The 144179-nt window shown below is 42.9% G+C and overlaps 2 protein-coding genes across 6 annotated transcripts; one reads left to right on the top strand and one right to left on the bottom strand.

Moving 5' to 3' along the window:
• The first annotated feature begins 38617 nt into the window (after positions 1-38617).
• On the top strand, positions 38618-107701 carry BMP2K (BMP2 inducible kinase). Of its 3 annotated transcripts, none has more exons than XM_083367127.1 (16): positions 38618-39080; positions 62002-62120; positions 64060-64165; positions 64816-64958; positions 69513-69634; positions 70801-70882; positions 71564-71696; positions 74081-74184; positions 77055-77134; positions 85013-85170; positions 85865-86034; positions 86818-86919; positions 89040-89215; positions 90643-90800; positions 95691-95804; positions 102081-107701. In XM_083367127.1, exons 1-16 carry the CDS (start codon positions 38906-38908, stop codon positions 103490-103492), a joined length of 3354 nt encoding a protein of 1117 aa, XP_083223253.1. In that variant the 5' UTR covers positions 38618-38905; the 3' UTR covers positions 103493-107701. The 3 variants fall into 3 exon arrangements, with proteins under 3 accessions (XP_083223253.1, XP_083223252.1, XP_083223254.1); XM_083367126.1 differs by having other exon boundaries at positions 89034-89215; XM_083367128.1 differs by lacking the exon at positions 38618-39080 and adding an exon at positions 60468-60606 and having other exon boundaries at positions 89034-89215.
• Positions 107702-112102: 4401 nt separating this feature from the next.
• Positions 112103-127306, bottom strand: PAQR3 (progestin and adipoQ receptor family member 3). Of its 3 annotated transcripts, none has more exons than XM_083367198.1 (8): positions 127105-127306; positions 124396-125416; positions 123760-123988; positions 122930-123085; positions 119747-119944; positions 118344-118434; positions 117624-117775; positions 112103-112542 (listed from the first exon to the last, which is right to left on the bottom strand). In XM_083367198.1, the coding sequence occupies exons 3-7, from the start codon at positions 123835-123837 to the stop codon at positions 117648-117650; spliced, it is 651 nt and encodes a 216-aa protein (XP_083223324.1). In that variant the 5' UTR covers positions 123838-123988; positions 124396-125416; positions 127105-127306; the 3' UTR covers positions 112103-112542; positions 117624-117647. The 3 variants fall into 3 exon arrangements, with proteins under 3 accessions (XP_083223324.1, XP_083223325.1, XP_083223323.1); XM_083367199.1 differs by having other exon boundaries at positions 123760-123922; positions 124996-125416; XM_083367197.1 differs by having other exon boundaries at positions 123760-123922; positions 125158-125416.
• Positions 127307-144179: the final 16873 nt, after the last annotated feature.

Below are 144179 nucleotides of genomic sequence, written 5' to 3'. Positions count from 1 at the left end.
GGGGCTCTTGAGGTTGTTTCCTGTTCCTGTTTGAGGCTTTTCATTTCCTGTGTCATGTATTTTGACCTGAGTCTGAGTGTGTCCTTTTGGCATCTCTGTGTTAATCCTATTATGTCCGGTCTTAGAGTTTGGGTACGCTGGCTGAGGAATTCTGGGAATTGAAGTCCACAAGTCATAAAAGGGCCAAGTTTGAAGACCCCTGCCCCTATATCATTCTAGACAAATGGCTGTCCAGTCTCTTCTTAAAAACCTCCAGTGATGCTGCTCCACTCGTTAATTGTTTTCACTGTTTCTAGATTGGCTCACTCTTTGATAAATTTTCATCTGTTACTTTTTGTCCTGCTCTCATGGCTTTGGAGAATAGGTTGACACCCCGCCCCCACCTCTGCTCTGTGACAACCCCTGCTACTGTATCATGTCACCCCTAGTCTTTCTCTTCATTAGACTTAAAAATATTAAGAAGCATATTTCAAAATGATTTATACAGATGGTCCTCAACCCACCCACCCCGCTCCGTGGACCGGTACCAGGCCTCAGTATGCCAGCAACTGGTCAGCACAAGCAAGCAAAGCCCCATCCATGGGATGCAGGCACCACACAAAACCACGCACCCTCCGGTCTGTGGGAAAAACTCTCTCTACAGAACTGGTCCCTGGTGCCTATTATGTAGTGGGTTCTGGACCGCATGGAAGACAGCAGGCAGATGAGTACAGCAACAGCTCTTTATTGTGGGTAGGACTGTACTGAACAAAGGGGGTTACCTGTACCCCTTATATACTTTGCCAGGTACGCTCACGGCCAATCCGTTCATCTAAATCTCCCGCCGAAAGCTAACCAGCCAATCCAGTTACGGTACAACACCCCCTGGTGGTATTTGCTGAGCTGCTGCTTAGACCCCATACATAACAGTGCCCAAAAGGTTGAGGAGCTCTGGTCTAACGTCTTGCAGGCTGGCATAAAGTGCAATATTTTTCAGCCTTTGGAGATCCTCAAAACATTTCCCTGGCCATTATTAACTCAGACCTGCTTTGATGTTTCAAAGCCACTGAGCCCTTGTGAGGCCAGAAGAAATCCAGGCTGCCAGAATTCGCAAAAGATTGGAGAAAAACAAAGGGCTCCTTTAGTCCTTTGCGATCTGCTTTTCCTGGGTTGGCCTTGCTGTGATAAGGCCACATCAGTAACTTTTCAGCTTAGAGGAGAAAGCGCTTAGCCCACAGATAACAGGAAAGCCCTTGTATCTGTTTGGGTTCACTCAACAGAAAGTATCGTGGGAGACAGGAAAAAAAGAAAAGAAAGGAAATTCATCAGAACGGCTCTGGGAAAAGCACGTCCAGCATAACAGAATGTGAAAAACAGGCCTTTTTTATAAACTTTATGCATAATTGACTTGCGAGGCCGATGTGTTGTGCAATTAGTTCACATGGTTCTATAACAGGGGTCTTCAAACTCGGCCCTTTTATGACTCATGGACTTCGACTCCCAGAATTCCTCAGCCAGTGTGCCTGGCTGAGGAATTCTGGGAGTTGAAGTCCATGAGTCATAAAAGAGCCGAGTTTGAAGACCCCTGCTCTATAAGATGGAGGGTTTGTGTCACTGTAAGCTGGGAGGTGGGGGCACGAAGGGAGACTCAGCCAATCTCAATGTATACATGGTTGTACTTTGACAATAAAGGTTCATTTATTCATTCCTTTCCTTTGGTTTTATTTTGGTAACTCACTGTTGATCAGAACAGCCACGCGGTAAAGGAAGAACGTAGAAGGAGAAATCCGATCTCGTGGTTTTAAAAAGCAATACAGGTGATCCACGACTTTTACACCAGTTCATTCAGTGACGGTTCAAAGTTACAACAGCACTGAAAAAAGTGACTTGGGACCATTTTTCGCCCCTAATGACCGTCGCAACATTCCTGCGGTCGTGATCAAAATTCAGAGGCTTGGCAACTGATTCATACTTATGACGGTCGCAGTGTCCCCGGGGACATGTGATCCCCTTTGTGACCTTCTGACAAGCAAGATTTACTTAGCAACCATGTTATTCACGTAACAACTGCAGTGATTCACTTAACAACTCTGGCAAGAACGGTTGTAAAATGGGGCAAGACTCACTTGACAAATGTTTCCCTTAGCAACAGAAATGTCGGGCTCAATTGTGGTTGTAAGTCAAGGACCACCTGCAATCGAAAAAGAAAAAGCTTGATTAAAATTGGAGACAAGTTACAGCGTGATGGTGGGAAAGATACATAAATAAAACTCTTGTTTTACAACCCTTTCTGCTGCTACTGTATATAAATCACCTGAGAGCACTAGATCCATAAACCAAATTTGCACATGACTTTCAGCCAGTGTTTCCCAATCTTAGCTATTGTTGTGATTCAGGGTCAGCCTGTGGGTTCGGCACTTGGGTCAGACGACTCAGAGGAGGAGGTGGGTGTTGAAGAGCTTGCTGAGGGGGTTGGAGAGCTTGCTGAGGGGGTTGGAGAGCTTGCTGATGAGAGCCCTCAGCCAGGACCCTCCCATCTGGTCACGACGGAGACCCAGCTGTGTGAGCCTGACAGCGTGGATGAAGATGACCCACAGCTGGCCCTGTTCAAGGACGCCCAACGCAGGAGGCAGTCAATCAGGAGTAAACAGAGGAAGGCAATGGGGCACCTCGGAAGGAGGCAGAGAGAAGTCACGCAGTGAACTGTATAAAAGGGGAATGCGTGGGAGGGCTGGTTTGCTGAAGGCAACCGCTTGAATAGCTCCTGTTTCATGGTTCGTGTCTTGTTTTGCTCTGTTTTATGTTAATAAATTTGGCAGGCTTAGTTCCAGCCTCTTGCCATTTGTAAAGGGGTTGTCCCTGCCTTTTCTGCAGGGCCGGTAGCAGGCTGGTACAGAACAGCTATTTTAAGATGTGTGGACTTCAACTCCCAGAATACCCCAGCCAGCATGGTTATGGTTACAGTTAGGGTTAGGGTTATGGTTGGGGTTATAGCTACGGTTACGGTTAGGGTTAGGGTTATGGTTAGGGTTTGGCTTAGGGTTACAGTTACAGTTACAGTTACGGTTAGGGTTAGGTAAGGTTGAAAACATAGGGCAAAACTCAGTTAACAAATGTCTCTGTCAAGTTTCCAATGTATGAGCTTTTCAAGTGACTCTGAGGCATTGTTTACCTTAAACGTCCTTTATTAGCCCAATACACTGGCAAATGCTTGCTCGAAGGAAGCTGGAATCTGAAATCTCCACCCCCTTGCACAATATATTAAATGCAATTCTCCACCTTTCTATTTTTGTCATTAATCACATTCTCCAATTAATTTGAAGAATTAGTTTCTCTTCTGTTAGACAACCTGCCAGGTTCTTATCTTCTTTTATTTCAGATGGCCTTGAGGGACAATCTTCCTCCTCCCAGCTTAACCCTATCTCTTAAAGCAATGCACAAGTTTAACCTATGAAATGGCTGCTTCTTCATCTCTTGTCAAGCAAGAACATGCGATGTTAGCAGCGTTGACGGTCTCAGTTAACAACATAAATTTTGGGCTCAATTGTGGTCCCAGGTCGAGGACTACTTGTGCTTTGGCCACCAAATGAGAAGAGAGCACTGGTTGCAAAAGACCATGGTGTTGGGAAAGATTGAAAACAAAAGGAGAAAGGGACAATAGAGGATGAGATGGTTTCAATCAGAATAGAGCTGGAAGGGACCTTGGTGATCTTCTAGTCCAACCCCTCTGCTCAAACAGAAGATCCTTTCCCCCTTTCAGATAGTGGCTGTCCAGTCTTAAAAACCTCCAGCGATGAAGCACCCACACCTTCTGAAGGCAAAGGTTTTAGTTTTAGTTTTAGTGTTCCACTGGTTGTTAGGAGGTTTGTCCTTCATTCCAGCTTGCTTCTCTCCTTGATTAGTTTCCATCCATTGTTTCTTGCCTTGCCTTCTGGTGCTTTGGACATTAAGTTGATAAGGTCATTGATGCAATGAACATGAGTTTGGACAAACCCGGGGAGACAGTGGAGGACAGAGGACCCTGGCATGCTATGGTCTGTGGGGTTGCAAAAAGTCGGACACAACTTAGTGACTGAACAAGAATAACAGTTTCTTTCTAGCACACCATTATTCCTCCCTCAAAAACATCTGGAAGGACTCTTTGGCTGCTAGGATACTGCTTTAAACTACAATTCTAAACTTCTGTTAATGTTCTCCAGAGGGCCAGGATTTAGAGATTATTACTGATCTCAGCTTGGGAATTGAGGAACCAACTCCCTTCTCAGGAAGATCCGCTGGGAGGGAGTTTGTGGTGTTAAAAAGAAAGAAAACAAGAATCAGCATTCTTCTGTAACTTAGCTCAAAAATTAGCTGGCAGAGCATGACTGGTTTCATAGCAAACTCCAAAGCTGTTTCTCCTTTTGTGCTCAAGAGAAGAGCAGAAGAACAAAATAGATGGTTCCTAAAGACTTCTGCAAAAATGGGTCTTGAGTGACCCAATTAAAAGAGGCAGGGAGGAGGGTTTTAAAAGGAGAATTGAACTCATTTAAAAAATGATCTCGTTACCCTTAAAGTAACTCAAGAATAATGGAGGTTTAATTGCAGCTGCAGAACACAAAAGGTAGGCTACTCACCATGCCACAATGTGATTGGTTCGTGGCTTGGCATGTCACATGATCCCACCCATTGTGGCTGGTCAAACGTGGCTAATAACACGGGTTTTTATTGGAAGTACCATCTGTGATTTAGTCAACATTTAGGATGAATAAAACGATGTTTTAGCAGTAGACCCAGTAAAATGCAGGTAGTCTCAACTTATTATTGTAACTGAGCCTGGAATTATAATCATAAATCATGCTGGTCATTAAGCGGATCATCATGTGACTGGGACCTTTTTTTTATGATGGTCATTAAGTAAATGCTGTGATTCTAAAGGGAACGCCTCCGTCTTAATCAAACAATGCAGTTGTAAAGCGAACCCATTGTCCACAACGCCTGTTGTTTTTGCCAGAAACTGGAGACAGATGCCAGTGTCCAGCAAAACAGTTGTAAATCATGGCCATGTGACTGCAGGATGCTGCACACAGCTGTAAATGCAGGCCAGTTACTTGGTGCCAAAAATGCAATTGTACTCAGAATCCCTGAAGAATATCTGAAAATATCGTAGTTATTTCATGACACGCTTGGGCCTGTCAAGTTGACAAGATCATTTCCTACTCCTGCAATTTCCTTCCTTCTTCCTCCTTTACAAGAAATCAACCATGTTTCAGTTTACAGTTTGGACCTAGAGATTAAGTTGTTGGTTTTAGTTTTAAAGAGGGTTGAAACAGTCTTGATCCTGAGGTTTTTGTGGTCTTGTTCACATGATGTTGGACAAATTAGATCATCGAGTTTCAGCAGGCAATTGCAATCTTGCTTGACAGAAGAGAGTGGTGCAATGAGGGAAATCCTTGTGACTGGCACTCTTTCAGCATCCTGTTGTATGAAGTATGAAAACAGTAAGCACCCAACCCCATTCAAAAATTTTGTCTTCTAATATTTCTGAAATATTTCTGGCCTGAACAGAATCTTATTGTCAAAACTGCCATCATACACTAGCTGTCAGTCTGCCATGAGCTACGGAGGGAGGGAGATGGATGGGTTGGGGGAAAAGCTACAGATCCATCGTACCTTTCAGAGACACCATCTCAAGGTCAAAGACCTGGGAGAAAAGAATGTAATGGCGTTGAGGAGACAGTTCACAATTTATTATTTATTTAGCATATGGCTGGTCACACACAGAATTAAAAGCACTTCATATTTACAAGTTAGAACAGTTAAAACAATTTTTTTTAAAAAAAGAAGCAATTATAAAACCTAAGAGGAAAACAGAAATAACATTTCAGAGTTTAATGTCGAGTTTGGAGATCCAGTCAGTAGCTGCCGTTGTTACACAGAGGAAGTCCTTAAAATCTCCTGGGTATCTTTTATTAGTGCATTCCCTCTCTATATGTTGGATAGTTTGTCGGGGAGCCCGGCAATCACATTGTGATGAAGGTGTCTTTCCCCATTTATACAGAGAATCAGCACACACCCCATGAGTCGTTCTAATTCTATTGTATTGGGGGGCAAAGTTACTCGCGTCCGTGGCAAACCTTAAGCCACACGTGCCTCCTGGGTGGTGCTAAATGAGTAACAGACGGACATCCGCGAGGATCTCCTGGCTTCACACACAACTCCACAGTCCTTTTAAGGACTAAAAAATAGCAGAAATAACAGAAATAACAACTACCAATACTAAAATGATTCGGAATATTGGAAGTTCAATATGTATATGCCAACTTAACATCGAAGGCAGTAGTAGATCAAAATGTGAACATCTCTCCAAACTACTACTTGAAAGCTATGTCGATTTGGCTGTGATCCAGGAAACATGCATTGAGAATGAACAGCAGCTTAAAAGCAGAGGAAGAATACCTGGATATGACAGTTCACAATTTACTCAATTATAATTTATTTATTTATTTATTTATTATTTGGATTATATACCGCCCCTTTCCCAAAGGACTCGGGGCGGTGTACAGGGCAATTAAAACACTATATACAACACATAATATACAAAAATTAAAATAAATTAAACCAAGTAGCCCTAAACAATAAAACAATAATTGAATAAGGGACCAGCAGAGAACTGGATGAGGAAAGTTAATTGGGAAACTTTGGTGGGCAAATGTCAGTTCCGGCTTTGCTATGCTGTATTCCACTTGGCTTTTAGTAAAGTATACCTTTCAATCCAAATGGACTAGGGGTGTGTGTGAGGTCTTTCTTGTCTAAAGGACCAAGCTGGGGCAGGCCTGACATTTATTATATTGATCACGCTTTAGTAATATCATAGCATTGCTACAACGCACACTGCTCAAGGATCTCGAAAGGGAGTAGGAAGAACATTTTTCTGACCCACACCATATAACACCAACTGGTGGAAGACAAACAGAATGCATCCACAACCCCTCCCCCCCAACTACTAATCAAGACGCTAATCACTCATTTCTCTCACACAGACAACCTGGGGCATAACTTCAGCAGTAGACATTTGAATACAAGCCAGGTTTAAACATGCCAGGAGTTTCTTAGAATGGGTGTCTTCAAACTTGGCAACATTAAGACTTGTGGACTTCAACTCCCAGCATTCCTCAGCCGGCTGGCTGAGGAATGCTGGGAGTTGAAGTCCACAAGTCTTAACGTTGCCAAGTTTGAAGACACCTGTCTTAGAGTAACTTAGCTGCAAGCAGTGGACATACAATGTCCATACTATCAATGAACCTACAGAAAGATACAACCATTAGGTAAATTGCATTCACCTCCAAATTAATGGCTACCCATGGGAAGCGAGACATAAGTGACCTACGAGAAAGATGATGGATCCCTTGCAATCAGCAATCCTTAGGGTTCCTGTGAAGGAACACAGAACATAGAATAACAGAGTTGGAAGAGAGACCTTGAAGGTCTTCTAGACCAACCCCCTGGCTCAGGAGGAAGACCCTACAAAATTTCAGATGAATGGCTATCCAGACTGTCCTTAAAAACCTCCAGTGTTGGAGCATCCACAACTTCTGGAAGCGAGTCTTTCCACTGATTAATTGTTCTCAATGTCAGGAAATTTCTCCTTAGTTCTAGCTTGCTTCTCTCCTTACTAATTTAGTTTCCATCCCCTGCTTCTCGTCCTACTTTCCACCCCATTTTTCCTTGTAAAAGGAATTCCTTGTTTTGCAGTCACTTTCTCAGAAGGCTCAAAGAGTCCACACAACATGCAGAGAACAAAGGAGAAAGTCTTCGGTGGCCATTGCTTCTCAGTAATTGGCCATTGGAGGAAAGCTTTCCATAATGCTCTGGAGAGTCATTCTTTGCTAAAAGTAGCACTGAGAAATGTAGTGTCTGTCGGTGTGAACAGTTGCTAGGTGGTTGTGCACCGATGTAGAGAATTCACATGTGGGGTTACTACAGGGAAGCAACCGACCTACTTAAGCCTTTTGTTTCTCTTATTTTTCCAGAACCTTTTAGGATTCTTGGCACGGAAAGCCACCCTGACGATTTCTGAACAAACTCTGTCCAGAAAGCGGGACAAACTTTTCTACCCAAATCCCTACTTGTGCAAGAGGGAGACAGCTAAGCGTTGCGTCATCTTTTGACACAGCCCTTTGCTGACTCAGCAGGCAAAGTCAATCAAGCCAGAGAATGGTGCTCTCTCTCGCTCTGCAGTTGCTTTTACCAATTGTGAAAGTTCTGGCTAGCTGCCTCTGGTTAATTAAATCTCGGGATTGGCCTGGGCTCCTCTTGGTAAGAGCGGCTAGAAAGAGGAAGCCAGAGGTGGGTGAAGTTGTTCCCGCATCTCATTTATGAAGAAAGGCGTTGTGAAATGCATAGGGAATGGGAATCTTCTTGCAGAAAGAGCAGGATGTAAAATGTATTTGGTCCAGAGGCGAAGTCAAGGCCGGTGAAATCATGGCTATGGCAAATAGGGACATTTGGAGAGGGACATTTGTAGGGGGAGAGTGTCAGGATCCAAAAAAAAAAAATCCCCAAGAAAGATGTGTAGAATTACTTCTAAGCAGTTTCCTTTATTGTTACTCATCCATAGCCAGAAATCTTGTCAAATTAAAGCAACTGCTGGCGCTGTTAAAGATATACTCTGGGAACTGCTAGGGAGGAGCTGCCTTAACTCTCTTCCTCCCAACCAAATTCTCTAAACCAGAGGTGTCCAACCTTGGCCACTGTAAGACCCGTGACCTTCAACTCCCATGTTGGCTGAGGAATTCTGGGAGTTAAGTCCACAAGTGTTTCCAACCTAGGCAACTTTAAAACCTGTGGATCTTAATGCCCAGAATTCTGGGAGCTGAAGTCAACAAATCTTAATGTTGCCAAGATTGTTCACCCCTGATCTAAACTTTGCTTTCTCTTGGCCCTCTGGAATGCAGCCCCTCCCTCCTGGGAATCCAGACTACATTCCACCACAGGACAGCCATGCTGGTCTTTGGAGACAAATGCCAGGAGGGACTTGGAATGCCTTTTTTGGATGAACCCATTGCACTGAAAGGCACAAACTCACCAAAGCTTATGCCTTTTAATAAACTGGATTCATTGGAACAGATGCCACCAGAGTCCATTTATGTCTGTCCCAGGTAAACATCAACATTGACTGACTGATTTTTTATCCCACCTTTATTACTTTTATAAATAATTCAAGACAGCAAACATGCCTAATACACTTTCCTCCTCCTATAGGCAGTCTTTGACTTACGACCACAATTGAAAACAAAATTTGCATTGCTAACAAGGCAGCTGTTAAGTGAGATTTGCCCCATTTTATGACAAGTTTTGCCGCTGTTGTTAAGTGAATTGTGTGGTTGTTAAACGCATCTGGCCTCCCCCATTGACTTTGATTATCCGAAGCTGGCAGAGAAAATTACAAATGGTGATTACACAATCCTGGGATATTGCAACTCTCATAAAGACGATTACCAAGCGCCTGAATTTAACTATGTAATCATGAGCAGGGGGTTGGACTAGATGACCTCCAAGGTACCTTCCAACTTATTATTGTTATTGTTGTTGTTGTTTTCTTGTTGTTATTCTTGTTGTATTGTTGTTGTTGTTGTTGTTGTTGTTGTTATTATTATTATTATTATTATTATTATTATTATTATTATTATTATTATTATTATTATTATTATTATTTTCCCAACAACAATAATCCTGGAAGATGGTTGGGATAGTTTTGAAGTATTTTGTGGGTTGCCGCTTTTAAGAAGAAGTTTTAAGTTTTAAAAAGCAAGACACTAAACATACTCTAAAAGAAATGAAATGCAGTAACCAAAGTTGTCCCCAAATTTAGACATTTGGGATGGTGGAGTGGTGAAGGTCCTGGAGTAGGAGCTGAGAGAGCCAGATTCTAAGCTCTCTTCAGGCACAGAAGCTCCTTCAGCGACATTGGGAGAGTCATGCTCTTTCAGACCGGCCTACCTCACAGGACTGTTGCTGAGGGGAAAAATAAGAAAAAATGATAAGTCATTTTTTCCCCCTGGGCCATTGTAACTTTGAATAGTCACTAAATGCGCTGTTGTGAGTTAAGGATTAAAGGTAAAGGTAGTCGTTTCCAACTCTAGGGGCCGGTGCTCATCTCCGTTTCAAAACCGAAGAGCCAGCGCTTGTCTGAGGACGTCTCCGTGGTCATGTGGCCGGCATGACTAGATGCCAAAGGCGCACGGAACGCTGTTACCTTCCCACCCTAGTGGTCCCTATTTTTCTACTTGCATTTTTACGTGCTTTCGAACTGCTAGGTTGGCAGAAGCTGAGACGAGTAACAGGCGCTCACTCTGTTATGCGGCACTCGGGATTCGACCCGCCAAACTGCCGACCTTCTGATCGACAAGCTCAGCGTCCTAACCCACTGAGCCACCGCGTCTCTTGAGTTAAGGATTACTTGTACTTAAAAAAAAATCCTTTTGGTGCCTTTTGTTCTTTCAGCACTCCAACTGCTAATTAAAGAATGCAGACAATTTACCTGCACCTGTACCTTTTACGTACTCCTTTTCTGTCTTTCTGTCTGCTTTCTGCTTCCACTCCCACGGTGTTATGCTCACACTCGGAGGATTAGCAGCCTCATAGCTCTCTGGTGGGTGGACAGTTACAATGTCCCTTTACAACCTAGGAACAAAGTGTAATTGTTGCTTTTGAAGTAAACACAAGGGGAACAAAGACTCTGCTGATGTGTTTGTGTGTGTGTTTTCCAGCAGCCCTAAACTTGGTGTACTTATTGCATCTATGTACGGTCAGTCATGGCTGCGCTCAATGCAAGAAGAATATAAAAAACCCCAGGTCTAGGCAGAGATCTGCTTGGTTCCCAGATGTTTCCTTACCAAACTAGGTAACATCTTCAGTGGGTTTTGGAGAGATGTGTCTTGTCTGGGGTCCTCAAACATGGCCACTTTAAGACTTGTGGACTTCAACTCCCAGAATTCCCTAGCCAGCCATGGGGAATCCTGGGAGTTGAAGTCCACAAGTCTTAAAGTGGCCAAGTTTGAGGACCCCTGGTCTTGTTTCTATAGATCCTGGGTGGTCAAATGGTCTTGTGACTGGTCGAATCACAAGACTGACTGAGTCACAAGACTGGTGGAATCACAAGATTGACTCTGGTCTTGTGACAGGGATCTTCAAACTTGGCTTTTTTGTGACTTGTGAACTTCAACTCTCAGAATTCCTCAGCCAGGCACACTGGCTGAGGAATTCTGGGAGTTGAAGTCCACAAGTCATAAGAGGATGAAGTTTGAAGACCCCTGGTCTTGTGACTTCTGACTGGTTGCTGTGAGGCTCGAAATTCAACCGGTGAGGGGATGGTCGGTTCTGTCATCGGTTGATGGTGTGGACAATCCACTTCCTTATTGGTTTGTACACTGATTCTAACTCAGTGTGTTTGCTGATGGACCCATTGATAGAAACGCCAGGCTTTGATAAATTCCGTGCCTGATGGGTTTTGGCATGGGCGATGACTTCGGCTTTGTTCCAGTGGAAGTGGTGATTTTTGTTGTTGGTGTGACTGGTGATCAGGGACTTCAGGAAATTGCTGATTGACAGCCAGTTGGTGCTCTTGGATTCTGGTTTTGAACTGTCATCTTAGGTCTACAGGTCTACACAGTTTGGAGAAATGAAGATGGAAGATAATGTTGCAATGGTGTGAGAAGAATTGCTCTCCCAAATGTAGGCAAGATCAGGAGAAAAACTAAAGATTTGATATTTACAGTAAGTTAAAATTAATTTTGGCTCTCCAGTCACTGAACAAACTGAAGAGCTGGTTTTGCTTATGACATTGTTGTGATTCAGGGTCAGCCTGTGGGTTCGGCAGTTGGGTCAGACGACTCAGAGGAGGAGGGGGGTGTTGAAGAGCTTGCTGAGGGGGTTGGAGAGCTTGCTGATGAGAGCCCTGAGCCAAGCCCCTCCCACCTGGTCACGATGCAGACCCATCTGTGTGAGCCTGATAGCGTGGATGAAGATGACCCACAGCTGGCCCTGTTCAAGGACGCCCGACACAGTAGGCAGTCAATCAGGAGTAAACAGAGGAAGGCAATGGGGCACCTTGGAAGGAGGCAGAGAGAAGCCACGCCCTGAACTGTATAAAAGGGGAATGCGTGGGAGGGCTGGTTTGCTGAAGGCAACCGCTTGAATAGCTCCTGTTTCATGGTTTGTGTCTTGTCCTGTTTCCTTTTGTATCCATAAATTTGGCAGGCTTAGTTCCAGCCTCTTGCCTTCTTGTAAAAGGGGTTGTCCCTGCCTTTTCTGCAGGGCCGGTAGCAGGCTGGTACAGAACACTTATGAACGAATTCCTTGCAGACAACAACTGCAATAAAACATGGTCATGAGATACCACCTGCCTCGCTTTCCTTTTCCTCTCAATCTTTGTCTTCTTATTATGGGGTCCATCATGCGATGAATATGTATGTGGATATTTCTGGTTCCAGTTGGTGAAAGGCAATGCAAAAGCTAGAAAAATGTCAAGCACAGGGAAATCAGAAGCAGTTCAAATGAACATAAAAGTTTATTGCAAGCTCATGCTGTCTACAAGAATCTAAACTACTAACCATCAAGGCAAATTGGCAATGATAGATAAAGAGTCAGTGGAATTCAAGGTGGGCTGAACTTCAATCCAGTGGTGGGATTCAAATATGTGAACAACCGGTTCTCTGTGTGGGTGCCGCTTCCGGAAGTCCATTCTGGGCCTGGGCGACAAAAAGTTAGTTACCAGTTCTGCCAAAGTGGTGCGAACCGGCTGAATCCCACCACTGCTTAGATCGTTTGTGGGCGTGAAGGGATTCCAGACTAATGACGCGCTTGACCCCTTCCCTCGGGCTCAGCCTGGTCATCTCTTCCAAAAAGTGTGCATTTGCAATGAGGAATTCTGGGAGTTGAAGTCCACAAGACTTAAAGTGGCCATGTTTGAAGACCCCTGGTCTAGGGGAACATTCTCAGAGTTGTCTATTTCCAACCAGCAAAAAAACTTTACAGAATGAATATCTTTGGAGGCTGTTAATCCTTGGAGTAGCACTATTCAGAGGAACTATTATTTCTGTAGAGCTGTTTAATTACTACTGGTGGAATATAGATTTGCCTCCCACCCCATCTCACCCCAGTTAACCTCTTTTCTCCAGTATTAGGGCATGCAGAAAATTATACCAGCAATGAACTTTCCTGTCCCCTTCACCCAACCTTAATCTTCCTCTACTGGGAGTCCTTCACTGAAGTTACAACGGTTTTTTTTTTTAAAAAAAGTGACTTATGGCTGTTTTTCACACTTACAACCATTGCATCATCTCCATGGTCACATGATCAAAATCCAGACCTTTGGCAACTGTGTCAGAACATGCACAGTCCTATGCGTGCGACAACCCAGGAGCAGACACAGCAAACAGGGGTCTCTAGGAAATGGTGGCTTATCTACAACACGGGTCTTCAAACTTGGCCCTTTTATGACTTGTGGACTTCAACTCCCAGAATTCCTCAGCCAGGCACACTGGCTGAGGAATTCTGGGAGTTGAAGTCCACAAGTCATAAAAGGGCCAAGTTTGAAGACCCCCTCATCTACAATATCGACAATGCTATACAAGTATCACTAGAAACAATATACATACACTTGCTACCAGCAGAATCCAACAAACAGCAAATACAGCAGGAAAAGGAAAAGAAGACACACTAGCTCTGAGGTAGGCAACCTCTGCTCTTTTATGACTCATGGACTTCAACTCCCAGAATTCCTGCGTCAGCTATACTGACTCAGGAATTCTGGGAGTTGAAGTCCATGAGTCATAAAGGAGCAGAGGTTGCCTACCCCTGCACTAGCTAGCAGAACCTCCCCTTTTTTACACAGGCTCTTAAAGAGACAACAACCAAAGACCCTGCTGACTCATTCCCATAATTGCATCAGCTCTTAAATCATCCTCTTGACAAACTGCCTCCTATTTATGTCGGTTGCAATGTCAGGTGATCCCCTTTTGTGACCTTCTGAGAAGCAAAGTCAATGGGGGAAGCCAGATTCACTTAACAACTGGGTTACTAACCTAACAACTGCAGCGACTCCCTTGGCCAGAAAGATCGTAAAACAAGGCAAAACTCACTTAATAACGGTCTCGCTGTAGTAGCAGAAAATTTTGCGCTCAGCTTGTGGTTGTAAGTTGAGAACTACTTCTACTTCTTCTGTTTTAGGTTTCTGCAGGTTTCCTGACTTCTTCCCAAGTTAAGATGAGGCAAAGCCTAGCGGATCTGACATACCTTGAGACTGACCTGGGCTGTGGTTGGTATTAATGGGTAAGCATAGGCAGTCCTTGTCTTACAACCATTCATTTAGTGACCGTTCAAAGTTACAAGGGCACTGAAAAAAAGGTGACTTATGAGCAGTTTTCACACTTTAGGACCCTTTGCAGTAGCTCCATGGTCACGTGGTCAAAATTGGGATGCTCGGCAGCAGGCCTGTATTTATGACAACTGCATTGTCCCCGAGTCATGTGATCCCCATTTGTAACTTTCCCATCCGACTTCCAAGAAGCCAAGTCAGTGAGGGAAGTCAGATTCGCATAATAAAAATAATAATGATAACAATGACGACAACAACGAAGTTGTACCTTGAGGTCTTCTAGTCCAGGGGTCTTCAAACTTGGCCCTTTTATGACTTGCGGATTTCAACTCCCAGAATTCCTCAGCCAGGCACGTTGGCTGAGGAATTCTGGGAGTTGAAGTCCACAAGTCATAAAAGGGCCAGGTTTTGAAGACCCCTGTTCTAGTCCAACCCCCTACTCAATCAGGAAACCCTATACCATGTCAGACAAAGGTTAAAAACCTCCAGTATTGAAGCACTCATAACTTCTGGAGGCAAATTGTTCCACTGATTAATTGTTCTGTCAGAAAATTTCTCCTAGTTTGCTTCTCTCCCTGATGAGTTTCCATCCGTTGCTTCTTGTCCTGCCTTCAGGCGCTTTGGAGAATAATTTGACCCCCTCTTCTTTGGGGCAGCCCCTGAGATATTAGAACACTGCTATCCTGTCACCCCTCCCCCTTCTTTTCATTAAAGGATGACATGATTCCCTTAACAACTGGAGTGATCTGCTTAACAACGGTGGCAAATGAGGCAAAATGTCAGGACCCACCCCAAACCACATCTTAGGAAGACAAAACTCTTGGAGCCAAATCTTAGTCCAAAAGGAATCTTTACTATGACATGCTTGGTTATAGGAATACAAGACAGGACTTAATATTGTTCTACAAACTAAACCCTTATAAAGAGTTCCTGGTTCAACCCCCCCTTAACCCCATTTGGTCAGTCCCCCATCATTTACCTCGTATCATCCCTCTCGTGGGAAAAAGGAACTTAGGACCTTTTATGTTTATTGCTCTCTTCCGTGACACAAGCCAGATGCTCCTACCCTAACCCCCCCTTTTGTTCCCCCAGTTCAAAAGGCTTCTCTTTTCCTTTGAAATGCCTAATACCGGCTCAATACACATTCGTTCCCTCCTCCTCGGGAGATGGCAGAATCCATGGAAAAATGTTTTAAACATACATTTATAAATATGATATAAATGGATTCTGACACAAAAATCAGTTAACAACTGCCTTGTTTAACAACAGAATGTTTTTTTGGGGGGTCCATTGTGGTCATAAGTCAAGGACTACCTCTGCTACTTTAAATTCAATATAACTAAGAAAGAGTGATGGGCTGGTGGTGTGTGAGGAGACTACAGCATCATAAGCCGGTGGTAGAAGAGAAAATTTGTTGTGCCAAGCTGGTTCCCCAGTTGCGGGGGCAGCTAACACACCATTGACAGGCATGGAGAAATGGTCAGTGCAATTCTGAGCCATTGCTGGTTCTGGGCTAGTCCTAGAAACGTTGTGTCTTGACCCCAAGGATCACGATGAACTTACTGTGGGCAGAGATATTTATTTGTAGACCAAGAGAGAGCATTTTTAAAGTCAGCAGCTGTTTTGCTGCACGCTTTCAGAATCACAAGGGAGAATTTTCTTTAGGAAAGAGATCCCTTTAGGCAAGCTGGAAAAACAGCTTGTTAAAATTCGGTTGGGTAGAATTAAGGAAGGAGCTGAAGAAGCCAACATCCCAACAAAAGCTAATGGGAGAAGGGAGACCAGTTAAAGAAGGAAGATGTATGTATCCAGTGCTTTTTTTGTAAAAGAAAAAGGTGCCGGAACTCACACATGTCATACAACCCGCCTTGCCTACCCTACAAGGTTCTATCCAAAAAAGGTGCCGGAACTCCGTTCTGAGCATTCTATGAGAAAAAAAGCCCTGGATGTATGTATCTACAAGTATCTGTGAAGCTACCACAGCTGTCAAGAAGGGGTGGATCTGTTCTCTGTCGAAACTGAGAAAAGGACAAGGGCCAAAAGGTTGAAATCAACACAAAAGAGATTAGGAAGAATGTTTCTGTGTCCCTGGTTAAAAAAACCCACAACTTTTAAGCAGTGGACCAGCCTGATTCCCCCTCCCTCAAGTTTTCAAAGAGGAGGTATACGGTGATGAATATCTATAGGGGAGTTGAATGACATTATTCGTATAATAATCTCATCGTGCAAATGACACAATATAGGTCACTCTACATAACCCCAAATGCCACATGTATGTAATTTGTGTGATGATGTCATGATACATGCATTGTCCACTGGTCAGAGATGGATTAGCAGGTTTCTGCAAAAGAGGGCTGGATTGTATATTCTTCAGATCCATTTCAACTCCAACATTTTTTCGTCCAAACAAGACTCTAACTTTTGGTGACAAATACTTAGGTGCCAATAAAGTAGAACAGCAGCTGCATAAGAACTTGTAATGTCTCCCAAAACTTGACAATTGCTAAACACATGTCTGTCAGTGTCTCTCCATCCATCCATCCATCCATCCATCCATCCATCCACCCATCAATCAATCAATCCATCGGTCCCTCCCTCCCTTTCTCCCTCCCTCTGTCCACTCATCCCACCATCCATCCCTCTGACCATCCATCCATCCATCAATCAATCCATCGGTCCCTCCCTCCCTTTCTCCCTCTCTCTGTCCACTCATCCCACCACCCATCCCTCTGACCATCCCTCCATTCCTCCATCCATCCATCCATCCATCCATCAATCAATCCATCGGTCCCTCCCTCCCTTTCTCCCTCCCTCTGTCCACTCATCCCACCACCCATCCCTCTGACCATCCCTCCATTCCTCCATCCATCCCTCCATCCCATCCATCCATCAATCAATCCATTGGTCCCTTTCTCCCTCCCTCTGTCCACTCATCCCACCACCCATCCCTCTGACCATCCCTCCATTCCTCCACCCCTCCATCCATCTATCCATCCATCCACCCACCCACCCACATCCATCCTGCTTGGCACTCAAGGTTTACATTCTTCGCTGCAACATTTGGCCTATGGGTAAGATTGGACTGAGAGAGAGCGGCTGACCCAAAGTCACTAGGAAGATTTCCTGACTAAAAATTACTGATAAATGTAAGAATGTTATTTTTAGTTAACTGATATAATAAGAATTATGTTAGTTTAAACACGAGACGGTAAATACTAAGGGGAAAAGAGAGGAAATATCTAATGTGATCGTTTGAGACTTGTACTAAAGATACTTGTATGTCACTGAATTATCGATTAACTCAGCCGCCACGTTGCTTTTTAAATACTTAAATGTAAAATTAGAAAATCAATAAAACATTTTTTAAAAAAAGATTTCATGGTTGAAAGTGAAGTTGAACATGGTCTCTCCAGTTCTGGTCTAGCCACTTAACCCACACTGGCTTTCCCCTTCATCTCTGCATTCTCCCACCCCAGATTCTAAAGAGCTGGTTCTTAGTTACTAGGGCTAAGGCCATTTTAGGGCCACAGCTAAAAAAAATCCACTAAGTTCAAGAACGGTAATAAATCTGGGACCTGAAACTTTTTGGATGAGAAAGATGAGTAAGGTTTTTAAGGAAAAACAAAAACAAGAAAATCCAGTTGCCTTTTGAAAGGCACCATTGGGAAAATCCGGGACCCATTGCTCCTGTGAAATTGGAATTTTCATGGTGTTCAGACCAGGTTTATTCACAAAGAGACCAGGTTTATTCACAAAGTCGTGGCTACTGCACCATCTTTGTGGTCAATATGATTGTGATTTCGGATGCTCCCTGCCAGCTTTCCACAAGCAAAATGAATGGGCGAGTCTGCAGAAAGCTGGAAGTCGTTCCGATTCCCACTGCTTTTTTTTTGCCTAGCTCTGGTCATTGTTTATCTGTTTAAGTAATTGAATGCTGATTTACAGTATGAAGTGTGTGTATGTGTGTGTGTGTGTGCATAATATGAAAATATATGAAGTTTGCTTGCCACTAGGATTATTTTTCTATTTGCTATATTTTTCTATTTGCTATATACTCTTTGATGGAGTAAAACAAAGTGATCGACCTGAAATGTATTGTTTATTCTGGTCATCTCAGACTGCAATATCTTTCTCTCAAAGGATAACACAATAGGTCACAGGTTTTTCAAGTAAGGAGCTATAAAGGTGTATTCATTTATTTGGAATGTCCTTTAACAACCTTGCACATCCTCCATGGTACAGTAATTGTATCAGTAAAAACAACCATAAGTGCAAGGACGGCAAAAAATACCATTACTGTAAAAGGCCTGACCAAAACCCAATATATTTTCCACTTCTTCCTGAACTGTAAAACAAATAGGTTTGCTTCACCTCCAGTGAGAATTTATTGGAGAAGGCCAAATTTGTGATTGAAGTGGCACATAAACTGATACAGAGGAAACAAACATTAATTTACCACCTAAAAAGGCTGTGCAGCCACGACCAACACATAAACTGCCTTTCAGAATTGCATCAGGTCTGTTTTATTTAATGCTGTGTGTTGTGTACTGGGTTCTTTTCTTGAAACAAGAGACGAGGCGAGTGAGTTCAGTCAGGAACATTCTTTATTTGCTTGCAGCAACCGAACTGGGAAACAGGGCTGCAACGCAGCTATTTATACTTTGGCCTCTAGGCGGCGGCCAATAGGTTTAAAGCAACCTATTGCCGCCCTAGAGCCAACCAATGGCTGTCCTGGAGACGGACTGCCTGAGGAGCTGGTGACCGTTAGCCAGCTCCTTGCTTAAGCAGTCTTCCCTCATTCAAACCCACCTGGTACACTCAAGTTAAACAAGGCCCAATACATTAAGTGTTTTCAAACTTGGCAACTTTTAAGATGGGTGGACTTCAACAAAGATGATTGGGGGACTGGAGGTTAAAACATATAGGGAACGGTTGCAGGAATTGGGTATGTGTAGTTTAACGAAGAGAAGGGCGAGGGGTGACATGATAGCAGTCTTCCAATATCTCAGGGGCTGCCCCAAAGTGGAGGGGCTCAAGCTATTCTCCAAAGCACCTGAAAGCAGGACAAGAAGCAACAGATGGAAACTGATCAGGGAGAGAAGCAACCTGGAACTAAGGAGAAACTTCCTGACAGTTAGAACAATTAACCAGTGGAACAACCTGCCTCCAGAAATGGTGAATGCTCCAACACTGGAAATTTTTAAGAAGAGACTGGCCAACCATTTGTCTGAAATGGTATAGGGTTTCCTGCCTGAGCCGGGGGGGGGTTGGACTGGATGACCTCCAAGGTCCCTTCCAACTTATTATTATTATTATTAGATGTACAACTCCCAGAATTCTTCACGGTGGCTGGGAAATTCTGGGAATCGAAGTCCACAGATCCTGACATGGCCAAGTTTTGAAAAATGCAGATTTAAGAATTAGAGGTCATTTATAAAAACACGAACCAGTTCTGGAGAGGATTTTCCCACCCAACGGTCATTTCTCTGACTTCTGTTTTTTCCCCCTTCGTGTCTTTTTACGTATCTGTGTTGAAGGCCATAATGAATGTTCATACTGCAAGTTCAATAGACAGGAAGGGAAAATCTGGGGGGGGGGGTTCCCCCTTTCCCCCCATCCATTAGAAAAGGCCTTTTGCATCAAGGACGGATAAAGAGATTAAGGATTTCACAAGAAAAATTAGAATGGACAGCAGAAGAGAAAGAGGTGCCAGGAAGGTGGGGGTTGTGGGGAGGAAAGCAGGATTTGGAGTCAATGGTAAACTGGTTGTCATTGTTCCCTAGCAACCTCTCACAAGTGTGCAAAAAAGCACAAAGGAACTTGCTTGGAAGAAAATGCCCGTGTCCATTCCAAGAGTGGGGGGGGGGGAGAGAAAAAGGAGAGACTTGTGATACTTTTCTTGCAAATCTACTGGCTTATTAATAATTCTTCCCTCAAGTCTTTCTTGGCTGAATCCAAAGTGACAAAAGCAAAATGGGTGTTCTGGTGCCCCACAGAACTGCGGAATAAAAGCAAAGCCCAACAGTTACAGGCTGGTCCAGTTGCTGTAGGGAATTCAGGAAGGCTTTATTGAAATATCTGCTAATCATGCGGTCTGTGAAATGTATGCTTCGTATTGTGGGGTTCACAGCAGAAGACACTGTCCTATGTGTTATGTATTAGGCTTTAAAGGAACACCTACAGCACTTCTATAAGAGTCACCACCAGGAGGCGTTGAACTGTAACTGTTTTGGCGGGAATCAGTTTCGGCGGGAAACAGAGGTTCAATCTGATTGGTTTGTTGTGTACCTGGCCAGGTACTGGCCAGGTAAATAAGGAATGCAGGTAACCCCTATTCCCCAGTACAGTCACTTCCACCTAATAAAGAGCTGTTATTTATTTATTTATTTATTTAATTAAATTTCTATACCGCCCTTCTCCCAAAGGACTCAGGGCGGTGTACAGGGCAATAAAATGCAACATACAAAAGTTAAAAAGAAAATTAAATTAATTGGCCCTAACAATAAATAGTTAAAATAAACTCAAACCCTTAGTCCAGGCCGGCCTGTTCAAACAACCAAGTCTTCAGATCACGGCGGAAAGAAGGTTGGGAGCCGTCCAGAGCTCAACAGGCAGTTGATTCCAAAGGGCTGGCGCGCCCACAGAGAATGCTCTCCCCCTGGGGGCTGCCAGCCGGCAATCCCTGACCGACGGCACCCTGAGGAGGCCCTCTCTGTGGGAGTGCACAGGACGAAGGGAAGTTGACGCCGACAGCAGGTGCTCCCATAGGTAGTCCGGACCCATGCCATTTAGGGCTTTATAGGTCATCACCAGCACCTTAAATCTCACCCGGAGGGCAAGTGGAAGCCAATGCAGCTCGCGGAGGAGAGGTGTTACATGGGAGTATCGGGAAACCCCCATCACAACTCGCACGGCTGCATTCTGCACCAGTTGAAGCCTCCGAGTGGTCCTCAAGGGCAGCCCCATGTAGAGAGCATTGCAGTAGTCTATTCGAGAGGTCACGAGCGCATGAGTGACTGTACGCAGGGCATCCCGGTCCAGATAGGGCTGCAACTGGCGCACCAGGCGAACCTGGGCAAAAGCCCCCCTGGCCACAGCTCCTACATGGTCTTCCAAACTGAGCTGTGAGTCAAGGAGGACACCCAAGTTGTGAGCCCTATCTACGGTGGGTAGCACCTCACCCCACATAGTTAAAGATGGAATGAACTGAATTTCCCGAGATGCCGGTATGTACAACCACTCAGTCTTGTCGGGATTAAGCTGAAGCCTGTTCCTCCCCATCCAGACCCGGACCGCCTCCAGGTGTACTCATCGGCCTGGTGTCCTTCCTACTCTCCAGAACCCACTACACAACACTATGCATGAGAGCTACAGAAATATTACAAGATTTTGATCTGAAAGGTTTTCAAGAAAAGATTGGACAACCATTTGCCCAGGAGGGAATAAGGACTCCTGCATTACTAGGGGTGTGGGGGTGGAGGTGTGGGTAGACTAGAAGACCCTCAAAGCCTCTTCCAGCCCTGTGATTCTGTGATTCTATATGGTCTGGATGGCGAACTTAATGGAGTTGGCAGAAGGAGTGAAACTGCTTTGATTAAAGCCAAGGCTTTGTCTCACTTCACTTCTGTTTGGGAACCACTTCTGTTGAACTTTGGGCTTGAAACTGAAAGAAAGGAAATTTTAACCTTAGGATTTGATGACTAGAACTGTTTATGACTACAGAAGGGCCGTGTTTTATGTTTGACTCCCCTTCAAAGGGTCATTGTATTGCATGCTTATTATTGTGTAGTGGGTTGTGGACCGCATGGCAATGAATGAATTGATGAGTACCGCATGTCAGCTCTTTATTAGTGGTAGGTGCGTACTGGACAAAGGGGGTTACCTGCACCCCTTATATACCTAGCCAGGTGACACTCTGGCCAATCCATCCATCCGTATCTCCCGCCGAAAACCCTTCAGCCAATCCGGCCACAGCACAGCGCCACCTGGTGGTACCTGCAGAGCTGCTGCTCACACTCCATACATAACACCCCTTCCCCCTTAAAAGATGACACATAAAGAAAAACACAATTGGCATGCATAATACATTACACTTATGTTTTGTAACGAAGAAAGTCAGAAGTTACTCTCTTCTATAGTCCCCTCCCTTCTTCTCTGCCCCCACCCCCACAATCGTGTTTTTTCCCTGGTCCATCCCTTTTCATTTCAAACTTTTTTCTTTTGTATTTTATATTCTCTTGAAATTCAATAACATTGTGTGTGTGTGTGTAAGAGAGAGAGAGACAGAGACAGAAAGAGAGAGAGAGGAAGAAGAAGGAGGAGGAGGAGGAGGAGGAGGAGGAGGAGGAGGCAGCTGGCTGAGGAATTCTGGGAGTTGAAGTCCACAAGTCATAAAAGGGCCAAGTCTGAAGACCCCTGCTTAACTCAATGCTTCCCAACCTTGTCAACTTTAAGACAAGTGGACTTCAGTTCCCAGAATTCTGGGAGTTGAAGTCTGCATGTCTTAAAATTGGCAGGTTTGAAGACCCCTGCTCTAACTAAACCAAGAACTAGTTTAGTTCATCACTTGGTTTTCAGGATGGAAGAGAGACAGAGGATCCTGAAGATGTCAAGATGTCTCCCCTTTATCAGTGACCAGCTGAAACAAGCCCAGAGTCTTGTAGGGAAGTAAAATTTGGACTTCTCTCTTTCTTTGATACAATGCAATACCAGCAGTGTTTCTCCTTTTATAAAGGAAATTTGCTTTTTTTTCCTTTCTTTTTGCCCATGGTTCATTTTTTTGATATTTCCTCATAAAAGATTCATTTGATCTACTGTGGTTTAAATGGAACCTCACAGCTTATCCTGCTCCTTCCCTGGTTGTGTTCGGGTAGGCTTCTAACTAGTTACCGTCAGACATTTGATTCCAAACCTCTTTTCATGCAAATTTTGGTTTCCTTAGCACCATTTCCAGTAAGTGCTGCGTGTTCTGGTTTCACCACAACAGTGAGGGACAATTAGGTGGTATCTGTGAGTTAAGAACTGTTCGGAATAAGATGGAAAACAGATGCAGGTCAGAAAACAGGATGAAGTGAGAGAAATAGGGCAGGAGAAACCCCACAAAGCTACTGAAGTGTCACTTGAGTAACGATTACATAGAGTAAAGCAGGGGTCCTCAACTCCTGGCATGCCAGCCACCGGTCCGCACAAACAAGCAAAGGCCCATCCGCGGGATGCAGGCAGCACACAAAACCACATACCCTCCATTCCGTGGAAAAACCTCTCTCCACGGAACCGGTCCCTGGTGTCCAAAAGGTTGGGGACCTCTGGAGTAAAGGATAACTGTATAAACTACACAATTTGACAAATACCATAGATATTTTCTTTTCTCCCTTGAGTATGGAGATCTGCAATGTTCAGGCTCTTTGCAATTTCTAATTAATGGTTAATGGACCATTTTCAAGGAGCAAAATTGTTAGATGCAAAGAATCATGGTCATTCGTAAAGTTGCAGCCTGTAAGATTTATTCAAACCTACAAACAAGAATCTGGTCATCTTAATGGTCAGCGCTAAATTGACAAGAGGTAAGGGTCACCAGAATTCAAGGGAGACTGGACTTGGATGTCTTGTGGCAACGAAAGTACTCTGAACTGATAACACATTTAACTCTATCCCCTAACTTCGCTTGTCTTCTCCCACAAAAAAATTTAGTAATGTAAACTAGATTTGTCTATTTATGTAAAATTGAGATGGGGGAGTCTCTGGCAGTCAAGAAATAGACATGAAATGGTTCTTGTATCATTACTGTTTCATATTTTATTATTTCCTTAGATGGGTGTATCCTCTATATATTCCTTCTCCCCAAAAGAAATCTGGGTTCTGTTGAACTGAGAGTGTGATTGTCAGGCGCAAAACATCAGGACCATACATTAATTTTCTGCACAGAAGATTTATTCACGTTTAGGTAAAGGTAAAGGTTCCCCTGCACACGTGTGCTAGTCGTTTCCGACTCTAGGGGCTGGTGCTCATCTCCGTTTCAAAGCCGAAGAGCCAGTGCTTGTCCAAGGACGTCTCCGTGCTCATGTGGCCGGCATGACTAGATGCTAAAGGCACACAGAACACTGTTACCTTCCCACCGTGGTGGTCCCTGTTTTTCTACTTGCATTTTTACGTGCTTTCAAACTGCTAGGTTGGCAGAAGCTGGGACGAGTAACAGGTGCTCACTCTGTTACGTGGCACTCGGGATTCGACCTGCCAAACTGCCGACCTTCTGATCGACAGGCTCAGCGTCCTAACCCACTGAGCTACCGCATCCCTGTATTCATGTTTATATCTAGTCAATTAATGGTCAGCACTAAATTGGTACTAGATAAAGGTCAACAGATTCAAGGGGGGAATTGGGCTTGGATCGTTTGTAGCAATGTAAGAACTCTAAGCTAATGGCACGTTTAATTCTGCCCTCCATCTCTATCTGTTCTACAAAGGCATGCAACTGCCCAAACTTTCTATCGGTGTCTTCACAATTGTACTTTGCAATCCTTAAGTGAAAATATTAGTCTGCGTGTTGTACCTCAGATTGCACATGTTAAAAAGCTGAATCTAAAAGTCTAGGTGGGAGTGTAAAGAGTTATGGAACCTAGCAGCCATAAAATGTAATTTTAGCAGTAAAAGTAAACTGAAACTCATATTTTGGAAACTTTTGTGCCTCTTAAAGTGGAACTGTTTCTTCCTGCTTTCTGATTAACAGCTGTCCCTGGCCACAATTTAAATTTTTCAGGGTGCTATTTTCAGACCGCGGTTATTCCCCCTCCTGCCATGTCATGGTGACAACTGACAGATACCCCAGGCTATGAGGCCAGGAAAGGGTTGGGTTCCAGTAGAGAAACTGCTAGCTGCTGCAAGATGCTGATTGGGAAAGAGGAAAAATGACTTCTGCTTTGCACTTTCTTTCGGTTTTTAACAGTGGCTAATGAAAGGGTATTGCTTAACCCGCAACCACGCGTGGGTTAAGAATGCACAAAGAATTATATAGAATCATAGGGCTGGAAGGGACCTTGGAGGTCCTCTAGTCCAACGTCCTAACCAAGGCAGGAGTCCTTATACCATCCCAGGGAAATGGTTGTCCAATGTTTTCTTGAGAACTTCCAGTGATGGAGCACCTACAACTTCTGAAGGCAAAGCCGTTCCACTGGTTAATTGTTCTCACTGTCAGGAAATTTCTCCCAAGTTCTAGGTTGCTTCTCTCCTTGATTAGTTTCCATCCATTGTTTCTTGTCCTGCCTTCAGATGCTTTGGATAGGTTGATCCCCTCTTCTCTGTGACAGCCCTTCAAATATTGACTATCATGTCTCCCCAGCCTTCTCTTCATTAGGCTAAACATAACTAGCTTCCTTAGCTGTTCATTCTATGGTTTAGCCTCCAGATCTTCTATCATCTTTCTTGCTCTTCTCTGCACTGTTTACGTCTGCTTTGTATAGTGATGATCAGAACTAGATACTTATTGATGTGCTCATGCATAGCATTTAAATATCATTAATTCATCATGCTATGAAATACACAGTCCTTTTAAATTCAGCTCTTCGTCCCTAAATTACAGATCGAGAGAAGATAATTTGTGTGAAACCTGGAGCCTTAGTTGGGTCAGGAAAATAAGGCTTTCGTTAAGGGCATACTAATGCTTTACAAAATTCTATGTGAAATTCAGAATAGTGTTTAAAATTTGGATAATTGGATTGTGAATATTGTTGGGCTCTAAGAAATTAATAAGCTACTTCATAAATAAAAAAATGAATTCAAATGAGGTTTCCCTTGTAGATGAATTTTGTAGATTCTGTGGATAGATATAAAATTCTGAAGATAAGCTTTTTGGCTCTACAGATAGCCCTCAAGTTACAACAGTTCATTTAGGGACTGTTCAAAGTGTCAGTGGCATTGAAAAAAGTGACTTACAACCATTTGTCACACTTATGACCCTTGCAGTTTCCCTGTGGTCACATGATCTACAGACGCTTGGCTACTGACTCATATTTACAGTATGAAAGTTGCAGTGTCCTGGGGTCATGTGATCCCCTTTGGTAACCTTCTGTCAAGCAAATAACAACAACAACAACAACAACAACAACAATAATAACTACAACAACAGCAATAAAGTTGGAAGGGACCCTGGAGGTCATCTAATCCACCCCCCTGCTCAGACAGGAAGCCCTATATACCATTTCAGAAAAATGGATGTCCAATTTCTTCTTAAAGGAGGGGTCTTTAAGTTCACTAAATGAACTGTTGTTAAGTAGAGGTCTACCTGTATTCCGATAATGTTGGTTTAACAATGAGACGGGAGGAATATAAACTTCATAAATAATTGTAGGCTATGAACACAAATTGGAGGTTAAGAATTCAAGATGAATCCAAGTGGGTTATGTGAAAAGGTCACCCCCCCAACCAGCATTCAGAAAGGAAAGAGAAATTAATTTTCTCTTTGCATGCTATTAATACCCTGGTATGAGAACAGGATATTGGAGAATCTTTTCATGAGGTAATTTTTTTCTTTTTTTAAAAAAAAAGAACAGGGAAAACTGCAATTTTAGATTCACTTACCAGAAAGTAAATCTGACTGAATGTGGTGAGTTATTTGAGTAAATATTCAAGGGCTTTTCTGCGTATTTGCTGTCTGATGGATATATTTATTGGGGTGTAAGCAACATTCGAGGGGATGCGGTGGCTCAGTGGGTTAGGACGCTGAGCTTGTCGATCAGAAGGTCGGCAGTTTGGTGAGTCGAATCCCAAGTGCCGCGTAACAGAGTGAGCGCCTGTTACTCGTCCCAGCTTCTGCCAACCTAGCAGTTTGAAAGCACGTAAAAAATGCAAGTGGAAAAATAGGGACCACGACGGTGGGAAGATAACAGTGTTCTGTGCGCCTTTGGCGTCTAGTCATGCTGGCCACATGACCACGGAGACGTCCTCGGACAAGCGCTGGCTCTTCGGCTTTGAAACAGAGATGAGCACCGGCCCCTACAGTTGGAAATGACTAGCACACTTGTGAGGTGTTCTCACAATGAACCGTTAAAGGTGCTTCCAAGCAAAGGCATCACGCAGAGATGCAATCATATTAGCTTTATTCATGATAGATCAAAGAGAAAGAAATACTTGGCATGAAAGCATTCATGCCTGCATGTGAGAGAGAAATAAAATAAAACAAGCTAGCATTACATAACTAAAACAAGAGAAGGACTAAGAGCTAGGAGTAGAGGTAGAAGTTAGAAACTAGAGCTAGAAACTAGAACAAAGAGCAGCCCCTCGTGCAGAGGTATTTATGGGGGGTCTTCGTCCCTCCCTGACCATAAAACTCTCTCGCCAATGGGGCTGTCGGGGTCTGAGACCCTTGGCTCATCAGTGGAAGCAAAGAAGCCTCTTTGCCTCCATCTGATGACCCTTTTGGGGAACTGCCAATGGCTGGCACTAATCATCTAATAACGCATGTGCGGGGGAACCTTTACCTTTTTAAACAACATTCAGTGCTAATTTTAATTCCAGCTAATGTGTTGTAAAATGAAGCAAAACTCACGTAACAACTGTCTTGCTTAACACAGACATTTTGGGCTCAATCATGGTTGAAAGACGGGGACTACCTGTCTACTAGTTTGCTATTGCTACGAGGTAGCTAAAGAGCCTTTTCAAGAACTGTAAATGACCCAAGAAGTGGATGGAAGTGGCTTATTCTGCTCTGAAATTAGATCCATTAAGTATGAAGATCTGAACAGAGTATATAAATATTTCCCTTGGCATCCGTCAGTTGCCAGCCTTCAGCTTTTAAAAAGTGCTTTTTTTTTAAAGTACTGCAAAATAAAGTGCTAACCTTCAACAGTATATTTATTTCTGATAATGCCTTAACGGGTAGTCTTAGGAAATGAGAAGAATGGACAGCTGCTGCACAATACTTTATTTGGAAATGTGCCTCCTGCAAAAATAAGATTAATTGGCAAGGGAGAATTTTGTAACTGGCCTTGTCCATGCTCATCAGAGGTATTCATTGATCAAAAACATTGATATTCACAGCCCGACGATCTTGCTTCTCTCTTTACAGATAGATTATCATACTTTTTAAAGTGTTTCAGATTAACAATCACTCTCCTGATTTCTGGGTTGAGGCCTGGACATTTCTTTATTAATTAAACACATGGCACAACCTAGGAGAACAGACCCATCAGGACAAGAGTCAGCAATCCATCTGCATTTAAAAGATAAAGGCCACTCTTTCAAAGACAGCAAAGTCCACATTTTGGACAGAGAGGACTGCTGGTTTGAAAGAAGGGGTCAAAGAGGCCATCTATGTCAAAACTGAACAGCCCTCTCTCAACAGAAGGGGGTGGATATGACATCACCTATCTCCAGTTCACAACACAGTCCTTTCAGCAATTCCAAGAAGGCTCCACACCCATTTGCACTACTCAGGTGACCCTGAGGATACAGGTCAACCTCCAAATGGCCTCAACGATCTCTAAAAGGATGCAAACAACCAGCTGTCTCCAAGGAGTATAAATCCTTCCATTCCTCACCATCCAGAGCTGAAGAAGCTTCCTGGATGAGAAGTGACACGTCATCAAAGAAAAACAAGAAAGTCCAGTTGCCTGATGAAAAAAAAGCACCTCTGGGACAATCATGACTGAGAATCTCCATAGACCAGGGGTGGGCAACCTTGGCTCTTTTATGACTCGTGGACTTCAACTCCCAGAATTCCTGAGCCAGCATGGCTCAGCTTGGAAACCTCTCCTTTTCCCCTCAGCGTGGCTGGCTCAGGAATTCTGGGAGTTGAAGTCCCAAGGTTGCCTACCCCTACCATAGACACTATTTATTAATTAAACCAATTTGTATAGCCACCTACAACTTACACATAGGTGAGTCCAGGCAGTTTGCAATGTTTAAAAACCCATCATATAACAAAGATCTACAGGAACCCTCCCCCTACCCTCGCCCAGGGCAGTAACAATATAATCAAATCAGCCACTTGATTGACTCCATCTTCATTTGAGCTCCCCAGCCCCCCTGACAAAACCATGGGCCTTTCAGAAGAGCAACAGTCCTGGGGCCAATTGTACTTTGAGGTGAAGGATGTTCCATAAAGAAGGTGTCACCACCGAGAAGGCCCTTTTTTGTGGTCCAACCAAATAACAATAATAATAACAATAATAATAATAAAGTTGGAAGGGACCTTGGAGGTCCTTTAGTCCAACCCCCTGCTCAGGCAGGAAACCCTATACCATTTCAGACAAATGGCTGTCCAATTTCTTCTTAAAGCAGGGGTCTTCAAACTTGGCCCTTTTATGACTTGTGGACTTCAACTCCCAGAATTCCTCAGCCAGGCACACTGGCTGAGGAATTCTGGGAGTTGAAGTCCACAAGTCATAAAAGGGCCAAGTTTGAAAACCTCTGTCTTAAAGACTTCCAGTGTTGGAGCATTCACAGCTTCTGGAGGCAGGTTGTTCCACTGATTAATTGTTCTCACTGTCAGGAAGTTTCTCCTTAGTTCTAGATTGCTTCTCTCTTTGCTTAGTTTCCATCACTTTCTTCTTGTGTACATCCCTAATTGATGAGACCAGTAATATGCCCTGCCTTCCCATCCTGGTGGGCCAGGTAGATGTAATAGGGGAGAAGTGATCTTTCACATAGCCTGGCTCCAAGCCATGTAAAGTGTTTGGTGATTGTCTCAGCACTGACCAACCTTCTTTTACGATTAAGTGGGACTAGAACTCATGGCTTCCTGGTTTCCATAACTCAACAACTATTTACATTTATTAATATCTCAACATCACATAACTTGAGAGATGGGGTTCTAGGTCTAATGGTAGAGCCTAGAATAGATGCTATTGTACTTTTATCCACTTCAATTTGCCTAAGGATAAATTCTCAAGAGTTGTATTTAACAAATAGTTAAGTAGCAAGTGCTAAAAGAAATATAACTTCTTTGCTTAGTTATTAAGACCGTATCATTAGGAAGCTCATTAAGACTTGTTATACAACAGATTCTAACACTTAACAGTTAATTGCAGGGACTTGCCAATAAGACTCCTTGTTCTTTTGTTTTATCTTGTCTCTTCTTTACCCACTTATCAGAAGCAGCAGAAATGATTTATTAGCCTATCTCTTTGCCTTAGCATGAAAGTCTTTCTTATCATCTGAATCCTGATGTTCAGCCAATAATATATTCCCCACACCAGCAATGTATTGGTCTCAAAATGACTTTGGAAGTGGAATGTCATATGATGTTGTTGTTGTTAGTTGCGAAGTCGTGTCGCGACCCTATGGACAACGTTCCTCCAGGCCTTCCTGTCCTCTATCATCTTCTGGAGTCCATTTAGGCTCACGCTGACTGCTTCAGTGACTCCATCCAGCCACCTCATTCTCTGTTGTCCCCTTCTTCTATTGCCCTCAATCTTTCCCAGGATTAGGCTCTTCTCCAGTGCGTCCTTCCTTCTCATTAGATGGCCAAAGTATTTGAGTTTCAACTTCAGGATCTGGCCTTCTAAAGAGCAGTCAGGGTTGATCTCCTCTAGGACTGACCAGTTTGATTGCCTTGCGGTCCAAGGAACTCGCAGGAGTCTTCTCCAGCACCATAGTTCAAAGGCCTCAATTCTTTGGCGCTCAGCCTTTCTTATGGTCCAACTTTCAACTGGGAAGACCATAGCCTTGACTATACGCACTTTTGTTGGCAGGGTGATGTCTCTGCTTTTTAGTGTGCTGTCTAGGTCACATGATACTGACTGTATATAAGTCATGGAATTGAGGGCTAGTTTGGTCTAGTGTAGGGGTAAGCAACCTTGGCTCTTTTATGACTTGTGGACTTCAACTCCCAGAATTCCTGAGGCAGCACGGCTCAGCTTGGAAACTCTCCCCTTCCCCTCAGCATAGCTGGCTCAGGAATTCTGGCAGTTGAAGTCCACAAGTCATAAAAGAGCCAAGGTTGTCTACCCCTGGTCTAGTGGTTAAGGCACCGGACTAGAAAAAATGAGATCATGAGTTCTAGTCCCACTTCGTCATGAAAGCCGGTTGGTTGACATTGGGCCAATCACCAGGAGACTGAAAGTTCTAGTCCAGGGGAGTCAAACTGCTGGCCCGCGAACCGGATGCATCATCGGGAAGCCACACCCACTCCATTTCCGGCAATGGTGAAAAAGCTCAGATACGCTGTGTGACATCACGTGACGTCACGAGTTTGACACGTCTGTTCTAGTCCCACTTTAGGCATGAAACCCGGCTGGGTGATCTTGGGCCAGTCACACTTTCTCAGTCCAGCTCAACTCACAGGGTTGTTGCTGTGGGGAAAATAGGAGGGCAAAAAGTGCGCTGCATATGTTTGCTGTCTCAAGTTATTTGTAACAATGCAGGTAGTCCTCGATCACAACTGAGACCAAAATTTCTGTTCCTAAGTGAAACATTTGTTAAGTGAGTTTTGCCCCATTTTACGATCTTTCTTGCCACAAGTTAAGTGAATCACTGCAGTTGTTAAGTTAGTAACATGGTCATCGGTATTCCACAGCCAGCCAAGGTTGAGAAACAACACTGTATCAAGGTGGAGGGAGAATCTTGCAGTTGAAGACTCAAGTGAGAAGACTCCAATTTTTGGAGGGTATTAGAGAGGATTAGATGAGAAAGGTGCAGAATCTAAGATGCCCAGGAGAGAGTTGTTTCCCCCTCTTCCCATCCCCCCTAAGTGGGCTCAAAAATGAAAGTACTGAGAGGAATTGCATGAATCAGGGGTGGAAGAAATGAAACAGATAAAGACATTCCAAAAAGCTGTGTTTGGAGTTGTCTATTTTATTTTTATTTATTACATTTTTATGCCGGCCCATCTCCCCTACAAGGTGACTCTGGGCAGCTATAAATTTCAATGTGTAATTTGTTAAGCCACTCTTATCCACTGAATTGGAAATAGGTCGAATTATTTAACTAAAAGCACCACACCAGCAAACATTTTAATCTCAAGTACAGCACAGAGGTATCTTGTAACTTCCTGTCCTTTTTCCCCACCATCCAATGATATTCCCCTTTTTTTGTTAATGCCTTTAGGAGGAAGGAAGGAAGGAAGGAAGGAAGGAAGGAAGGAAGGAAGGAAGGAAGGAAGGAGCAAATTTCTTTCTAAAGGTTTAGTTTCTGTATTAAGTAACCAGCATTCTTGATTTATTACTTTCCAACATGTTGAGTTCCCACAGATTCATAATAGTAATTGCAACTCTCCCAGTTCAGACTCTTCGCTGTGATTAAAAGAAACCCCACAGCAATCCACAAAACTCTTGGTTCACACGCTCTCATTAATTGACGAGACCTGTTTTAGCAGGATATACAGGGGCCTGGAATCCCCAGGTGTTTACACAATCACCTGTTCTGTTTATTGTTTCTAAGGAGACAATCAGGAAGTTAATGGGCTAAGTAAGAAGAAATTCTCAGGGGTCTTTGGCCAGGGCTGCTGTATAAAGTTAGAAACTGTGTGAGAATTGCAAGTTAAATCAGTTTATGAGCACAATTCACTCCTCTCTGTGCAAGGCAAAAGGGCAACCTTTCAGCTATTGAGGGCCCTCAAGAACGATCTGTTGGGGGCTGCATGGTGGATACAGTTAAAGCAAAGAGAGGCCATTATCTTTCTACCCATTTCATTAATCATGCTTTATAGCATCTTCTGGCATCACCTAGCCATCTTGGAAGCAATATAAACTCTGTCCTAGTTAAAGCTCTGTTGAAACAATGGTTGGAGGATGCCAGAAGATGCTATCAATTACTGTACAGGTAATCTTTCAGTTTGTCAGAGAGATCTTTTTGCAGCCATGCTGTTTTTTCTTCAATTTCTTGTTTTTCTTTTTCAGTGGTATTGTGCTGGACTGGGCTTTTATAATTGCATTTTTCAGGGTTTCCCACACTTCTTGAGTTCGTTAAAGTCAATTGTCTGTTGCTCATCAAGATGTTTGTTGAGTGAATTTTGTTCCATTTTAGGTCCTTTCTTGCTACATTTGTTAAGTGAATCACTGTAGTTGTTACATTAATAACATGGCTGTTATGTGAATCTGGCTTCCCCCTTGATTTTGCTTGTTGGAAGTTTTTGCATTTTCCCCCCCCTCTACCTGGGAAATGACTATACCTGTCATCCCGTTCTCCCTTTTTCAAGGACACAAGCTGAAACTACTATAATTGATGACTGTAGATGGCTTTAAAGATAAATGTTGTGTGTTATGTGTTCTGTAGCTTTATTTAGCCGATACCTGCTTTAACCAGTGGTGATGTAGTTCCACAGATGACTTCTCAGGGACTGCTGGAGCCAGCCAAGAAATGATATTAAAATTTCTGCCATTTTCCAGAAAAACAGGGAAATTTGATGATGAAATCCTTTATTTATATCCCTGATGACTTTTCTGATGGCTTTCAAGAGCTAATTTTTCAAGATAAATACTTCTAGACGGTAGTTGAAACTGAACTATTTTCTCTAGGCAGAATTTAATATCTGGGCTTTGAGCATTTCCACTAGTTTGTTCACTTCAGCTTTTCTTTGTGTAACAGATCTAAGAAGGTTATCAGTGTGAGAATTGGTTGCAGTTATTTTTTCATCACTCAGGGGTATCAAACTTGGCAACTTGAACATTTGTGTATTTCAACTCCCAGAATTCCTCAGCCAACCATGAAGAGATTTTCTCGGATGTTGACTGAGGAATTCTGTGAGTTGAAGTCCACAAGTCTTAAAATTGCCAAGTTTGTAGATCCCTGAGTGATGAAAAAATAACTGCAACCAATTCTGTATGAGACAATTGGTAAATGAGAACTACTGGTAAAAATAATTCTTCCCAGTCTGATTTTTTTGTAGACCAGTCAAGGTCTGCCTTTTTCTTTAAGGTGCTTCATTCCTCATTATTCTCCAAAGCATCAGAGGGCAGGACAAGAAACAATGGTTGGAAACTGATCAAAGAGAGAAGCAACCTGGAATTAAGGAGAAACTTCTTGACAGTGAGGACAATCAACTAGTGGAACAGCTTGCCTTCAGAGATTGTGGGCGCTCCATCACTGGAGATTTTTAAGAGTCTAGACCAGGGGTGTCAAACTCAATTTCATTGAGGGCCGCATCAGCATTGTGGTTGCCCTCAGGGGGCCGGGTGTGTGTGGCCAGGGTGGGTGTGGCCTACTGGATGGGCGTGGCTAGAGTGTGTATGGCCTAGTGCAGGGGTAGGCAACCTCGGCTCTTTTATGACTCTTGGACTTCAACTCCCAGAATTCCTGAGTCAGCTATGCTGAGGGGAAAGGGAAAGGTTTCCAAGCTGAGCCATGATGGCTCAGGAATTCTGGGAGTTGAAGTCCACGAGTCATAAAAGAGCCGGGTAGGCAACCTCAGCTCTTTTATGACTCGTGGACTTCAACTCCCAGAATTCCTGAGTCAGCTATGCTGAGGGGAAAGGGTTTCCAAGCTGAGCCATGCTGGCTCAGGAATTCTGGGAGGAAGTCCACGAGTCATAAAAGAGCCGAGGTTGCCTACCCCTGGCCTAGTGGGTGGGCATGGCCAGCTCTACATCCTTCGCATCAAGGGTGCCTATGAGGGCCTGGGCAGGAGTGGGACAGATCTGAGGGTCTCTGGCAGGAGGAGGGTCTCTGGGCCAGGGCCAAGGCAGTGGGGGCCGTTCCCTCACTGTTTCCAGGATGACTTCGCGGGCCGCATGAAACCACTTGTCTGGTCTAGACAGTCATTGTCTGAGATGGTATAGATTCTCCTGCTTGAGCAGGGGGCTGGACTAGAAGACCTCCAAGGTACCTTCCAGGTCTATTTCTATTCATTAGTTCCTGTGCATTTCCTTTGTTTTCCCAGATAGATCCTTACATCCATTCCATTCTTCCTCATTTATCTTCTCTAACATCACCAGAAAACTTTTCTATTTTTGCTTCTTTCTTCCTCCCTCCCTGACGGTACCATCATATTTCTGATACTACAATAATCAAAGCAATAGTGAACAGGTTGTTCTTTCATTCCTACCATCCGGAAAATTATTAAGTACATCATCCCCACAATCTATTAAGAAAGTAAAAAAAAATCAGGTGAGTTGAGCAATGCTTGTTCTTGGCAAACCCTTGCGGTTTTCTGAAAATTACTGTAATGTTTTCAAGGTGCATATATAAACTGATAATGAATTTTTTTTAATCTGTTGTAGAAGTTTCCAGGGAATTGATATTAGGCTGATTAGTTTGTAGCTGCAAGATTCCACTCCTCCTTGCCCCTCCCTTTAAGACAGGGACACTTGTTTTCCTTCAGTTAGCTAATTCTCCAAACTTTCTCAAAGACAATGTGTAAGACTTTGGCCAGACCATCAGTAAATGTAGTTCCTTTACTTCCAATTACTCGTTCAGCGACAGTTCAAAGTGACAACGGTACTGAAAATAATGACTTAATGACAGTCCTTGACTTACAACTGTTGCCTCCCCACAATCATGTGATCAAAATTTGGCCCCTTGGCATGTATTCATGACAATTGCAGCATCCAAGATCACCATTTGTGACCTTCCTAGCTGGCTTCCACCAAAGTCAATGACTACACAATTCACTTAGCAACTGCTGTGATTTGCTTAACAACCCTGGCAAAAAGCTCATAAAATTGGGTGCAACTCACTTACCCAACCACCTTGCTTAGCCACAGAAATTCTGGTCCAATTGTGGTTAGAAGTTGAGGGCTACCTGTATTAGACAAACACCAAACGTCATTTTGGGAATTAAGACATGTAGTGGCCTGCACACTTAACAGATTTTTAGTCTGAATCATACTTGTTAACACAAGAGTTTCAAAGGATTTCTACCATACCGTGAATCACCCTTATATTATCAGCTATTCTCTGTAAAGATCCATTTTCCTATTATTCCAACTTTCAGAACAGAAAAGACTTTTGAAACCACTTAAAGAGTTTGTGTGGGATCATAAAGTTGCAGGCAATACCTCAGATAATAATAATAATAAATAATAAAACCTTTATTGTCAAAGTACAACATGTGTACATTGAGATTAGCTGAGCCTCCCCCTGTGCTCTCTCCCCCCAACACAGTGACAACAAACCCTCCATCCCACCACACTATGTGAACCAACTGACTCTAGTTTATTTATGGCAGGAACATTCAACATTCAGAAAACATCTGCCTAAAAGGTGCAGTCCCAACCAATGGATTGGTTATTCCATTTTGCATGTTCTTTCGAACACAGCTAGTCCTCAAGTAACAAGTGTTATGTATGCAGGCACCAGCATAGCAACAGCCACCAGGGGGCTTTGGCCTGGACGGTTTTGGCAGGAAACCTAGTTTCGGCGGGAAACCTAGGGCCAACCCCATTCTGTCCGCCTACCTGGCTAGGTATTTAAGGAGGCCAGGTAACCCTCATTCTCCAGTACGCTACCCCCCCCAATAAAGAGCTGAACACGTACTCTGGCTGGCCTCTCTTCCTTGCGTCGGACCGACTACATTACAGTGGCGACCCACTATATTACAACAACTATTGGTTTAGTAACAGTTTGAAGTTGCAATGCACTGAAAAAAGTGACTTGTGACCAGTTTTCACACTTACAACCACCACAGCATCCCCACGGTGTGGTCATGTGATCAAAATTTGGGGACTTGGCAACTGGCATGTATTTATGATGGTTGCAATATCCTGGGATCAGATGATCACCATTTGTAACCTTCCCAGCTGGTTTCTGACAAGCAAAGTCAGGGGGGGGGGGAAGCCAAATTTGCTTAACAGTATGATTCACTTAACTATAGCAAAAAGGTCATAAAACAGGAGCATGACTCACTTTAACAACTGCCTTGTTTATCAATAGAAATTTTGGGCTCAATTTTGCTAGTAAGTCGAGGGCTATCTGTAACTCTGTACTATTCATGCAGGAAGTTTTCACAGAGCTATCCTTGGTCCAGCCAGTTCTGCAAATCTATTTTGCATGCATATAAAGTGTTGCTTAATCATCCAATTTTGGCACTAAAACCCAAACAGATGTTGCACAAATCTTGCCCCAAGAAAGGCAGAGCTTCAGTCTTGAGTCTTTTCCAGCTTGGTGCTCTCCAGATGCAAGGAGCATGCATGTTTTATTCATTTAGTATCCTGAGCTGAGGCAATATGCACAAATCTCATCTTTGTCCCACCCCCCCCACCCCCTCTTATAACCAGGTTGGATTCAGAGTCCCACACCACGCAGGGAGCCAAGCATAGACTTGAGCCAAGTGTCCTCCCAGGAAGCAGCTCAACCCTTTAAGACAGCGTTTTCCAACCTTAGGAACTTGAAGATGCGTGGACTTCAACTCCCAGAATTCCCCAGCCAGCTATGGGGAATTGAATTCTGGGAGTTGAAGTCCACGCATCTTCAAGTTCCTAAGGTTGGGAAACGCTGCTTTAAGACACAGTGGGGAAAATGATGGGAACTGCAGTGCCCTTGCATGGTGGTGGTGGTGGTGGGGGAAGAGACGATGGGAACTGCAGTTCCCTTGCACGGGGGAGGACGATTGGAACTGCTGTCCCTTTGCACGGGGGGAAACTGATGGGAACTGCAGTCCTCTTGCACGGGGAAAGGCAACGGGAACTGCAGTCGTCTTGCACGGGGAAAGACAAGGGGAACTGCAGTCCCCTTGCACGGGGGGGGGGGAAATCAAGTGGCGGGAGCTCCAGTCGTTATGCAGACACACATTTCCCCCCCCCCCCAAGAAGCGCAGCAACCACACGTAACTCCCACCGCAGCAGCGGAGGAAGCACCCGCCCCGCCCTTACAGTCCTTCTCGAGCCCCTCTAGCACGCGCGCTCTTCTGGGCACGCCAACCTCACTTCCGGCAGCGGGAGGAGGAAGAAGAGGCAAAAAAAGGGGGACGACGAGGAAGGTTAGCGGGGAGGCAGAATCAGCAGCGCGCTTGCGCGAACTTTCCTCAAGTTGGAGACACGCCTTTCCTCCCCCCCCTCCCACTCCCCGCCAATCCCTCTGGCACAACCTACAAAAGGACACGCCCACCCTTCCCCTCGCTTGGCCCCACCCTTACACCCCCATACACACACACCCCCTCCCTCCCTCCCTCCCTCCCGCCCATCCTCCTCGGCTCGCGAGCGAGAGCCTTTTAGGCCGCGTCGTGCGCGCGCGCGCGCGCGCCCGCCTGCCTCAGCGGAACGCCGGCGCCCTTAATCTGGGCCGCGGCGCGCGCCCGGCCGAGGTTGGCGGGGAGTGGAGGGGGGGGCGTTTCCTTTTCCCTCAGCGCCCGAGAGGCGGTCCGGGCGGGAGGCGGCGCTGCTGCTGCTGCTGCTGGTTGGGAGCGAGGGCGGCCGCCGCCGGGCTCGGACTTGGGCTGGGCTTCCCTGGCAGGGCCCTTCCGCTCTCGGCATGTGAGGCGAGGAGCGGCTGCAGGCTGCCGAAGGGGCGGCGGTCGCCTCGGGCTTCCCTGCGCGGGGACGGGCGTGCGAGCCCCCCCCCCCCCCGGCGCGGTCCCAGCCCCTCAGGGAAGGGCGGGTAGGCAGGCGGCGTCTCCTCCTCCTCCTCCTCCTCTTCTTCGTCCTCCTCCTCTCCGCCCGGTCGCTTCCTCGCGTCCCTCCGGTCTCGACGCGCTTCTCGCCCGCCATGAAGAAGTTTTCTCGGATGCCCAAGTCGGACGGCACCGGCGGCAGCAACGGCGGCGTCGGCGGGGCATTGTCGTCGTCGTCGGGCGCCGTGGCGGGCTCGCTGGCGGTGGGCAGCAGCAGGGTCTTCGCCGTGGGGCGCTTCCAGGTCACGGCGGAGGAGGTGCTGGCCGAAGGTGAGAGCGGGCGGCGGGGCCTGGAGCAGCCCCGGCGCCGCTTCCCTTCCCGGGCTTGGCGTTTCGGCAGAGCCGAAGGGACTCCCGGCCAGTGACAGGCGGGCGGGGCGGGGTCCTTCCCTTACCCCGCTTCTTCTAGGGGTGCTCGAGGGGCGCAGAAGTGGCCGACCTGGTGCTTCCCTGCCGTCCGACTCCTGCTTTTCTAACCCCGAGAAAACCCGGGACTGCTGGGCACAAGCCTTTGGCTCCCTCCCTCCCCCCCGAAGGGTTGGTTGGTTGTGTGTTTGTGTGTGTGTGTGTGTGTGTGTAGCTGGGGAGCGAGCAAAGCCAGGCATTTGGGGGAACCTGCGTGGGTTGTGGGGTTCAAGGAGCGCGCGGGGGGGGGAGCCGTTCCCGAAGGGGAATGATGCGAATCAGAAGGCAGCGGAAGGGACCTTGGAGGTCTTCTAGTCCAGCCCCCTCCCTGCTCGAGCAGGAGACCCCTCGATGTTCCGTTTCACATTCCGACTGAATCCCATCCTATCTCGATTACGGCACAGGTGCAAAATTGAAATATTGGTTCTTGATTGTCATATTTGAGGAGGGGGGTGGTGGTGTCTGTGCTTCCTGCGAGGGAAATTGGTTCTCAGGACGTAAAGATGGTCATTTTGGAAGGGGAGGAAGGGGAAATGAGGAGGAAAAAAAATATACATATATATTATTATGGTAAATCACACGGTCAACCGGATGTTTAGATTGGATTTGGCATTTTTATCCACTTAGGTTATGAAGGACCCGAGATAGGTAGTTTATTATATTCAATTTTTATGCCATCTGTCTGTTACAAAGCAGTGGATGTATGTAATGCTCCTGTCTCCTGTTTTCCCCATAGGAAACACCTGTGAGGTGGGTTGGGCTGAGAGAGAGTGACTGGCCCAAAGTCACCCTTAAGCCTGTCAATCAAATAAAAGCTTGTCTTCTTTTTGTTTGACACGGTCAGAGGACGTCAAGATACATTTTAATGGTTTGCATCCATCCATCCTGTGAGCCTCTGTACATTAGGGTTAAGGGTGTTGCAAATCCATTGGTAATCGGCTCAAGATTCTAGGTGCATAACTTAATTATTGTTGAGGGTGGTTATAATGAATGAACCTTTAGTATCAAAGTACAACATGTATACAGTGAGATTGGCTGAGCCTCCCTTCGTGCCCCCCACCACAACTCACAGTGACAACAAACCCCATCATCTTGTTATACCATGTGAGCTAATTGCACAACACACCGACCTCACAAGTCAATCATACATAGAGTTAGTTCCCGTTCAGGAGCCTGACAGCCCATGGGTAGAAGCTGTTCTTCAGCCTGCTGGTGAGGCTGGCTATACTTCTATATCTCCTACCCAATATATGAGTATAGGGTCTGTTTCTCCCAGAATGGCATATAGAGATGGAGATACAAGATAGCAAATTAAGCATTGGAGATAGGCATGTGAAAATATAGTTAAGTAAAATGACTGAATTTTATCAGCTGTTTGCATTCTAAAGTTAAGAAACTCATGTTCAGGATTCATCTAAAGGCTGCTCATTAAGATGGTCAAACACCGAATAACAGAAAGATTATATACTTACGGGCCTGTCCCTTCCAGAAAGGCCCTTGTCATACTGCATTTGTATGTATAAATAATTTTATACAATAATTTAGAGGGCATTCCACTGTCACTGTAAAAAATCTGTGCAGGAACGGTAACATAAGAACAAGCCATATATTAACAACACTGTGAACCTGTCCTGAAAGCAGGTTTGTTACTAATACAATTAGTTCAGAAGAAGTGTTACATGTTCAGATTTCCCAGCTTCTGAATGCTCGCATGCTGCACTAATTTAAATTTCCAAGCCATCTTCAAAGGCAGATTTACATGAAATACATTATAATTGTCCTGTTTGGCTGAAAACAATTCCTACTGTTGAACTTTTGCATGTTTAAAATAAAAGTCTATGTTTGGTGGAAAGGGGATTCCTGCCCTAGGTTAAAGTGGCATTCAAAACAAATTTAGTATTTTTAAGGAAACAGCATGAGTTTATATGGGTGTAGTTGAATGCAAAGGATAAGTAATTTTTCCCCCTTGTTTATGAGTTTCACTAATGACTGTTTTCCACTCATGTTTGTAGTTAAAATAATGAAAGGAATTGTCCTGAAAGAACAGGCCGCCTCTTTCCATAAATAAAAATGTGACAGATTGCCTCCAGTTTGTAGCGTGATTGATACATCTGTAAAATAACTGGGAGTTTTAAGGAATTGTAAAAACTACAGTCCCAAATTTGATGCTCTTCAAGTGTCAGAAGTACCTTATTTTTGTTTTTGTTGAAACAGAATAAGGCAGCCTTCAACTTTGGAAAGTTTTGCATACAGCACTTGTAGATGATTACTGATGTAAAGCTGAGAGTGGGAAAAAGATGTACAAGCTGATTTGTGGGCATAGGTTAATGATATATTTGATTAAAAAAAAGAAGGGGGGGTAGAGAGAAAGAAGATGTCTTCCAGTCGGATACATTGTGCCTGGATTTGTTTCTCCAATGAGAAGTTATAGTTTTGGTTAATCAGTGCTTTCACATAATACTTTTGAGTAAGATAACAAATAGACTAGAAGATAATGAACTTAAGTTATACTTAGTCTGAATGCAGCATTCTATGCTAGTTATAAGAAATACTACCAATCAAAACTGAGTATAACTTAAGTGGTATATTTTCACCAGTATGCCACAAGCAGAACCCAAACCCAATTTATTGAATTGTCCTTGCACTTTTCTACGCAAGCTAAGTGTTGCCTGCATCCTGCTAACAAAGTATGTGCAGTGTACATAGTTATTTATTTAGAAAGCCTGATAGAGGCTGTGTCTGAATCTATTGGTGCCATTGGACCTGCTGGAATTAGATAATCTTTTTTAATAGAATAAATGTGTTATCTTAGGTAGCCTGCCCTGCTCCAACTTTGAACCTTGTTTGTGTTTGTGTGTGTGTGTGTGTGTGTGTGTGTGTGTGCATGTGCCTTTGAGTCAATGTTGGTGCCTTGTGACTTCTTGGACAAATCTTGGCAAGATTTCAGAAATGGCTTGCTATTGCCTTCTTCCTAGGGTTGAGAGAGAGCTATTGGCTCAAGGTCACCCTTGATAGCTATTTGCTTAGAGTAGAACTAGAACTCACGCTATCTAGTCTGGTGTCTTAGCCAGCACATCACACTGCTCAATAGCATGTTTATTTTCCCTCTTTCGATCACGTCCAATATTTGGAAACTGCACGGACAAGTTCTTGCAGTTTTCTTGGCAAGGTTTTTTTTAGAAGTGGTTTTCCATTGCTTCCTTTCCAAGGCTGAGATAAAGAGATTGGCCCAAGATCACCCAGTTTTGTGACTAAGGTGGACTAGAACTCATGGTCTCCTAATTTCTAGCTGGATGCCTTAATCACTATACCAAACTGACCGAAGAACCCTTTGGAACTGTTGAATTAATGTCGGACCAATCCCATTTTTTCAGCTCTGCTTGCCTCAAGAGTGATAGCTAATGGGAAATAAAATGAAAGAGGAAACAGTCTTAAGCTCTTGGGGTAAAGGCAGGATATGAATGTCTGTAATCCATAAGTAGTTGTACGGTATATTTGAGAAGGCATATATTGAGAAGAAGCTGTCAGTAGCTGTTTGTTTAGGGATACCAAGAAGACAGTTGCCTTATATGTTTAAGGCGATTGCCCCCATATCTTTCTCAGGCTTGCTGTTTGAAAAAAAAAAGACATGTATTATTGACCTGAGTGATAAGGAACTGAATGACCGTTCGTGCATTTTAGAGCATTTGTTTGCCAAGCTGGAACGTAACAGGCCAGGGTAAACTGGTTCAGCAGCGTGTATATGAATTCAGTTACCTAAATTGACCTTGGGACAATCTCTCAGCCCAACTCACCTCACAGGATTGTTGTGAGGATAACAGGGGGAGGAAGGTGTGTTGGATATATTCAACGCTTTTGAGTTTATAAGAGTAACAAAAGTGAGATATAAATAAATAAAATTAAAAAACACAAGAGGAAATTAAATACGCTGGATGGAAGGTGTTTAGCTACACACGACAGTAAATACAACCCAGTTGAGTCAACCTTGCAAGCCCTTAAGTGGCAAATATTATTTACACAAAGGAAAGTACTTTTGCTATGTACACATTAATGTATCTTATGTACATCTGAATAATTTCCGTATTACACTGTACACAGTTTTGCAGTTGCATTAGTGAGTTTGATGTTATCAGTCATGGGAAATGGAAAGTTGCCGATAAGTAAAGTGTGTGGTTTTCAGTCCTAAAGGCAAAAGCTTTGCGGTGTTGTATCTCACTAAAATAGTGTATTTCTGTGATTCCTAAGCAGTGCTACCGATAACGACAAAAGCAACAATAAGACACAACGGTGGTGGTAGCGTTGAAAGGACGAACATTTCTCCTGTTGTGGGGGACTTTTTGCTCTGCCTTCTAGAAGCTCGAGCTGTAGCCTCTGTCGTCCCTGATCAGCTGGTTGGGGTGATGGGATTGGAGCTCTTCCCTTCCCTTGGAAGCAAGACAGTTGAGGGGAACGCTGTTGTGGAAGTCTCCGAGGCACGGCAGCTGACCAGACAAGATAGCCCTTGAGAAATGGTGTGCTTTATCTTTGCATGTACCTCATTGAGTGAAAATGTCCCAAGGGGCATTTGGCTCGGCTTTCCATCTTCCTGGGTTCATTTCCCTTCCACCAAGTTTCTGCTTGGCAGCTTTGGGATTATTGCATGCACACACACACACACACACACGCACACACACACATATAAAAGCAGGGAGGGGGAAGGCAAGGAGGATGGAGCAAGCATCGGGAAGAGAACGAGTTGAAAGAGGGAGGGAGAGAGAGAGAGAGAAGTCAAAAGAAAAAAGGAGAAAGAGATGCTATTGTGGAAAGTGAGAATTCACCACTTGCTATCCTGTGGGAATTTCTTGCTTATCTAGATCCCCTTGTCAGTCCTGCTGCTAGATTCAGCTTACGTAGACCAATAGCTTTGGCAATCCTCCTGGAGTAAAATGGATTTTAGAACAGGCCTTCTAATCCAGAGGAGCAAGCTAAGGGGTGTGTGTGTGTGTCTGATCTGGGGTACGTGTGTGTGTGTGTGTGTGTGTGTGTACTTCTGGAAGCTGGATTTGGATGCCCTTTGCCATAGGAGGAAGGTAAAGGTGCATCCAAGGCACGTGAACAATGTGACAACTTATATGGCTTAGCAGAGAGAAACGGCAGTGAGAGCAGTGTCAGACTAGACCAGGGGTAGGCAACCTTGGCTCTTTTATGACTCATGGACTTCAACTCCCAGAATTCCTGAATTCTGGGAGTTGAAGTCCACGAGTCATAAAAGAGCCAAGGTTGCCTCCTCCTGGACTACACAGCCACAGAGATGCTATTGAAGAAACAACGGTGACAGCTTCCAAACAAGAGTCCAGCATTCTGGTAGAATCGTGTTTCCTGACCTTATCATGAAGGGCTGTGGAGGAAGAGCCTGCAGTGTTGTGGCAGGAAGGAAGATGGGACTTCTGAAATGTTGGATATCTGGCTTTCTACTAAAATGGGAGACTGAAGTGTCCTGGCTGTAGCAAATGCTTCCAGATACCTTGAATCCTTTTATTAGCAGCAGTAGCTGCCAAGCCGTAGTGGTAGAAATAGCCAAACGAACATGCCATTTTTGCCAGTAGCTATTCAGAGCGATGTGTTTGGCACCAGGGTTCTTCTCAGAGGTGCCTTTGAGAAAGCACGTTGTCTGAACACTAGTCTGGGCTTCTGTGTGGCCTGTCCCCTGTCCTTTCTGTGTTCTCCACAAGTTAGAACTCCTGTGCTCTCTGCTCGCTCATCCTTGGACCCTCAGGCCACCCAGAAATTTTGCTATAACACCCAAGAGTATTGTGGTCCGTTGTTCTCAGCACAAAACTGAATATAATTGGGACCCACCTTAAATGGATTTTTAATGGTATCAGAAAAAAAACTGGATTAAAATAATAGCGACACATGGTTTTTCCTAACAGACTAATGTATTTGATTTTTTCCAGTTTTTCCCCCACTCTGTTCTTTGTTTATAAAAGGCAATTTTTTGGGATCCAAAGCATTGTACTACATTGTACTTCAGGGGTCACACTGCGCGTTCTTTACGCGAGCAAAATAAGTTTGCCCTTTTGGATGGGATTTAATCTTTGCAAAAATCACAGATATAGATACCTTTCTTGGTGATTCCAGGAGTGAAATATAAATCCTGGAATGAATCCTTAGGGGTTCTTAAGCAGTAGATAGGAAACTCAGATAGGAAGGGTAGAAATGTACTGACAAATATAGGCATTTAAGGATTATGGGGACTGAAGTTCAGTGTATCTGGAGAACAAGCTTGACAGGCCGGCTATAGCTTTCCAGTTTGTATAAAGAATTATTCTGCTAATGTTGGCTGCTACGGTCACTGCAAGTTTCGTAACCTGTCAGCAACATGAGCTGATAACAATAGTGAAAGCTTAGCAGCACTGCATTTCATATTGATCTGGTTGGAAGCTGATACTCAGATATTTAGATAGGCTTATTGATAAGTTGATGATATTTGCATATTGCAGTTTAATGTTATTTTGGGGTAGATAAGGGTTAATTTGATATTCCAAAAATTAATACTCAGCAGACACTATAAATATAAAGGCAACATCGGATGCAATTAGTTCTTTGAGATCAAAGCATCTCTTTGTGTATATTTAGCTAAGGAAACAGGTTTAAATCTTCCCCAGGGTGCCATATCTTTTCACATTGCTTCATGGTCTACAATACTATTTTTAGGAGGGCGTAATAGGCATAATATCTATTTTCCTTATCATTGATGGGTAAATTTATATAGGGAAATGATTTTAAATTTGAAAGAAATGGCAGACCCAATCTATTTATCTCACTTCTTGCAATTGCTTGTTTGAAAAAATTTTTTTTTGCAATATAAAATGTATGATTTATCAAGAAGAAAAAGCTCTTAATGCAAAGTGTCTATTTAACATGACTGTATTATTCCAAGGCACTGGCTGGATTTGTCTCTTTCTAATGATAAAAAATACAGCCTAGGAAATTTTAGGCTTATTTGGTCAATCTCCTTTCCTCCTTAGGAAATGTATTTATTCATTTTACAATGTTTATACGCTGCCCATACTTCGGGTAATTCAAAATAATAAAAACTTCACTTACACAATATAAATAAAAAATTACTTTAGGAATTAAATTTTCAGTCCTGTTTTGGGTGATTTAGCATTATGCATGAATTAAACCCCAACCACCAGTGCTGAAGAGGATGAAATTGACCAGTTCTATGAAGCCCTACAGCACCTTATAGAACTAACACCAAAAAATGATGTCCTTATCATCATGGGGGATTGGAATGCTAAAGTAGGAAGCCAAAAGATAACTGGAATAACAGGCAAGTTTGGCCTTGGAGTACAAAATGAAGCAGGGCACAGGCTGATAGAATTTTGTCAAGAGAATACGATGGTCATAGCAAACACTCTTTTCCAACAACCCAAGAGACGGCTCTACACATGGACATCACCAGACGGTCAACACAGAAATCAGATTGACTATATGCTCTGCAGCCAAAGATGGAGAAGCTCTATACAGTCGGTAAAAACAAGACCAGGAGCTGACTGTGGCTCAGACCATGAGCTTCTCCTTGCAAAGTTTAGGCTTAAACTGAAGAAAGTAGGGAAAAGCACTAGGCCACTCAGGTATGAATTAAATCATATCCCTATTGAATATACAGTAGAGGTGACAAATAGATTTAAGGAATTAGATCTGATAGACAGAGTGCCTGAAGAACTATGGACAGAGGTTCGCGACATTGTACAACAGGTAGCAACCAAAACCATCCCAAAGAAAAAGAAATGCAAGAAAGCAAAATGGCTGTCTGAGGAAGCTTTGCAAATAGCTGAGGAAAGGAGGAAAGCGAAAGGCAAGGGAGAAAAACATAGATATGCCCAATTGAATGCAGAATTCCAGAGAATAGCTAGAAGAGATAAGAATGCCTTCTTAAATGAACAGTGCAAAGAAATAGAAGAAAACAATAGAATAGGGAGGACCAGAGATCTTTTCAAGAAAATTGGAGAGATGAAGGGAACATTCCATGCAAAAATGGGCATGATAAAGGACCAAAATGGCAGGGACCTAACAGAGGCAGAAGAGATTAAGAAGAGGTGGCAAAATTACACAGAAGAACTATACAAGAATGAGCTTAACGTCCCTGATAATCACAATGAGGTGGTCACTGACCTCGAGCCAGACATCCTAGAATGTGAAGTGAAGTGGGCCTTAGAAAAGCTGAGCAACAACAAAGCTAGTGGAGGTGACAGTATTCCAGCTGAGCTATTCAAAATCTTAAAAGACAGTGCAGTAAAAGTGCTACACTCAATTTGCCAGCAAATTTGGAAAACTCAGCAGTGGCCACAGGATTGGAAAAGATCAGTTTACATTCCAATTCCAAAGAAAGGCAGTGCCAAAGAATGTTCAAACTATCGCACCATTGCACTCATTTCTCATGCTAGTAAAGTCATGCTTAAAATCCTACAAGCTAGACTTCAGCAGTATGTGGATCGAGAACTACCAGAAGTACAGGCAGGATTTCGAAGAGGCAGAGGAACTAGAGATCAAATTGCCAACATACGCTGGATCATGGAGAAAGCTAGGGAGTTCCAGAAAAACATCTACTTCTGCTTCATTGACTATGCTAAAGCCTTTGATTGTGTGGATCATAACAAACTGTGGCAAGTTCTTAAAGAGATGGGAGTACCAGACCATCTTATTTGTCTCTTGAGAAACCTATATGCGGGTCAAGAAGCAACAGTGAGAACTGGACACGGAACCACTGATTGGTTCAAAATTGGGAAAGGAGTCCGGCAAGGCTGTATACTGTCGCCCTGCCTATTTAACTTATATGCAGAGCACATCATGAGAAAGGCAGGGCTAGATGAATCAATAGTTGGAATTAAGATTGCTGGAAGAAATATCAACAACCTAAGATACGCAGATGATACCACTCTAATGGCAGAAAGTGAAGAAGAACTAAAGAGCCTCTTGTTGCGGGTGAAAAAGGAGAGTGCAAAAGTTGGGTTGAAACTTAACATTAAGAAAACCAAGATCATGGCATCTGGCCCTCTCAATTCCTGGCGAATAGATGGGGAAGAAATGGAGGTAGTGACAGATTTTGTTTTCCTGGGCTCCAAGATCACTGCAGATGGGGACTGTAGCCAAGAAATTAAAAGACGCTTGCTCCTGGGAAGGAAAGCCATGGCAAATCTAGACAGCACACTAAAAAGCAGAGACATCACCCTGTCGACAAAAGTGCGTATAGTCAAGGCTATGGTCTTCCCAGTTGCAATGTATGGCAGTGAAAGTTGGACCATAAGAAAGGCTGAGCGCCAAAGAATTGAGGCCTTTGAACTCTGGTGCTGGAGAAGACTCCTGCGAGTCCCTTGGACTGCAAGGCGATCAAACCGGTCAGTCCTAGAGGAGATCAATCCTGACTGCTCTTTAGAAGGCCAGATCTTGAAGCTAAAACTCAAATACTTTGGCCACCTAATGAGAAAGAAGGACTCACTGGAGAAGAGCCTAATGCTGGGAAAGATCGAGGGCAATAGAAGAAGGGGACGACAGAGAATGAGGTGGCTGGATGGAGTCACTGAAGCAGTAGGCGTGAGCTTAAATGGACTCCAGAAGATGGTGGAAGACAGGAAGGCCTGGAGGAACGTTGTCCATAGGGTCGCGATGAGTCGGACACGACTTCGCAGCTAACAAGACAAGACAAGATGAATTAAACCATGAATCCCAACTATCTTTGCTTCCTGTGGTGCCAAAGTCATACCCTTTGCTTGAAAGTTGATTTCCACTTTTAGGTATGGGTAAAAAGACTGGCTGGAGCTAATGAAAAATAGTCCCATAGCTGAACTGTTTGTAGTGTGATGGAGGAAGGCAGGGCAAGGGGAGTGTAAGTCTGTGGCTGTGTTCTATTTGTGCTCATCACATTGCTCATTCTGACGATTTGCATATAGTGATTTATTATTATGAAGGTCCAGATATTGATAATAATAAAATGCTTTCCAGTTGTGAGTCATTGCCATTTTAATGCTGTTTAATCAATTTCTCTCAATCGCATGGTTAATTTAATTAAACAGTGCACGCTCTGTTCATGAATGCGCTAGGGCTTGTATCTTATTTTTGATTTAATATATTTTTTATAACAGATTCCCGCTGTTAAAATATTTTTGTTTTTAAAATTTATTTAGTTTCTTTTTTTATTGAAAAGTTTTACAAATTTTTTTAATAATAACCCCCCCTCCCCATCAACCCTCCCCCCCTTTCCTCCCCCCCCCGACTTCCCAAAGCAGAATACAGGGTATTACATATAGCAATCTTATGCAAACATATGCTAAATATCTATTACAACGTTAACAAACCTTCCACCCTTTAACTCCCTTATAACAAAACTAAAGTAACTATAATAACACTTCTATAATTGTTTTTCAAAGCACTTTCGATTCTTTGTTACAAAGAATCATTCAGGCACCATCTTCCCTTTTTAAAACAACAGAAAGAAAGTTGAGATTCCAGAGTTAAAGTCTTATACTTGCTGTTTATACTGCTCCCGCATCCGCTCTGCCTGCGTTAATTCCTCAAGATAACAATCAGATCAAGTCAAGTCCAGCAGGAGTGGATTCAGCGTCTTGCTCTGCTTTGAAGCAGAGAAATCGTCCGATCCGGAGTGTTTCCAGGCTTCGGGGGAGCTCACACCCTCCAAGCCCCAGAATAAACAGTCTGGGGCTCTAGGGGAGCTCTACCCCTACCTGGAATCTCCTCTTCGCCTGAGGGGAAGGGTTTTCAGCTGCGGAACAGCTGATTGTCGGCTGCTCCGTGGCTTTTACGGAATCAGAGGGCTGGCGGTCTATTTCGACCGTCCACGCCACTGAAGCGCCACCCGGAAGTCTCAAAATTTATTTAGTTTCTGATGCCACCCCACTTGAACTGAAGCCGAGTAACTCGCAAAGTAAACTACAACAACAACATAAAACAAGTAAATAACGAGTACAGTTATCCGAAACGAATTGCAAAATAGGTACAAGGTGGCAGTCCAGACAACACACCAATCTAAAGGGCCTGTCCACTCTATCCCAAGGTCCGAGAGAATAGTTTGGAATACTATCCGGATGAGAGCTACCTGGATCTCAAGAGAGGGGAATCTCATTTCGGAGGCAGTAGTGCCACTGCAGAGAAGGCACACCTGCTGTGCCCTTATAGATGACATGGTTTAATCAAAGGGACATGGAACATTCTCATTCTTCTGGCTGGACATATCTTGAATTAATGTACAGGTAGTCCTCAACTTTCAACAGTCCATTTATTATTATTATTATTATTAATTCAATTTGTATACCGCCCTTCTCCCGAAGGACTCAGGGCGGTGAACAGGGCAATACATATTAAAAAACAAGATACAAAAATTAAAAGTGATTAAGCAACAATGCCCATGAATAAGTTAGTACACATTAAAAAAGTTAAAACAAATGTATAAAATCCAACCCCATCCCATCAGGCCAGGCCAGCTTGTTCAAAAAGGTAGATTTTGAGATCGCGCCGGAAGGAGCGGAGATCAGGCGCCATCCGGAGCTCGACCGGAAGATGGTTCCATAAATCCGGCGCGCCCACAGAGAACGCCCTCCCCCTGGGGGCCACCAGTCGACATTCTTTGACCGGTGGCACCCTGAGGAGGCCCTCTCTGTGGGAGCGTACTGGGCGGAGGGAAGTTGACGCCGGTGACCATTCAAAGTTATAATGGCACTGGAAAAAAGGGACATCACCATTTTTCACAGTTATAACCCTTGTGGCATCTCCATGTTACCAGAATTCAGACGCTTGGCAACGGGCTCATACTTAGGACGGTTGCAGTGTCCCAGATTCGTGTGATCCCCTTTTGCGACTTTCTGACAAGCAAAGTCAATGGGGAAGCCAGATTCACTTAGTAACCGTGTTACTTCCTTAACAGCTAGAGTGATTCCTTTACCAACTGTGGCAAGACAGATCGTAAAATGGGGCCAAACTCATTTAATGACTGCCTCACTTAACAACAGAAATTTTGGGGTCAGTTGCCGTAAGTCGAGGACTAACTGTATCTAAAATAGAAAACCAGGAAAAAGACTGTTCAATTACTTTAATTTAAAACACTATATATAAATTAAAAGGCAGGTGGAAGAACAGCTCACTCCTTGAATCGTGCAAGAAAGATTTAAGCGAGGAGATCATAATATTGATTGTATCAAAGTATCACTCTGCTTTTGTTTTAACTTGTTTGGGCTTAAGAGTGCATGTTTAAACTACATAGCTGAGTAAACATCTACAGGTGTGTTTGGTTGTTGCTTCCTTTTCCCTGACTGGAAACTGCAGTATGTTAAAAGGTTCTGTAGCTTGAAAAAAAGGATAGGATGAACTAACTACCTCTCCTTCCTAAATTTAACTACCTTTCTGGCTTCTGCAGAAGAGCCATTGCTGCGTATGTGGAAAAGACATATTAATATTTTTTTAGTGAATCAATATAGATTCAGTTCAAAGTAGTGATTGAGATTTACAGACGTGTTATTGTATCTGATTCATTCATATAACTTGCTTTAATGAAACCGCTTCTTATCCTTGAAGTAAATTAAAAGTTGGTTTTGGGTGGGAATTTGTCTATAATGCCTATGAAAATTTACAGGAACATAATCTAGGAAATCGTGAGCACGTTTTCTTAGACATTTGTAGAGGAAGAGGCCACAGCTGTCTATTATTAGGCATTAGGGAAACTGTTCTGAAAATGATACCAAGAAGTATGGTGTATGCTGCTTAATTCATGGGGATTATTTTATAACACATGGAGGAAATTCTACTAAATGACTTTTACACTGTGGAAAGAACGACCCAGGGAGGATGTTTGGAAATTCATGAAATAAAAAATATAGGAGTTAGGGAGGGGCTATTCTTAAGAATGGTAGTGAGGAATGTCCTAGAACAGAAGCCCCCAACCTTTTGGGCACCAGGGACCAGTTCTGTGGAGAAATATTTTTCCACAGACCAGAAGGGCTGTGATTGCGTGTGCTGCCTGCATCCCACGGATGGGGCTTCGCTTATTTGCGTGGCCCGGTTGCTGACATGCCACGGCCTGGTGCCGGTCCATGGACCGGGGGTTGGGGACCCCTGTCCTAGAAGTGAGATAAAACTTCCTGACAGTGAGGACAATCAACCAGTGGAACAGCTTACCCCCAGAAATCTCTTTAAAAAGAGCCTGGACACTCACCTGTCTGAGATGGTATAGGTCAGGGGTAGGCAACCTCGGCTCTTTTATGACTCATGGACTTCAACTCCCAGAATTCCTGAGCCAGCATGGCTCAGCTTGGAAACCTCTCCCTTTTCCCTCAGCATGGCTGGCTCAGGAATTCTGGGAGATGAAGTCCACGAGTCATAAAGTGGCCTAGCCCTAGGCAAGGGGTAGGCAACCTTGGCTCTTTTATGACTCATGGACTTCAACTCCCAGAATTCCTGAGCTAGCATGGCTCAGCTTGGAAACCTCTCCCTTTCCCCTCAGCATGGCTGGCTCAGGAATTCTGGGAGTTGAAGTCCATGAGTCACAAAAGAGCCAAGGTTGCCTACCCCTGGTATAGGTCCTTCTGCTTGAGCACAGGCTGGTCTAGAAGGCCTCCATGATCCCTTCCAGCTCTATTCTATTCTAACATTCTAACTTCGGGAATTGGTAGAATATATAATGTAACTTTATTGCTATATTTGTCTAGAACCATCATTTAAGACATAAAAAGTATTTTGGAACTTTGAAGGAATTTCGCAGTGTCCCCCTTATAGGGTTGCCTTTAATTAAGATTCCTTGTTCCGTCTAGCTATTAAAGGTGAAAGAACGTTAACCACTCATTTACGCCAACAGCAACATAGCATTTAGATTCAAATCTAGAAGTTAGTTGTTCCATGTCTGATTTCCTGCAGAATCATAAGAAAGCAGGAAAGACTCAAGAACGTAGAAAAGAAAGTTATGTTTACATCAGAAATAGGAGATCTGGCATTTTCTGAATATTTTGGTCTGTCATCCTGGCCATTAATGACTTTGTTTTTCTGACAAGTAGATGTTTGGTAATTGTCTTCAGCCTTCAAGGGAGGACTCCCATTGTATACAGTTTAAAAGGATAGTGGGGGGAGGATATTATGCAGGTGGTTGTGATTTTTAAGATACCACCCTTTTTTCCTGAAGATCTGTGATGTTTTCAGAATATGAGTGTATGCTGAATGCTGAAATAGTTTTTCTATATGGTGAAATACTAATTAGCCAGAGTTCAAATCCAACTGCTTTGTTACAAAAATGTCAAACTGAGTGTCATGAGTTTGTAATGGAATTAAAATTGAATAAATAAATCTATGAGACAAAGCACACACAGACTTAATTTGAAATATGCTGCTTACTGTATACTATACTGTATCAGCTCTGTTCAGTTAATACAACACAATGCTTTGTTATAGAAATCAGTTGGCATGCTTGTTCAGAAAATGCGTGTATTAAAGGAAAACTTGTTTTATGTCATTATTTTTGGTGGTGATTTTGAATCATTTTTGCTCTGCTGATTCCACATAGCCACATTATGCCCTTTTTTGTATTAATTGCTCTAGGAAAAAAATAAATTAAACATTTATGCAGTTTTGTGAATCAAACAATAATTGCAATTATATTTTCTTTCAAAAAATTTCTGTAGAAGCTTAATTTAGTCAAATATTTTGCTCTGCCTCGTGATAGTTGCTTTTGAAATTACTGTATTAGTGAAATTTACATGTGATGTGTCAATACCTAATTTTTTTTCCAGTCCGACAAAATAATACTTGAATAAGCTATGTATACACAGGCTGTCGTTTATTTACACAAACTGATTATTGCTTGGAGAAATTAATTCAGATGCTTTGTCTAATGATATACCAGTGGTTTCTTCTTGCTCTTTTGTTATGGATACATTTTTGTTTATACAGTTTGAAGTTGTAGAGACGGTTCTTAGTTGTTTGAGACCAAATATGTACACACAGTCCTTCTCTTACGATACCTAGAGATCATTTGAAGTTATGACTTATCTGAAAAAGGGGACTTATGACCTGGATCTGAAGTTCTGACAGTTCTTCCCTGGCCACATGACCGCACTTCGGGTGCTGGCAACGTGGCCACATTTACTGCTGTTTGCAGCATCCCACGGTGATGTGACTGCATTTTATAAACAGTTTTGCTGAAAACCAGCACTTCCATTTTTCAGCAAAACTGTTCCGTAGTGAACAGTGGATTCACTTAATGACTCTGGCGATTGCTTAACAATTGCAGCATTCATTTTATTACTGTGGCATTCACTTAATGACCACTGCAAAAAAAATTGTGAAAATAGAATATTATGATTTATGACTGTAATGGACAGACTCTGATTTTTGACCGTAATGGAAAGGCTTGTAACTTAGGGACTGCCTGTACATATGTCTGTTCCTGATTGATCAGTGTAAGGAGAGGCCTGATAGGGAGGGTGTAGGATCTAATAATAATGCAAATACTGGGAAATCTTTAATGAAAAAGATTGTGAGTTCTAAAAAGTATTGGGAAAGGTTTTCGGCAGTCTTCAATTTACTGTCTCAAAGGTGCTTTTTCAAAAGGCAACCAGAACTCAAGAAACCTCTTGGATGAGAAGCAAAACACCTTCAAGGAAAAACAGAAGTCCAGTTGCCTTTTGAAAAAAGCACCTTTGGGGCAAACATGACCTGGATGACTGGGAATTTCCATAAACATCTTCATTTTTTTTGTTCTTGAACCAGGTGCTTTAGCATTTGGTGGTATCTTAGATTCTTGAGTTGGGATTCTTTGGATCTATATTAATTTAGCTTCAGACCTGGATTTGGATCTGAAATAGTGGTTGATTGTTTATGCAGGAAATTGGAACTGTTCCTTGAAGATCAACCATGATGGCTAATGCCTTTTAAGACCAGTACTGTAGAGTAGGGGTCTTCAAACTCGGCCCTTTTATGACTCATGGACTTCAACTCCCAGAATTCTTCAGCCAAGCACATTGTCTGAGGAATTCTGGGAGTTGAAGTCCATGAGTCATAAAAGGGCCGAGTTTGAAGACCCTTGCTGTAGAGCATTCAGGTTCCCCATATTATTGGTAGTCTTCCACTTAAAACCGTTTGTTTAGTGACTGTTCAGTGTTACAGCAGCAGTGAAAAAAAGTGGCTAACAATCTTTGAAGAATCTTTGCAAACTATGATTGTTCAAACTGTACCAGTGAGAATTTTAATAGATTTTCAGTGGCAAGATCACATTACCCTGTGAAGATTGTATTCATGACCAGTTTATTTCTAGCACAGTTCAGAAGGTTCTTCATGACTAAGACATTGTAGAGTGTCAGTCTTATAAGATAGTCCAGATCAAGAAACAGATGCCACTTAAGCCTAAAACTAATTTTATTAGAATGGTTATACAACAGTATCAGACACTGGCAAGATTGAATGTGCTTCTCCTTGTTCTTTTGTCTTCATGGGAATTAGGGAGGAGCCTGTTTTAAAGATTTTATATATCTCTACCTTACCTTAAGCTAAGTTTGTATGATCATTGCCTTGCCCTCTCTCCATCAAGACCACCTTTTACACTCTCTACACACAGGCTGATTTGTCCATGTCAGTGTTTCTGCAGCTTAAGATCTGATGGATTTGGCCCTTCCTGTGTCTCCAACTATTGTGGAGATAAAGGGAAAATAATGTATCAGTAACTACTCTTAACTAAAGAGCCTCTTGTTGATGGTGAAGAAGGAGAGTGCAAACGTTGGCTTGAAACTTAACATTAAGAAAACCAAGATCATGGCATCCGGCCTTCTTAATTCCTGGCAAATAGATGGGGAAGAAATGGAGGTAGTGACAGATTTTATTTTCTTGGGCTCCAAGATCACCGCAGATGGGGATTGTAGCCAAGAAATTAAAAGATGCTTGCTGCTGGGGAGGAAAGCCATGGCAAATCTAGACAGCACACTAAAAAGCAGAGACATCACCCTGCCGACAAAAGTGTGTATAGTGAAGGCTATGGTCTTCCCAATGGCAATGTATGGCTGTGAAAGTTGGACCACAAGAAAGGCTGAGCGCCAAAAAATTGAGGCCTTTGAACTATGGTGCTGGAGAAGACTCCTGCAAGTCCCTTGGACTGCAAGGCGATCAAACCGGTCAGTCCTAGAGGAGATTAACCCTGACTGCTCTTTAGAAGGCCAAATCCTGAAGTTGAAACTCAAATACTTTGGCCACCTAATGAGATGGAAGGACTCACTGGAGAAGAGCCTCATGCTGGGAAAGGTTGAGGGCGAGAGAAGAAGGGGATGACAGAGAATGAGGTGGCTGGATGGAGTCACTGAAGCAGTAGGCGTCAGCTTAAACAGACTCCAGAAGATGGTACAGGACAGGAAGGCCTGGAGGAACGTTTTCCATGGGGTCGCGATGGGTTGGACACAGCTTCGCAACTAACAACAACAACAACAACTCCTAAATGATGGGACTCTCTTCCCTCAGAGAAACAGTTGCATTTTTTAGGACATCTTTTGCTAGGGGGTTAAGGACCTTCCTGTTTAGGAAAGCTTTTGCCTACAGCCTACATTTTATTCTGTGATCTCTCTCTGCTTTACAGTAATACATTCAATTTGCAGCATTTCTAAGCTGCCCCAATTCCAGTGGACTCTTGTCAGTGAGTGTTAAAAATAACAAGACAACTAAACAATTAACATTCCTTTTGAAAACTAGTACGATGCCCTTATTCAGTTTGGGTCAAAGACAGAGTACAGTAAGACCATTTTGAGTAACTTACAGAAGCCCAGGAGAGTGGGTGAGGCATCGTCACTCCGGGAAAAGAGAATTCCATAGAAATGTTCTGAATTTTTTAACGCTCTTTTTGTACTTTAAAATGATTTTAATATTGTTCTATTTTCAAGTGCTAGCCCTTTTGAGAGAGAAATATGTATAGACAGACAACAGACAGGTATACTGTGCATGTTTTAATTAAAAAGAAAAACATCATGTAAGATTTTGAAAAATGCTCTTTTGCCAGTAAGACTTTTCCAGTTTTTCAAAAATTTACTCCTGTGAATTAAGGCAGCAAAATTTAAAAAGAAATTGGGGAGTGACGTGAAAAGAAGGAAGGCATTAAGCTGAAAGATTTAGAATATATTCACTTGTAGAAAACTACACGTTATAGTACATTTTAACGACTGCATTATGTTATAAGATTTTATGAACTGGGACTCAACCACACACAAAGTGGACCTCTGATAACAAAAATTTGAATAAAATAAAACTTAGTCTTTTAAAGTTCCTTCTTTCTGTGAAAGATGTCTAGTTATTTTTCTAGAAACTGTATTCCTAGGAATCTTATTTTGGAATGCAATATTGATGAGAGAACACTGGTCAGGGGTTGTAGGGATCAATAATTTGGGGATGTGAAATTCCCATAATTCTTTATAGACTTAGGAAAAAACGTTCACGTGGCTTGAATTTACCAGCATTTATAAACTCCTTCTGTGAAAGCTAGTTTGTAGTAGTAGTTGAGGCATCAAGCTAGAAACTGGGCGACTGTGAGTTCTAGTCCGACCTTGGGCATGAAGCCAGCTGAATGACCTTTTGGGCCAGCCACTTTCTCTCAGCCCTAGGAAGGAGGCAGTGACAAACCACTTCTGAAAAACCTTCCCAAGAAACCATGCAGAGACTTGTATGGTAGGATTTAGTTTTGATTCAAAACAGTGTTTTGAAATGCCTAACTTTGACTTTTAGCTTACACTGTTTCTAGGACTGCATGATAGTCATGCCATTTCAGAAGGAGATGCATCTGCTTTAAAAGGTTGCAGATAGGTGCTTCATTCCCATTCCAGTCTGCTCCAAAACAACTTTTTGGAATCTTTTATCTGAAGTATCATACAATCTTTAATGTGAACAAAATAGGTTCAAACTTTTTTCAGGCTGCGAAAAAAATGATTGTTAAGAACTTTTTTCTCCCTCCGGAACCCCTGGAGAGTGCGGAGAAATTCTCTGAAGGGACCAAGAGAAAAAGGATATGAAACTCGGCCATCTTCAACTTATTCTTTAGGAGTGTCCATAACAATTTTATTATGCAGAAATTTTTTTTCCCCTTAAAAAAAATAATTCTCACAAGTGACTGAAGTTGGGCCTGGGAAACTCTTCATAACAGAGTATTGGGGGGGGGGGAAGTCCCTTCTACTTGGGGCTACAGCAGGGGTAGCCTTGGCTCTTTCATGACTCGCGGACTTCAACTCCCAGAATTCCTGAGCCAGCCATGCTGAGGAGTTTCTAAGCTGAGCCATGCTGGCTCCGGAATTCTGGGAGTTGAAGTCCACAAGTCATAAAAGAGCCAAGGTTGCCTACCGCTGGGCTATAGTATGGCATTTTTTTCTTGGTTCCTGCAGAGACTTCCCACCCCCATTAATTCTGTTGAACCCATTTATTTATTTAAATTTTTATACCGCCCTATTCCCGAAGGACTCAGGGCGGTTTACAGGGCAGCATAAAATACAATATAAAAATAGTATACATTAAAATAGATTAAATTACTTAAGCCCAACAATTAAAAACAATATTAAAAACTAAAACCCCTTCAGTCCAGGCCTTGTAGAATCCTAGTTTTCTGTGGAATGCAGTTTCAAAATCCTACTGTTGAGGATGTGGCTTTTGAAACTTGTTTGTTAGTGTCGCTTTCTAGTCTAACTGGACCAGTTTTAGTTGCTGAAGCTGCCTGAAGCTTCCTTCATTTGGAATGGGAATTAAACTCTCCAATCATTGGTGCTTTGACGGTTTCTAGGGCCGTGCAATGCAAAATATTCTTTAGATTGACTGGAATGTTGCATCTGTCTGCAACCCAGATGCTTTATTTTCCTCAAGATCACACTTCTACTTGCACCTGATTATAGAAGAAGGTATTTGGTGTAAGGAGTTGCAGAGAGGTGGAGTTTTCGAATCCCCACATACGCTGAAACACGTTTTTGCCTTTAAAGCTGAAGTTCTGCAAAGCCCCTATATTTAATAAAAGGAATCTCTTAAAAATGCAAGAGCTTTAAACAGCATAGAACAGTGATGGCAAAACTTTTAGAGACAGAGTGCCCAAACTGCAACCCAAAACCCACTTATGTATCATCGGGTGCTGGGTGGTCCTTTGGGTGGGCATGGCCGATTGGGTGGGCATGGCTGCCGTGGTAACGGCAAACTGGGTGGGACTAAAAAGTTCAATCAATCAATTCCAACTTTTTTTTCCCCCGCGAGAAGTTGAAATTGATTGATTGAACCTTTTTTTTTGTACATGGCGGCAGAGGCCTAAAGGGAAAAGTTTTATAAAGCCCAGCTGAAGGCCTAGGACTGGGGCGACGGTGCGCGTGCCCACAGAGAGGGCTCGGTGTGCCACCTGTGGCACCCGTGCCATAGGTTCGCCACCACGGGCATAGTACTATCATGATGTCTTGAGTCTCAGAATTTGTTATGGAGAAAGCAGTAGCTAGCCAGAGGGTTGCATACTTGGTGTGTATTTGTGTGTATTTTAAGTAGATTAAGAGCGGTTATAGGGTTTCTACATAAAGCCTGGCAATTTTGTCAAGGTTTTACAGTGGGAAGGGTTTAAGGGTATGAACGTGCCCACATATGCTTAGCGAGGACTTTTGTGAAATGGAAGACTTGCAAATCTTATTCTCACATTTTGCTTTATCCGGTCAACAACTTTTCTTCTGTAATTCTATAAATAACTAGTCTGTTAATGTAAAAAAAATATCTTGAATAAATAAGATGTTGGAAATAATCAAACATTAGTACAATCACACTCTGTTACAGGATATTACAGTTTACTATCTGGAACAGTGATAGATTCAAAAGGTGCTAGGGGATGTTGTCATCTAAGGGCAAACTCATTGGTTTCTCAGTGACGGTGAAAATATTGATCCAGGTTTTTTTTTAAATGTGCAGTATTGTTTGTTCAAATTGAAAAGCTATGTGAGAATGTTCAACCTTTACTTATTCAGCCCTCCGTGATATTGGAGTATTCTTTTTTTACAGAGTCAGTTCTTAGACTAGCTACCGTTTATGGCAGAAGTTCTTTTGAAGAAGAATGGGGTGTTTTACCATATGAGTCTGTGTTAATAGAATTTGCATTCTGATAAAAGTGCCACAAAATGACAGCCAGCTTGGTGTACAGAGTTTTAAGATGCTGACCAGACCTTGAGGCTTTCCTTAGTCATCAAAGCTGGCTGGTGACTTTGGGCCATCACTGCCTCTCAGTCCTACCTACCTAACAGGGTTGTTATTATGGGGAAAATAGGAGGCAGAATTACGAGGCAGGCTTATTCACAGCCAGCCCAGTTCCAGCCGCTGCTGTTATCATCACCTTGCACATTGGAGGCCCCTGCCACCAGGTGCTCCACTACCCTGGGTGAGCTTTGTTGCTTTCTTCCTCCTGCTGCTGACAAAATGTGCTCTTTGGTGAGGAAACCACGGGAGGCCATCTTCCCCAGGTCTTGCAAGGAAACCACCTGTACAGCCTTGGGAAGAAAGCCTCAAGTAGCCAACAGCTGCCATGCAAAGGAGCAGACCGTGCATGCATCCGTGCATGCAAGAAAGACGATTAAAAATCAAATAGGGGCTTGAGGTATGGAGTGCTAGGAGCCCAGAGGGCATAGATGGGGGTAGATAGGCAGATGAGAGGGACTGGCAGCACCCCTGCAATGGTAAGTGTGGGTGGGCTGCAAAGTGCCCACATTTTGATCATGTGATAGTGGGAACATTGCAGTGGCCGTAACTTTGGGCAGAGTTGTAAGTCCCTTTTTTCAGAATTGCCATAGCTTCAACAGTCCCTGAATGAATGGCCATGTTGAGGACTACCTGTATCCATATTTTTGATTTGCTCATCTAACAAGTGATGTGGTATCTCGGGAACTGCATCCATCCATCCATCCATCCATCCATCCATCCATCCATCCATCCATCCATCCATCACGTTTCTACACAGCCCATTTCACCTAAGTGACTGTGGGTGATTTATAGTTAAAAAAAGAAAGCATTCAGGATATATTCAGAAAGGATTTGCTTTTGATGGCAAGAAAACTAGATGAGGCATTTAAAAGTTTACAAGGCAATACTGAACTAGATCAATATTTAAAACTGGTAAATTGTATAAAAGCTATGTTGTGGAACAAAAATTTGAAATTTACAGTGGTTGAGTATGCTGTATCAGGCTGTCGCATGAAATTTGTTTTTCTAGTTTGTATTAACTTCAGCTGCATCATTAAATGTTTCTAAAACTGTTTTCAAGAATTTCTGTTTGTCCCTGTATAAACCATTCTGGGAAGCATAGTTTGGACATTTCATAGGATGTTTGCAGACGTTTCTGTGAAGTTGCAGAATTTGCAGTAATAGTTATTTTTTGAATAAAAATTCCTCCTTCTCTGATTATTTTGATATATTGGCTTTCCAGGTTTGGATTCAGTAGACTGCTTGAACCTAATTCCTTCTTTCTAAATAAATGAAATTCTGAAATGTGAAAATAATAGGCATTTGTCCTTTACTGCAGGGGTCCCCAACCTTGGGAACTTTAAGACTTGTGGACTTCAACTCCCAGAATTCCTCAGCCAGCTTGGCTGGCTGAGGAATTCTGAGAGTTGCCAAGGTTGGGGACCTCTGCTTTACTGCATATCTCCTAGCAGATTTTCACATAATTCTACTAAATGGAAGCATTCAAGAATATTGATCATCTGAATTATTTTTTAAGGAATAAACTTTAGTTTCTTAACTTAAAAAGTCGAACTTACTCATAGTACTGTTCTTGTAGGTGGCTTTTCGACGGTACTCCTTGTGCGCACTCATGGTGGAGTTCGATGTGCATTGAAAAGAATGTATGTAAATAATGTGCCTGACCTCAATATTTGCAAAAGGGAAATAACAATAATGGTAAGTTAATATAAGTTTTGTGATGTGCATATATGTGAGTGGGTGGAGATTGTTTAGAAAGCATGCATTAGTTTGTGATCTAACGTTTGAATTTGTTTTCATTGTGTTTACATGTGGTTCTTTGATATGAGAAAATAAATAATTTAATGATTCTAAGTCAGTAATAGATAACACAAAATTTTGTAGGTAAATAATAATAATAATAATAATAATAATAATAATAATAATAATAATAATAATAATAATAATATAATGGGATCTTGGAGGTTATCTAGTCCAACTCCCTGCTCAAGCAGGAAACACTATACCAAGGGTCTTCATATTTGGCCCTTTTATGACTTGTGGACTTCAACTCCAAGTCCACAAGTCATAAAAGGGCCAAGTTTGAAGACCCCTGCCCTATATCATTTCAGACAAATGGCTGTCCAGTCTCTTCTTACAAACTTCCAGTGTTGGAGAATTCAACGCTTCTGGAGGCAGGTTGTTCCACTGATTAATTGTTCTAGCTGTCAGGAAATTTCTCTTTAGTTCTAGGTTGCTTCTCTCCTTGACTAGTTTCCATCTGTTGCTTCTTGTCCTGGTTTCAGGTGCTTTGGAGAATAGCTTGGCTCCCTCTTCTTTGTGGCAGCCCCTGAGATATTGGAACACTGCTTTCCTGTCCCCCCTGGTCCTTCTCTTCATTAAACTAGACCAGGGGTCAGCAACCTGAAACAGTGAAAGAGCCACTTGGAACCGATTCCCTCACAAAGGAAAAACTGGGAGCCGCAAAAAATATGTGTGCATGCGCGTGCATGTGCAGAACAGGGTTTGACTGAAGAGTGGAGCCAAGGCGAGATATGCACCTACCCTGCATATTTGAATTGATTGGTTGAACTTTTTTAGTCCCACTTTTTTTTTTTTGACTGCACGTGGCAGAGGACCGGGAGCCGCAAGAGACGGCTGAAAGAGCCGCATGCGGCTCCGGAGCCGCGGGTTGCAGACCTGTGAACTAGACATACCCAATTCCAGCAACCGTTCTTTGTATGTTTTAGCCTCCAGTCCCCTAATCATCTTTGTTGTTCTTCTCTGACCTCTTTCTAGAGTCTCAACATCTTTTTTACATCATGGTGACCAAAACTGGATGCAGTATTCCAAGTGTGCCCTTACCAAGGCATTGTAAAATGGTATTAACACTTCACGTGATCTTGCTTCTATCCCTCTGTTAATATAGCCTAGCACTTTAAGGGAGATTTAGGAGAGATTAATCTATTTCAAGACCACATCTGGAATATTATAACCAATTTTGGCCACCATACTACAAGAAAGATGTTGAGAGCAACTAAAATAATCAAAAGTCTGGAGACTAAAACAGACGAAGAACGGCGGCAGGACTTGGGTTTGGCTAGTCTAAAGAAAAGAAGAAACTGGGGCGACATGATAGTAGTATTCCAGTATTTTAGGGGCTGTCGCAAAGAAGAGGGGGCCATGTTATTCTCCAAAGCACCAGAGGGAAGGATGAGAAACACTGGTTGGAAACTGACCAAAGAGAAAAGCAACCGTGAATTAAGGAGAAACTTCCTAACAGTGAGGACAATTAACCAATGGAACAGCTTGCCTCCAGAAATCGTGGGAGCTCCATCACTGGAGATTTTTAAGAAGAGACTAAACAATCACCTGAGATGGTATAGCTTCTCCTGCTTGAGCGGGGGGCTGGACTAGAAGACCTCCAAGGTCCCTTCCAGCTCTATTCTATTCTATTTCAGATATCACATTGTTGAGAGTCTGTATTCAAAGTGATAACAAGAAAAAAATATTTATAAAATGCCTAATACATCATCAAATAATTAACTGATGATTGATAGTTTGCATTGATAGTTTATAGTAGAGTTACTTTTGTTTTTGATCTTAAAAATTAGCATATTCTTTTTTTTCTTTATTCTTAACATTTCTCTTTTTACAGAAAGAACTGTCTGGGCACAAGAATATTGTAGGGTATTTGGATTGTGCTGTCAACTCTGTTAGTGACAATGTGTGGGAGGTGCTTATCTTAATGGAATATTGCCGCGGTAAGTACATTTTTTTTGGTCATTTCAATACAAAAATATTTCTCTAGCATGCAAGGTTATGAACAAAATTACAGCAGCTTTGTATATAGATACACCAGAGTGAAATAGACTATCCATAGCCAACCTCACTTGTTAATGTTCCTCCATTTTGTTGCTTCTTGTTAGAAAGCAAGAACGGCACAAAAATGTCAGTGATCCACTCATACTGTTAGGGCTATACAAAATATTCAGAGAGCACATTTCGTATAGAATCAGTGTTTCAGATTGGTCTGCAGAAGATACTCTCTCCAATGTGGCACAATTAATTTTGTTATTTCTGCTTGGACTTGCAGTTTATTATCCGTAAATTTGGACTTACTTTTATCAGGCTAGTTTGCCATTCAAATTGCCGTTTTTAAAATTAAATTTTTAAAAAATGTTTTGATTCAATTTGTTATTGTGAAATGTCCACGTTAACTGTATTCTTAGTATTTGTCTCTAGTAAATAATAGATGAAATCTAAATTCTTACTTGGAAGAGCGACATTGTGTGAAGCATTTTACGCTTTTGAAGATTTAATTTATTCAATGAAATATTTAATATTTAAATTTAGCATCCGATCTGCTAAAACCTTCTTTCTTTAAAGCATTATTTTTATTCCTTCTTTGTAGCGGGGCAAATAGTGAATCAGATGAACCAGAGATTACAAACGGGCTTTACTGAATCAGAAGCGCTAAGAATTTTTTGTGATGCCTGTGAAGCTGTTGCTAGGCTGCACCAATGCAAAACTCCCATTGTTCATAGAGACTTGAAGGTGAGAAAAATTGTGACTGAAATTCATGCTATTCCTGTCTATGAATGAATAATTGTACGATTTAGTTTTATTTATTCATTATTTTTGCCCTAAACTGTTTTAAGGCAGTTTTAATATGGTGTTTCGGTTTTTACTATCAGTATCTTATTAAATAAATAAATAAAAATAAATAATTCTTGTATAAAAGGGGTGACTATATAAATATAAATCAGGGGTCCTCAAACGTGGCCACTTTAAGACTTGTGAAGTCCACTGGTCTTAAAGTGGCCAAGTTTGAGGACCCCTGATATAAATGTTTCAAACAAAGAGAATCTCAGTATATTTGCCCTCTTGCAATTTATCGATTAGTTGCTTATGTCCGTATTTTCTTCCTAAATTCAATCTTAATCGAGTTTAGATATGGTGCCTTAAAAAAACCCTGTTATTTTTACATCAATTGTGGTTGCTTTGATTAGCGAATATGCTCAACTTGCTTGAGATATAAGTAATTATCTGAATAATTAATTCTTTTTCATCTTGACTCCTTAAGTTGAGCTGGACGTTCAGCTGAATGGAGGTGGGAAATGGTGAACAAGATGTATTGAAAAATATTGCTGTCTTGTCAAAAGAGAGAATATAGTTTGAACTGCTGTTTTGAAATGGCTAGTAATGATATTATTAATTAGCAAAGTCTTCCGGACTTGAAAGATTGTTACTATTTTTAACTACATGTCTCCGGTATGTTCTTTTTATGCAAAATACTTGAAAATTTTGCATCTACTGTAACTGATTATTTATGGGATAAGATTTTATTGGTTGTCTTTTAGCTGATAGCAAACTTTAATCTCAAGCCCTGATTTCTTTCTTGAGTGGCTTAATAGATGGGAGGCCAAATTGATAATAAATTCGGTATGATTGAATTTGTCCAAGGACGTCTCCGTGGTCATGTGGCCAGCATGACTAGACGCCAAAGGCACATGGAACGCTGTTACCTTCCCACCGTAGTGGTCCCTATTTTTCTACTGGCATTTTTATGTGCTTTCGAACCGCTAGGTTGGCAGAAGCTGGGACGAGTAACAGGAGCTCACTCTGTTACGCGGCACTCGGGATTCGACCCGCCAAACTGCCGACCATCTGATCGACAAGCTCAGCATCCTAACCCACTGAGCCACCGCGTCCCTATATGTATATGTATATGTATATGTATATGTATATGTATATGTATATGTATATGTATATGTATATGTATATAATTAGGGAGTCCTGATGGCGCAGTAGTTAAAGTGCAATATGGCAGGCAAACTGCCCACTGCGAGAAGTTTGATCCTGACTGGCTCAGGGTTGACTTCGCCTTTCATCCTTCTGAGAACAGTAAATGAGGACCCAGATTGTTGGAGAAAATATGCAAATAATGCTTATATTTTAAACCTCACAGAGAGTGCTGTAAAGTGCTATAGGGCCGTATATAAGACTAAATGCTATTGCTATTTCTAGAATTTGTCTGGTAGAAATTTTCCTAGTTTGCATCAAATTACTTGCATTCTTAAGTTGTTTGATTATTTCTGTACAGTAGGTAATCTGTCTTATATTTAGGCAATATCTGGACCGATACTAACTTGAACAGAACCTTTCTCCCATCACTTTTTATCATTTTATTCGTTTGCCGCTGAGATTTAAGTGCATTTTACTCTCATGATGCTAGCAGGATACGCAATCCAATACAGTCCAATCTAAATATATAATACTGGTATTAGACATATAATCAACCAGATCAGTACATTAGTGAATAGCTAAATAATCCAAGGCTAATACAGTGCCCTCCTTTTGTTCGCCAAAACATTCTTATAAGTAATAAACTTCATTCTCTTGGTTTCAAAAGCTCCGTGAAAAGCAATTTTAGCCAGTTTTGCTTCCTTTGCTTGTCATATTTTATGCCCTTCCATCTCACTTATTAGGCTTCTGTAGAAAAGATGAATAGTTCTTGCCAGAGATCTCCAGAAAGCTTCACTTCATGCTTAAAATGTTCATAGAATTATAAAATGTTAGGCTTGGAAGGGACTCTACAGCTCATCTAATCCAGCAAGAACATGCTATGAAAAACCTACGGCAGTGATGGCGAACCTTTTAGAGACGGAGTGCCCAAACTGCAACCCAAAACCCACTTATTTATCGCCGGGTGCCAAGTGGGACGTGGCCCACTGGGTGGGCGTGACTGTGGTGGTTATGGCAGACTGGGTGGGTGTGGCCAAAGTGGGCATGGTCACCTCGATGTCGCTTGTGGGGTGAGATGCCTCTGGCGGCCGGGCAGGGTTGGGGGAGATCCGGGGGGGTCTCTGCCAGGTGGGGCGGTTGGCCAGAGGCTTGTCCTGCGGGGTGAAGCAAGGTGAGACAGGGTGGGTATGCCACACAGAGGCCAGCGAGCACATAGGGGCCAATGATGTCCATCAGCAGCCACAGCTTGCTGGCTCCTCAACTGGCGCACTCTGAACAGCTAGCTGACAGCTGAGGAGGCAATATAATGGGTTCCGCCCGGGAAAAGCACATTGGTTTGTGCTTCTTAAATTGTAAGCCGCCCTGAGTCTTCGGAGAAGGGCGGGATATAAATGGGATTAAAATAAAATAAAAAATAAAAATCAAAGAAGAGCATCCGAGGCCAAGAGGGACGGGACAGGTGGGGAGGGAAACCAGCTGTGCCGGGATACATCTGGCCACGTGGGACTTCAGGCAGCTGGTTGAAGAGGGACGGTTGCCATCTCCAGGACACGACACACATGCCTACAAAGAGGGCTCTGAGTGCCACCTCTGGCATACGTGCCATAGGTTCGCTACCACTGACCTATGGCATTCTGCCCCCTTTTTTCCCACTGAAATTTACCACTTTCTGGGGCAATCTATTTCAAGACCGCTTATTGTTGATAAATTCTTCTTTATGTACTGCATCAAGTATTTGCTCTGCACACATTTGAGCTGCATTCAACACCAACCCTATCAGGTGGCGAGCCCTACCTGTGAAAATGCTTCCTTGTAACTTAAACTCATAATTTATTGTTCTGTAAACAGGAACAACACTGTGGAATCTACCCAAATTCTATACAACAATCTTGTAAACAGTTTCAGAGTTACTTGGAAAGTCCCACAGTCAACAAGGAATAAAGAACACACACATTTTTGTTTGGTGTTACACTCCAGTCTTAATTCTCTTGTCTGGTCTTGAGTAGATCTCAGTGCATTTAAAATGTGCAAATATAGGACACACTGGGCAGCTAAACGTAGATAATGGCATTGGTTGCGCTGTCTTTGATAAGAAGTATGAAAGTACTATCATTAGTACAGTACTATTTTTAGTAAGGAGGTGGCCAGTGGGTTAGGACGCTGAGCTTGTCGATCAGAAGGTTGGCAGTTTGGTGGGTCGAATCCCGAGTGCCGCATAGCAGAGTAAGCGCCTGTTACTCGTCCCAGCTTCTGCCAACCTAGCAGTTCGAAAGCACGTAAAAATGCAAGTAGAAAAATAGGGACCACTACGGTAGGAAGGTAACAGCGTTCCGTGCGCCTTTGGCGTCTAGTCATGCCGGCCACATGACCACAGAGACGTCCTCCGACAAGCACTTGAAACGGAGAAGAGCACCGACCCCTAGAGTTGAAAACGACTAGCACGCATGTGCGGGGGAACCTTTACCTTTACTAGTTAAGAGCTTATATATAGGGACAGAGATATTAATCTGTGTTCAAACTGATTAATGAATAACAGAAGTAAACAAGCTTGTACTTTCTAAAGCGCAGCCATAGGCTGTCTGTACTCAATATTTATTTTATTTCATAGAATAATACAGTTTGGAATGGACCTTGGAGGTCCTCTAATCCAGTCCTCCCTGCCCACGGGCGGAATCCTTATAATATCATCCCATATTGTCCAACATTGCTTGAAAACCTTCAATAATGGAACATCCATGACTTCAGAAGACAGGCTGTTCTATGGTTATTAATAGTTCTTATAATCAGGAAATTCCTAGTTATTTTAACTTTGGTTCTCCTTCCATTTATTTGCAAAATTGATAAGCTGCCCAAATCAGGTTGACTGTGGGTAATATGCATTTTGGTAGTTCAACAGAACAATAATGGAAAAGAAATCAGAATAATAATGATACCAGGTGAACAGCTGAAGGCTCTGAAGAAGTGTTGAGAAAGGATAGCATTCTAAGTGAGTAGAGGGGTAGAGGGCAATCATGCTTCCAGGACCAGAGTATTCTGCAATGTAGGGCCTTCTGCTAAAAATATTTGCCTCCTGATCCACCCTTTTCATTTCTTTTGGGGGCAGAATCTTTTAGCAAGTTGATTGCAAGCAGCTTGTTGACTTTGTTACACGAAGCTTTTACTCTCGAGGTGTGAAGTGCAGTGCAGGTCACAATGCAGTGACAATGTATAAATCTTTACTGGGGGAAAAACTAAAGTTATAATAACATTTTAGTTCTACATCATAACTCAAAACAGCGAAGTGAAAGTGCTTGCAAGTTATTAGAACTATATTCAGAGTTTGTGCTTATCGATGTTTGTAAATTGTTGCTTGTATTCTTTTAGGTTGAAAACCTTTTATTGAATGACAGTGGGAACTACGTCCTCTGTGACTTCGGCAGTGCCACTAATAAATTCCTTAATCCTCAGAAAGATGGAGTCAGTGGAGTTGAAGAAGAAATTAAAAAGTAAGGGGCCGATCAGTGGTTCTCGGCATCCTAACAATAGCAAAATGTTTGGAAATCTCAGTGCCTGCTTTATTATCACGAAACATTTTACAAAGAAATAACGTGTCCAAAGGCTCAGTTCTTTAATTGGATGATTGTCTACATTTAGAAATCTGTTATAGGTAGTCCTCATTGAATGACCATTCATTCAATCACCATTTGAAGTTACAGTGGTGCTAAACAACTAGTTATTTTTCAAAGTTAACAGCCACTTTAGCACTCCATGAACAAAATTCAGATGTTTGGCTGCCTGTTTGCAATCGCAATTCCAGCATGCAACCTACCTTTCTCCCCCATCCCCTTTGGCCACACTGCTTTCTGTGACACCCGCCCCTCCCACTCCTGCTGCCCCCAGCTGACCTTTGCCATCTTTTTCTTTCTGCTGTTGATGCCGAGTACCTTTGCTCTTTGCTATTGTGTGCATCTCTAAATAGCAAAAAACTAAGCCCAGGCCATCAGTAATCGAGACCTTTTATGAGCTCCGGATGGCACTGGATCTTCGCTCCTTCCGGCGCGGGTTAAAGACCCATTTATTCGAACAAGCTGGCCTGGCCTGATGGGGGAATGCTAGGGTTTTAATGTTTTTTTATATTTTGATTGTTTTAATTTGGGCAATAATTTAATCCTTTTTAACTTTTGTACTTCTATTTATATGCCCTGTTCACCGCCCTGAGTCCTTCGGGAGAAGGGCGGTATAGAAATTCAATTAAATAAATAAATAAATATCCAGATCTGATTTTTTTTATCAACTATCGATATCTGAAATTAGAATTATACAAAGTTATTCTGCCATTCCAGCATTGCTCTGATTAAAAAAAAACCCCTTTATTTTAACAAATAGAAAGTTAGGGGTTTTTCCCATTTGTTATTCTAATGTTGTTGTTTTCTTGCATTCTGAGGATTCCTTGTTTCATAAAAAAATAATATGCCTGGCAATATTACTGTCATAAGATACCCTGAGAAAAATGTGGTATCCAAGAGTGCCATACATTTTTTAAAAATAAAATTAATACCCCCCTCAAAGTACATTTATTAGTGCAATAGCTGTATAGTTTGGGTTTGTAAAACAGGTTACAGTAGTCATATTTGTGTTTGATTAACTTTTATGCTAAATTATTTCCCTTAAGGTATACCACATTGTCATACAGAGCTCCTGAAATGATCAATCTTTATGGAGGGAAAACAATTACAACCAAGGCAGATATCTGGGTAAGATAAACTGTTTTGTAAGAATTAATAAGAAAGGTGCTGAGTAGATCAGTATTTCCGAGGAATCGAAAAGTAGCCACACTCAGGTTTATTGTAATCTTTCTTAATTTCAGTGAGTCTACTGCATATAAGTGTCTGAATCAAACTTATATCTATACAATTTATATAAAAAATGAAATGGGTGATGTTTTTAATCTGCTAAATTCAATGTAGAACATAATTCGAAAAGAATCATATTTATTTTGGTTTTATTTTCGTTCTGGTGACTAAAGTTATAGATACAATTGATAGGATTTAATCTATTACATTTGGAAACCATTTTACCACAAAAGCACTTTTACTGGGACAACTGTATTGTGAAGATGCGGAGATGAAATAAATGACCATCAGAATAAATTTTCATAATGCCACAAGTAGCAAAAAATAAAAATAAAAATCAAGAAAAGTATTTTTAAAATGAGCAGTGCAAACTTGGTAGAATGATAGTTTAGGAATGTTGCTGCTAAATAGTACTAAATGATCTAAATAACACATCATGTTTTAATGGTTTTTATTATTATAACGAGCAATTGTTCAAACAGTATGAAATTATGATAAGAAAACTTATTGCAACTTTTAAAATAAGAGTCTGCTGTTTTTATAGTTCAGTTACTAGTATAATGATGTGCTTTTTTAAAACAGGCCCTTGGCTGCTTGCTGTATAAACTTTGTTTCTTCACACTTCCCTTTGGTGAGAGTCAGGTTGCTATTTGTGATGGAAGCTTTACCATCCCAGACAATTCGCGTTATTCCCACAGTATGCATTGTTTGATAAGTAAGTAACGGGTACGCTTTACTAACTAAAATGTTTTATGTGAAACTAAATTGCTGCGTACAGACATAGCCAAAACCGATCACCTTGGTTATTGCATATTTCATTACACGCTTATTTCCAATGTAGCCAAAGAAATAATATGTATTGTAATATTATAAAAACATTGGAGTAAATACTACTATTTATGAATTGGAATAATATTTTGAAAAATGAGTTTTAGGTACATTTTAGGAGGGTTTCTCCCCCCCCCATAAAAATACATTATCTTTTTTCATTACAATTAATACATAGGGTTTTTTTTAATATAAAAAATCAAGACTTGCTCTTTCCTGTCTTTATTATTAACTACTTTATAGTGTGTGTGTGTGTGTGTATGTATATGCATATGCGTGTGTATGTGTAGAGCAGACATGTCAAACACAAGGCCCGGGGGCCAGATCAGGCCCGCGAAGCCATCCTGGAAACAGTGAGGGAAGGGCCCCCACTGCCTTGGCCCTGGCCCAGAGACCCTCCTCCTGCCAGAGACCCTCAGATCTGTCCCACTCCTGCCCAGGCCCCCATAGGCACCCTTGATGCGAACGATGTAGAGCTGGCCACGCCCAGCCAGTAGGCCACACGCACTCTAGCCACGCCCACCCAGTAGGCCATGCCCACCCTGGCCACACCCACCTGGCCCCTTGAGGGCAACCGCAATGCTGATGCGGACCTCAATGAAATTGAGTTTGACACCCCTGGTGTAGAGGTATATACTGGAATATATTTTTATATATGGAGTGTGTGTGTGTGTGTGTGTGTGTGTGTGTGTGTGTGTATTGATAGAGAGATGGATATAGATATAGTTGTAATAGTGGAGCAGATGGTTCTGAAAAATAGATCAGGAAGAGAAAAGTATCCAATTTCCTTTCTTCAGCATTTCTGTGGAGGGGGTGCTAAACTTAAGATGTGCTTTTGTTTATATTCAGGATATTTATTCAAAGCTAGCAGGTCTTATTATATCAGATTCTGTTTCTCAACGTCCTGCTTTACTCCCTTCAGTCTTATTTTTACATTCTAAGTTGTTATACTTAGATTTCAGCAGCTGTTTGTGTATAATCAGACTTCTGATTCCTATTAATACCTTCTTTTCTCTTCCCCCTTCCTTTTCTAGGGAAAGTTATTGGTGTGTGTGTGTGTGTGTGTGTGTGTGTGTGTGTGTATACATACACACATACAGATTTGTAATTTTAGCTGTGTTGGAATAGGAGCGTTCTTTTGGTTCTTCTAAGTTTAACTGGACATTTTGTGACAGCTTTGCTAATTCTGAACAACAGTTTAGTTAATGCAATCTTTTGTGTGTGATTGATATCCACCAATAAAATACGTTTAGGAAGTTCTCAGGTACTTATCAAGCCATTTTTCTTTTTTTAAATGCCATTAATTTATAAATTGAAGAAAATACAAATGTATGAAAAGTGATACTTCATTTTTGTGTAGGCCAGGGTTAGGCAACCTTGGCTCTTTTATGACTCGTAGACTTCAACTCCCAGAATTCCTAAGCCAGCATGGCTCAGCTTGGAAACCTCTCCTTTTCCCCTCAGCATGGCTGGCTCAGGAATTCTGGGAGCTGAAGTCCACGAGTCATAAAAAAGCCAAGGTTGCTTGCCCCTAGTGTAGGCTCACTTTGTTTTCAAACTAAAAAAATATTCACCTACTAGAGTGCTTATACGGGAAATGATACTAAAATTTTTGATTGTCTGTAGCTTAATCCTGGCTGGTAAAGATGAGACTCTTTTCAGAATCCCCCCCAAAAAATAGGATTAAGAAGTAAAGAATCTCAGGGAAAGTTGCTTCATTATCGTGCAGTCGTCAGATATACATTGTGATAATTTTCCATTTAGAATTGATGTGAAGTTTTATTTGCCTGAGAATGATACAATAGGAAATACGACATTCAGGAATACCTAGACCTGGTAGTTTAAGGGTATGGGAAGTTAAAATTGACCTGAAAGATAATTTACAGTGGTGCAAAATGATGATTAAGACATTTTTTTAAAGCAGTTTAGAATAATTTCGCTGTTACATTACGAAGGCATGAAATTAGCCAAATCTAATTTAAAAAAGAAAAAAACAACCTGTTAGCTTTGTTGCTAGATAAAACAGGTAGAAAGTTCACAGTGTGACTTATGGATGGATGCAAGAATATTCCATAAAATAATGTTATGACAATTAAGAGGAATCAAATCCAGTCACCCTATTCAACACCCATACCTGACTGTTGTATGTAGAAAATAATGTTATCAGAACTCTGAGGTAATTATAAAATCACTTATTCACTCTTAATGAACTTGGTTGCCTGAATGACTTCTTACCTGTAGGTTAATAATTGAATTTGCTGTAATCAACAGGATACATGCTTGAACCAGATCAAGAGCGGAGACCTGATATCTTTCAAGTATCTTACTTTGCCTTTAAACTTGCCAAAAAGGATTGTCCAATTTTAAACATGAATGTAAGTAGATCCGTATTTGAGCCTGTATTGACATAGTAAATCTTGTTTAGAATACTAAGTTGGAGTGGTAATCAGCTTTACTCTAAAAAAATATTAATTCATCTTTCCCTGTTGGAAAAACAAACACACACATACCTTTTAACAAATTTAGTATTGACTAGAGAAGGGCTTATTTTTAAAAGTTAATAAGGTAATGTATGCTTGTATTGACCATAGCAAATATGATATGCATTTTTAATGCCTTTGACATATTACTTCCTGGCCTCGTTTCCGAGATATGCTAGTGTCATTTAATAATTGACCAAGTTAAGAGTGATTCACTTGGCCTTGTTTCTTACAAGAAAAACAAAGTTAAAAAATGCAGAGTACGGGTGGTCTTTGAATTCCAACGGTAATTGGGACTGGAATTTCTGTCACTAAGCAAGGGGATCACAAAGCCACCTCCATTGTCCTGCACTCTGCAAGCCCTCTTGCTCTCAGATGACCTTTGCCATCTCCTTTCCACTGTTGGCGAGGTGTATCTGGCTTCTCCTTAGGCGAGGCAGCGGTTAACCACACCAAGACCTGTCCCCAAATCTGCTCGTGCTGTTCTTCAAGTAGCGCCAAGTGTTCTTTGTGATATTTCAGAAGGTTTCGGAGACCTCTTGAATTCTCCAGATTGCCCAGGCCAGCTCTTACAATGCTTCGAAAGGCCGCGGAAGGTTCGTGAAAGCTTTCTGCAAAGCATCAGGAGAATGGCGGGTGCAATTTGGAGAAGAGCCGGCGCGGCCTTCTCGCAATCCCTTGGAAAGCCTGGAAAGGTGGCTGAAGGTTTCTCAAAACTTTGCAAATGGCACGGTGTTATTTGGAGAACAGGGCAGGCAACTTTGGGAAGAAAGCTTGGCATGGCCCAAAGCAACGGAAAGAAGCTGGGGAAGGGTCAGCTTAGGCATGGCAGAACCTGGGGAGTAAAGAGCAGTGAGGATGGCTGGGGATTTTCACTATGCTGCATAGCAGGGGTCTTCAAAGTTGGCTCTTTTCTGACTCGTGGACTTCAACTCCCAGAATTCCTCAGCCAGCCTGGCTCAGCTTGGCAACTCTCCCTTTCCCCTCAGCATGGCTGGCTCAGGAATTCTGGGAGTTGAAGTCCACGAGTCAGAAAAGAGCCAAGGTTGCCTACCCCTGTCTTAGAACCTGCCAACCACAATTCCTTGGCTAAGGGGATCCAGAGTTAGCCCCTTCTGCTGACTTGAGTCACAAAAGGGCCAGGTTTGAAGACCCCTGCTGTATGGGCACAGCAAGGGGTCTTGAGGTGACACTCCTTGGTGGCAGCTGTGGTGGCAGTGCTGGGGCTGAAGTAGAGATTTGCTCTGTGTGTGTGTGTGTGTGTGTGTGTGTGTTTGTGTGTACAATTGAGACTGCCAAAAGCCCTGGGCCCTCTCTTCAGCCTCAGCATTGCGGCCATCAAGGAGTTCTTCTGTGCAGGAGGGTCAAAAGGGCAGAGAGGGTAGGGGAGATAGGCAAATGGGGAGGAGTTGGCGCTCCTTTATGGTTATAAGTGCGGTCAGGTTATACCAAACACCTGAATTTTGATCACATGACCTTGTGGGTGATGCAACAGCTTCAGGATCAGGGACCAGTGTAAGTGCCGTTAATTCAGCAGCACCTTAACTTTTCAATGGTCGCTTAACAAGGACTACCTCTAGCTCCAATCTAGAGAGAGTTGCATGATTAACTGCATGCTCAGCCGGACATATTGCTTCCCCGTCAACTGACAGGGAAATTTCAAAATTGCGTTGGCTGCTTTTAATAGGGTTCCTTGTATTATGGGTTGGAAGTTAGCTCCAGATTTTCATTGTACTTGGACATCCATTGAGAATAGAATAGAATAGAATAGAATAGAATAGAATAGAATAGAATAGAATAGAATAGAATAGAATAGAAATTGGATATAGAATAGAATAGAATAGAATAGAGAATAGAATAGAATAGAATAGAACAGAAAATAGAATAGAATAGAAAAGAGAATAGAATAGAATAGAATAGAATAGAATAGAATAGAAATTGGATATAGAATAGAATAGAATAGACAATAGAATAGAAAAGAGAATATAGAATAGAATAGAATAGAAAATAGAATAGAATAGAATAGAAAATAGAATAGAATAGAATAGAAAATAGAATAGGATGCGATGCGATGGGATGGAATGGAATAGAATGGAGCTGGAAGGGACCTTGGAGGTCTTCTAGTCCAGCCCCCTGCACAAGCAGTCCAGCCCCTGCTCAAACAAACATAGGGACCCAAGTTAGTTATTCTAATTTAAATTATTGTGACTATCGTAAGATCACTGGTATCTAACAAGTGCTTATCCTTTACATCTATATTTCTCAGAAGCTCGTATCACATAAAGGCTTTTCAGTTTATTAGAAACAATATTCACCACAAACATATTTGGACCAATACGCTGAAATTTAGAATATTCTGTCTCTCAGATACCTAGGGTTCCTGAAAATGAATGGATGTGAATGTTATAATCAGTGATTTTTTGTTCGTAATGTCACCAATTTTATCCTCTTCCAGGATACTTTAGTTTTGTTCCGTCTTCAGGGAGAGTTCCACGATTAGTGGACAACCTCTGCTCCTAAACTTCTATAGATTTTTGGGGGGGTCCTTCTAAGATTGTACTTTTACCAAACCTGGACTTGACAATACATATTTGTGTGTGAATACGCGCATCTACATGAGCGGATTATACTCTATATGGGCTTTTTTGTTTATTGTTGGTATGCAATATGTTAATGTTCAAGCTGGTATGATATAGAACTTTTCTCTTACTGTCTTTATTTCCCAGAAAAGCTATTAATAACACTTGCTCGCTTATTTTTCCAAGAATTCTCCTCTCCCTTCAACTCTTCCTGAGCCCTTGACAGCTAGTGAGGCTGCTGCTAAGAAAAGCCAAATAAAAGCTAGGTGAGTGCAATAATTTTATTAATAATTCAGTGCACTTTTTGGCATACTGTTCATTATGCAGAGCTTTGTTCTGTGGCCACAGATGTTCCCTCCTGAACCCAATTCCCTCTGGTAGAACTGTGAGTCCAGGAAAGCGCATAGTCCCACATAGAAGGCTGTTCTGTTGAGAATCAGAATTGGTACAAGACCATGGTCAGCCAGCTGCTGAATTAATAACCATTTGCTCTGGGGTTGAATCCAAGTTGGTTTCTCCACATAGAATCCTTTAGGACAGTGATGGCGAACCTTTTAGAGACCGAGTGCCTAAACCACAACCCCAAACCCACTTATTTATTGCAAAGTGCCAGGGCCACATCAGCATTGTGGTGCCCTCGGGGACAGGGGGGGGGCAGGGAGGCGCCTCTGAGTGCTGCCTCTGGCACACAAAAACCAGGGGTGCAAAAACGGGCCACTGTGCTGCAAGGCGCAAAAATGGCCACGCTGCCGAAGCGGGATGCAAATACAAGGCGCTGCACCACGCAAGAACGGGGCAGGGCTAGTGAGTATCATGCAGGCACTAGCCCCGCCCCATTTGCAGTGTGTGCGTACTCGCAGCCCCGTGCATGCGTGCACGCATGTAAAATGCTTCCCCCTCCCTTTTCTTCCAGTCCACCAATCGACAATGGTTGGCGACCTCTGCTTTACCATCTCTACTCGAGCTGGCTAGTCGGCCGCTGTGCCTCCTTTGTGCTAGGCGGGGCTCCTGCTCTGGGCAGCGGTGGCGGCCTGATGGACTTGCTGCCGGCAGCGGTGGCACGCCTGCCAACAGAGAGGGCTCTGAGTGCCGCCTCTGGCACGCGTGCCATACGTTCGCCACCACTGCTTTAGGACTTCCACTGCATTTGTCATTTCCCACTGGCTTCATGCAGATTTGAAATGGGATGAAGGGAAAGCTAAACTCTAGAATTCCCCATAATGAATGAATTGAACCCCTTTCCTCTACAACTATTGATGGACAGAACCTGCCCACTCAGGAACAGTGTTGTCGTTGTGTAGTACGTTCAGTCCTTGTAGGTGATCCTGAAGGATTGTGTAGCTAACGGTGCCAAAGGTTGCTAAAAGATCCAATAAAAGGAGTGTGGGCCAAGCTGCCTCCATCTTGGCTTGAATCTACGCTATGATAGTTCTGGATAATATGCTTCTTCCAGAATCTGTTTGTTGTTCCCCTGCTTTCTTTCTTTTTATACTAATTATATTAAAAAAAATTCAAAGAACAGATTAAAATCAAGAAAAACGTAGTATAAAGGAAGGAAAAAAAAAAGGGAAAAGAAAAAAAAAGGTGCAGGAAAAAAAGATAAATCGAAATTAGAAGAAGAGAATATTTTTTAGCTAGGGGCGGAAGTGCCGGGTTCTCGATGCTCTTCGAGCTTGGTTGCTCTCTTGCAGACTTTTCATTATCAAACGAGGTAACTTCATCAGCGCTAGAAGGGAGCGGGGTTTTGCTCTCACGAAGCTTCCGATTTTCTTTCCATTCATAGAAGTGCGATGACAAGCTTATCTTTTTACTTTGTGGTTACAGGGGAAAAAAAGCTCACTTTCACCTCATTTTTTTTCCTGCTCCTCAAAACCGCATTTTTTTTTCTGGGCCGTGCAAATAGCCTACAAAGGGATTTTCAGACGGCCATAAATTTACATGCCATTTTTTTTCCTGTAGTCAAGGAAGTCAACTTAAACCCTTTCTGCAAGCTCCACCCTCTTCACAATCATTCCTCCTTTGTGGGTAGTGTTGAATCTTTCCACTTTAGAGCATGTGGTAAACTCACCGCAGTTGTCAAATACATTGGTGCACCACTTTATCTCCAACATGAAAGTCGGAAACAGCCGGAACGATTAATATCTATCGGCACACCCAATATTAAGATCTCTTAATCTCTTTTAAGACTGCTGGAATTCACCCCTCTCACAGAGAGACATTAATAATATCTTTGAATCCCAGTCCTTTTTGGGGGGGGGGCTGTTTATCCTGGCAGGAGATGGAAGATATCAAACCTACAAATGGTTTGTGTGTGTGTGTGTGTGTGTGTGTGTGTGTGTGAGAGAGAGAGAGAGAGAGAGAGAGAGAGAGAGAGAGAGAGAGAGAGAGAGACATCCACTGATTTTAGACCTTTTCCAGATAACGTTACCAAATTCTTCTGTCATTTGATGACCTTTTGGCTGCCAGGCTTCCAACTCAGAGTGAATATGAGTGATTTTGTTTATGAATCTGCTGCTCACTATAGTAGGAGTCACGATTTCAGCCAGCAGACATTCTGCAGAGAGGCAATAGGGGGAGAAAACAAATTCTACTTCACCGCCCTTAACGTCGCAAAATGGCAGGCTTGTATTTAAGTGCATCCCTGTGTCCAGTCATATTCTCTCCTCATTGATCAGCACCGCATTGCTCCAGGCATTTTGGAACTCCTCAGAACTAAGGCGCTGTTCTGGATTGGTGCATGAAGAGAGGGCTGCTCAGGACCAATCCCGTCTAGATCTCTGTTCAGCTCTATGGCAGGGGTAGGCAACCTCGGCTCTTTTATGACTCATGGACTCATTCAGCTGTGACTCAGGAATTCGGGGAGTTGAAGTCCACGAGTCATAAAGCGGCCTAGGCTCTTTTATGACTTGTGGACTTGAACTCCCAGAATTCCTGAGCCAACCATGCTGAGGAGAAATGGAGAGGTCTCCATGCTTAGCCATGCTGGCTCAGGAATTCTGGGAGTTGAAGTCCATGAGTCATAAAAGAGCCGAGGGTGCCTACCCCTGCCATAGAGCTGAACAGAGATCTAGACTGGATTGGTCCTGAGAACTGAGAGAACTGGATTGGTCCTCAGAACTAAGGTGCTGTTCTGGATTGGTGCATGAGGAGAGGGCTGCTCAGGACCAATCCAGTCTAGATCTCTGTTCAGCTCTATGGCAGGGGTAGGCAACCTCGGCTCTTTTATGACTCATGGACTTCAGCTCCCAGAATTCCTGAGACAGCTCTGACTCAGGAATTCTGGGAGTTGAAGTCCACGAGTCATAAAGCGGCCTAGGCTCTTTTATGACTTGTGGACTTCAACTCCCAGAATTCCTGAGCCAGCCATGCTGAGGGGAAAGGGAGAGGTTTCCATGCTTAGCCATGCTGGCTCAGGAATTCTGGGAGTTGAAGTCCATGAGTCGTAGCCTACCCCTGCAGTGGAGGCTGTGAGATCACATCCCATCTGTACTGAGCTGAAGACTGGGCCTAACATGTGCCCAACTCTATGGGTTGAAGCAATGATGATCTTGGACTTTGCTTATCATGGAGGCTATGAATTCCCAAGCCACTTTGAATCCCAATGAGAAGTAGTTAAAGCTATCTAGAACTAACAGCACATCTGGGAGTGCCTGCTGTGCAGCTGTTGAGGACTATGCAACAACACTCCAGTTTGTCTCTCTGGCCCAATTAGGCAGATATGGCTTCACATCCAGTCACATAAAAAAACGAGCTCCTGTCCCAACTCTACAGGTTGAGAGAGAGATGATTTATTTAGTGGTTTTACTGACCAGGCTTATAAGCCTTCCCATCAAACCGGCTCTGAGTAGCATACAGTTCCCTAACGTGGATTAAAAGCAGACTGGATAACGAGGCAAAATAAATACAGCATCCTCAATAGCAATCCAACTGAAAACTAAACACCACAAGCAGGTCAAAGATGGTCCTTGTCTGATGACCACTCGCTCAGCTGCCGTTTAGAATTACGGTGGGCGCTGAACAAATTTACAATTGGTCATCTGAACACTCCCCACAGTCAGGTGACTGTAAGAGCCGTGGTGGCGCAGTGGTTAGAATGCAGCATTGCGGGCTCATTCTGCTGATGGCAGTTCGATTCTGACCGGCTCAAGGTTGACTCAGCCTTCCATCCTTCCGTGGTTGGTAAAATGAGGACCCAGGTTGTTGGGGGTCAAGAGGCTGACTCTGTAAACCGCCTAGAGAGGACTGTAAAGCACCATGAAGTGGTATATAAACTCTAAGTGCTATTACTAAAAAGGGGCAAAACTCACTTAACATCTGTCTCACTTAGCAAAGGAAATGTTGGGCTCAGTTGCGGTCGTACGTTGAGGACTGCCTGTACTATTGAGCCGTGGTGGCTTAGTGGTTAGAATGCAGTATTGCAGGCTAACTCTGCATTCCAGTGTCAGGAGTTCGATCCTGACCGGCTCAAGGTTGACTCAGCCTTCCATCCTTCCGAGGTCGATAAAAGGAGGACCCAGATAGTTGGAGGGGCAAGATGCTGACTCTGTAAACTGCTTAGAGATGGCTGTAAAGCGGTATATAAGTCTTAAGTGCTATTCCTAGGCACTTGACAACCAGCGTGATGGTTGGAAGATCCCCTGGTGGTAGGATCGGATCGTCAGAGGAATCATTAGTGTCTGGCTTCCCCCTAAGCAAAATCAATTGGGGAGCTAGCAGGAAAGGTCGCAAGCCACTCCAATGAGTCACTCGCATCGCAGCCTTCCCCAGCCGGAAGCAGCTACCCCTGGCCCCATCATGCTGAACCTTACCTGCCTGCTGACCTGTTTGCTGGCCTCTTTGCCTGCAGTCCTCGCTTAATGATGGCAGCGGAGACTGCTGCGATTGCCGTCATTATGTGATGAGATTGTGTGACCTCACACTTTACGAATGCACAATGCGTAATGACAGAAATTCCAATCTCAATTACCGTAGTTAATCGACGGATTGAAACAGCCCTGCTTGCAAAGCTTGTGGGAACAAGCCAAATGTTTACAGACTTTCTGAAATTCAGGAGAGAAGGGGCCAATTTTAAGTTCTGGGCATGTTATTTTGTTATGGGAGAGAACGTGGCCAGCCAGTGCCCAGCTTTGAACCATTATTTGAAATCCAGTCAAACCAATCTCATTGATGAGAACTCCCATCAGGCTCATCCAGACAAGCCTCAGTGCTGAAGACCGTAGTCAAGGTTTAGATTTATTGCAGACAGAAGTTACTTGAGGTGCCCAGGAATCTGATACTTGTCTTAAAAATGAGATTGAGAAGTCAAATTCCCAACTAGAGCCTTGGTGGAGCAGTGGGCTAATGCCTCCTTAAGTAACACCAGCTGCCTGCAATTAGTGCAGGTTCGCATCCCACCAGGCTCAAGGTTGACTCAGCCTTCCATCCTTCCGAGGTAGGTAAAATGAGGACCCAGATTCTTGGGGGCAATTAAGCTGACTTTGTAAAAATGCTGCGGGGGGTGGGGGTGGGTGGGTGGGGCGTGAAAGCCCTAATAAGCAGGCATATACATAGAATGAAGGCTACTGCTAAGTTTGTAAGCCGCCCTGAGTCTTCGGAGAAGGGCGGGATATAAATGGAATTTAAAAAAAAATAAAAAAAACTCTCTTCTGCTAGAACAATTCACTTTTGCCCTGTTTTTCTATGCCTTTTGTTGTTGTTTTCTTGCGTATACATAAGAGAAAGTGCTGGACATAAGACAAGGATTGTCCATTTAAAGAGAATAATCCAGAATATTTATAATATTTGCTCTTGAACGGTTTCTATCAATAATCTTTTTGCATTTTTCCCTGCAATGGTTTATTTTAGTAAAAACTCTATATTTTCATACAGCAGGGTACATTTAAAGATGAACTGAGTGGCACAATGTGGATTTCAAGTCATTACTGCATGTTTCTTTCAGAGAAAATATTATGCAGGTGCCCTCTTGTGATAATTGTGAATAATAAACATATACAATGTATATGTATGTATACACACATACACACCTTTAAATACACACCTGTATGCATGCACACAGACACACTGCCTCCCAACGCATAATTTTAAAGGTGCAGAAAAAAATATAGAAAGGTTTTATGTGTCACATAATTTAATTAAATTAACCCAAGATGTTTCTAACTTGTGCTTTTTATGGGTTTTTTTTGCACGTAAGGACTATTAGTAGAAGCCAGAACACTTTTTTCTTTTAAAATTCTTTCAAACTGTTTAGAGTAAAAAGCTCAAGGTTTTTTTTAAGAAAACCAAGAGTGCTCTTTGCCCCTTACTATGTTTCTTAACCAGACATGATATGTATTAATATGGTGTTGAAAAAGGGTACAGACATGAAATTACCTATACTTCCACTGCCAGACTACTAGACTCTTATTATGAAATAAGATAAAATAAGATAAGATAAGATAACCTTTGTTGTCATTTCTTTACTGTGGGCACAACGGCGCACATCAAAAATGAAATTTAGTTGTCTGCTCTCAAAGTGAAACATACATTACACACACCTAAACATACTATATGCAACATATGTATAGACCCACACCCCTACATTTACATAATAAATAAATATTAAATACTGTCCATCTTGAATATATAACGAAAGGAGGAAGCTTGAGAAAAGGGCTGGTGACAAGGATTATTCTGCCCCTTCAACTGTAACATATTGTTGTTGTCATGGCTGAGCATTGAGACACAATAGGCTGGTCATGGGTGAAGAAACACTATTTCCATTCACGCTCTCTTGGCTTTATCATAGCTGGGAAGAAGCAAAGATGGTTTTATTTTTATTTGCTTGAAATGTGTAAGCTGCCTCGAGTCAGGCAATGGGCAACAAAACCTACTTTGAAAACCACCACAAAATGCGCAAACAAAAAAAAAAAACCGTGAAGAATCCACCTTAGAGAACAGCATAATAATTAGATAATTACAAGGGATCAGTTAGTCAGTTAGCAGAAGTGAGGTCACAAATGCTCAGGATTTGTTGGGGAAAAAAAAATGAGGTCTTCCCCAAAGGGGACAGCAAGTTTGTGGCTATGTGGACTTTGGAGAACGCCATTTCTGTATCGACAAATCAGTCTAATCCAGGGATAGGCAACGTTGGCTCTTTTATGACTCGTGGACTTCAACTCCCAGAATTCCTGAGCCAGCCGTGCTGAGGGGAAAGGGAGAGGTTTCCAAGCTGAGCCATGTTGGCTCAGGAATTCTGGGAGTTGAAGTCCACTAGTCATAAAAGAGCCAAGGTTGCCTACCCCATGTCTAATCGGTAAAACCAAAACCATGATGGTCATTTTTTTCCCCACCTCAAGCACAAAGTCCTGAAATAGTTTCCAAGTAGAAACAAAATTACTTATGTCCTTTTCTTTTATCAGCACAGTCAATTTGGCCATCTCTGCTAATTCCATCAGCTTTTGTAACCCTTCGTCCGTGGTGGGAATTGAGGCCTCCTTCCACTTTTCTGCATACAGCAGTCTTGCTGCCGTCACCATATATAAAATCAGAGTTCCTAATTTTTTCCCCCCAGTTCTCTTTCCATTAGGCCCAGAAGGAAAGTTTCTGGTTTAATCTTTTTTGTTCACTTTAAGAATTTTCTGCATTACTATATGAATCCCACTCTAATATTTCTTTGCCCACATAGATGGAATTAAGCCAACCCTGCCTCGGGACCAATTATAGTTTTTGGGAAGCCCTAGAGTAGTCCAAATCAGATGTAACTGATGATTTTAGTCCCTCACTATTTCTGGCCTTCTGGAATAGCCTTAAAATCGGGCTCTGCTAGATGATCTGTGAGCCCAGTAGAGGCTGCCTATGCAGGGAGTGGCTGATGGGTTAGAGAGAAAAGATCCCCACCCCCATGTTGCCTTGTTTTGTTTAGTCTTCATTTAATCTTCCTTTATTTGTAATTGTTTTGTATTATCTTTTTTATGCTGTTAAGCCTCCCAAAGTTGCTATAACTGTGAGATGGGTTGGCCTATAAAATTTATAAATAAATAAAAATTTGGGCAGGTGTCAATAATCTTTGTGAAATTCCCAGACACCTTTACCACCCATATTATCCTGTACATTGGTTTTTTAAAAAAAGGATTATAATAAAAGTCCTCCTTGATTTCTTTCCTTAGAATAACAGATGCCATTGGACCAACAGAAACCTCAATAGCACCGCGTCAGAGACCAAAGGCCAATACAAGCACTGCCACTTCTAGTGTACTTACAATTCAGAGCACAGCCACGCCAATAAAAGTGCCGGTTCCTGGTGATTTGAACAATGAATACAAAGGTAATTCCTCAGACTAATGCAGTGAGCTGCAAGGAGCTTCTTTTGGTAACAAGTAGAAATCATGGTTTATTTTTATCTTTATTTCCAGAATTAGAAGGCACCAGAAGTTGTAATTGTGCAAGAATCGAGCAATTGTGGATTTTCCTTAGACTCAAATGGCTTTTAGCTCAGTATGAGGAGAATTGCTTCCACATAAGTTGTGAAAACATGTTATTGTTTGAAAGAGCAAGGCTTCTCGTTAAAAATGTCTTTGTGGCAAAAAAGTTCACTCATCACAAAATATTATTAATAATAAATAATAAAACAAACTTATTTTATTAAAAATATTTTACTATAAAATTATTAATAAAAATGTTACATTTCAAATAATACTGCAGATTTCTTAATGAGCAACGGCAGGATTACATTGACAGGAAACATTCCATATTCTGTATTAGGATATAAAATTTACTGGGGTAGGATAGTTCAAAATTGTACCTGTACCCCAAAATATAAATGATTCATTAGTGTCTATCAGGACTTAGCCAAAAGGGAAATAAACCAAAGCATGCAAAATATTCTGTTGGAAAGTATAGCAGGAAAGGTGTGTTATTCCTGTGCTAAGATTATTGTGGAGTCTGGGAGTGGGTAGTTGGGGTTGCCAGGAAAACACACACTAAATAAATTCATTAATGTGCATTTTAAAATGTTCTAGGAGCCTCAAAGGTTGGAAATAGTCACGAGAGTGTATTATCGCCAGGCACCCCACAACAGAACAGAGTATTGCAGCAACTACAGCAAGGTGACTGGAGGCTACAGCAGTTGCATCATTTACATCAGCAACAGCAACAACAACAATTGCTCCATGATTCATACGTGCAGCAGGTACCTTTGTGGCTTAGCTGGGATGTAATCCCGCTTTAATTTGGCCTCTTCTACTTTCTTTAAGAAAGGGACGCGGTGGCTCAGTTTGTTAGGACGCTGAGCTTGTTGATTAGAAGATTGGCAGTTTGGCGGGTCGAATCCCGAGTGCCGCATAGCAGAGTGAGCGCCTGTTACTCATCCCAGCTTCTGCCAGCCTAGCAGTTCGAAAGCACATAAAAATGCAAGTAGAAAAATAGGGACCACTACGGTGGGAAGGTAACAGCGTTCCGTGCGCCTTTGGCGTCTAGTCATGCCGGCCACATGACCACGGAGACGTCCTCGGACAAGCGCTGGCTCTTCGGCTTTGAAACGAAGATGAGCACCGGCCCCTAGAGTCGGAAACGACTAGCACGCATGTGCGGGGGAACCTTTACCTATACCTTACTTTCTTTAAAACTTAAATCTTTTAACCCGTCTTTTTCACCGTTTTGCAGAATGTTTTTTTTTTATTCACAATGCTGCTGAATTTGGGACGAGTCTGTTTGCTCTTATTTCTAGCATTTTTATATGGGGTACGGAGTGGAGAGAATGTGAAACTCAGAGTAGGAACACCCCTAGCCCCAAAACTAGCTTACCTTGAGACTGTTTTGTTCGGAATAAAGATTAAGCAATTACTAGGAAAAAAACCCTCTGTGGCTTCCCCTGAATTTTTTTTCCCCCGAGTTGCCAGATACAATTTTGTTTGTGGGCAATTTCACTTGATTGAGCGGCATTGGTGATTTATGCAAATGTTTTCTTTTTCAGTTGCAGTATCAGCAAGCAATGCAGCAGCATGTCGCTCAACAGCAGCTTTTGCTACGCTCTGTGTACCAGCAGCAACCACCCCCTTCTCCATATCCTGCTATGGTAAATCAGTTTGGGAAGCCAAATAAAAACTCTTCTAGCTAAGAAAGGGAAGCTTGGACTGTAAAGTAGCTTGATGGTGCTGGTTAACTTCATCTAATTGAGTAGGCTTTACTTAACAGACATTTTGTAAAGCCATTTGTTATTCACTATAGCACACAGATGAGCCAAGAGTGAATTTGACAGTATTATGTAAAGAAATGAAACTCAGAATATATACATCTGGTGGCTGTTACTGGAGCCTCATCTTAAAGAGATTGGTTAACTAATATATCCTCTTCTAGCACCTTATTTTTCTGTGCTGCCATTTTTTTTTACCTTCGCTTAGGAAACAGTGAGTAAGTGTGAAGAAAATGATACATCTTCAGTTTTTAATTCCTTCCATAGAGAAGAGCAACAAAGGTGATCAGGGAACTGGAGGCTAAGACATATAAGGAACGGTGGCTGGAATTGGGCATGTCTAGTCTAATGAAGAGAAGGATGAGGGGTGACATGACAGGAGGTTTCCCGTATCTCAGGGGCTGCCACAATGAAGAGGGAGTTAAGCTATTCTCCAAAGCCCCTGAAGGCAGGACAAGAAGCAACGGATGGAAACTAATTAAAGGGAGAAGCAGTCTAGAATTAAGGAGAAATTTCCTGACAGAACAATTAATTTAATTTAATTTAATTTAATAACATTTATATACCGCCCTTCTCCCTGAGGACTCAGGGCGGTTCACAGGGCAGAATAAAATACCAAATACAAACATTAAAAAGAGATTAAACAGTTGCCCTAGTTAAAACAATAGAAGTACAATTCTAAAAACCCCAAGATAAAATTAAGAGACCAAAGATAAAACAACCCCACCGATCCCCATCAGGCTAGGCCAGCTTGTACAAACAAAAATGTCTTGAGATCGCGACGAAAGGAGCGAAGATCAGGCGCCATCCGGAGCTCTACCGGTAGCTGATTCCACAGCTCCGGAGCGCCCACAGAGAAGGATCTCCCCCTGGGGGCCACCAATCGACATTCTCTGATCGGTGGCACCCTGAGGAGGCCCTCTCTGTGGGAACGCACAGGGCGCAGGGAGCTTGATGCCGGCAGCAGATGTTCCCTAAGGTACTCCGGCCCCATGCCATGGAGGGCTTTGAACACCGTTACCAGTACCAGTGGAACAACCTGCCTCCAGAAGTTCTGAGTGCTCCAACACTGGAAGTTTTTAAGAAGAGACTGGACAGCCATTTGTCTGAAATGGTATAGGGTTTTCTGCCTGAGCAGGGGGTTAGACTAGATGACCTCCAAGGTCCCTTCCAACTTTATTATTATGGTAAAACTTTTATTCATAAAACATGAAACTCAGTCAACTGAACACTCAAATTGACTGGCACTAATGGTTGACACGGGTTGCTGCCAGCATCCTAGGTATCAGCCAGGTATCTCCTTAAAATGTAACATGTTCCGAGTAGCGCAGTTTTTTGTAGCTTTGCTGGAATTACTGCAGTTGTTGTTGTTATTATTATTTCCAATAATAATTATAGAAGAAAACATTTTTTTTCCTGAAAAACAAATTGTCTGTAAGAGGTTTTTGGTCAAAATAAATATAATTAATCCTCGTCTTAAAATCATAATTGAACCCGGAAATATGGTCGCAAGTCATTGCAGTTGTAACTCATGTGACTGGACCTGTCTTTTTGGCACTTTTTGCCATGGTCATTACGTGAATCCAATGGGCATTTTTTTTTGCTGGAAACCAGAAGTAAATATTGGGGGGAAAAAACCCCATCCAAAAATATTTGTTCAATATTGTAAGCTTTTGGTGAAGATTCCCCCCCCCCCCCCGCAGGATATCCTGCTACATCATTTTATGTTCAACATAATGTGGAGCTAGATGAATAATGGCATAATTTAATGGTGCTAATTATGTAACTACTAATTAACTGGTTTCTTTGCCTTCCATTTAACTGCTTGTTTGTTTTATTTGCTTAATGCCAGCATAAATTCCAGAGGCTTGTGTTTTTGTTTTAATTTAGTGGAAGATGTTCATTTTCTGTCCAAGGTATGATTGGGATTATTTGTTTTAAGACTTACGTGAGGTAGAGTTTTTGCCCTTCTGACTTTTTTCTCCTTCTCCTTTGAGGTGCAGCAGTACCAACAAGCTCTTCTACAGCAACAGGTCCTTGGGAATCAGTTGCCACCACCGAAACGCTCTCCTGAATTTCTTACCTCTCCTCAGGAGTTTTCACCAGCCTTAATCTCTCATTCTAAATCCTTTCCAGCTCATGTTGGTGCAGCTCTGGATGCTCCTTATTCCACAAACAGGCAAGCTTCCTCAGCTCACGTTATTAGTAACTGTACTCAAGGAAACACCTCACCCCAATGGGATTGGCCCACCCCACTCAAGCCAGCAGAAGGGGCAAACTCTGGACCCCCTTAGCCGAGGAATTGTGGTTGGCAAGGTCTAGGATAGGGGTAGGCAACCTTGGCTCTTTTCTGACTCGTGGACTTCATCTCCCAGAATTCCTGAGCCAGCCATGCTGAGGGGAAAGGGAGAGGTTTCCAAGCTGAGCCATGCGGGCTCAGGAATTCTGGGAGTTGAAGTCCACGAGTCATAAAAGAGCCAAGGTTGTCTACCCCTGGACTAGGAAAAGAGCTTTGCTTCCATGGCTTCCACCCTTTGGAATATCTTGCCCCTCGAGGTGAGATCCACCCCTCTCTTCTTGGCCTTCTGAAAGAGCTTGATAACCTGTCTTTGCCAACTGGCTTGGAGCCCCAATGGGGGCATCCTATTTTGGAGGTGGTTGAAAGATTAGTAGAAGATTCTCTGGAAAGAGTACAGAGGAGAGCAACAAAGATGATTAGGGGACTGGAGGCTAAAACATATAAAACATATAAGGAACGGCTGCTGGAATTGGGTATGTCTGGTTTAATGAAGAGAAGGACAAGGGGTGACATGATAGTCTTCCAACATCTCAGGGGCTGCCCCAAAGAAGAGGGAGTCAAGCTATTCTCCAAAGTGCCCGAAGGCAGGACAAGAAGCGATGGTTTGGAAACTGATCACGGAGAGAACCAATCTAAAACTAAGGTGAAACTTCCTGACAGTTAGAACAATTAACCAGTGGAACTACCTGCCTCCAGAAGTTGTGAATGCTCCAACACTGGAAGTTTTTAAGAAGAGACCGGACAGCCATTTGTCTGAAATGGTATAGTGTTTCCTGCCTGAGCAGGGGGTTGGACTTGATGACCTCCAAGGTCCCTTCCAACTTTACTATTATGATTATGATCCCACCACTTCCACCCCATCTTTGTGTTGGTTCTTTTTATCTGCTTGAGTAATAATTTTAATGTTTTTAACTTTTAATGCCCAATGTTTCCATGTTTTAATCCTTTAATTGTCACATTCTCTTATGTATAGCATTGTAGGCCACCCCCAGAGTTCCTTGATAGTGAGATGGAAGGTGTACACATTTAGTAAATAAACGAACTCTGTAGGCATGTTTATATGGTTGCATTTCCTCCTATGTTATTTATAGGATATCAGTCCATTCTAATGGTGTATCTTGACTTTGTCCTAGAACAAAACGTTTTGTAATACTTCTCAAAGGGCCATGTTCTACATTGTGCTTAATGTTCTTTCTACCTTGTGCTTAATGTTCTGCGTGTTCTACATTGTGCTTAATGACATTGAATGTGAATTAAGATAATATTAAAGAGTACCCTGAGTCATTTTTCTCATTCAATTCCTACAGATCATCTTCCTCTGACACAGAGTCTGTTTCCAGCTACCCAAAACAAAACATCAGCAATCCCCCGGATATGTCTGGGTGGAACCCATTTGGAGAAGACAATTTCTCCAACCTGACAGAGGAGGAGCTGCTGGACAGGGAGTTTGACCTTCTGAGATCAAGTAAGGGACGCTTGAAGGCTTATTTTGCTTCACAATAAACAAAAGCTCTTTAGGTACAAATTTGACAGTGCTGGAGACTGTTTTGTTCAAGGGCCACAAAGTCTGTTGTAGACAGAACTCTTTTTGAGCATTTGAGGGCAATCTAGACCTGCTGTGTGACTTGTCCTTCTGTCACAAAAATGTGTGCAATAGAAACAATTTAACTTTTTGTAAAACCACAGAAAATGTCAGGGTCTTATGTTGAATAATTACTTTTAATGTTAAATGCAAATGCAAAAAAAAGAAAAAAAGCTTGTGTAACCCTGCAGAATACCACTGTGCATTGCTTCACTTGGCAGTTCTGTTCTTTTGCACACCGGAAGAGGGTGTGGGTCTGTGGGTCTGAAATGCCTTTTGAAAGTGCCTGAAAGAGGGGGGGAAAATGACCCAGTACATTATGTTAATGTTTGTAATGTATTTTGAGTAGCTTAATGTTAAAGGCTGCTTTATTGTTCTAAATAACCATATTTGAATAAAATATCTTCAAGTCAAAAAGCCAGTGTGTTTACTTGAAGTTGCTTTCCCTTCCTATTACGTATGTTGTTCCATTTTTATGGAGGTGAGTTGTGGAGAAAATGCAGGGTGCTGTGGAGAATAAATCGATTCTAAGCTTGTGACGCAGTGGCTCAGTGGGTTAGGACGCTGAGCTTGTCGATCAGAAGGCCAGCAGTTTGGCGGGTCGAGTACCGAGTGCCGCGTAGCAGAGTGAGCGCCTGTTACTCGTCCCAGCTTCTGCCAACCTAGCAGTTCGAAAGCATGTAAAAATGCAAGTAGAAAAATAGGGACCACTCCGGTGGGAAGGTAACAGCGTTCCGTGTGCCTTTGGCATCTAGTCATGCCGGCCACATGACCATGGAGACGTCCTCGGACAAGCGCTGGCTCTTCGGCTTTGAAACGGAGATGAGCACCGGCCCCTAGAGTCGGAAACGACTAGCACGCATGTGCGGGGGAACCTTTACCTTTACTTTAAGCTTGGTAAAAGGCAAATCGCAACCTAACCAGGTGTAGGAGACGAAATTAATAATGCAGCTTGCTGTTTTAGTTGAAAGTGTCACTGCTGTGAGAGGCTCGTGGTCCAATTTAGACACCGTTCCAGAATTTAATACAGTCTTCAACTAACGTTCTCTTTTATGCCTTTCACATGTGAACTGAGAAGCTTAATATTTGTTATGTAGATAATGTCATTGGTTGTCCTTGAAACAACCATCCTGTCAGCTGTAGTTTTGATAGGCATATTATTAACATGATGGGCTGACTCCTGAAAGATTACAGTTAAACTGAATCCTGAAATATTAATGTTTAATTTATATTGCCAACTGTCTTTTATTCTCCGTTGAGCACTTTGTTAAAATATAAAATTTACTGTACTGCTGTATATTTAACACATGTAACTAAATTCAGGAAGGCTACACAGAAACTGTTAAAGAACCTTTGATAGATGCCAGTATTAAATGAGCGTTGAGTTTTACTTGGTTGACCAATCAATTATTTGATTAAAAAATGAATCGGTTATAATAGCTAGTCATCCCAAAGGTGCTTTTTCACGAGGCAATTTGGACTTTCTTATTGCCTCATGAAAACGCACCTTTGGAATAACAGTGACCTCCTGGATGACTGAGAATCTCCATAGACAATATCTATTCAACTTCCACAAAGTTATATTATAAAATCCCAAGGAGTAAAATTTTATTCCTTAAACAACTTGATAAATTGGATAACTTCATATGATAGAATGCGCACATGAGGATCAACCATAATGGGATTTTAAATTTCTTTTCTGTTTTATGGTTATTTTTCTTTGTTCAAATGTTTTCTTTCAGATTTATTGGGAATTTTTTAATGTTTTGCAAAAGTACAAGATGGTCAAACAGAAAGCTTTAAACATTTAGTAATTTATTAAAAAACCTATGTATTAAATTGACGGCAGTAGTTTTTTAATTCATAGTTTTGAACTGTTTTGCAGTTTATTTGGAATGTATTTACTCTGTAAATTTTCAAAATGCTTCACTTTGAAGGAGCCATGATAAAACATTTGCTTTTCCTCTTTGAATAAACTTCTTCTCAAATGCTTTTTGTTATGTACTAGAATGTCCATTTCATATCATTAGAAACTTAATAACATTTTGATAGCTTTTTTGGAGCTGTTTACCTAAAGAGCATGCAATAAAAATTCAGTATTCCTAATAAAGTATTTAATCACCCTGGAAGAAATCTATGATAAATGTGTAAATAAATATGTAAGAGTTAAAAGGATTTCACAAAATTTTTTGCTTCTCAAACCACAATTATATCTAGAATTACCTTTTGAGCCCTACCTATTTATATTAACTGAAGATTATTCCCCAAACTGTATTTCATCCATTGGAAATTGTGTTGTTAGTAACTGAATTACAATCCTGATCTGAAGAATTGGATTTAAAATGGACCCAATAGATTTATAGCATTCTTGTTGCACTTTGTACAGTTCCAGCAATCTCCAAAGTAAATAACTGATAATGAATATAATATCTGGGTCAATGATGTGGGAAAAACCCAGTTTTTTTTCTTCCAAAGTTCTTGTTTTTCCCTCTAGACTTAATTATCTAAAATAACTGAAGAAAATGAATTTATTCTATTTTGATAAACAAGTGAACTGAATTACTGCTTGAAAATTTTGGATTGTGACCAGTATAAAGATATGAGGCTTACATTTTTTCTTTATTCACTTTGTCGGTGTCTTCCAAACTTACTTTTTGTACCCTTTTAAGTACATCTACTAAGATAAAATTCCAGTATTTTTCCTGTGACATTGTAATGCTAAGGTTTCTAAATTTACTTCTCTGTAATTAGTAGTAGATTCAATAAAAAATGCAGAATAAACAATCTGGTAGGACATATTGGTTATCCATTCCTGCATTATCCTGAATGAACAAAAAATAACACGATAGTTATGATTTAGTTATTATACTGTTAGGTTTTTAAAATCTATGCGTAGCAGAGAAACATTTCTGTACTGATTAGAAACTCTTGGAATATGCCAATTCTTTTTCAGTTTCTTTTCTTGTAGAAAAGGAGGAATAATGCCAAAGGACACTTAAGTATAATTCATTTTTCCAAGACTTGGCTTAGGTAAAAGATGAAATAAAGTCTTGCATGAAGAATACTCATTTGCTGTGATTGAAGTTTGAAAGTTAAACGTTTTATGTTATTCTTTGTAATGTGTATTTTAATTACAGTTGTCTTTTGCTTTCTATATCCCTACATGGTGTTGATTCTGTGAATCTTTTATTTTTTTAATTTGTTTGATTCTTGTACAGGCTAGCTGGCCTTGATCACTGGGGACATTTACCAAAGAAAAAAACTATGTTGTTTTAAGTTGCTTCAAAAACTGTCTTCTTGAATGACTTTTACATGGAAAGTTTTGAATTGATTCTAAAAATTCTACTTTTATTCTTCAGTGAGATCGCACTCATAAAACGATCCTGACAAAAGGAAAAAAAAAGCAGATACTACTTCGTTGTTTGAAAAGTTAGGCTTTAGCAAGGAACATATGGGCAAAACTGCCACCCCACAGAATGATCCTTCGTTAGTTTTCAGTTCTGTCAGAAGGAAAAGGGTCTTTTTGATTTATAGAAGAGAATCCGAATCCAGCTAATGGCTCAGATCTACATAGGAAAGAAATTCTCACATTTAGACTAGTCTGAAAAATGATTTGAGAAATGGCCAGGCTGAGACAATAGGCTGAGGCAGTTTGCACATGCTGGAATTAAGCCTTAAAAATAGCTTTTGGGAAGCAAAGTGGAAATAAACTGTTCTTGGTAGCTTTACGCAAAAGAGTTTCTTAAGTGGAGCAGAACTGTATTGCACTGTTAAAAGTGTCTTATTTCAAAAGTTACATAGATTTCTGGAAAAAGAGTTGAAGAGCAGATGCAATGCAGCTTTCATATATGATCAATTGCATAGTCTTTCTATTGCTAAACAGCTGCTGTAAGCATGCAGTTTGCACCTGTTTTATATTTAATTTTGACAGATGTTCCTTATGCATTGCTAGAACAGTTCTGCAGTAGAATGAGGAAAGGGTTAAGCCATTAAGAAACATGAAACACTACAGAACTCTGAATTAGTATGAAATAACAATAGTGTCTTTTCATGCAGAACCTAGTCTTTAAAGTACCTCTTTAAAGTACTGCTCCTTGGTGGAGCAGTGGGCTAATGCCTCCTTAAGTAACACCAGCTGCCTGCAATTAGTGCAGGTTCGAGTCCCACCAGGCTCAAGGTTGACTCAGCCTTCCATCCTTCCGAGGCAGGTAAAATGAGGACCCAGATTGTTGGGGGCAATAAGCTGACTTTGTAATAATGCCGCTTGGGGGGGGGGCCCCGAAAGCCCTAATAAGCAGGCATATACATAGAATGAAGGCTATTGCTAAGCACATGGATTTGTGCTTAGAGTGTAAGCCGCCCTGAGTCTTCGGAGAAGGGCAGGATATAAATGGGATTAAAAAAAATTAATAAGCAATCCTGGAAAAACTCAGATCAAAATCGTTATTTTGATTTCTTGAATTTCTTTACCCTTTTATTAATGCATGTTCTCCTGTGGCTGCTGCACACTTGTGAGGTCTCCTTGGCTTTGGATATTTATTAAATTTTGGACAGTTTTTGGAAAGGAATAATTAAATTTGTCCTAAATGTTTGGGTTAAAATCTGTTTGGTACGCTTCTGCAATTTATCTCAGAAGGATTGCAGGAAGAACTTTGGGCTGTTCTCTCCCATGAATGAGAAGAACTCGTATTAAATACATCTTTGATTGGGTGAAAAGTTGCCATTTTTGTTTTACTTTTGTTTTTTGTTTTTCTTTCGTTTTTATTGTTGCAGACAGGCTGGTGGAGAGGAGAACTTCCTTAGATAAACCAGTGGAGTCACAGTCTGCTCCACTCAGCCATCCTTCAGAAGATCCCTTTGGTTCTCTTCCTTTCATTTCTCATGCAGGCAAGTCACATAGTATATATACACCATGACTTATTTTCATGTAAATATAATATTGACAGAAAGGCAATTGGACTGGTTCAATGGTATAACTTCTTCCCTGTGATCAATTATTAGAGCCGTGGTCCCCTAACCTTTGGGGCACCGGGGACCGGTTCCATGGAGAGAGGTTTTTCCGCGGACCGGAGGGGGCGTGGTTTTGTTTCACATGCTGCCTGCATCCCACGGATGGGGCTTTCTTTGTGCGGACCGGTTGTTGGTATGCCGCGGCCCAGTGCTGGTCCACAGACCAGGGGCTGGGGTCCCCTGCTGTATAGCATGGTAAGATGAAGAGGTGACTGTATTGGTGGGTTGCCATTTAGTAGCTTCGTTTCAGTTAATTAGCTATTTACTTATAGAATCATAGGGCTGAAAGGGACCTTGGAGGTCTTCTAATCCAAAGGTTCCCCAACCTTTGGGGCACCAGGGACCGGTTCTGTGGTTTTTCCGTGGACCGGAGGGGTTTGTGGTTTTGTGTACTGCCTGCATCTCACGGATGGGGCTTTGCTTGTTTGTGCGGACCAGTTTCCAGCATACCACGGGCCCGGTGCCTGTCCCAATTGTGATTGCTAAACAAAGGACTACCTGTGTTTTTTCTTGAATATTTTTTTACTCTTTATATAAAAAGAAGAAGAAAAGAATATAAAAGAGAAAAAGAAAGAAAATAAATAAATCTAAAAATCACAATAGAAGCCTAAATTTATTAAAGGCAAATATAATTCTTAAAATTGGAGGCGGTCCTCGACTGAACGACCGCATCTGAGCCCAACATTTCTTTCCCCCGGTGACTTTGTTTGTCAGAAGGTCACAAAAGGGGATCACGTTGTAATAATAATAATAATAATAATAATAATAATAATAATAATAATAATAATAATAATAATAATAATAATAATAATAATAATTTAATTTAATTTTGGCGAGTCATTTGCCAAGCGTCTGAATTTTGATCACTTGACCACAATTATGCGGCCCTTGGTGTCAACGTGAAAAAAAATGGATCATGTCACTTTTTTCAGTGCCGTTGTGACTTTGAGCAGTCACTAAAGGAACTGTTGTAAGTCGAGGACTACCTATAGATAGTCCTTGCTGATCTATAGTTTGAGGAAATAGCTGGATCTAAGAAGAAACTGGATTTCTGGAGGGTTCATACAAACAAATCCATTTCCGTGTGCATTACTGCATAGGATGCTTAGCCGATATGTAACACATTCCTATGGATGCCTTCCAAACATCTTTTTCTTATTTTGTGGATGGGGAAATACTGCCCTCTTCTGTAAGATGGGAGTTTGAAGGAAGTGCAGAACCCATTTTCCTTGAAAAGCAATTTTAGAAGCCGGGGATTTGCATAGGCCAGGGGTAGGCAACCTTGGCTCTTTTATGACTCGTGGACTTCAATTCCCAGAATTCCTCAGCCAGCCATGCTGAGGGGAAAGGGAGAGGTTTCCAAGCTGAGCCATGCTGGCTCAGGAATTCTGGGAGTTGAAGTCCATGAGTCATAAAAGAGCCAAGGTTGCCTACCCCTGGCCTAGGCTGACTAGGACAAGTTCAACAAAGGAGATCTTTCTTCATTCATGAACACAACGGGTGTTTCTATCGATGGTAGAATGAGGTTTTATATTATATGGAAATCTGCACAACCTCATAAACAATATCATGAACACTTCTTCCGGATATTGACTTAATTATACTTTCTATAGACCTACCTTGAAAATATGTGGCTTATTAACTAGGACTAAAGTTTTATATCTCTTCACAGTAAGCTTACAAATTGTCTAAATTATTTTCAATAGAAAGAAGTCCATTAATCAAGAAAACGTGACACAGGCCAGAATTTACTTCCTCTGGCTTAGGGGTAGGCAACCTTGGCTCTTTTATGACTCGTGGACTTCAACTCCCAGAATTCCTGAGCCTGGCATGGCTCAGCATGGAGACCTCTCCATTTCTCCTCAGCATGGTTGGCTCAGGAATTCTGGGAGTTGAAGTCCACAAGTCATAAAAGAGCCAAGATTGCCTACCCCTGCTCTGGCTAACTCTCTCTCCCCCCCACCCCAATTCCTGAACATTACTACCAAGAACTGAATAAATTGGGGGGGGGGAATCTTGCTGTTTTCTTTTTAAATAGTTAATGATTGGGAATGTGCCTAAAAAAAGCCTCTCTTCCTGGTTGGAAATTGGGACTTCAAGCCTCTGAACTCTGTTTCATAATGCTTGGCTAGCAATATCTACCCTTATGAGCCATTTAGTAATTGAGTAGTTAAACACAATCAAAAGCCTACTGGAGGACATACGTAGTTTAAGCCATGGTTGTCCAACCTTTTAGCTTGCCAGGATATGCATTGAGTGAGGAGGAATTAACAAAGTTCCTTTTTTTAAAATAGTTTTTATGTTCTTGTGGGGCCGCATTACTAATTGGTCTGCGGTCCACAGGCTGGACACAATGGTCAACCTTGGCTCTTTCATGACTCGTGGACTTCAACTCCCAGAATTCCTGAGCCAGCATGGCTCACCTTGGAAACTCTCCCTTTCCCCTCAGCATGACTGGCTCAGGAATTCTGGGAGTTGAGGTCCACGAGTCATAAAAGAGACAAGGTGGCCTACCCCTGTCCTAATTGAACCATCTTAATTAATGCCAGAGACCAAGGGAGGCAAATCGTGGGCAAGGGAGAGAATTCAGGGCGCCCTGCTTCCAAAAAATATATATGTCCTTATAGCAATCGAAATATCCCATCCTACAAGTTTGTCTTTCCCTTTTACAAACATGGAGATACGTTTCCATGAAGCATCCAGATAGGATTGATTCCACTCAACTAATTATGCAGAGAAGCCAGCCTTCTCTGTTGGGCACAATTCATACTTGAGAACAATTAATCAGTGGAACGGCTGACCATCTAGAGTGGTGGATGCTCCATCGCTGTAGGTTTTCAAAATTAGGCTGGACAACCATTTGGCCAGGATGGTATAAGGCTCCTGCCTTGAGCAATGGGTTGGGCTAGACTAGAAGACGTCCCTCCCAGCCCTATTATTCTATGTTCTACAAGCAGTTCCACTCTGCCCTTTAGAAATGGGAGGACACCCTTGTATGGCTTCAAAGACGTGTTGCCTTTGAAGATCTACCCAGCAGTCAGCCGTGATGGCAGGTGTTTCTCAACCTTGGCAACTTTTAAGAGAGCCGGACTCCCACTCCCAGAATTCCACAGCCAGCCTGCTGGGGGCTGTGGAATTGTGAAACTTAGGAGTCCGGCCCTCTTAACGTCGCCAAAGTCGAGAAACACCGCTTCCTGGTCATCTGTCGGTTAGTTTTATGTTGTCCTTTTCCGCTGCTGTGCTCACTCAAGCCATGCAGGCAATGATCTGGAGACTTCTCTGTAGGGCTAGGATAATCAGGAAATAAATTAGAGATTGTTGTTTATTATTCTGTAGAGTTCATCCTGAGAGGGATTTTTCCTTTAAAGTCAGGTTTGAAATGCTTGAAATAAATACCAGGGCCTAATACAGGTAATCCTTGACTTAACAACAATTCATTTAGTGACCATTTGAAGTTACAACATCACTGAAGAAAGTAATTTAGATGTTTTTCACACTTACAACCGTTGCAGCATCCAAACGGTCACATGATGCAAATTCAAATGCTTGGCAAGTGGTTCATATTTATGACGGTTGCAGCGTGCCGGGGTCACACGATCCCCTTTTGTGACCTCACAAGCAAAGTCAATGGAGAAGCCAGATTGACTTGACACCCGTGTTTCTAACTTAATACCCACAATGATTCACTTAACAAGTGCAGAAAAGAGGTTGTAAAATAGGGCAACATTTATTGTGTCACGTAGCAGCACAAATTTTGGATTCAATTGTGGTCATAAGTTGAGGACTACCCGTATATAGAGTTGCCAATTGAAGTCCATTCCCTGTTTGAAAAAAAGATACAATTTTCTCAAAAATGTTTCTCCTTGGGATTTAGAACTCAGAATTGAAAAAATTCCATAGGGTAACTATTGCAACAAGTATAAAGGAAGTGGATGTGTAGAATGAAGGAAATGCAGTTTGGCTGCCCCTTAAGTTAAAAACAGTAAACAAACCACTAAATCTCCAACATTGTTCAACATCTGCCTTTCTGTCTGTTGTTGAAGAAAACTGCAGATTTAGTTGACATCTTTGCAATCCTTGAACTAACATGTGGCAGATTGCTGTGGAATGATGACAGCAGTATGTTCCCAATTCAGGAGGAGCTTTAAAATGGTTATGCCCAGTTTTTGAAATGACGAACTAGCAGAAGGCATGTAATTACTCCAGTTGTTACAAGCCATTCATCCTCTTATAATCGGATGTCTAGGAAATGAACACAGGAACAGAATTTTTTTTTTTAAGATTGGGATCTTATGATTAAAGATGTTCTACCTGCACTGGATTTGAAGGCAGAATTACAGCCTGGTACAAGAGGCAAGCCTGATTAGGAGTGATATAATCTCTACATTTTCTTCCGAACAGATGTTATGCTGTCCAGTTCTTAGCTGTTCATAAATTCAGATTTGAAATGTCCATTGGAGCAGTTTTGAGATTACTTCAATCAAATCTTTTTTCTGCATGTTGTGTATTACAACATTACTATGGCATTAATTTAAAAGTGAATTTGAAATTTCTCTCTCTTGGGCTTCTGATAAATGTAAGAATATTAAAAATGGGGGGGCTGACATAGGAAGTTGAATTGGGTTAAGATATAATTTAGTACCTCTTGTGTGCATATATTTAAAGTAGCGTTATGCTAGAACTACTGTTGAGTTAATATCTGGATTCATTTGGACTTAACTGTGTTTTTTTCCCCCTGTAAACCAAATGCTCAAGACAGAGAAGTAGTTTTAGAGTAATTTATGAGTTACCTGATTTACATTATTTCAACCAAGCAAATTTTCCATGTAACAAATTAATTCTTCCTGATATAAAGGGAAAGTACGTCATCTTTTAAGATAAGCATTTATATAAATGAATTTAGCTGTTTTCAGTTATACAAATAGAAGTATGCTGATATTACCAACAGTTTTAAAGTTGGTATTTAAATAGAAATAATTAGGCTCATTTAAAAAGTTTTTAATTGAAAGAATAATAATCTCTATAAGTAATTTTAGCATATAAGGATACATTGAAATAGATTTCTAAAAGTTCTTCGTTATGACTGTTACTTTGGGGAAACTGCATCATATCACAGCAAATCTACATATTAATTTGACTATAAAATCCAATGTATTAAAAGTAGCATAACCTATTATAGCATTATGCTTGAAAAGAGTTGCTTATTTTCTCCTTTTTTTAAAAAAAATGTTGGCTTCCCCCCTCCCTTTAAATTATTTTTATAACTACATTTGTAGGACTGGATTATTACCATAGCAGCCTGCCCCTATTCCTTCCCTCCTGTTTCTGTTAATTACCGGTACTTCCTCCTTTGAATATTGGTAAAGGACAACTTTTTGTGGTAAAATGCATGAGTGTTTTCAACAGTTCATTCAATAATTAGAAACATTTCTAAATAAGCATCTGATCGGGAATGGCATTACAACCCTAATTAAGTACTGCAGCACATTTCCTTTCAAAACAGGACAACTTACTGTACACAGGGAACACCTGCTGCCGGCATCAAACGCCCTTCGCCCAGTGCGCTCCCACAGGGAGGGTCTGCTCAGGGTCCCGCCGGTAAGAGATTGCCGGCGGGTGACACCCAGGGATAGGGCCTTCTCGGTGGGGGCGCCTGCCCTCTGGAACCAGCTGCCGGTGGAGCTGAGAACTGCCCCCGACCTCCGTTCGTTCCGCCAGGGCCTGAAGACCTGGCTCTTCGAGCTCTCGGGCCCAGGCTGAGGACTAATTTATTTTAATTGGGGTTTTATTTATACAGGGATAAGTTTAATCTTTTTTAAATTTGGTTTTTAACTTTTGTATTTTTGGTTTTTAATTACCCCGTAAACCGCCCTGAGTCCCTCGGGAAAGGGCGGTATATAAATGTAATAAAATAAAATAAATAAATAAATAAATAAAATATTTAGAGTGAATCTACTAACGCTCTTAAGATAGGCCTTTTCTGGCTGTGTAAGGCTGAAGATGTTAAGATTCTAGTCTCTGCTTTTTGCGAGTCTTTAAGAATCTTGGCTTGTCCAGTTGTATAATGTAAAAGAGTTATGTATGTGTGTTTGGTGGAAGTGGGAAACCTTGATTTGAAATTGAAGTTCTTTTGCCTGTTCTTCATCCTTTCAGGCTCCCCAGGAAATGAATTTAATAACCCAGCCAGCCATCTACAAAACACATTAGAGAGTCTTTCTAAGTATGAAAGGCCAAGCCAGGTTGTTAAGGACCAGGATGCTGGAAAGAAGGGCACGGAAGCGCATACTAAGAAAGGAAACGATGAATCGGAGAGCGATTTCGAATCGGATCCCCCTTCTCCGAAGAGTAGTGAGGAAGAAGAGGAAGAACAGGAGGATGAAGAAGTCTTGCAGGGTGAGTCTGGAGACTTCATTGACGACAACGACACAGAACCAGAAAACCTAGGCCAGCATCCCCTTCTCATGGATTCTGAAGAAGACGGAGAAGACGACGATAAGCACAGTTCTGACTCTGATTCTAACCATTTTAGGCCTGTAGAAGAGGTACCTTGCAGCAGATACAGAGAAGGACCTGGCAGTACAGAAAGTAGAGAGACAGTTCTTCCCTGTCCTTCATCGGCTGAGGTCCCGGCTTCCAGTCTGAGCCCCAAGCAAGAATTTGATGTCTTTGGGGCGGTTCCATTCTTCGTGTTGCAGCCCCAAGAGCCAAAAGATGCTTCTCTCCAAGTTGCCCCCCGCGAGCCAGACCAGGATGACTTCGACGTCTTTACCAAAGCCCCCTTCAGCAGAAGAATATCTCAGCAAGATGAGCCGGTTTCAGGTCCCGAACCTCAAACGTCTCCCGTTTCCCCCAAAAGCGTGGACGTTTTCGGCTGCCTCCCATTCCAGCCCGTTTCCCTCCAAAGGCCCGGTGAAACCAGAGAGGATCTGTTCGGCCTCGTCCCGTTCGAGGAGATCACGGGGAGCCAGCAGCAACCCAAAGCGAAGCAGCAACAACGGAATCTGCAGAAGCTCTCTTCCCGTCAGAGGCGCATGAAGCAGGAGGGGTCCAAGAGCAACGGCAAGCGCCACCACGGGACCCCCACCAGCGCCAAGAAGAACTTGAAGCCCAGCTATCGGACGCCAGAAAGAGCCCGGAGGCATAAAAAAGCTGGCCGCCGAGATTCCCAAAGCAGCAATGAGTTTCTGACCATTTCTGATTCCAAGGAAAACATAAGCATTGCCCTGTCGGATAGCAAAGACAGAGTCAACCCCTTGCAGGGTGACGATAATCTTCTGGATCCCTTTGGAGCCAAGCCTTTCCATCCAGCGGAAGGGCTGCGTCACCCCCAACACCAGGGATTGGGTGATAATCGTGGGGATCACAACACAGCAGTGCCTGGGAGACCCAGGCAGAGTTCCTTACTTGGTGGCCTCCATTCTGGCGACGGTGTAAAATTAACAGATGATTTTGGAGCTGTTCCTTTCACCGAACTCGTGCCAAGTGTAGTGTCTCAGCAGAGCCAGCAGCAACAGGCAATAGAGTTAGATCCATTTGGGGCAGCTCCCTTTCCTTCCAAACAATAGACTCTTTTTAGGAACACCTGAATATTATTTTTTTTAAACTTGGATTTAATACGCCACTGTAATCCATTTACTTCGGTTGAGAAGCAAATGTTTTATTTCTTAAAGTACAACGTGCTTGCTTCTCTGCTGTGACTCGATGAGATTTTAACATCTGCAATGTTAAAAGAGGCAAGATTGGGATGATAAAATGGCGAAAGTTTGAATAGAGGAAATCTTTCCGAAGGTTAGGTCAGAAGATCACTGAGGATATTGGCTGTGACTAGAACATTCAGAATTGCATCCTGCATAGAGGGCAGTCGCACTTGAATTAATGGAGAGATGGAAGGATCAGACTGGGTCGACGAATGAAATAGGATCTTATCGGTCGGAGATTGAGAAAATGCCTAGAAAAGCCAGGTTTATCTAGAACTGCTTCTGTGTACCTCATCTTAAAGGTTTTTTTTTTTTTTTTAGAAAAAACACCCTCTTCTTAAATCTCTGAAAATCAGAGCTTGCTGTCTTGATACTGGTTCCTAACCCTATGTGAAGAAACCCAAATCTTTCTCTCTGCCTGAGCTGTGCTTTTTCACAGTTAAGTGCCATTAATATAAAACAGGGATTGTTGTAATTCTTAGAATTTCAAGAACTTAGCTGGGGATGTTGGAAGTGGGAATGGAAATGAGAATGCAGCAGCACTAACAGTTAACTTCTGCAGCACTTTGAAGATGGCCATTTGAGAAGAGAGCTTGGCTGACTTGCATGCCATACCAACGCATACCGTTTTTGAGAAGATGGGGGAAACAGCCAGAAAATTGTAGCAAATTCAGACCTCTAAAGAGTTTAATCCAGAGTTTTCACCCCATGTCTGCTCACTTTACCGGGGGTTTTGTATTTCGTATAAACTGTATATACCCCAAAAGGTTTTTAGTCTTCTAAAAATGGTTCTCACCTAATTTTTGGAATGCTTTCTGTATTACCTGATTGTACTTTTCTAAGACTTTATACAAAACACACCACCAATCAGTTTCCAACAAAAAGGAGGTTTAGAATTGAAGGCTTAAAAATGATGCTGTTTTGAGTCTCTTACCATTACTGCATAGTAAAACCAGCAATGCCTTACCACCAGGACCATGTCCTGATATAAGTTTACCTCTGAGCCAATTGGTGCCCTTGAGACACAGATTGTAACATTTGGAGAACTTAGGTGAGTAGACAGTACATTTTTGAACTTTCAGTCTGAGGAAAGGAACTCATTTGCTGTTGATCGTTCTAGAGCAGCTACGTTTGTTCAAAATAGCAATTGGATGTCCTGCAATTCCCTTTCAGTTTTGTGAAAATGGGTGTCTTTGAAAAGGACATGGTAAAGAGTTTTTTGTCACAAAGAATGGCCAGGATCCAGAGAACATGGCAGTATCTTTTTGGAGTACAGGGGTGTGTGTGTGTATGTTTGTGCGTGAATCAGAAATGTTAAAACATATAGCAGAAATTGATGTTTGCTCCCATGACGAAGAGCAATCCATTCTTAAAAAGTGAAAAGTTTCAGAAACCACTTCTGTCATTAAGTGAATGAAGGTTGACATCTCAGGATCCTTGCATAGGTATTCACACATATATGAATTTCAACCGTAGAAGCTACATGACCTTAACTATAGATGTGTCTGAGTATCATTTACATAGTTTAAATATCATTGTGGGTGGGGGGAAAGAGATTTCCAAGGGGGAAGCATTGGATGAATTTTCTTAAAAGATATCAAGTAGTGGCTTTTGCCCTCTAGTTACTGTATTAAAACATGAAGAAAATAGAGTAACTTTTGGATAATTTTCAGATATAATAAATATGAAAAGATAAAGGTTCAAGAGCCCTAGCCATACTTCAAAGTTGTTTTTTTTAAAAAAATGTAGTCATTTAGTCATTCTTAAAAGATATACTTTCAAGTTCTTGCTAAATTTGCTTCTAAATGTGCAGTCCATCTCTTTGCATGATACGAAATCGAAAGCCCCCCCAAGTCTGTTTTGCTACACAAAATATTGTGTAAAATTCAGTTAAAAATCAGCCACGCATGTTTCTCAGAAGACTTGCTCCTTTGTGCCAAAGCCTCAGATGTAATGTGTGTTGTACAATAACTCTCTTTCCAAATAACACTCATTTTGACCATGACTTGGCAACCAAATCAACTTGTGGACTTCAACTCCCATGGCTGGCTCAGGAATTCTGGGAGTTGAAGTCCACGAGTCATAAAAGAGCCAAGGTTGCCTACCCCTGTCCTAGCAAGAACGGTTACAAGCTGTCCAAAATCAAGTCATTAAGGACCTGCTAATTAAATGTACTGTATTTGGTTTTCACATTGGAAGGCTTTCTGTATAGGAGAGATGTCAGTGTGGGTCGGAGTCCCAGAATGAACGGAGAGCTGATTTGAATTATAGTCTCCATGTGATAACCTCATTTTATTTGAAAAGATGTATGTGCTTCAGGTGGCATAAAAGGAATGCAGCAGTTTGGATTCCTCACCCCCAACATTGCCATGCTGACACTTACTAAAATTAATGGGACAAAAAGTAATTTGCAGCTAATATGCCTAATTAGTTCGATAATGTATTTTTTTTTGCCTCACAATGTTATCTGCGTGATTACACCTGACAGCTGATTTTTTTTTAATATCTCCACCCAAACCCTTTTCATCAGAAAATCCTGATGAAATCAGATTGCTTTAAGTTCTTCCCAGTAAGCAGTTAAGATGATGATGATAATATTTGCCACGAGAAATGGCATTTAGAGTAATTGGGTCACTACGTTTTCTGTCTTCAGGATCCTAAATTGTGGCTTTGATTTGCCAGAAGGATACCCTTTGTATCAGTTATTGTTAAGTTTTATTCTGTGCATTTGTATGGACATATGAACATACGCTATACGGATGCATGAATTCCTGCACTTAATGACCAAAAATGGCACCAATCTATTTAGTGATGGGAAGAGCTGAAATAGCACAACTTTGTGATTTGCATCTGTTCATGTATTTCTCAGATAATTCTTCCCAAAACTGATCTGTGCTAGAAAATGCATAAGGTTGTCTTCGCCGTCATCTCTGATTGGTAGGACAGATTATCCAGTGGGGAACTTTACACCTACATGGCTCCAGCTGTGTAATTGGTAGACATGGATGAACAGATGAGATAAAAGAAATATATAGAGCTCTGCAGGATTGGGGTTGAGGATAACCTTGCGTCATTCACGGCCATCCGTAGTTTCACCAGCTTTTTTCCCCCCTTGCTTTTGAATAAGCTCTTTAATCTCCCTGCTTCCTGCACTTTTGATCAATCAGACTTTTAAAAGAATTTCATTTCCTAGATTATTGTGAGATTTGTACACTGATGATTTTCTGTGTGTGCCTTTGGTGGCTGAACTGGGTGAGCTATTGGTAGTTCCCATAAAGTTGATTTTCTTTGCCAAGTAAGTTTAATCATTGAATTCTGTGCTTCACGGAGAAAGGGGTTTTATTTTCTTTGGGGTGGGGTTAGGGGTTGGTTGCTTGATGGATGTATTTATCCATATATCTGAAGTTCACTCTGCTTTGGTCTTTCCTCCAGTAATAAGAAGATTGAAAGGTATCGATTCAGATCTGGCGATGGTTATCCAGTTTCCATTTTCACGAAATGATTAGACCTTTTCCTTAACTGTATAGGGAAATCTGAGCCTTTTACTAATCAGCTGTACACTTCATTCTGGAGGCTACACAGCTTTGGACAGAATAATTTACTGGTGAAATTATGGTACTGTTTTATGTTTAATTTGAAAATATAATTTCTATCTGTGGGGTCAAACAAAGATAGAAATCAAGGTGCTTCAGGGGAAATAACCCTCACCCCGTTATGACTGCATTTGTTACCTAAATGTGTTCAGAAGGTACAACTTTTGAGCTTTGTAACTTGAGATTGAATCTCTCGCCACAAATCTTGTAGATTGAAATATCAATTCGAGGCTACTTGCCTGGTGTGTTCTATCCAGATGTACTCTTTGAAGATGATCCTGCAACAATAAAATTCAGTAGCAAGCACCCAGGGCTGCCCAGAACTCCACTTTTCTCCTAACGATAACACACACACACACAAATCTACTGTGAGAATAAAAGGAGATAGCTACTACTGTGAGAATAGCAATTAGAGTTTATCAGAATATTTTTTTACATGACAGTGTATTTTTATAGACAGATGTATATAAAGCATACACACGCACACATCGTGTTGTCTCTTGAGAGTCTGTGATTTTAAATATAGCATTGCAGTCACAATCATTTTCTCGGCATTGGAAAACGAAGTGGAGCCAAAAGCTGCTAAAAGAATAATAAGGAAATGCAAAAAACAATGTCTTGTCTGGTTATTTTTTCTAGAGTGCTTTGAAGAGAATATTGTAAACCATTGCCAATAAGTTTCTGGGATAAGAACATCACTTAAGAATAAAATGATGACGTTTCATTCTACTTGCTGGCAAAAACAGCGTCAAGTGCACTTTTCAAAATTACACTTCCATTTCTTTTTTTGTTAGACTTGAAATTTCTAAAGCGTTGTGCGGTGTGTATGTGTGCATGTATGTGTATGGGTAACCACTAATACAGATCTTTTTGTGCAAAAAATGATGTACATGAAAGAACTTCCAGTCGTTACGTCAACCAGATGTTTCTGTAACGCCAACCACTGTGTGAATCTGCAACGGAGCTGGGGTGCTACGAGTAAAACTTGTCATTCCAGTACTATATGAAGATTTTTTTTTGTGCCAATGTGTAAGGTCTCCTTTGCATCTCCTTTAACTTAATCTTGTTCCATCCAATGCCAGCTATTATAATAAAGTCTTACTGTACCTTTTTCCAAGCATGTTTACTAAGATGTGCTAATAACATAACACGCGTGCCTGGCTGAGGAATTCTGGGAGTTGAAGTCCACAAGTCATAAAAGGGCCAAGTTTGAAGACACCCCTCCCCCTGCTCAACAGTACGGCTAGTTGTTTCAAACTAGTTTGATCTGTAGCCTACCAAAAGCCTCAAATTATAATTCTTGTCTTTATAACTCAGTGCTTAAAGAGGCATAAAGCTGCTCATTTTGTCCTCTTACACCATTCTCTTGGGATTTGCTAGTACCTCACAAGAATACGTAAGATTTTCTTTAATGGGCTTTTGAGCATGTGAAATAATGGCAGGATACTGAGTATCTGAGGACTTACAGCCCTACTTTTTTCCCCCCATACTAGGTTTTTCTGGTCCCCTTACCCAATTATTTGTTACTATGCAGCACAACAAATCGTACGTTTTTGGCAAACCGTTTATTGAAGCCCTATTTACACAACACCTACAGTGCAACCTGGTAAAATTGCCTTTATAGCCGAGTGCAAACAATTCTACTGACCTTCTTGTATAGTTAAAAATGTTAAGACGACGAAGTAAAACAAAAGCGGAGATAACAGGCCACGACACCTGCAGTTAACTGTGAACGTACAGTTAAGATTCCTACAGATTTCCGTAACGGTTGCCCTAGGCTAGAGGAATAAATCTGAAATAAAGCTGTAGCTTTCATTTTAGTTTCAGGCAAAAAACAACAATAAAGCATGAAACAAAACGGAAGGCATAGGAGATGGAGAAAGATGTTGGAGACGAATCCATTAGAAGAATTGGTTGCATTCACGATAAACCATAAACACGCCTTGTTTCTTCCAAAGGTATCTGGTGATTGCTGATAGCCATGCTTGCGGCTTCTGTGGCAGATCTTGGCACGTATCAACTTTGCTGACGCTCCTAGGGCAGTTATGGACTTAAGAGGTGGACATCTGGTATTGTTTGTTGAGTTTAGCTTCCTGAATGTGTCCAAAAAACTCGAGAGCAGCATAATGCCTTTAAAGCATAAGAACAACAGAGTGAGAGTTATCACTGGAATTCACTCCATCTATGCAGGGGGAAAAAAAAACAACCACTGCCAGTTTTTCTTTAAAACCTCCTTACTGAACCGAAATTATCAAAACAGAAGCAAGGGAGGGAGAAGCATATAGAGAGAAATTCTTACTTCTTTCAGTAAGCTTTCCAAATTTTAAATTTTGCTTCTAGCAATGCACCCGTGGCGATAGCCTTCATTTTTAATTTCAGTTAAATTAAAAGTCTGTGGAGGTTCTTTAACTTAAAATTGCTTCTTGAGTGAAAAAGAGGCACTCATTTGAAGAGCCTGCTGCTACAAGTACATCTTGAAGGCGGCTCTGGAAACTCCTTTAACTATCTCTAAAATCTGCTTTTATCAAACATTTTTTTCTGCAAAGAATATTCGCTTGATTTTCATTTTTTTTTAAAAAAACACAACAACATAGAATTGAATAGTCTTGCTTCCCTACGTTGAACAAAACGTAGTAAGCAAGTATGCTCTTACATGAACAAACTAAGCAACTGTTTTCAACCGTGTAAAATATACTGCCTGGATAGCCAAATTTACTTTAAGGATGTTTATTTCCATCTTGGCATTAGTTATAGGTTTTGTTCTCTATTGCACAAACACTCCGCTTGTTATATTATCGCATACAGGGTATGATAGGAAGAGGTTATAGGGGCCATGAGACGCAATATTAATAACCACAATAAAGCCTTTAATTCTGCTGTTTTTCAGTGTTGAGTGATACTTAACAGTTTAAATTGTAAGGGAAAAATACACATCAAACCCCCAATACGTTTTTAAAGGATAAGCCTGGAAACCCGAAAGCAAAGTTTGATCTGGCGGAAGAGAAAATGTGTTTAAAGGACGTTTTAGACTGGTCGACAAGTGAACTCTTGATTCTGCCTACTTAACGGAACAATTTACGTTCTGCCGCCTTCTTTCCACGTTTTGATTATTTTGCTTTATAACAACCTGGGCGCTGAGCATTTTAGATCATTCCCGACTCGGGGAATTTTGCACCTTGCAGGCCTTTCTCTCTTGAATGAAGGCTCCAGTGTGTACGCTAAATACCTGGAGAAATCCAGCTGCATTAATAGATTCCATGCGCATGGATAAGGACCATAATGCTCTGTATAGCAGGGCTGTCCAGCCTCAGCAACTTTTAAGACGTGTGGAGTTCAACTGCCAGAATTCCCCAGCCTGCCAGAGGGAATTCTGTGAGATGAAGTCCACTGGTCACAAAAAGTTGCCAAGTTTAGGCACCCCCTGCTCTGGTTTTTTCAGGGGTGAGTCTCTGGTTTTTTACTCCCGAGTCTCATCCCTATTCAGCAATAAAGCCTTTTTTAAAAAAAAAAAACATGCACCAAATAGTACCTCTAGAGAAACAGAATTGTAATACGTGGGAAAGACTTAATTTTACCCTTTTTACTTATAACCTCTTGAGGGAAACTGCTAATAGTTGCCAGACATAAAGAGAGCTTTAGGTCCAACTGCCGTAGGACTGGGAGGTTCTGCAAGGTAGCTTTCCTAAGGGCATGTTGCCTTGGTGGAGCAGCGGGCTAATGCCTCCTTAAGTAACACCAGCTGCCTGCAATTAGTGCAGGTTCGAGTCCCACCAGGCTCAAGATTGACTCAGCCTTCCATCCTTCCCAGGTAGGTAAAATGAGGACCCAGATTGTTGGGGGCAATTAAGCTGACTTTGTAATAATGCCGCTTGGGGTGTGTGTGAAAGCCCTAATAAGCAGGCATATACATAGAATGGAGGCTACTGCTAAGTTTGTAAGCCGCCCTGAGTCTTCGGAGAAGGGCCGGATATAAATGGAATTAAAATAAAAAAAAATAAAAAAAATATGTGTGTATGAACCAAAATCTTGCCCTGCTTCCCACTGAGAAAACAAGCAAGGTTTTCCCCATTATGTTAGTTTTATGGACTCTGTGCTCTGAAAAGTTAACGTGCATTGCGACACAATTTTCAAAATGGGAAGAACTGCCGTGGAGAACCTTGTGAGCACACGAAACACTTAGCAGAAGCCACATTAAAGCTAGAATTGCATGTTTTTAGAAACTCCCCAGTATTATAAAAAAATAAAAAATAAGGGGAAGTTACAGGCAAGGAGAGAAGTACTATAGTTCTTGAGGGAATTTTTTAATGCAGATTTTTAGTAACTATTTTGTTACACGTTATTTTTCCCTCCCTCCCCAATTCTATACCAGTGTTTGCTACCAACAGACTGTAACTTAAATGCCTCTTACCTCCTCATTGTTCTCTGCAAATCCCTTTTTTGGCACTAGATTCTGAAGACGAGGCTGCTGGAATCTCAAAACACGGGATGGCCACACTGCTAGCAGATATTCATTTTTTCTGCATTTTTTTTTTTTTGCATTTACCTCTTTCTTCAAAATTTCCAGGGCAGCAGGAAATGCTGTCAAGGCACAAGCAAGCACTCTGCGTTTGGCATTAACCAGGTCCTATTCTGAAGAACGGCTCAGAAGAATTTCACTTATCCATGTAGTAGCAAGTAGGTCAGGTTTGTGGAGTGTTACTTGCAATAATTTGTAGTTAAGTCTAAAATCTTTTGACCCTTGTCACATGTTCGACCCATGGACTACAAGTTTCCAAGATTAGAAACAACTTAATCCTAAATTGACTGATGGGTCCAACTCTTGGTTTGAAGATAAAGTTACCCTGCAGTAATCTATGGAGATTCTTTTATTGAAAGGAAAAGGAACTCCAATAAAAATCTTATTATATTTGATTTTTTTTCAAATGAAACGTCAGCGCAACAACACAGATCACATTAAAAAGATAGTTAACATGGATTTTCAAGTGAGATCCCAGCATGCAAATGTCATAAGAGCTTCAGAGGCATGCATTTCAGAGAATTCTTTCTTGTTGATAGCATAAACAAGTCGCCACATCCAAGTTTTATTATAATTTATATATCAGTAGTTCAAAGAAAAGCTGTTTATACGACCAAGTTATCGGGAATTCTTTTCAACATCCTAAGTGGACAAATAGCGACTCAGTTGATGGAGATGAATGGTATCAGGAGTGCCTATTAACATATTCCTAAAAGAAAGAGGATTCAACATGGAGTGTGGCTGTTGCTCCTGAAATCAGCATGAAATGCAGATATTCAATGTCCAAGCTTCGGTACAAGGATGACATTCTGAAAACAACACAAAACACATTTTAAATTATTGCACGCAGAACGTAGTGAGTTACTTCTGCTAAGAGAGCTTTCCTAAACCAGCAAGTAGTGAGGGGGTTGCCATCTCCAGGTTCACAAAATAAAAAGGAAAGCTGTCGCTTAAACACAAAGGGATCTAATATTCCCCCATTTATCATCCTTCCTGGTTAAAACAAAAACAAAAACCAGCAATGCATCAATATTTCCTCCTTATGAAGACAATATTTCAATACACTGTTGGCAACCTTTTTCTTTGCAGCGTCCATCTGACTTTCAGCAACTGCAAACGTTCAACAAGATTAGGACACAATTTATGGAATCAGCTTCAAATCTGAAACGTGATGTTTGAAGAGTTGGCCTGGGAAGAATTATAAGAATGGAAAAATGCACGTTCAACCCCACCCTTAAACCAAGAAGCTCTTAGTCATTTCACTGGCTGAGGGGCAGGTTGTGGCGGAAAATAGAAGGGCACATTATTACCGTATTTTCCGGCGTATAAGACCCCCCAACTTTTGAGATGATTTTCAAGATTTTTCGTCTTATACGCCGGAAAATCAGCGAGCCCGGGAAGGCACACCCTCCCCTCTCACTGTAGAGGAAGCAGGGCAGGCTGGCGTCTGGCGGGAGCCGGCAGGGCAGCCCTGCGCACGCATGCGCTCCCCGGCTGTTAAGGAGCACTCCTTAGCAGCCGGGGAGTGCGCGCGTGTGCAGGACTGCCCTGCCGGCTCCCGCCCGACACTCTTCCCTCTTAAGGCAGCATCGCTCTCCGGACCCTTGCTGCCTCAAGAGGGAAGAGCGTTGGGCGGGAGCCGGCAGGGCAGTCCTGCACACGCGCACACTCCCCGGCTGCTAAGGAGTGCTCCTTAACAGCCGGGGAGCGCGTGCGTGCGCAGGACTGCCCTGCCGGCTCCCGCCAGACACCAGCCTGCCCTGCTTCCTCCACAGTGAGAGGGGAGGGCCTGCCTTCCCGGGCTCGCTGATTTTCCGGCGTATAAGATGACTGGGCGTATAAGACGACCCCCCCAACTTTTGAGATGATTTTCATGGGTTAAAAAGTCGTCTTATATGCCGGAAAATACGGTATACAGAGTTCCTGAAGAAGAGGCAGGATATAACTCAATGAATAAAAACTTACAAAAGGCCTACAAAAGGAAAAGGTGTCACAAAAAGCTTTCCTTCTATATTTATATCCTCTCCTCTGCTTTTATCCTCCCAGTCACCCTGGGAAATCGGCTGGCCTAAAAGATAATGAATAGCCTCAACCAGGGGAATGCAACTTTGAAAACTTTTAAGACTTGTCGACTTCCAACTCCCAGAATTCCCCCAGGAAGCCATGCTGGGAATTGAAGTCCACAAGTCTTTTTAACAGTTGCCAAGGTTGAACAAACCCTTAGCCTAAATGATCCTAGCGAACTCCATGATCATGTGGGGAGCTGAACCTGGGTATCCCCTAGCCCAGGGGTAGGCAACCTTGGCTCTTTTATGACTCGTGGACTTCAACTCCCAGAATTCCTGAGCCAGCCATTCTGAGGGGAAAGGGAGAGGTTTCCAAGCTGAGCCATACTGGCTCAGGAATTCTGGGAGTTATTTATTTATTTATTTTTATTTTATTGGATTTATATACCGCCCTTTCCCGAAGGACTCAGGGCGGTTTACAGGGTATTTAAAACAAGAAATACAAAAGTTAAAAACAATTAAAAATAATTATAACAGTCCCTGAAAAAGTAAAAAAAAACCAAAACCCAATTAAAATTAAAATTAAAATTAAAATTCTCAGCCTGGGCCAGCTCGAAGAGCCAGGTCTTCAGGTCCCGGCGGAATGAACAGAGGTTGGGGGCAGTCCTAAGCTCCGCAGGCAGCTGGTTCCACAGGGCAGGCGCACCCACTGAGAAGGCCCTACCCCTGGGTGTTACCCGCCGGCAATCTTTTACCGCCGGCACCCTGAGAAGACCCTCCCTGTGGGAGCGCACTGGACGAAGGGAACTTGATGCTGGCAGCAGGTGTTCCCTCAGATATCCTGGACCCAAGCCATTTAGGGCTTTATAGGTCATCACCAGCACCTTGAATCTCACCCGGAGGGCAACTGGAAGCCAATGCAGCTCGCGGAGTAGAGGTGTTACATGGGAGTATCGGGAAACCCCCATCACAACTCGCGCGGCCGCATTCTGCACCAGCTGAAGCCTCCGAGTGGTCCTCAAGGGTAACCCCATGTAGAGAGCGTTGCAATAGTCTAAACGGGAGGTCACGAGCGCATGAGTGACTGTGCGTAGGGCATCTCGGTCTAGGTAGGGTCGCAACTGGCGCACCAGGCGAACCTGGGCAAAAGCCCCCCTGGTCACGGCTCCTATATGGTCTTCAAAATTGAGCTGGGAGTCAAGGAGGACGCCCAAGTTGCGAGCCCTATCAACAGGGGGTAACACCTCACCCCCCATCGTTAAAGGTGGAATGGTCTGGTTAACCCGAGATGCCGATATGCACAGCCACTCAGTCTTGGCAGGATTGAGACGAAGCCTGTTTCTCCCCATCCAGACCTGGACCGCCTCCAGGCAACGGGACATCATGGTGAGGGCATCACTGGGTTGGTTCGGGGTGGAAAGAAAAAGTTGGGTATCATCAGTGTACTGATGATACCCCACCCCGAAACCATGAATGATCTCACCCAGCGGCTTCATGTAGATGTTGAACAGGAGGGGCGAGAGAACCGACCCCTGAGGAACTCCACAAACAAGAGGCCTCGGGGTGGATCTCTGCCCTCCCGTCAACACCAACTGCGAGCGGCCCAGGAGATAGGAGAACCACCGTAAAACGGTGCCTCCCACTCCCAACCCCCTGAGACGCCGCAGTAGGATACCATGGTTGATGGTATCAAAAGCCGCTGAGAGATCTAATAGGACTAGGACAGAGAAACAACCCCTGTCCCGAGCCCGCCAGAGATCATTCACCAGTGCGACCAATGCCATCTCCGTGCTGTGTCCGAGCCTGAAACCCGATTGTTACGGGTCCAGATAATTGAAGTTGAACTCCATGAGTCAGAAAAAAGCCCAGGGATAGGCAACCTTGGCTCTTTTATGACTCGTGGCCTTCAACTCCCAGAATTCCTGAGCCAGCCATTCTGAGGGGAAAGGGAGAGGTTTCCAAACTGAGCCATGCTGGCTCAGGAATTCTGGGAGTTGAAGTCCACAAGTCAGAAAAGAGCCCTGGCTGGTTTATGCGGCCCGGGATGGGACACGAGGCTGGCTCCAGGCAGTGATAACTGCTTCTTTGAGTGAGGGTAGTTTTCCCGCCGCCTTGAAGGAGGAGGTGGTGAGACTCCTCCTCAAGAAGCCTGCCTTGGACCTAGCAATATTAAACAAATTTCGTCCTGTCTCCAACCTTCGCTTTCTTGCGAAGGTTGTTGAGAGCGTGGTGGCGCGTCAGCTCCCTTTGTTCTTGGAGGAAGCTGATTATCTGGACCCGTACCAATCGGGTTTCAGGCCTGGGTACAGCATGGAGACGGCATTGGTCGCGCTGGTGAATGATCTCTGGTGGGCTCGGGACAGGGGTTGTTCCTCTGTCCTAGTCCTATTAGACCTCTCAGCGGCTTTCGATACCATCGACCATGGTATCCTGCTGCGGCGTCTCAGGGGGTTGGGAGTGGGAGGCACAGTTTTTCAGTGGTTCTCCTCCTACCTTCTGGGATGTTCGCAGTCGGTGTTGGCAGGGGGGCAGAGGTCGACCTTGAGGCCTCTCATTTGTGGAGTTCCCCAGGGATCAGTCCTCTCGCCTCTCCTGTTCAACATCTATATGAAGCCTCTGGGTGAGATCATTTGTGGTTTTGGAGTTGGGTATCATCAGCATACTGATGATACCCAGCTTTTCATTTCAACCCCAAACTACCCCAGTGATGCCCTCGTGATGTCCCGTTGCCTGGAGGCGGTCCGGGTCTGGATGGGGAGGAACAGGCTTCGGCTCAACTCTGACAAGACTGAGTGGCTGTTCGTGCTGGCATCCCGGGAAATTCAGATCACTCCATCTCTTGCTATGGGGGGTGAGCTATTGTCCCCCATAGATAGGGCGCGCAACTTGGGGGTCCTCCTAGACTCACAGCTCTCTTTAGAAGATCATATAGGAGCTGTGACTAGGGGGGCGTTTGCCCAGGTTCGCCTGGTGCGCCAGTTGCGGCCCTATCTGAACCGGGATGCCTTGCGTACAGTCACTCATGCGCTTGTGACCTCTAGTTTGGACGACTGTAATGCTCTCTACATGGGGCTGCCCTTGAAGACCACTTGGAGGCTCCAACTGGTGCAGAATGCAGCCGCGCGAATTGTGTTGGGAGTCTCCCGATACTCCCATGTTACACCTTTGCTCCGCGAGCTGCATTGGCTGCCGGTTGCCCTCCGGGTGAGATTCAAGGTGCTGGTAATGACCTACAAAGCCCTACATGGCATGGTTCCGGATTACCTACGGCAGCACCTGCTGCCGGCGTCAACCTCCCTCCATCCAGTGCGCTCCCACAGAGAGGGCCTCCTCAGGGTGCCTCCGATCAGAGAATGTCGACTGGTGGCCCCCAGGGGGAGGGCGTTCTCTGTGGGCGCACCAGACCTGTGGAACCACTTGCCGGTTGAGCTCCGGATGGCCCCCGACCTTCGCTCCTTCCGGCGAGATCTAAAAACCTATTTATTTGAGCAGTCCGGCCTGGTCTGATGGGGTTGGGGTTGGGTTTTTTAATATGGTTTTATTATTGTATATATCGGGCATAAATTATTTAATTGTTTTTTAACTTTTGTACTTTGTTTTTTAATATTTATTGCCCTGTACACCGCCCTGAGTCCTTTGGGAGAAGGGCGGTATAAAAATTTAATAAATAAATAAATAAATAAATAACTCCCAGAATTGGAGAAACATGCTGACTACTGAAACAAGTTAATTTGATCGATCTGGGATTGCCGGCGAAGGGAAATTCCAGGCTAGGAGTTGAGCAGTTGCTCTCCAATAGAGCAAATTCATTGCAAGTGGTGGGATTCTCCACCCTAGAACAGGCTAGAAGATCTTCTACTTCTCTGACACTGCGAATGCTTTACCTTGATGCCCTTGGGTGCATTATTCTAATCCAGGCAAGGCTTGCTGTGTCTGTACTGCATGATGTGCATGGTAGATTGGTGCCACCAATACAACATCACCACAGAAAGAATGTGCCAAAGTTGGTGGCTGGAGCCGAGGTAGTTTAACTGTCCTATGGAAGAAGAGAAAACCAATTTAATTAGAATGGGAATAAAGAACACGCTTTTCGTTCACCCAGACGAAGATGCGTGCAGAGATAGCCATTCAAATATGCTTTTCCTCCGGCTGATCTGGAAACGAAAGATTTTTTTTTCCATCCCAGAGAATGAGAGAATATTGCATTTTTGGGGTCAGGAAAGGACCGTCTTACTTATGTCTGGCTCTTGAGCTTCCAGGTATGTCTGGCTGGCTACTGTTAACGTCGATTTGATACTAGGCAGATACTTAAATAAATCATGTGCAGCAATGTTGATACTATTTTTCTTTTAAGTTATAGAAATGCATAGTGTGTTAAGATGCATATCAACGCTGAATATTCTCGTAACACTGAATACCACCCTATGCCTCTGCAGATTTAAAGGCAACACATGCCTTAAATACAATACTTTATAATTTAGGTGCACAACCAGGCAGTTTTCTATTTTTCCCCTAATGTTCACTCTAAAACAAGATCACAACAGTAGACAAAACCTCAGTGTGCACCTTTTATCCAGCTAGCAAACAATCAGGAATATCTTTACCTGGAAAATATCTTTCTGGGACTTTGGAAATATAGAAGAGAAATGCTATGACGGCTATTAAGTACATCACAATCACTCGGGGAGCGAATTCCTGAGAAAGGAAAATAAAACATTAACTGTAAGTCACTGAAAGCATCCAAGTTTCAGATCTCTGACACGTGAGGAAGAAGATGGTAACCCTTTTCAACAGATTTCAAGTACTGTAAACAAAAAAAAAGCTGGATGACTTGCAAATTCTACCGAGTTCATTTTCTGTTTTATGCGTGTCACTCAAAACAAAGAATTAAATGCAGGCTACATACAATGTGGTTTACTGGGCTTTCCCTAAACAAAACATTTCCAAAGGAGAAAAGGGACCTGATTTTTCTTCCTTCTTCAAGAAATGGCTACTGCTTTGCAGTAGCACTCTGACAACCAAAGTATTTACACACAACTTTGTTAAATGAACATTCCCATGTTCTCCAGATATCATAAATTTCAATACAAAGCAAAAGAACGAGGCTGTAAAAATGGAAAGCGAGTTTTAAATACTGAATGTCCTCAAGTTTGAAGTTGTAATTGGCAATAACCAAAAGAAATCGGGTATCATAAAAATGCCCTCATGCCCAGCTCAACTGATAAACGGCATCAGTGTAGTTATGAAAACAAATTATGTTCTACTGTTTTTTTTACAATTTTAATAGTTTGTATTTTAAAATGTTTTGATGACTTTTGATCCGGCCCGCGAAGTGCTTTCATGCGGCCCACGAAGCCATCCTGGAAGCAGTGAGGGAACGGCCCCCACTGCCTTGGCCCTGGCCCAGAGACCCCCCTTCTGCCAGAGACCCTCAGATCTGTCCCACTCCTGCCCATAGGCACCCTTGATGCGAACGATGTAGAGCTGGCCACGCCCACCCAGTAGGCCATACGCACTCTAGCCACGCCCACCCAGTAGGCCATGCCCACCCAGGCCACACCCACCCGGCCCCCTGAGGGCAACCGCAATGCTGATGTGGCCCTCAATGAAATTGAGTTTGACACCCCTGCTTTAGTAGTTACATTATTTTTTGAGGAGGGGGAGGAGAAATAGCATTAACTTTGTAAGCTGTCCAGAACTACTTGAGTGAAATGGACAAGTACAAAATAAACAAAAAAAATGCATTATCTTGGCAGCATTTTGAAAGTATCTTCCCTTTGTGGTTTTCCAAGATTCCCCCCCCCCAATTATCTAATTTAGCCAATTCCCAAATGGACCTGTGGGATCCAAGTACTGTACTAACTGAGGCCAACCCTGTTTAGTCTTCAAGATTAACCAAGGCTGGCTAGGCGCTAAGCACTGCCCTCAATCAATAATAAGGCCTCCGTAAGGTCCACAGAAGCATCTTTTGAGCAAATGTAACAGAGCAGGCGACTTCTAAATTTACCTGTACAATAGATGCCGTGACACCTCCATTAAGCCAAATCCAGTGGACGGTGGGAATAATTCCGTAGCCTGACACAGAGCAGAAGATGGCCAAGCGCAGCCGATGCCATTGCTGGGTGAGGTAACTGGGGTGAATCTGAGCAAAGAATACCGCCAAGATCATAGCGAGCACGGTGATCAGGTATACTTGACGCCAGTACTAGAATGGGGGGGGGGAGAAAGGGGAGGAGAGGTCTGCGTGAAGAACCCTGGGTACTCACATGGCAATTCCAGACAATGCCGGAATATCTATTTAAGCTGCTTTTCCAAAACATGGGGAACAGCCACAGTACTATTTGCACATTCAGATATTGACAGAACAATTTTAACAGCTTGTATTCCAGTTTTAATTACTCAACAGTGAGCTAGTCTATTTGAGAGACTGCCATGAATGCTGAAGCAGCTTTCTCAAAATCTGCTCCAGCTGTACAGCACTAGTCAGTGCCTGCTGCTAAGAAAGGCTGACTTTGGTATTTTCTTTGTAGAAAGAATAGAACAGAACAGAATAGAGTAAATAGAAGATAAGAACAGAATAGGACCTTCGATCTTTCCGCCGTGACCTGAAGACATGGTTGTTCCAACAAGCGGGCCTGGACTGATCATGGTTTTTTTAATTTTTTTTTATCAGCTTAAATTGTCTTTATTTCTTTATTTATTGTTTAATTCTTTTTTTAATCTTTGTATTCTATGTTTTTTTTATTGTTGTGAGCCGCCCTGAGTCCTTAGGGAGAAGGGCGGCATATAAATTTAATAAATAATAATAAAAGTAATATGAAAGAATTAGAATAGAATAGGAGTAGAGTAGAATTAATAGGAAATAATACAATAGAATAGAATATGAAAGAATTAGAATAGAATAGAACAGATAGGAAAGAATAAGAATAGAGTAGAGTAGAATTAATAGAAAATAAGAATAGAATAGAATATGAAAGAATTAGAATAGAATAGAATAGAATAGAATAGAATAGAAAGGAAAGAATAAGAATAGAATATAGAGTAGAATAGGAAATAAGAATAGAATAGAATAGAATAGAATAGAATAGAATAGAATAGAATAGAATAGGAAAGAATAAGAATAGAGTAGAGTAGAATTCTTTATTGGCCAAGTGTGACTGAACACACAAGGAATTTGTCTCCAGTGCATAAGCTCTTGTTGTACATATAACAACAAAATGATAGATCATATATTAAACATCATAGTTACTATCATTAATCATAAGTTACAATAAGTGATAAATCATAGATACCAACAGGAGAAGGTAGTAGGAAAGATGAGAAGATGAGAAAGATAGTATCAACACAGTCCCACTACATGGGTAAATTACCTTTAGGCCTTTCCTTATCTGAAAAGATGAAGCTGGGACCGCATGTGCACCAATGTGCCACCCTATCTTCCCCTGCTCATGTATATTTTGCTGAATGCATTTAGACATTTTTGTGGATGGAGAGTTGCCAATCAGAAGAAAGCGTGTACTCTTTTAAGCATGTTCAGCTCAAGGTATTTAGAGCAACTTGGTCTATAGATGCACTAGGTATGCGATTCCCAAGATTTGGATGCATTTCCCAGCCAGAATTCTCGGTGCCATTTGGAAAAATCGCAATGTTAAATGTATGAATGCTAGAATAGTGTTGTCCCAGAGGAAAAAAAATTGGCAGAGCCTCCGTGCATAGCTTCCTTTGCAGTTTAGGCTGACTCGTATACATCCAAAATTCTCAGTGGGGCTAATATTGAAGATCCAGATGAAAGATGCACTATTTTTTTTTAGACAACAGCATTATCCTTGGCTGCACTTGTGAAATTACTGAGGTAAGCAAGGCCTTTCAGTGTTCAACAACAGGTTATCCGTGCAGCATGAGAAATTGTAATTAAATAATAAAGGCTTATTCGGAATTCAAGTCTGTTTAGATCAGGGGTCGGCAACCTTAAATACTCAAAAGAGCCATTTGGACCCAGAGAAAATAAAAAACCGGGATCCACAAAACCCTGCTGCTTACCCGCCCCCCCACACACAGTGTCCAGCTGCCACTGTTTCCACCCCCTACCCCACCCCGATGGTGCGCTCCACTGCTGCTTGTTTCCCTCTCCCCCAGCACGAAGCATCCCACTGCCACTGCTGCCCCCACGTTCCCGATGGAGCGCTCCACCACCGCCGCTGCTTCCCTGCAGGACAGAGGTAGCAGCAGGGCGTAGCCCAGGTGTGGTCTAGCAGCAACAGCAAAGCTGGTCCTCGACACTCAAGCGGCCACCAATGGCTTGGTGGCCTCTGCTCCATCTGAGTTGAAGAAAGCAGAGGCGCAGCAGCGGGACTGCTCTCAATAACATGAACAAGCAGCGCACCCGGCTCTCATAGTTTGAGAGCAATCCCGCTGCTGCACCTTTGCTTTCTTCATCTTGGATGGAGCAGACCCATCCAAGCTGCTGGCAGCCGATGGAGTGAGGAGGAAGAGGAGGAGGAGAGGAGCGTGAGGGCGGCTGGCCAGGTGAGTAGGCTGGACGATGGTGGCTGGCAGGCTGGGGAGGGGGGAATCATGGCCGCTCCGGGGGGGGGGGGGCTCTGCCAATCCTCATGGTAGCAGATATTGGCAGCCCCCCCCAACCCGGCTTGTTTCCCCGGCTCCGTACAAGTTGCTTGGCAAAAATCCCGAACCTCCCGATCGGACCCACATGGCGCCTTCTTTCCAGCTCCACCGCAGTCCTCCGTCACTTCCTCTGCTGCTGCATGCAGTCCCACAAACAAAAGAAGTTTGTGGGCAATCCCACAAACAAAAGTGGGACTAAAAAAATTCAATCAATCAATTCCAACTTCGCAAGATCTTTTTTTTTCCCCGCGAGAAGTTGGAATTGATCGATTGAACTTTTTTAGTCCCGCGTCTTTTGTTGGTGAGACTGCACACGGCAGCAGAGGACTGGGAGCCAGAGTAGAGGGATGAAAGTGACGCATGCAGCTCCGGAGCCGCGGGTTGCAGACCACTGGTTTAGCTGGAATGGCAGATTGGCTTTTGAATCAGTTTCTTTTAATGGATTATACTGCAGACTGGAATTCTGAATAAATGAACATTCAGATGTACTTAATTATTGGGGAGAAGACAAAGCAATCCCAGCAGAATCTAAGGTATACAACAGCTAACATTATGCCCAACTTACATTACTACAGTAAAATGCATAAAAAACTCCTGACACGTAACAGCCCAGGATCCCAATCGAAATTCCTGCATAATCCAATGCCATCCATCTTCGACTGGTCTTTTCTGAGCGATGACAGCAGAAGAGGTGATACCCAACTGAGCAAAGCATACAGACCTACAAGAACATTGAAACAAATTCACATTCATTTTATGCAACTGATTTTATTTTCTTGTTATTTTTTTTAGGTTTAGTACGCAGCACTCTGCGGAGCTGGTGCGTTTCTAGTTGAAACTGTAAAATGAGCACAGCAGAAATATCTGGCTTTACTCAACTGCTTACAATATGAAAAGAGATGGAAACATTTTTTTTATTTATCACACTACTACCTTCCAAAAGAGGGGATCCTAGGAGGGAGGCTAGCAATAATTAGCAACAACTATAGGGAAATAGCAATCGACTAAGCAGAAAAATGGAAAGCAAGTCAAATTAGGATTTACGTGATCCCCCTAAAATTCTATTACTTATGTACTAATTCTACTAGCTGCTAAAATTCCTAATGAAATACAAGTGCACCGACTAGGAAGGAAGGAAGGAAGGAAGGAAGGAAGGAAGGAAGGAAGGAAGGAAGGGAGAAGATCAATCGGAGATGCTACCTTGATTTCAGAATTAAGAGAACATTGTTCCATGCAATCTACAATGAAAGGATGTAAATTATCACGACGTTTTGATTAAAATAAACGAGGCAAAAGCCTCATCTTGGAAGAGAATGTGAGGTGTATTTTGCATCAGCCCTTCTGACATACCCATTCCTTGCAAAGTTTGGTTGCCATGTATGTAAAAGGTCTTACCTGAAAGCAAAAAAGGCAGATAGAACAAATAACAAAATCTTCTCTGGAAGCTTTCGCAGAAGGCAACACGGAAGTCATGTCGTATATGCCCAAAGTGAAGAAGAGAAAGAAGCCCAGTAAATGACTCCAGATATTGATCGTCTCATTGGACAAAACGAACAGACTGGGGGGAAAAAAGATACAAAGCAAAAATGTCTGACTAGTTTTAATTTATTTTGACAAGTAGCAGCTGCCGGTGTCAACTCCCCTCCGCCCTGTGCGTTCCCAGAGAGGGCCTCCTCAGGGTGCCTCCGGTCAGGGAATGTCGACTGGTGGCCCCCAGGGGGAGGGCCTTCTCTGTGGGCGCTCCGGCGCTATGGAACCAACTGCCGGTTGAGCTCCGGATGGCATCGGACCTTCGCTCCTTCCGGCGCGGTCTGAAGACCCACTTATTTGAACTAGCTGGTCTGGCCTGATGGGGAACGTTAGGGTTTTTAATGGGTCTTTTATTGTTATTGTAATTTTTAATTGGGCATTTGTTTAATTCCTTTTTAATTTTTGTATTGTTATTTATATATGCCCTGTTAACCGCCCTGAGTCCTTCGGGAGAAGGGCGGTATACAAATTTAATAAAAGTAAAAGTAAAGTAAAAAGTACCGTAAGTACGTGGTTCAAGACAGCAAGTAATGCATTTCCCCCCATACAATCTGGTCAGCATTCCGTCCTTTGTGCGTCTATCAGAAAGGGGCACTTTATGCTGAACCTGAATTAGCGTTGTTACCACATATTCTCTGCAATTTTCCCCGGGAAGAAATACCAAACTGGAATAAAATGATCACAGAGTATTTCCCTGTTCTGTACTCAAGATTTTATTTTTCTTGTTTGCAATATTTATAGGGCCACCATATGTGCACGAAAGTGGTTCCAGTGACAATCTATAGCTTTGTTTTCTATTAATATTTTTGCTTTGCACAATAGCAATGCTTACATCTTAAACAGGAGTTCTAGTTCTAAAGCAATGAACTGCATGCAAATTAGTCTCACTGATCGCAGGTTATTAGGAGAGCCATTTACTTCTGCTGTTGTATGGATACACTAGGCCTGAGAAACTGCCTGGTGGAGCTTGTCTATTTAGACTCTAGAAAAAGGGACTGAGAATAAGAGACGTGTTCCTCAAAGTTTCAAAGGACAATCAGCAAGTCAGAATTAAGAAGTATTTCACACAGAGAAAAGAACATTTAAATTAAGTCAATGCACCTTGCTTCCTTAGTTGCTTTGGTTATAATTTGCAGAAAGTAGGATATACATATAAATAAACCAAGCAGTTTCAAAATAAAAACATTTCTTTCTTATAGGCACTGCTTCAATCCAGGCTAGTTGATTTAATTTCACTCTGAACCATTTCGATCAACTCCAAACCTTTTTAAACACAGCCTAGAAGGCAGATATGCTCTGTAGCCATCAGTGATGTAGGGATTATCCTTAAGGAATACAGGAATCTGTTCATAGGTGTATAAACGAATTCCTCGAGGAATGAGAACAGGCCAATACTGATAACTTCCCAGCTCAATGTAATGAGCGTTTTTCAAGAGTTTCTGGTGCATTTTAGTAGTCATCAACCAAGGCAAGAGTAAACATGTAGCAACACACAAGGCTTTTGACTTCTGTTATAAGTTATCTGCAAAACATGAAGACAAAATAGTGTCAATATCCAAGCTTTCCCCTCCTTCACTTGTCACAAAACAATTTGCATTTTCCTATGTATGAAAAACACAACTCACACTCTGAAAATGCAGCAGCAGCAGCAAAAAAAAATTCTTATCAACAGCAAACACTTTTAAGACTAATCATTAACAATGTAGGGCAAGAAGTACCTGGGCTGATAAAGACACACCTATTTAATAGTCTTTCCTCTTAAAAAAAAGCTTTGTTGGCAGTATTTTGACTAGAGAAACAGGCCTAAAGGCAGCCTTCCCAGAAACTGCTCCCTGTTATTACAAGTGTTAAAAGTTGTGCTCTGCAAACAAGGAATACAGGTAGTCCTCGACTTACAACATTTGGTGACCATTCAAAGTTACAATGGCACTGAAAAAATTATTTAAATATTTAAATAATAATTATTTAATTATTTGTATATGTTATCTAAACGTATAAATTATCATTATTAAAATGTTTACATTTAAATATCATTGTTTAAATGTATATACCTTCCAGGCAACTGGGAGAGAGGCAGATTAGAGATTTCTACGCAGCAGTACCTTGTTATTATTATTGGGCAATTGCACAGTCAGCCAGATGTTTAGACCAGATCTGGCATTTCTGCTTGCCTATCAAGTCCTTTCCAAAGACCTGGGACAGGCAGATGTGAATATCTGATGGTGTCACAGTTATTGTCGCAGGATGTAAGCTGTTCTGGAATTGATCTGACAGTGAACTTGTCAATGCCATAGGTCAGGGGTCTTCAAACTTGAAGACCTATTCCTACGGGAATAGGGCGGTATACAAATCCAATAAAATAAATAAATAAATAAAGTTTAAGACTTGTGGACTTCAACTCCCAGAATTCCTGAGCCAGCCCTCAAGTCTTAAAGCTGCCAAGTTTGAAGACCCCTGCCATAGGTGATCAAGTGATGCCCCAAGTATTTTGGGATTGCACCCGAGGCACCTGTCACTACTGGTATTGCCCTTTGCTTGCGTTTGCCACAACTGTTTTATTTCTCTTTGCAGCTCTTTGTATTTTGTTATCCTCTCCACTTCTTTTTCTTCTATTCTGCCCTCTCCAGGTATTGCCCTTTGCTTGCGTTTGCCACAACTGTTTTATTTCTCTTTGCAGCTCTTTGTATTTTGTCATCCTCTCCACTTCTTTTTCTTCTATTCTGCCCTCTCCAGGTATTGCCACCTCCACCATCCAGCCTTTTTTAAAAATATATATATATATATATATCTTATCGACAGTTGCTAAGTCTGGGCTGTTAAGTAGCAGGTGCCTGTCTGTTTAAAGCAGGGGGTCTTCCAACTTGGCCCTTTTATGACTCGTGGACTTCAACTCCCAGAATCCCTCAGCCGTGGCTGAGGGATTCTGGGAGTTGAAGTCCACGAGTCATAAAAGGGCCAAGTTGGAAGACCCCTGGTCTGAAGCCTAAAGTCCCAGAGCATTTTAGCTTATGAAAAAGCCAGTGTGAAAACCTCCCCCAGCCGCTCTCCCACCTTCCTCCCTGGGACGGGCCCAGAAGCAAAGCCAGCCTAGCAGGACCCATTGAAAGCCAGCCCAAGAGACAAGGCCTCAGCTTCCCCGGCCTTTCAGGCGCCAACCGGCGGAGGCTGGGAGCCCCGACCACGTCAGCGGCGATCTTCCATCTCGCTCACCCGGGTCGCTGCTGCCGCTGCCGCCGCCGCTGCCGCCACCTGAGCAGCTGAAGCCGCCTCAACCCTTCACGCATCCTGGCGGCGAGAAGGCTCCCTTCTGTCCTTCTCCTCCTCCTCCTCCTCGCCCACGAAACAGCCGCCTCCGCCTCCAACGGTCCTAGGCGGCCATTGCGTCGCTCCCTGACGCCGCTCGTCGTCCAAGGCCAGTTCGGATGACGCCGCCGCCTCGCGACGGGTCGCGCAGTGTTGCCGTCACGGCGAGCTGCAGACAGCGCGGCCAATAGGAAGTCGCGAAGCGGACAGCGCGCCAATAGCAAGTCGCGGCTCTCCCCTGCCACACTCGCCAAGGGGGCACGTGCTGGGGGGCGTGGCTGAAGTGCACTACATAAACCAGGGGGTCTTCCAACTTGGCCCTTTTATGACTTGTGGACTTTAACTCCCAGAATTCCTCAGCCATGGCTAAAGGATTCTGGGAGTTGAAGTCCACGAGTCATAAAAGGGCCAAGTTGGAAGACCCCTGCTTTAAACAGACAGGCACTTGCTACTTAACAGCCCAGACTTAGCAACTGTCGATAAGATATATATTTTTTTTAAAAAAAAAGGCTGGATGGTGGAGGTGGCAATACCTGGAGAGGGCAGAATAGAAGAGAAAGAAGTGGAGAGGATGACAAAATACAAAGAGCTGCAAAGAGAAATAAAACAGTTGTGGCAAACGCAAGCGGAGAAAAAGAAGTGGAGAGGATGACAAAATACAAAGAGCTGCAAAGAGAAATAAAACAGTTGTGGCAAACGCAAGCAAAGGGCAATACCAGTAGTGACAGGTGCCTCGGGTGCAATCCCAAAATACTTGGGGCATCACTTGATCACCTATGGCAGGGGTCTTCAAACTTGGCAGCTTTAAGACTTGAGGGCTGGCTCAGGAATTCTGGGAGTTGAAGTCCACAAGTCTTAAAGTTGCCAAGTTTGAAGACCCCTGACAGAGTGAAGCACGCGTGGGAGGAGAGGGGTGGGGGGTGGGGGGCGTGGCGTTTGCTGCAGGGTGTTATAAATGATCTTCAAATTAAATTGTAACCAAGAGGCTTGGAAGAAAATTAGTCTACCGAGTTGGGATGCTTATCCTTTGCTGTGTTGGGGATGAATGGGATGCAGAGACTCCGATTCAGACGTTCACTAGTAGTTGACTTGACTCGGCCATCAGCCCAGCTTGTCATCCCATAAAATGATGGGTGAATGTAAAGCTAGAGGAAAGGGAGGATCTAATTTAACAACCTGCGGCTTGAATCCAGAACTGGCAATGGTTATTTCTCAGGGCCCAATATTTCCCTCGAGTTTCCCTTATTTCCTTCTATCTTCAACTCTTTATCCAGTTTATTTATTTATTTTATTGGATTTATATACTGCCCCTCTCCTGAAGGACTCGGGGCGGTGTACAGGGCAATTAAAACACAATATACAGTACGTAATATACAAAAATTAAAATAAACCAAATAGCCCAAGCAATAAAACACGTTCTAAAATTTAAAATTTGGAATTTAAAATCTAAAACCCCAATCCCTCAGTCCAGGCCGGCAAGTTCAAATAACCAAGTCTTCAGTTTGGGGCAGATGAGGGTCTTGAGTGTGAGGGTCTTCAGCTAACTTTTTTTTCTTTTGTATTGCCGCTTCCTCAATTCCTGACAAATAGATGGGGAAGAAATGGAGGTAGTGACAGATTTTATTTTCCTGGGCTCCAAGATCACAGCAGATGGGGACTGTAGCCAAGAAATTAAAAGACGCTTGCTCCTCGGGAGGAAAGCCGTGGCAAATCTAGACAGCACACTAAAAAGCAGAGACATCACCCTGTCAACAAAAGTGCGTATAGTCAAGGCTGTGGTCTTCCCAGTTGCAATGTATGGCTGTGAAAGTTGGACCATAAGAAAGGCTGAGCACCAAAGAATTGAGGCCTTTGAACTATGGTGCTGGAGAAGACTCCTGCGAGTCCCTTGGACTGCAAGGTGATCAAACCGGTCAGTCCTAGAGGAGATCAACCCTGACTGCTCTTTCGAAGGCCAGATCCTGAAGCTAAAACTCAAATCCTTTGGCCACCTAATGAGAAGGAAGGACTCACTGGAGAAGAGCCTAATGCTGGGAAAGATGGAGGGCAAGAGAAGAAGGGGACGACAGAGAATGAGGTGGCTGGATGGAGTCACTGAAGCAGTAGGCGTGAGCTTAAATGGACTCCAGAAGATGGTAGAGGACAGGAAGGCCTGGAGGAACGTTGTCCATAGGGTTGCGATGGGTCGGACACGACTTCGAAGCTAACAACAATTGCCACTTCCTGCCCTGTTAAGTATCTTGAAGATAACATCCATAATCTATCAGTCAAAAGTGCATCACAGGTAGTCCTTACTCCCACAATTGAGCCAAAAATTTGTTGCTAAGTGAGACATTTGTTAAGTGAATTTTGCCCCATTTTACGACCTTCCTTGCCACAATTGTTAAGTGAGTCACTGCAGGTAATAACATGGCTGTTAAGTGAGTCTGGGTTGCCTATTGACTTTGCTTGTAAGAGGGTTGCAAAAGGTGATCCCTTGACCCTGGGATGCTGCAACTGTCATAAATACGAACCAGTTGCCAAGTGTCCGCATTTGATCAGGTGACCATGGAGATGCTGCAAAAGTCAAAAGTATTAAAAATGGTCATAAGTAACTTTTTTCAGTGCTGTTGTAACTTCAAATGGTCACTAAATGAATTGTAAGTCGAGGTCTACCTGTATGGAGCTTCCTCCTAAACATATATTTCTGATAAGTTTTGAGAAAGCAGAGGAAGATTAGAAATTGGATGTGGTAACACACAGGCTACCCCATAAATTTTTGCTTTAGGATCTGGATCACCACAAGTAAAGCTCAGAAAACATGAGCTTTACTTTACAGAAAAAAATGACTTGTCCTTGAAACCTGATTGTGGAGTATCAGCTACTAAAGGAGTAGGGCCCCTTCCCTGTGTGCAAACTTGTACTTTTCTGGTTGACCAGAACAGTCTCTCGATCACAGTGCAATAGCTTCTGTGTTCACAATCTAATCCCAAATATTTAACCTGATTTCTATGAGACTCGGCACCAGAATAAATCTCATTGGTGTTGATTAGGAAGCATGACAATTTTTCATTGGAAGCAGCGCAAAACTTTTTAAATTTCTCCCTGTCCTCTAGGGGAGAAATGTGGACTATGAACTAAAAAGATGGAAACCCAGCTGCCAAGAGCCAGATGTTGTGGCATTAGAAATTGCAATGAAATTATGCTGCCAGCTGTGCTGAGTAACCCACCCAATTTTATATTCTGACATTTGATGCCACTATTTATTGTCTCCAGTTTCCTACAGTCAGCTTTCGGATATTTCTAGCAATTGTGCAGATCAATCTAGATTCTTTAAATGTAAATGTTGGAAAGGTTTTTTTTTTTTACATACTGTACCTTGCTTGCTGATACCACTCAGAGCTGTGGTGGCGCAGTGATTAGAATGCAGTACTGCAAGCTAACTCTGCCAACAGCCAGGAGTTCAATCCTGACCAGCACAAGGTTGAGACGGCCTTCCATCCTTCTGAGGTCAGTAAAATGAGGACCCGGATTGTTGAGAGAAATATGCTGACTCTGTAAACTGCTCATAAGAGTGCTGTAAAGCACCATGGAGGAGTATATAAGTCTAAGTGCTACTGTTATTTTCCCAGATCATTCTTTGTAACATTCGATGCCACATTCACGGTGTCAGTTCACTCTTATCCAGCGTTTCTCAACCGTGGCAACCTTAAGATAGGTGTACCACTTGCCAAGCATTCGAATATTGATCATGTGACTACAATGGTCGTAAGCCTGAAAAATGGTCATAAGTCACTTTTTTTCTGTGCTGTTCGGACACTAGACAGATGGGTGTAAGTTGAGGACTGCTGTATTTCAGAGAAATGAGGATTTTACTTGCTGCTTAGAGGTGTGGATCCTCCATTAGAGAGAGGACCAGGCAAGAATAGGGGGTGGTGTAGGACAACTGACTTGGTGTTTTAACTGACCTACAGGAATAATAATAATAATAATAATAATAATAATAATAATAATAATAATAATAATAATAATAATAATAATAATAATAAAGTTGGAAGGGACCTTGGAGGTCATCTAGTCCAATCCCCTGCTCAGGCAGGAAACCCTATACCATTTCAGACAAATGGCTGTCCAGTCTCTTCTTAAAAACTTCCAGTGTTGGAGCATTCACAGCTTTTGGTGGCAGGTTGTTCCACTGGTTAATTGTTCTAACTGTCAAAAAATTTCTCTTTAGTTTTAGTCACAAAATTTCTCCTTAGTTCTAAATCAGAATATTTCTCCTTCGTTCTAGGCTTCCAAATAGAATCTTCCTCCAAATCAAAAGTGTGATTCAAGTGTTCGGTTTATTGAATTGATCACTGAGATCAGCACGAGTTTCTTACTCAAAACTGATCTTATGTGCTGGTTACAGTCCTATGGATCAGTTGCCTGAAAAATCCCCACCCTTCGAACTTCCACCAGATGTCACTCCACCACTGTTATTTCCCCCCAGACACAAACTGTCTTCCATCCTCTTCTGTTTTTATAAGAAGCCTTATCAATAATCCTTTGAGGTGAAGGAAGCGTTTGTGGGTTTAAAACGGAGCACTTCTGCCTCAGCACAGGTTCAGTTCCCCAGTTCTACAGCAGTATTTTGAAGAGGGTCTAGAAAGGGTTGTTAGACTTATCTCCTTCCTTCCTTCCTTCCTTCCTTCCTTCCTTCCTTCCTTCCTTCCTTCCTTCCTTCCTTCCTTCCTTCCTTCCTTCCTTCCCTCCCACCCTCCCTCCCTCCCTCCCTCCCTCCCTCCCTCCCTCCCAATTCTTCCTCCCTTCCTTCCATCCATCCATCCTTCCCTCCCCAGTTCTTTCTCCTTCCTTCCTTCCCTCCCTCCCCAATTCTTTCTCCTTCCCTCCCTCCATCCCCAATTCTTTTTCCTTCTTTCCTTCTTTCCTTCTTTTTTCCTTCCTTCCTTCCTTCCTTGCTTCCTTCCTTCCTTCCTTCCCTCCCTCCCTCCCTCCCCAATTTCTCCTTCCCTCCCTCCCTCCCCAATTCTTCCACCCTTCCATCCATCCATCCATCCTTCCCTCCCCAGTTCTTTCTCCTTCCTTCCCTCCCTCCCTCCTCAATTCTTTCTCCTTCCCTCCCTCCCTCCCCAATTCTTCCTCCCTTCCATCCATCCATCCATCCATCCTTTCCTCCCCAGTTCTTTCTCCTTCCTTCCTTCCCTCCCTCCCTCCCTCCCTCCCTCCCTGAGTGAGAGTCACTAACCAAAAGTCATTTTGCAGCCCGTGCCTGCAAAGATGAAGTGAGGGAAGCTAAGGCTCAAAATGAACTAAGGCTTGCGACCAAAGTCAAAAATAACAAAAAAAGCTTCTTTCAACATATAAGAAACAAGAAAAAAGTTAAGCAAATGATTGGTCCATTAGTGGGGGAAAGTGACAAGAAGGTGACAAGCAACAGGGAGAAAGCAGAACTATTTAACTCATTTTTTTGCATCTGTCTTTACACAAAGGGAAAAAACAGTCCAACCTACCAAAACCAGTGCCATAAAAAACAGAATAGAAACACAAGTTAAGATAGGCAAGAAAATGGTAAGTGAGCACCTGTCCAGCCTAGACAAGTTCAAATCACCAGGACCAGACGGATTACACCCCAAGGTTCTCAAGAAACTGGCAGATGTGATCTCAGAACCACTGAACTATATTTTTCAAAGATCCTGGAGCACTGGGGAACTACCAGAGGAATGGAAGAAAGCTGATGTGGTTCCCATCGCCAAAAAAAAGGGAAAAAAATAGATCCAGGAAACTACAGACCTATCAGCCTGACCTCAATACTTGGGAAGATTCTGGAAAAGATAATCAAACAACAAATCATCGAACACCTTGATGCGAACAAAGTTATCACTAAAAGCCAACATGGGTTTGTCAAAAACAGATCATGCCAGACAAATCTTACTGCATTCTTTGACCAAGTGACAAAATTAGTGGACCAGAGGAACGCTGTAGATATAATTTACTTGGAATTCAGTAAGGCATTTGATAAAGTAGATCACAACCTACTACTTGATAAGATAGAAAAATGTGGGTTAGATAGCATCACCACCAGATGGATTCGTAGCTGGCTGACAGGCCGTACTCAGCGTGTGGTCCTCAATGGAACCGCATCTACATGGAAGGAAGTGTGTAGTGGTGTGCCCCAGGGCTCTGTTCTGGGCCCAGTGCTCTTCAACATCTTCTTCAACGATTTGGATGAGGGAATAGACGGGGAACTCATCAAATTTGCAGACGACACCAAGCTGGCAGGAATAGCCAATAATACTCCAGAAGATAGGCTTAAGATACAGGAGGATCTGGACAGACTCGAACACGGCACTATCTAACAAAATGAAATTCAATTGTGAAAAAGTAAGGTTCTACATTTAGGTAAGAAAAACCAAAGGCACAGGTATAGTATAGGTGGTACCTTGCTCAATAGTAGTAACTGTGAGAGAGATCTCGGAGTCCTAGTGGACAATCACTTGAATATGAGCCAGCCGTGTGCTGCAGCTGCCAAAAAAGCCAACACAGTGCTAGGCTGCATTAACAGAGGGATAGAATCAAGATCAAGTGAAGTACTAATACCACTTTACAATGCTTTGGTAAGGCCACACCTGGAATACTGCATCCAGTTTTGGTCACCACGATGTAAAAAAGATGTCGAGACTCTAGAAAGGGTACAGAGAAGAGCAACAAAGATGATTGGGGGACTGGAGGCTAAAACATATAGAGAACGGTTGCTGGAATTGGGTATGTGTAGTTTAACGAAGAGAAGGGTGAGGGGTGACATGATAGCAGCCTTCCAATATCTCAGGGGCTGCCCCAAAGAAGAGGGAGTCAAGCTATTCTCCAAAGCACCTGAAGGCAGGACAAGAAGCAACGGATGGAAACTAACCAAGGAGAGAAGCAACCTAGAACTAAGGAGAAACTTCCTGACAGTTAGAACAACTAACCAGTGGAACCACCTGCCTCCAGAAGTGGTGAATGCTCCAACACTGGAAGTTTTTAAGAAGAGACTGGCCAGCCACTTGTCTGAAATGGTATAGGGTTTCCTGCCCAAGCAGGGGGTTGGACTAGATGACCTCCAAGGTCCCTTCCAACTTATTATTTATTTATTTATTTATTTATTTAATGAGAATGCAGGTGTCAGGCCTGCCTTAGTCTTGAGCCCTTAGGGAAAGGAAAATTCCACTCCGCTTGAAGTGAAAAGGCACTTTCGCCAAGAGATGGTGATTGAAGTAGAATCAAGCGGAATCGAAAATTCCCGCGCGCCAATCCAGAGCTAACCCCCTGGTTTCCCCTCGCCCTCCCCCTACGTCCAAGCGGAGTCCACCCAGCACCACCCTGATGTTATGAGAAATTCTGAGGTGTTTGGGCTGGTGAAATTCCACGTTCAGGGGGCAAGCGACCTTAAAGATGCCAGTGGGCCAGGACGAAAACCGGATTCCAAGCTGCTTTGTTTTTCCTCAACTGTCAAATTTCCCCTCCTAATGTCCCCTCCTAATTTCCCCTCAAATTGCCCATTTGTTCCCCCCACTCCCTTCCCCATGGATGGCTGAACGCTGGCGAAGCTCCAAGTCGAAGCTGGCGGTTTCTGACGGCAGGACCTTCCATGTTGTCTGAAACCTTGATCCCATTGTGAGCATCGTTGTGAACTGGGGAGGCTTCTTCTCTTGGTAATAATATAAGTCACTAGGGGCGGGAGCTTTCTTCAGGCACTACTGAAGCACAGGCAGTCCTCGACTTATGACAGCTCATTTAGTGACCAAGGTGGCAACGGCACTGGAAAAAAAGTCACTAAGTGAACAGCTGAAGCAATTCACTTAACAAAGATGGCACGAAAGGTTGTAAAATGGGGCAAAATTCACTTAACCAATGTCTCACTTAACAAGAATGCTGAGCCTAGTTGTGGCCTACCTGCATTAACGTTGCCAGACCAGCTGTAGTGGGGAGTCAGGAATATTTGATAAAGACCTGTCCATCTAGGTTTCAAAAGGGTTTCGGCAATGGTGATGGCAGAAGTCCGCAGGAGGAATACTTGGAAAATCGCTTGCATCTTAACATGCTTTAGAGCACGGGTCTCCCACCTTGGCAACTTTAAGGCTTGTGGACTTCAACTCCCAGAATTCCTCAGCCAGCCAAAGCTGGCTGAGGAATTCTGGGAGTTGAAGTCCACAAGCCTTAAAGTTGCCAAGGTAGGAGACCCCTGCTTTAGAGTTTAGACCAGGGGTCTTCAAACTCGGCCCTTTTATGACTCATGGACTTCAACTCCCAGAATTCCTCAGCCAGCATGCCTGGCTGAGAAATTCTGGGAGTTGAAGTCCATGAGTCATAAAAGGGCCGAGTTTGAAGACCCATGGTTTAGACTGTGAGTTCAAGTCCTGCCTGAGGTATGACTTTGGGCCAGTCCTCTCTCAGCCCAATCCACCTGACAGGGTTGTTGTGGGGAAAATAGGAGGAAGAAGGAGTATTGTGTCTGTTCGTCCCCTTTAGTTATTATGAGGACAGAACTGATATATCTTCAATCCTGCCTTTCTATTCCGATAGCAGATTTAAGGTTTTCTCCTCAGGTGCCGCCGTTAGAAAAGGTGCCACAGAATGCGTGAATTTGTGCTTTCAAGCATCAGGAATGTGTCAGTATGCTACACATTCCTCCTACTCGATAGGGTGCAAAAATAGAAAGTTAGTTTGCAGGACAACGTCTAGAGTAGAAATAGCAGTTTTCCAATATTTGGGGGGCTGTCACAGAGAAGAGGGGGTCAAGCTATTCTGCAAAGCACTTGAGGGCAGGACAAGAAGCAACGGATGGAAACTTAATCAAAGAGAGAAGCAACCTGGAACTAAGGAGAAATTTCCTGACAGTGAGAACAATTAATCAGCGGAATGACTTGCCTCCAGAAGTTGTGGGTGCTCCATCATTGGAGGTTTTTAAGAAGAGATTGAAGAGCCATTTGTTTAGAATCGTATAGGGGTCTCATGGACTAGAAGACCTCCAAGGTCCCTTCCAACTCTCATTCTGTATTCTGTACATCCTAGTTTGTGAAGAATAGTCTGAGCAAACTTAGAATCAAATATGTACTTTGGTTGTAACTGCTGTATCAACCAAAATGTCCTTCCTTCCTTCCTTCCTTCCTTCCTTCCTTCCTTCCTTCCTTCCTTCCTTCCTCCCTCCCTCCCTCTCTCCCTCCCTCCCTCCGACCTCACCTGAGAAAGTTTCCCCGTACTACCTATGAGAGTTGCTTCAGAAGTGGTCCAGTATGCTTTTAGGAATATGGAAGGCACGTGCTAACGTCACCACGTAAATCTATAATATACCAAGTTAATGGAAGCTTGGTGTGGAAGCAAATGGTAATGGAAGCAAATAATTATTCTTATCTAATCTCTGTTGGGGGAGATCATGAATCTTAAATATATGCTGGCTACTTTTCTGAGAAATGCAGAAATATTTCCACAACTGTTGGGTTAGATCTCAAGCCTGTCTGCAAGTCAACTTTTTGAAGTGAGCTCTTCTTAGATGTAGAGATGAAAGCTTGTGAAGTGGGCCTTCTGTACATGCTCAAGTATACTGCAGCCTCTAGGGATGGATCCTGATAAGCCTTGTTTGCAACAACAACAACAACAACAACAACAACAACAACAACAATAATAATAATAAGTTGGAAGGGACCTTGGAGGTCATCTAGTCCAACCCCCTGCTAAGTCAGGAAACCCTATACCATTTCAGACAAATGGCTGTCCAGTCTCTTCTTAAAAACTTCCAGTGTTGGAGCATTCACCACTTCTGGAGGCAGGTTGTTCCACTGGTTAGTTGTTCTAAGTGTCAGGAAATTTCTCCTTAGTTCTAGGTTGCTTCTCTCCTTGGTTAGTTTCCATCCGTTGCTTCTTCTCCTGCTTTCAGGTGCTTTGGAGAATATCTTGACTCCCTCTTCTTTGGGGCAGCCCCTTCAGATACTGTAAGACTGCTATCATGTCCCCCCTCGTCCTTCTCTTCATTAAACTACACATACCCAATTCCAGCAACCGTTCCCTATATGTTTTAGCTATAGTTAACTAACTCAGATTTTTGTTTCCATATCATGCTGTCTTTAAAAAAACAAAAACAGGTAGGGCTAATATCTCAAAACAAGGGCAGCTGGAATGACAATGATAACCTCTAATGATGGAGAGAAAGTTGTGTTATGAAATCCTCAGCTGGATAGCTACATGGCTCAAGGCAATCCCCTTCTTCCTTTTCTTTCCTCTTTTTAAAGGCAGTGTTACAGTAGCAGGAGAATAGATGTTTATTAAACATTCTGCCCATTAAAAATATATTATTCTTCATTGGTCATTCCATCTGAAGTGATGCCAGGCTGTTTACAGCATTCTCCACCTGGGATGGTGTGTGGAAAAATCTGGCAACTGCGTTTGACAAGCCCATAGCCTCATCATCCAGCAGGCCATCAAACAATAAATACATTTCAATGGGCAGAAATTAAAATCACCCGGTTCCCCCTGGCCAGGGAACTTATGTAGGAAGGCAGGGTCTGCTGAAATAGCTCAGCGGGCTTTCTCTGCTGTCCATCAAGCCTTGCAAGTCAGGCCGATCTTCCCCCCACCCCCCAAAAAAAATCACAATTGCGTCTTGTTTGCCTTGTGTCTGAATTTGTACCGATGAATCATAACGATGCTGTTCTTCCAAGAGACGGAGAAGGAAGGCGATGGAAAGGAAACCTGATCAATTATTCCGGTGCTGTTTCCTATCTCGGCAACATTCGGCAGCCTTCCTCAACCAGATGCCCTCCAGATGGGTTAGCTATGGTGAGTGGATTTATGGATTCTGTAGCCCTGGCACACATGGAGCACACCAGCTCGGGAAGTTGTGTGGCACAGGGCTCCGATCAGCCTCCCCTAACGCTGTCTAAGAATTCATATGGCAGCAGGGATGTTTGTCGGGAAGATGCCAAGTTGGAGGTGGCGATCAGTGAGATGGGAGGCCAAGGAAGAAGGCCCGGAGAGGCTGTTCGTACGACTCAAAAGCAGAAAAGGCACCACCAGCCGAGAGGATGAATGAGGACCGCGAGGTGCACTGAAATGAGCACGTGCTAATTAACACTGATCGTGCCAATTTAGGAATAATGCCCGCAATTTGAATAGAGATACGTTCTCAGCAGAATGGAGCAGAGACCGACCATCTGTGCCCCTGCTTTGCTTACTTTCCAGATACTGTGGTTTATTGGTGGGCCACTTCAGGACTCCTTGAAGTACTCTTGTCTGGGAAGGTATTCTGCATTCATTGGGGCTCAGCATATCCATTTATTAACATCAAACAACAACAACAGATGTGCAACACTGTCCGTATATGCAGCCAAGACATTGAAACAGAGCTTGTACTAGACAAAAGTGCTTTGTAGGAGATTATATCTGAGGGAGGCGTCAAATGGATCATTAGTCTTGAGTCTCTGTGCTTACAAGAGATCTAAGTTCAGCCCACCTTGAATCCTGTGGACTCTTATCTACCACCAACTTGTTCTGACCGTTTGTAGTTCAGATTCCTGTAGAGAGCTTCAGCACACAATAAACCTATATACAGGTAGTCCTTGACTTACAAGAGTTCATTTAGTGACTGTTTGAAGTTACAGTGGCACTGAAAAAAGTGACTTATGACCTGTGGTGGGATTCAAATACCTGAACAATTGGTTCTCTGCATGGATGCTGAGTTGTCTGACCAAGGATTACGCGGAGACAGCAGGTTCAGCTTTTCGGTTTATTGGGGTACACCAAGGCAAAAACAGTGGGGTTACAACTCCCTTATATAGTCCGCAGAATGTTGGTTACGCCAACCACTGGACCCGTTGCTTCCCGCTTGACGGCAGGGCCAATCGTCTGCGTTGGTTTCTTGACAGCGAGGGACCGCGTGCCGAGCTGTCAAAAGCTGCGCCTGCGTGTTGGCTGCCGGCAATTTGACAGCTGTCAAATTGCCGCGTGCTGAACTGTCACTGGGAATTTACCTCACGAACCTTATTTCAACTTGCAGTAACACAACTTATTAATAGGTTAATAATATGTGAACATTATAACAATAACTGATGAATACATATCACCCCTTACCCCTCCCCTGAACTGGTGCCGTTCCTCACTCTTTGTTGTTGTGATTTGCCCCCCCACTCGAAGTCTCGTAAATATGCTGGCGGTTGTCTTTTCCGGCCGGAGCGTCTAGGGGTTCTGACGTTCTCTTCTCCCCCTTCCCCCGGTGTTGGATGGTAGAATGTGGGGATTTGACGGGTTTCAGATTGCATTTGTGGAGCTGTGTGGGGCGGGGTGGATGGAGGATTATTTTGGGGTTGTCGCTTCCGTAATTGATCTAAATGTCTGCGGATGTGTTCATTGTGTTGGGTTTGTACAGTATAAGAAAGTGGCCCTGTTTGGTCAATTATGGTGCCTTGTAACCATCTTGGACCTGTAGAATAATTACGGGCCCAAACTGTTTGTCCAATTGCAAAGGTTCTTGATGGAAGGGGATGTTCCGTTTCGAAGTTGCTCCTATCCGGGTGCATTCTGTCTAGACGAGTGGTTAGTCTTCGTCCCCATCGTAGTTCCGCAGGTGATTTTCCGGTGGTGGTACACGGTGTGGAGTGCTGGGCGAGAAGGTACTGGGAGAGTCTGCGGTGCCAATCGCCTTGAACAATTTTTCTGAGGGCGTCTTTAGTGGTTCTTACCATGACTTCAGCCATCCCGTTAGAGGAGGGGTGGAAGGGCGCAGATGTTATGTGTTTAATAGAGTTGCCCCTCGTGAATATCTGGAATTCGCGGGATGTAAATTGTGGTCCATTGTCAGTGACAAGTGTGTCAGGGAGACCATGTGTCGCAAAAAACCCTCTTAAAGCTTGAATTGTATTGTGAGAGGTGGTGCTATGGATTGGGGCAATTTCTAGCCATTTGGAGAAACTATCTACTGCTATGAGGAATGTTTGACCTTGAAATGGTCCAGCAAAATCCAGGTGGACCCTGGACCACGGGTTCTTAGTTGCCTCCCACCTATGTGGTGTGTTTTGTGGTGGGGCCGATCTTGTCAGCTGGCAAGGGTAACAACCAGCGACATACTGTTCGATGTTGGAATCTAGATCTGGCCACCACACATAGCTTCTAGCTAAGGCTTTCATTTTTACGATCCCCGGGTGGCCCTCGTGCAAAGTTATTAATGTCCTCTCCCTGTGCTTTTGGGGAACTACCACCCTGTTTCCCCATAGAAGGCACCCTAAATGTGCAGAGAGTTCATGACGCCTAACATAGTATGGTTTGAATTCCTCTCCGGGGCATGTGGTTGGCCAACCTGCAGAGACCCATTGGTATATTCTGCTGCAAATTCTGTCCGTGGCTGTGGCTGTGGAAATGTCCTTAGCTGTCAGCGGGGTGTCAGGCAATTCTGAGATTGCCAGGATCCGCCCCGCCGGGGATGGGTCTGGGTCAGATTCCGGCAGGGGAAGTCTGCTAAGCCCGTCAGCGTGCCCTAGTTCTTTGCCCGGTTTGTGGACTAATTTGAAGGAATACGCTGATAAGAAAGTTGACCAGCGTAATGTTCTGGGTGAGAGTATTTGTGGGGTTAGCTTGTTCCACGTGAATATGCCCAGAAGGGGTTTGTGATCCGTGAATATGGTGAATGTTCTACCGTATAGGTAGTCGTGGAACTTTTTAACCCCCGCAACGATGGCAAGCGCTTCTCTATCTATTTGGGCGTAATTTCTTTCTGCTTTAGTTAGGGTCCTAGAATAGAATGCTATGGGTTTTTGTTCACCTGAGTCCGACAGATGACTTAGTACTGCCCCGATACCATAAGGAGATGCATCGCAGGCGATGCAGAGGGGAAGGTCCTCTCTGAATAGTGTTACTGTTGAACTGTGGCATAGGGCATTTTTGAGTTTTTTGAAACTGGCATCGTGTTCGGATGTCCAGAGCCAAGGGCGACCCTTGTCTAGGAGGCGGTGCAATGGTTCGGCTAGGGTTGCTTTGTGTGGTAGAAATGCATGATAAAAGTTTAAGAGTCCTAAGAACGCTTGCAATTCCTGCTTATTTTTTGGTGTCGGGGCAGATTTGATAGCTTTTATTTTAGCATCGGTGGGGTGTATCCCTTTGGCATCAATTTTATAACCTAAGAATTCTGTTGATGGGACTCCTATCTGACATTTTTGTTTATGCAGTTTGAGACCAGCTGTTCTGAATCTTGTCAGAACAGCTGACAAACGCTCTGCTAAGTTTTCTTCGTTTTCACCAGCGATTAGGACATCGTCAAAATAGGGGCATACCCCAGGAATTCCTTTCAACGTCTTTTCCATTATTTCTTGAAAAATTCCTGGGGCAGCCGAAATGCCAAATTGCAAGCGTTTGACTTTAAAAGCCCCGCGGTGGGTTACTATCGTTTGTGCATCTGCGGTTTCAGGAGTTACTGGAAGCTGCAAATACGCTTGCGCCAAATCCAGTTTGGCAAACATGGCGCCGGACCTGATCGAAGAGAGGACGTCCTTCACCGCGGGGACCGGGTAAGCATGTGCGTTGAGTGCCCTATTTAGTGTTGCTTTATAATCCGCGCATACGCGGATTTGGCCATTAGGTTTAATAGGAGTAACTATAGGGGTTTCCCAGGTCCCTCCCTCGGTGGGTTCTAGGACTCCTATTTTGACGAGGCGGTCCAGCTCGTCCTCAATTTTTTGTTTGAGGGCGAACGGAACCCTTCGAGCTCGGATTCTGATGGGAGGTATGTCCGGTTTTAACTTAAGGTTGATGGGGGGCCCTGTATAAGTTCCTAGGGAACCGTCAAAGACGTTTGCAAATTGTTTGCAGACGTCTTCGAGGGTTGCGGCCTGTACCCTATTGATGCCTGTTAGTTGAATGCCAAGTGCCCTGAACCAATCTAGGCCGATTAGGTTCGACCTGTTTTCCTGTGTCACTAGGACTTTGAGGGGGCCTCGGAATTTTTTAAATTCCACTAGAATTTCTGCTTGGCCCTTCAGGGTTATTGGGGACTTCTGGTAATCTGCTAGGTTCACCTGGGGTGGTTTTAAGGGAATTTGCCTCTTGTTAATCCGGCAAATTTCCTTGAAGGTTTGCCCTGATATGAGGGTGACGGCAGAGCCTGAGTCCACCTCTAGTTCACAAGGTACCCCTTGCAGTTTGGCTTTAATTTTTACTTTAGGGGTTAACTTGTGGTTGCCCCCCCCTCCGTTTTGTTAATAGCCAATTCTAGGTGGTTTGGGGGTCTGATTTTTTCCCCACCTCGGGGTGTCATACCTGGGGCTGTAGTTTCCACTTCGTGTAGCTCCCCCCGGTTGCGGCTTCTGCATGCGGTTTTGATGTGCCCCAATCTTCCGCAGTTGTGGCACCGAGCGTTTCTAAATCTGCAGGAGGACCTGATGTGGTTTCCCCCGCAGCTGGCGCAAGTTACTCGGGGGTCTCGGTTGGAATTCTTGGGTCTTGCCGCTTCCTTGTTGTCGGTTTTTCGGCTTTGGAGTTTTTCGAAGCGGCGGTGGATGGCGTCCACGTCGGTAAGATATTCTATTTCGTCGTGGTCTCTGGGGACTGTTTCCCCGTGGTTTGTGGCCCTGGTTTGGTTTTGTTGAGCCCTGGTGATGTCTTCCGCGTGCGTGTCTTCGTATGCCTGAATCTCTCTAGTGACTTCAGCTAGATTCAGGGCTGGTTTTGCCATTATTTTCTTTTGGAGGTGCTCATCTTGAAGGCCGATGACCAGTTGGTCCCTTATCCGGTCCTCCAGGTCCGGGAAGCGGCACCACCTGGCGGCCTGTCTCACTCCCGATATGAAGTCTGCTGCCGTTTCCCCGGGTTTTTGGCGACGCCTCGCGAACTGGACCCTCCAGTAGATTTCGGAATGGGTCGGCATGTAGTGTTTGCTGAGCTTCTCTGTTAGCTCCGCGTAGGTCACCTGCGCGACCGGCTCTGGGCTACACAGACCGACGGCCACATCGTAAACTGCGTTTCCGCTGAGGTACAAGAGTGCAGCCGCCTTAGCTCGGTCGTCTGTTATCTTGCTGACTAGTAGGTAACCTTCAATTTGGCCAAGGTGCGATTCCCAACGCTCAGGAAATCGAGTATCAAACTCACGAATTTGACCGAACGCTGCCATACTGTCTCGGTTCTCCTTCGGCTTGCTTGGGGTGGAAGTTACAACTTCCCGTGACTTAGCTCAGAGCCTCCAGAAGGAACCCTTCCTAAGCTCAGTGACTTCAGCTAGCAAGCCGATCCCATCCTCGTCGCCAGTGAGTTGTCTGACCAAGGATTACGCGGAGACAGCAGGTTCAGCTTTTCGGTTTATTGGGGTACACCAAGGCAAAAACAGTGGGGTTACAACTCCCTTATATAGTCCGCAGAATGTTGGTTACGCCAACCACTGGACCCGTTGCTTCCCGCTTGACGGCAGGGCCAATCGTCTGCGTTGGTTTCTTGACAGCGAGGGACCACGTGCCGAGCTGTCAAAAGCTGCGCCTGCGTGTTGGCTGCCGGCAATTTGACAGCTGTCAAATTGCCGCGTGCTGAACTGTCACTGGGAATTTACCTCACGAACCTTATTTCAACTTGCAGTAACACAACTTATTAATAGGTTAATAATATGTGAACATTATAACAATAACTGATGAATACATATCAGATGCTGCTTCCAGAAGTTCATTCTGGGCCTGAGCCTTTGAGGCCCAGAACGGATTTCTGGAAGTGGCATCTACAAACTTCCAGGGGGGGCATTCTGGGCCTGGGAAGCCTCCTTGGCTCAGAAAGGACTTCCAGAAGTGGCATCCATGCACCCCTGGCGGTCTGTTCTGGGCTTTGTGAAAAAGGACTAGGGCTTCAGCTGGTTTGCCAAAGTCAACAAAAAATTAGCTACCGGTTCTGCCGAACTGGTGCGAAACAGCTGAATCCCACCACTGCTTATGACCATTTTCCACACTTAAAACCATTGAAACATGGTTGCAGGTGTAAACATGGAATGTCTACAGTGGTGGGATTCA

The sequence above is a fragment of the Vipera ursinii genome (assembly GCF_947247035.1).
Source record: "Vipera ursinii genome assembly, chromosome: 7".
Taxonomy (NCBI): Eukaryota; Metazoa; Chordata; class Lepidosauria; order Squamata; family Viperidae; genus Vipera; species Vipera ursinii.
The sequence above is the reverse complement of the archived record's forward strand: the minus strand, read 5'-3'. Positions and strand labels throughout refer to the sequence as shown.

Coding starts and splice junctions, on each gene's coding strand:
- BMP2K (XM_083367126.1), top strand. CDS start 38,906: ATGAAGAAGTTTTCTCGGATGCCCAAGTCGGACGGCACCGGCGGCAGC. Junction 62,121..64,059: donor AAAGGGAAATAACAATAATG/GTAAGTTAATAT, acceptor CTCTTTTTACAG/AAAGAACTGTCTGGGCACAA. Junction 64,959..69,512: donor TTGTTCATAGAGACTTGAAG/GTGAGAAAAATT, acceptor GTATTCTTTTAG/GTTGAAAACCTTTTATTGAA.
- PAQR3 (XM_083367197.1), bottom strand. CDS start 125,354: ATGACTACTAAAATGCACCAGAAACTCTTGAAAAACGCTCATTACATT. Junction 119,945..122,929: donor ATGCATTTTACTGTAGTAAT/GTAAGTTGGGCA, acceptor CCCCCATTCTAG/TACTGGCGTCAAGTATACCT. Junction 118,435..119,746: donor TCACGGCATCTATTGTACAG/GTAAATTTAGAA, acceptor TTCCTTTCTCAG/GAATTCGCTCCCCGAGTGAT.